The 144,179-nt window shown below is 47.4% G+C and overlaps 1 protein-coding gene across 1 annotated transcript; it reads right to left on the bottom strand.

Annotated features, from left to right (window-relative positions):
- Positions 1-81,323: 81,323 nt before the first annotated feature.
- Positions 81,324-142,802, bottom strand: iyd (iodotyrosine deiodinase). Its single transcript, XM_070889965.1, has 5 exons — positions 142,600-142,802; positions 132,140-132,328; positions 113,488-113,647; positions 96,874-97,027; positions 81,324-89,037 (listed from the first exon to the last, which is right to left on the bottom strand). The coding sequence occupies exons 1-5, from the start codon at positions 142,784-142,786 to the stop codon at positions 88,855-88,857; spliced, it is 873 nt and encodes a 290-aa protein (XP_070746066.1). The 5' UTR covers positions 142,787-142,802; the 3' UTR covers positions 81,324-88,854.
- Between the last annotated feature and the right edge of the window lie 1,377 nt (positions 142,803-144,179).

Here is a 144,179-nt window from a genome sequence, read left to right as displayed (position 1 = left end):
GTGATGATCGACTGCGTGACACACGGCCACTACACTCTGACGGGATTTTACCTCCCCAGAGCGACGCGGAGGGGGTCGTCCTCATCCAGCCGGCCCCCTGCCCGGGACCCGTCGCCAACTTCACCTCCTGAGAACTCGGCCCCCTCGCCGAACTCCGCCACAGTTGTCACTACGCGATGTGGCGGGGGGGGTGAGCACTTCAACTCCACGCCTAGCGAGAGTGTGACGATGTCTGTGGCCTGTGAGTATCGAATTCCTTCATTTTGGGGGGTGGGTTGTGCGCGGTATTTGACTGGAGGAGGTGGCGCAGGAATTTAAATGTTGGTCTTCAGAGCAATTCGGGGGCGGGGGGAGTCCTCGCACCCGAAACACACACAGTTAGCATGCAGGTACCTGTTTGGCAAGTCCAGCCTCTAGCAATAAAGGATAATACAGGATATACAGCACAGAAATCATCCATTTGGCCCCACCAGTACAATGGAGAAACAGGATAATGTTTAAATGGTGAGACACTTTTAAATATTGGTGTTCAGAGGGACCTGGGAGTCATCGTACATGAAACACAAAAGGATAGTATTCAGGTACAGCAAGTGATCAGGAAGGCAAATGGGATGTTGGCCTTTATTGCAAAGGGGATGGAGTATAAAAGCAGGGAAGTCCTGCTTTGGTTCTACAGGGTATTGGTGAGGCCACACTTGCAATATTGTGTACAGTTTTGGTCTCCGTATTTAAGGAAAGATATACAGGCAACTCTCGATTATCCGTACACGGAAAACTGTTGTAACGGGATTTAAAATTCTGTTGCTAACAAGTGAAAAGACAGCCCCAAATAATTTGGAAAAATCACCTTCCAAACACTGTGCTCATTTGTATTTGCTCATTCTCTCTCTCACACAATCTCTCTCTCTCTCTCACACTCGCACATTCTCTCTCCCTGGCCGACCCCGTACCGGCCGCTTCTATCGCAGGCCGAAAGGACTCTACACCGGAGAGACTCTCTCACTCACCATAAAAATCACCCTCCTCTGCCTGTGCTTTGCTGGCGTGTGTGTGTGAGCGCTGATACAGCTGCTGTCTCTCGTGGCCGCTGCTGATGTTGGGAATGGGAGCAGTGCCGGGTTCCAGGCACAGACTTTAATCAGAAGACTGCTAACTTCACCAGCGTACCAGCAAACCAGGCTCAGAACCTGTACATGCATGCTGGTAATGGCCATCTTTTGTTACTGTTTGTAGCTGAATGCATTGATTCATTAAAATTTTAATTTGCCCTAACGGAAAAATAATTTACCCGGAATAGCCCAATCCCCGAGGGACCCGGATAATCGAGAGTTGCCTGTACTGGCTTTGGAGGCAGTTCAGAGAAGGTTCACTAGGCTGATTCCTGAGATGAAGGGGTTAACTTATGAGGAAAGTTGAGGAGGTTGTGGGGCTGGAGGAGGTTAGAGAGATAGGGAGGGGGCGAGGGGCCATGAAAGGATTTGAACAGGAGGATGAGAATTGTAGGGGCTGGAGGAGGTTACAGAGATAGGGAGGGGGCGGGGGCCATGGAGGGATTTGAATGGGAGGATGAGAATTGTCAGTGCTGAAGGAGGTTACAGAGATAGGGAGGAGGCGAGGGGCCATGGAGGGATTTAAACAGGAGGATGAGAATTGTAGGGGCTGGAGGAGGTTACAGAGATAGGGAGGGGGCGGGGGCCATGGAGGGATTTGAATGGGAGGATGATAATTGTCAGTGCTGGAGGAGGCGACAGAGATAGGGAGGGGGTGAGGGCCATGGAGGGATTTGAATGGGAGGATGAGAATTGTCACTGCTGGAGGAGGCTATAGGGAGGGGGCGGGGGCCATGGAGGGATTTGAACAGGAGGATGAGAATTGTCGCAGCTGGAGGGGGCGACAGAGATAGGGAGGGGGTGAGGGCCATGGAGGGATTTGAACAGGAGGATGAGAATTGTCGCGGCTGGAGGGGGTCGACAGAGATAGGGAGGTGCAAATGTGAATGTAATTTTTTTTTAAGTAAATAAAAATTTGCAATCACTTAAAGTGATCAGGAATCTGTCAAATTGTTGGGAAAAACCACAAGTGCTCCAGGAATGTCCCTTTAGGATTATGTAAGATATATGGCAGGGAAACAGACCATCCGGCCCAACCAGTCCATGCCGGCGTTTATGCTCCACTCGAGCCGCCTCCCGTGCCTTTAGGGAAGGAAAATTGCCGTCCTTATCTGGTACGGGCCTATATGTGACTCCAGCTCCACACCAACGTGGCCTGATTCTTAAGTGGCCCAGTGACGCTCTCAGCTCGATCTAATCTGCTCCCAGTGTTATAAGAAGGCCCAACCAGTGCCTTCTCAGGCCAACTAGGGATGAACATAGGAACATAAGAAATAGGAGCAGGAGTCGGCCATACGGCCACTCGAGCCTGCTCCACCATTTAATATGATCATGGATGATCTGATCATGGACTCAGGTCCATTTCCCCGCCCGCTCCCCATAACCCTTTATCGGTTAAGAAACTGTCTATTTCTGTCTTAAATTTATTCAATGTCCCAGCTTCCACAGGTCTCTGAGGCAGCGAATTCCACAGATTTAAGAGAAGAAATTCCTCCTCATTTCAGTTTTAAATGGGCGGCCCGTTATTCTAAGACTATGCCCCCTAGGTCTGGTCTCCCCCATCAGTGGAAATATCCTCTCTGCATCCATCTTGTCGAGCCCCCTCATAATCTTATACGTTTCTACAAGATCACCTCTCATTCTTCTGAATTCCAATGAGTAGAGGCCCCAACCTACTCAACCTTTCCTCATAAGTCAATCCCCTCATCTCTGGAATCAACCTAGTGAACCTTCTCTGAACTGCCTCCAAAGCAAGTATATCCTTTCGTAAATATGGAAACCAAAAACTGCACGCAGTATTCCAGGTGTGGCCTCACCAATACCCTGTATAACTGTAGCAAGACTTCTCGGCTTTTATACTCTATCCCACTTGCAATAAAGGCCAAGATACTATTGGCCTTCCTGATCACTTGCTGTACCTGCATACTATCCTTTTGTGTTTCATGCACAAGTACCCCCAGGTCCCGCTGTACTGCAGCACTTTTCAATTTTTCTCCATTTCAAATAATAACTTGCTCTTTGATTTTCTTCTGCCAACTTTCCAACATTATGCTCCATCTGCCAAATTTTTGCCCACTCACTTAGCTTGTCTATGTCCCTTTGCAGATTTTTTGTGTCCTCCTCACACATTGCTTTTCCTCCCATCTTTGTATCGTCAGCAAACTTGCCTACGTTACACTCGGTCCCTTCTTCCAAGTCATTAATATAGATTGTAAATAGTTGGGTTCCCAGCACTGATCTCATCATCATAGGTGGTCCCTCAAAACAAGGATGACTTGCTTCCACGCCAAAAAAGGATGAGTTCTCAGGTGTTTCAATGAAGGACCTAATATTCCAGGTTCTGAACTACATTCTGAAGGGTGGAAGATGCCCGTGCGTGGATTTTTTTAATGTGTGGTGGCCGTTGCACACCAGCCACCACACGGGCTTGACAGAGCTAGGTCTTGGTCCAGTGGCAAGGGTTAACCAGGACAACTGGAGACCTGCTCTGCTGCACGGACCTAGTGCGCACATATCACAGTGTGGGCTGGCCCATGCTGCCCCTGGGCCCTCGCCTCTTCTGGGCCACAAACTCATGCCTCTCCTGGGCCCCCATCACTTCCCTCCACAGTCTCTCGCCACAAATGTTGTATCTGCCCACGCTCCAATCACCGACTTGGACCTTGATGACATCACTCTTCGCTGCCGTCGCCCTCCTGTATCAGCTCGCACTGCTCCCTGAAGTGGCATGTCTCCACGCTGCTCCCGGGCCACCGCACATCCCCAGAGTGTGAGAGGGGGTGTCAGTAGAGACACAGTACTCAGGGTTCTGGCTGGGGTGACTGAACATCAGCCAAAGACCAGCAAACACCAGCCCCTCCTCACATCCCGCTCACCTCCTCGCCCACTTGCCTCTCGCAGTTGCACTTGCCTGAGGCCCCTATTCATGCCCGAGGAGGTTGAGAGGAGACCTCGTTGAGGTGTACAAAATATTGAGGGGCCTGGATATAGTGGATAGTAAGGGCCTATTTCCATTGGTGGAGGGGTCTATTACGAGGGGCCATTGTTTTAAAGTGGTTTGTGGAAGGTTCAGAAGGGATTTGAGGGGGGGGGGAGGGGGGTTCTTCATGCAGAGGGTTGTGGAGATCTGGAACTCACTGCCTGGAAGAGTGGTGAATGCAGAAACCCTCACCACTTCTAAAAGGTGCTTGGATGGGCACTTGGTGCCGTAACCTGCAGGGATATGGACCTAGAGCTGGTAAGTGGGATTAGACTGGATAACCTCTTGTTGGTCGGTGCAGATACGATGGTAAGTACTGCAGGGAATCGAATACGGTCAGGGTGATCTCCTGGACTAGTTTCGATCGCCTGGATGGGTCGGAGAGGAATTTTCCCAGATTTGTTTTCCACAATTTGGCCTGGGATTTTATCTGGTTTTTGCATCCCCCAGGAGATCACATGGCTCCGGTTGGGGTGGAGTGTAGAATGTTTCAGTATAAGGGGTGTCGCAGTTGTGTGAGGCGCACTGGTTGGGCTGGGTGCTCTTTACCTTTCCGTCATTGTTCATAGGTTTATATGTAACCTTCAGGCTGCTGACCAAGGGCCGTGCGGCTCTTTGTCGGCTGGTGTGGACATGATGGGCCGGAATGGCCTCCTTCTGCGCTGTAAATTTCCATGTTTCTAAATCCCACTCGCCCCGCCCCCCCCACCCCCCCACACACCTCGCCTCCTCCCCTCCCCTGCCCCTCCTCATATTCGCAATTGCCTGAGGCCCTGTTCATATCCCCCTCCCCTCGGCTCCTCCTCCCCCTCCCCCTCCCCTTGGCCCCCCGGCCCCTCCTCCCCTCGGGGGGTCGGGAGGGGGAAAGAGAGTGAGACAGGAGGGTCAATGATATACAGGGGGGAGACTGAGACAGAGCGAGAGACTGAGACAGAGCGAGAGACTGAGACAGAGCGAGAGAGAGGGACCGAGAGGGAGGGACCGTGACAGACAGACAGACAGAGAGCGACAGACAGAGAGAGAGAGAGAGAGAGAGTGAGGCAGGAGGGTCAGTGAGACATGGGAGGGTGGGGAGGTGGAGAGAGAGAGAGACAGAGAGAAAGAGAGAGAGAGAGAGAGAGAATGAAGGACAGAGAGAGAGCAACAGAGAGAGAGGGACAGAGAGAGGGACAGTGTCATGTATGTACTTTTGGGATTACGAGCCACTAGATGGCATCACTGTTAGAGGCCATTGGGCTGCACGCATGTGTGTGCAGCCCAAGTATAAAAGGCCAGCCATTTTGTATATTACGCACTTTGGGCCTTAATAAAGCAGAGCCAACTTTATACCTCTTGGAGTTAAACAGTACTCAGTCTAACAGTTATTGCATATACAACATTTGGCGACGAGGCAACAAGAACCTTTGCATGCAAAAATGATTGGATTGTTGGAGCGATTTGTGGAAGGAGAAGATTGGGCAGACTTTGTGAGCCGTTTGAGCCAGTTCTTCATGGCCAACAAAATGGAGGAGGTCAGTGACGCAGATCGGCGCCGGGCGGTGTTCCTCACAGTTTGCGGTCCAAAAATTTATGGTCTGATAAAGAATCTACTCCTACCTGTGAGTCCAACAGAGAAGATGTATGAAGAATTGTGTACACTGGTACAGGACCACCTTAAGCCAGACAAAGGCATCATCATCTCGAAATACAGATTTTATACGCACGTTCGCTCAGAGGGCCAGAATGCGTCAGAATTCGTTGCCGACCTGAGACGTCTAGCGGGACCGTGTAAGTTCGGGGCTGTGTTGGCAGACATGCTGCGGGACTTTGTAATCGGCATCAACCACGAGGTGATCCTGCGTAAACTACCGGCGGTGGAGACGTTGGACTTGAACAGGGCCATCACAATCGCTCAGTCATGCATGACGATGGATAGAAGTCTAAAGCAGATATCAGTGAAAAATCAAAACTCGGCAAGTACTGTAAATATGATTGATTCGGCGTTCCGCAGAGCGGCACATGATAGGGCCTACCTGACTGCGTACGCGAAACCTGTGGCTGTTCAAAGTCCACCAGCGGGAATGCATCCGATATCTCCGTGTTGACGTTGTGGGGAAATCACTGGCACCAGCAGTGCTGATTTAAGCAATATAGTTGCAAAGGCTGTCTGAGAGTGGGACATCTCCAGCGCAAGCGTCCGCAGATGAGCAAGCGTGCTGCAACACACCACGTGAATGATGATGGTCAGACTAGCACAGATCCGGATACACAATCCGAGATACTAGAGGAGGAAGTGTATGGACTGTCCTCGTTCTTAACTAAGAGCAAACCGATAATGATCAACGTGAAATTTAATGGGGTGCCGGGATCGATGGAACTGGACACGGGGGCAAGTCAATCGATAATGAGCCAGAGGGCATTCGACAAACTGTGGGATACTAAGGCTGTGAGGCCCAGGCTGAGTCCAGTCAATGCCAAGTTGCGCACGTACACCAAAGAACTCATAACGGTGATTGGCAGTGCCACAATTAAAGTGTCGTATGACGGTGCGGTTCACGAGTTACCGCTATGGATTGTCCCAGGCAATGGTCCAATGCTGTTCAGCAGGAACTGGCTTAAAAAAATCAGATGCGATTGGAACGACATCAAGGCATTGTCGTCGGAGAAAGATACACGTGCCCAAGTACTGAGCAAGTTCCCCTCGCTGTTTGAACCAGGCATCGGCAACTTAACGGGAGCCAAGGTGCAGATCCACGTGGACTCGGATGCAAGACCCGTCCATCATAAAGCTCAGGCAGTTCCGTATATGATGAAGGAGAAGGTCAAAATCGTACTGGACAGACTCCAGCGTGAAGGGATCATATCACCTGTTGAATTTAATGAATTGGCCAGCCCCATTGTTCCTGTGATGGCACAGTCAGAATCTGTGGAAACTACATGGCTACTATGATCAACAGTGTTTCAAAACAGGATCAGTACCCGTTACCGAATGTTGTGTATGTATAACTTAAGTATATACCCTGTACGCTCAATATACAGTTACATAGAACTACTGGATGCATCTTCACACTGTATACACTATGCTTGTACCACCAGAGGGTGCAACTGGTGGAGACCTCGGGGTCACCTGTACACGACAGGTAACCAGGTATAAAAGGGAGCTCACCATGCTATACCCTCACTCAGGAGCTGTAATAAATGGACTAAGGTCACCACAGTTCAAGTACAATACCTTGCCTTGTGGAGTCGTTACTAGAGTGCTTACAGACACGGGCAACAAATTGATCCTCCTAGGAGATTTTAATGCCAGGGTTGGCAAAGACACAGCCCTCTGGGGAGGCGTGATTGGCAGAGAGGGGGTAGGGAAATCCAACTCCAGCGGTACCCTACTCCTGACAAACTGTCTAGAACACGAACTCCTCAACACCAACACCCTGTTCTGCCAGAGGGACAAATACAAGGCATCGTGGCAGCACCCTCACTCCAAGCACTGGAACCTGCTGGATTATGTCATTGTCCGAGCAAAGGATCGCAAGGATGTGCGCCTCACCCGTGCCATGACAGGAGCTGACGACTGCTGGATGGACCATCGCCTAATCCGATCTGTCATCGATATTAACATTGCCACAAAGCAGAGGGGCAGCAGAAGTAGTGCCGCAAAAAAGTTAATACCGGGGTATTTAAAGACCCAGCTAAGAGAGCCCTATACAGTCAGCGCCTCACAGCCATTCTGGCATGCCTTGAAGCCCACAGCGCTTGGTCTGTCCTCCAGGTCTCCATAATCAGTGCCTGTAAAGAGACACTTGGTTACTCAACCAGAAAACACCAGGACTGGTTTGATGAAAATGATCAGGAGATCCAAGAACTAATAGATCATAAACACATAACATTTCTGAGCCTCAAGCAACAACCCAACTCGGGAACTGCAAAACAACATTACAGATGGTTCAAGACTGAGGTCCAACATAAAACTTGGGACCTAAAGAACAGGTGCTGGATGGAGAAAGCACAGGAGATACAACAACTGGCCGACAGCCACGATATGCGAGGATTCTTCATCGCAGTCAAGGCCACCTATGGTCCAAACTCCCAAGGCCCCACCCCACTCCTGGCGAAGAACGGAGAAACACTCACCAAGGACACCGAGGCTGTCAGGGCCCGCTGGAAGGAGCAGTTTGAAGACCTCCTCAATCGAGACTTTGCCTTTGACTCGAATGTTCTCAACTCCATCCCGCAGCATGCGACCCGCCACCACCTCAGTGAAACTCCAACGCTGCACGAGGTAGGCAAAGCCAGAAAATAGCTCAAGAATAAAAAGGCAACGGATGCGGATGGAATTCCTGCTGAGGCGCTAAAATATGGCGGGATACATGACCTCATCGCTCTCATTTGGAGGGAGGAGAGCATGCCGGGAGATCTCAGAGATGCAGTGATCGTGTCCATTTTTAAAAAGGGGAACAAATCCGACTACGGCAACTACAGGGGAATCTCCCTGCTATCAACCACTGGGAAGGTTGTCACTAGAGTTCTCCTCAATCATCTTCTCCCTGTGGCCGAGGAGCTCCTGCCAGAATCACAGTGTGGATTTTGTCCCTTATGGGGAACAACGGATGTGATCACTTATACATGGCCTTTTTCGATCTCACAAAGGCCTTTGACATTGTCGACCGTGAGAGTTTATGGAGCGTCCTCCTCTGTTTTGGATGCCCCCAAAAGTTTGTCAACATCCTTCGCCTGCTCCATGATGACATGTAGGCCGTGATCCTTACCAACGGATCCATTACAGACCCATTTCACGTCCGGACCGGGGTCAAACAGGGCTGCGGCATCGCTCCAACCCTCTTTTCAATCTTCCTCACTGCCACGCTCCACCTCACAGTCAACAAGCTCCCCGCTAAACTACTGAATCAGTGGGAAGCTGTTTAACCTACGCCGCCTCCAGGCCAGGTCCAAGATCACCCAAATCTCTGTCGTTGAGCTGCAGTACGCGGACGACGCCTGCATCTGCGCACATTCTGAGGCTGAACTCCAGGATATAGTCGATGTATTCACCGAGGCATATGAAAGCATGGGCCTTACGCTTAACACCCGTAAGACGAACGTCCTCCACCAGCCTGTCCTCGCGGCACAGCACTGCCCCCCAGTCATCAAGATTCGGTAACTTCCCATCTAAATTGAGCACCTTATTAGAACCACTGCACATGCTGCTAAGAAAAGGCGACTACTGGGTGTGGGGTGTGTCTCAAGACAGAGCTTTTGAGAAAGCCACTAATCTGCTTTGCTCTAACAAGCTGCTGGTACATTATGACCCATGTCAACATTTAGTATTGGCCTGTGATGCTTCGTCATATGGAATTGGTTGCGTACTCCAACAAGCTAATGAGTCAGGTAAACTTCAACCAGTCGCGTATCCTTCAAAAAGTCTTTCTAACGTGGAAGGAGCCTACAGCATGGTAGAGAAAGAAGCACTAGCCTGTGTGTATGAGGTTGAAAAGATGCATCAGTACCTGTTTGGTCTTCGGTTTGAACTGGAGACAGATCACAAGTCGCTCATTTCACTGTTCTCTGAAAACAAAGGTATCAATACCAATGCTTCATCCCGCATCCAGAGGTGGGCGCTGACATTATCTACTTATGATTATGTAATTCACCATAAACCTGGCACCGAGAATTGAGCCGATGCTTTAAGCCGTCTGCCATTGCCCACACCGGAGGTGGAAATGCCACAACCGGCGGACCTGTTGTTAGTTATGGATGCTTTTGAGAGTGAAGGAACCCTTGTCACGGCTCAACAAGTTAAGGCCTGGAGCAGCCAGGACCCGATTTTATCGATGGTGAAGAGTTGCATCCTCAAAGCTGATTGGTCTGCCATACCCAAGCCAATGTGCAAGTAGACCAAACCTTACATTCGTCGCAAAGATGAACTGTCTATTCAGTCGGATTGTATACTGTGGGGTAATCGTGTTGTTATGCCCAAGAAAGGGAGAGAGAAATTTGTACGTGAGCTACATAGCAAACATCCCAGCACGTAATGATGAAAGCCATCACCAGGTCTCATGTATGGTGGCCGGGAATTGACTCTGAGCTGGAATCATTTGTGCATCAGTGCAACATTTCCATGCAGCTCAGCAAAGCACCAGCGGAATCGCCATTGAGTCTGTGCTCATGGCCGTCCAAACTATGGTCCAGGATCCACATAGACTTTGCAGGTCCCTTCCTGGGGAAGATGTTTTTAATTGTGGTGGATGCATATTCAAAGTGGATAGAGTGTATAATTATGTCATCCAGCACATCCACAACTACCATTGAGAATTTCCGTGTCATGTTCGCGACACATGGTTGGCCTGACATCGTTGCTAGCGACAACGAATCAGCTTCACCAGTCAGGAGTTTCAAGAGTTCATGAAACTCAATGATATCAAACATGTAAGGTCATCACTGTTCAAACCTGCATCCAATGGGCAAGTAGAACGTGCTGTCCAAATCATAAAGCAGAGTATGAAGCAAGTAACCCAAGGGTCACTGCAGACCCGCCTGACATGCTTACTGCTCAGTTACAGGACAAGACCACATACGCTTACTGGGGTCTCGCCTGCTGAACTAATGATGAAGAGAAGTCTTAAGACCAAGCTGTCTCTTTTACACCCTGACTTGAATAATCATGTTGAATATAGAAGATAAAGTCATCAAGGGTATCACGATCGCGCAGCTGTGTCACGCGATATTTCTGTAAATGATCCTGTGTATGTTCTGAATTATGGTCAGGGTCCCAAGTGGATCGTTGGTACTGTCATGGCCAAGGAGGGCAACAGAGTATTTATTGTCAAGCTCAAAAATGGGCAAACATGCAGGAAACATATGGATCAGACAAAGCTGCGGCACACAGACGAACCGGAACAGTCGGAGGAAGAGACAATCGACGACCAACCAACCGACCCCCAGTCATCAGAGGACTCAGTGGTCATCAGTGAATCGGGACTTTCAATCACTGACATGTTCAATGAAAATGGACTTTCAATCCCTGACATGGCCATTGCCACTCCCACCAGGTCAACCACCCAGCCATCAGTCACAACAGACTCTGAACATTTACCCAAGGCTGGAGTTGAACTGAGACGGTCAATCTGGGAGCATAAAACACCGGACTGTCTCAATTTGTAAAAGACTGTGTTAATATCTCAGAGGGGGGTATTGTCATGTATGTATTTTTGGATCGTTAGCCACTAGATGACGTCACTGTTGGAGGCCATTGGGCTGCACGCACTGGTGTGAAGCCCAAGTATAAAAGGCCAGCCATTTTGTATATTAATCACTTTGGGCCTTAATAAAGCAGAACCAAGATCATACCTCTTGGAGTTAAACCGTACTCAGTCTAACAGTTATTGTATACACAACAGAGAGAGAGAGAGGGAGAGACAGAGAGAGATTGAAAGAGGGAGGCAGGAGAGTCAGTGAGACACAGGTTACCATGCCGCCCTTGTCCCGGTTACCATGGAGACACTACCCCCCCGGTTACCATGCCTCCCCCTGTCCCAGTTACCATGGCGACATTCCCTCCGGTTACCATGCCCCCCCCAATACCATGGAGACACTCCCACCGATTACCATGTCCCCCAGTTACTTTGGAGACACTCCCCCGGTTACCATGCCCCCCAGTTAGCATGGATACACTCCCCCCCGGTTACCATGCCGCCCCCTGTCCCATTTACCATGAAGACATTCCCTCCGGTTATCATGCCCCCCCAATACCATGAAGACACTCCCCCAGTTACCATGGAGACACTACCCCCCACCCCCGCAACCCTCCCCTGGTTACCTTGGAGACACTACTCCCCCCTGGTTACCATGCCTCCCCCTGTCCCAGTTACCATGAAGGCATTCCCCCTGGTTAATATGCCCCCCCCAGTTACCATGGAGACACTCCCCCGCTTACCATGGAGACACTCCCCCAGTTACCATGGACCCTGTCACCATGAACCCCCTGTCACCATAGACCCCTGTCACCATGGATCCCCTGTCACCATGGACCCCTGTTACCATGGATCCCCTGTCATCATGGACCCCCTGTCACCATGGACCCCCTGTTACCATGGACCCTGTTACCATGCTCCCCTATTACCTTGCCCCCCCCTGTTACCATGGACCCCCTGTTACCATGCCCCCCTGTTACCATGGACACGGTTACCATGGAACTACTTCCAGCACAGACTGTGCGGCTCCTGCCGGCCGAACAAGGGCCGCTGCAGCAGGTTGTTGAGCACGTGAGCGGCGCACAGCTCCAGCACCTGGGTCTCGTGGAACAGGGCGGGGAGGGGGAGAGTGCCCAGGGTGAAAGAGTGTGAGGGGACTGGGGAGTGAGGGCCCAGGGGGGGAGACAGTGTGGACCAGGGGGGAAAGGGTGTGGGCCCAGGGGGAAGAGGGTGTGGGCCCAGGGGGAGAGGGTGTTGTCCTGGGGGGAAGAGGGTGTTGTCCCGGGGGGAGAGGGTGTTGTCCCGGGGGAGAGAGGGTGTTGTCCCGGGGGGGAGAGGGTGTTGTCCCGGGGGGAGAGGGTGTTGTCCTGGGGGGGAGAGGGTGTTGTCCTGGGGGGGAGAGGGTGTTGTCCCGCGGGGGAGAGGGTGTTGTCCCGGGGGGAGAGGGTGTTGTCCCGGGGAGGAGAGGGTGTGGGCCCGGGGAGAGAGGGTGTGGGCCCGAGGGGAGAAGGTGTGGGCCCGGGGGGAGAGGGTGTTGTCCTGGGGGGGAGAGGGTGTGGGCCCGGGGGGAGAGGGTGTTGTCCCGGGGGGGAGAGGGTATGGTCCCGGCGGGGAGAGAGTGTTGTCCCGGGGGAGAGGGTGTGGGCCCGGGTGGAGAGGCTGTTGTCCTGGGGGAGAGAGGGTGTTGTCCCGGGGTGGAGAGGGTGTGGGCCCGGGGGGGAGAGGGTGTGGGCCCGGGGGGGGAGGGTGTTGTCCCGGGGGGGAGAGGGTGTTGTCCCGGGGGGGAGAGTGTGTGGTCCCGGCGGGGAGAGAGTGTTGTCCCGGGGGAGAGGGTGTGTACCCGGGGGGGAGAGGGTGTGGTCTCGGCGGGGAGAGAGTGTTGTCCCGGGGGGAGAGGGTGTGGGCCTGGGGGGGAGAGGGTGTTGTCCTGGGGGGGAGAGGGTGTGGGCCCGGGGGGAGAGGGTATTGTCCCAGGGGGGAGAGGGTGTTGTCCCGGGGGGGAGAGGGTGTGGTACCGGCAGGGAGAGAGTGTTGTCCCGGGGGAGAGGGTGTGGGCCCGGGGGGGAGAGAGTGTGGGCCCGGGGGGGAGAGGGTGTTGTCCTGGGGGGGAGAGGGTGTGGGCCCGGGGGGAGAGGGTGTGGGCCCGGGGGGAGAGGGTGTTGTCCTGGGGGGAGAGGGTGTTGTCCCAGGGGGGAGAGGGTGTGGTCCCGGCGGGGAGAGAGTGTTGTCCCGGGGGAGAGGGTGTGGGCCCGGGGGGAGAGGGTTTTGTCCTGGGGGAGAGAGGGTGTTGTCCCGGCCGGGAGAGAGTGTTGTCCCGGCCGGGAGAGAGTGTTGTCCCGGGGGGAGAGGGTGTGGGCCCGGGGGGAGAGGGTGTGTGCCCGGGGGGGAGAGGGTGTGGTCCCGGCGGGGAGAGAGTGTTGTCCAGGGGGGAGAGGGTGTGGGCCCGGGGGGAGAGGGTGTTGTCCCGGGGGGGAGAGGGTGTGGTCCCGGCGGGGAGAGAGTGTTGTCCCGGGGGAGAGGGTGTGGGCCCGGGGGGAGAGGGTGTTGTCCTGGGGGAGAGAGAGTGTTGTCCCGGTGGGGAGAGAGTGTTGTCCCGGGGGGAGAGGGTGTGGGCCCGAGGGGAGAGGGTGTGGGCCCGGGGGGAGAGGGTGTGGGCCCGGGGGGAGAGGGTGTGGGCCCGGGTGGAGAGGGTGTTGTCCTGGGGGGGAGAGGGTGTGGTCCCGGCGGGGAGAGAGTGTTGTCCCGGGGGAGAGGGTGTGGGCCCGGGGGGACAGGTTGTTGTCCTGGGGGGGGAGAGGGTGTTGTCCCGTCGGGGAGAGAGTCTTGTCCCGGGGGAGAGGGTGTGGGCCCGGGGGGAGAGGGTGTTGTCCTGGGGGAGAGAGGGTGTTGTCCCGGCCAGGAGAGGGTGTGGGCCCGGGGGGGAGAGGGTGTGGTCCCGGGGGGGAGAGTGTGTTGTCCCAGGGGGGAGAGGGTGTTGTCCCGGAGGGGAGAGAGTGTGGGCCCGGGGGGGAGAGGGTGTTGTCCTGCGGGGGAGAGGGTGTTGTCCTGGGGGGGAGAGGGTCTGGGCCCGGGGGAGAGGGTCTGGGCCCAGGGGAGAGGGTGTTGTCCCGGGGGGGAGAGGGTGTGGGCCCGGGGGGAGAGGGTGTTGTCCTGGGGGGGAGAGAGTGTTGTCCCGGGGGGAGAGGGTATGGGTCCGGGGGGAGAGGGTGTTGTCCCGGTTGGGTAAGGGTGTAGTCCCGGCAGGGAGAGAGTGTTGTCCCGGGGGAGAGGGTGTGGGCCCAGGGGGAGAGGGTGTTGTCCTGGGGGAGAGAGAGTGTTGTCCCGGTGGGGAGAGAGTGTTGGTTCGGGGGGAGAGGGTGTGGGCCCGAGGGGAGAGGATGTGGGCCCGGGGGGAGAGGGTGTGGGCCCAGGGGGAGAGGGTGTGGGCCCGGGGGGAGAGGGTGTTGTCCTGGGGGGGAGAGGGTGTAGTCCCGGCGGGGAGAGAGTGTTGTCCCAGGGGGAGAGGGTGTGGGCCCGGGGGGACAGGGTGTTGTCCTGGGGGGGAGAGGGTGTTGTCCCGGCTGGGAGAGAGTGTTGTCCCGGGGGGAGAGGGTGTGGGCCCGGGGGGAGAGGATGTGAGCCCGGTGGGGAGAGGGTGTGGGCCCGGGGGGACAGGGTGTGGGCCCGGGAGGAGAGGGTGTGGGCCCGGGGGGGAGAGGGTGTGGGCCCGGGGGGACAGGGTGTGGGCCCGGGAGGAGAGGATGTGAGCCCGGGGGGGAGATGGTGTGGGCCCGGGGGTACAGGGTGTGGACCCGGGAGGAGAGGGTGTGGGCCCGGGGGGGAGAGGGGTGGGCCCGGGGGGAGAGGGTGTAGGCCCGGGAGGAGAGGGTGTGGGCCCGGCGGTGGAGAGGGGTGGGCCCGGGGGGAGAGGGTGTGGGCCCGGGAGGAGAGGGTGTGGGCCCGGGGGGAGAGGGTGTGGGCCCGGGAGGAGAGGGTGTGGGCCCGGGAGGAGAGGGTGTGGGCCCGGGGGGGAGAGGGGTGGGCCCGGGGGGAGAGGGTGTGGGCCCGGGAGGAGAGGGTGTGGGCCCGGGGGGGAGAGGGTGTGGGCCCGGGGGGGCAGGGTGTGGGCCCGGGAGGAGAGGATGTGAGCCCGGGGGGGAGAGGGTGTGGGCCCGGGGGTACAGGGTGTGGACCCGGGAGGAGAGGGTGTGGGCCCGGGGGGGAGAGGGTGTGGGCCCGGGGGGAGAGGGTGTGGGCCCGGGAGGAGAGGGTGTGGGCCCGGCGGGGGGAGACGAGCGACACTTGGTGTCCGGTCACCGACACAACTTCAAACCCCACACCGAAGTTCAAGTGGCCCAAGAGCGCATCCTTCCAATCCCAGAGCCAGCTACGGTACACATCGCGGTGAACGACACAATCCAGAATCTGCAGCAGTACATCACACAGTTCGGCGATCAGATTCCTTGGCCCAAACACCTCACAACATTAATAAAAGCTGCTGAGCTCTCGCAGAAACATTATTTTACATTGAAACTAGAAAACGGGAGGAAATTAAAGGAATAAATTCCCCGCCTTGGTGGGACATTGGTTTGAATGTAGAAGTTCCTCCGTGGATCGGATTTGCTCGCACACTCTTGTAATTATACAGTTTCTCATTAATGTAATGTATTTGTTGCGGCTGTCTTGCAAAAGGTGAAGCAAGGCGTTCCGAAGTCGGTGGGAGTCCTTGGTTAAAGCTTGAACCTGAATGTTTTTCTCTGTAACTATGTTGTACGAATGTGTTCGTGTTGTATTTTGAGGGATGTATTCGGGGTGTTTAAAATTAAAGTATATCGGGTTGTTTGGAAGCCACGATGGTTTTTCACCAGCGGACGTTTGATATTCCAGAAGGATTCTTGAAATATCATAGAGAGGACTGTAAGGATTTGGCGAAAACATCGACAGCAAAAGCATAAACTTTTGGACTTAAACTTTTGGACTTTAGATTTTGTACATTGCTTTTAATTTGGCTGTTACTGCAGAAGAGCAGCATGACATGGGACAGGTCTAAACATGTTCCACAGAAATACACATCAGGTGGGCAGGAATGGATCAATGGCTGAAATGGCAGGAAGATGGTTGATGGGGAGCCCTTTGTCATGTAATGGAAACCCATCAGTGAGAGATCAAGAAGATTGGTCGGTGCTCAAGACACAAAGGAAGCTTTTCGACCACCCAGACTTTTTGGAGCCTTGTCCCAAGGAACAGGACAGTTGACAAAGACACCGTCCAAAGAGGTGTTTCATCTTGTTTTTCAGTTGAACTGCCTCAGGCGAAGGATAAACTTTTGGAGCAAGAAGAAGCATTTGTGCAGGTATAAGAGTAGCAGTTTTGGCTGCCATCTCTTTCTCTCCTCTTCTACGCTTGCTTACTTCGTGCAACACACAAGCACCGAGCACTCTGGGATGGAGAAAAGAAACATCATCTACGAGCAAAGAGAGCCTCGACTGGGAAGCTGATCTTGAGACTGGACTTGAATACCACAGATTGGTACAGAACTAGAAGATATGCCTCATCGGGAGAAGCAGCGAGTAAGCCAGAGGGGTAATTGGTGAGCATTTTCCCCAGCCCACACATCTTTAAGACCACCGCATAGTGTGAAGGGGTGTCGTGTGTCCCAACCAAACCTTAGGGGTTTAGTGGGGAGGTTTTCTGCACAGATCGTAGGCGTACACACATTCTGTTGGACAGATTCGGTGGTGCACTTTTGAATCCGAGCCGGGGTGTTTTAGTCGTGGGTACTTCACGTTAGGGACCTGTTCAGACGGGCCAGGGTTGTGTGTTGTATTGTGTTTGTTTGTTTTACAGCACCAGGCTGTGTTTTACTGGGTGCAGGTGTGTGCTTTAACTTGAATAAAAGCATTGTGACGGTTGAGACCAAACGATCTGGCTATAACTGTATTTCTGTTCACCACTGTAATTCCGGTGTCTAGAACTGTTGTAAGGGGGTGATTTGAAACCAACAAGGGCAGAACCACCTAGAATCCCCAGATCACTCTGTACTGCAGCATTTTGTAGACTCTTTCCATTTAATTGATAATTTGCTTTTTTATCCTTCCCACCAAAGTGGATAACCTCACATTTTCCCACATTATACTCCATCTGTCAAATTTTTGCCCACTCACTTAACCTATCTATATCCCTTTGCAGATTCTTTATCTCCTCTTCACAACTTGTTTTCCTACCTATCTTTGTATCATCGGCAAACTTGGCTACATTACACTCGGTCCCTTCATCCAAGTCATTAATATAGATTGTAAATTGTTGAGGCCCCACTAGTTACCGTTTCCCAATCGGAAAATTACCCATTTATCCTGACTCTCTGTTTCCTGTTAGTTAGCCAATCTTCTATCCATACTAATATATTGCCCCCAACCCCGTGAGCTCTTATCTTGTGCAGTAATCTTTTATGTGGCACCTTATCGAATGCCTTCTGGAAATCAAAATATACTACATCTACTGGTTCCTCCTTCATCCACCCTGTTCGTTACGTCCTCAAAGAACTCTCGCAAGTTTGTCAAACATGATTTCCCATTCATACAATCAAGCAGAGTCAACATGGTTTTATTAGGATTTTCTAAATGCCCTGCTACTACTTCCTTAATAATGGACTCCAGCAGTTTCCCAATGACAGATGTTAGGCTAACCGGTCTATAGTTTCCTGCTTTCTGTCTGCCTCCTTTTTTAAATAGGGGCATTACATTTGAGATTTTCCAATCCACTGGGACCTCTCCAGAATCCAGCGAATTTTGGTAGATTACAACCAATGCATCCATTATCTATGCAGCTACTTCTTTTAGACCCTAGGATGCAGGCTATCAGGTCCAGGTCCACCTTTAGTCCCATTCTTTTTCTACTTCTTTAGTGATACTGATTGTATTAAGTTCCTCCCTCCCTATAGCCCCTTGATTATCCACCATTAGGATGTTTTTAGTGTCTTCTACCATGAAGACCGATACAAAATATTTGTTCAACGCCTCTGCTATTTCCCTGTTCCCCATTATTAATTCCCCACTCTCATCCTCTTGGGGACCAACATTTACTTTAGCCACTCTTTTCCTTTTTATGTACCTGTAGAAACTCTTACTGTCTGTTTTTATATTTTGTGCTTGTTTACTTTCATAATCTATCTTCCCTCTCTTTATCATTTTTTTAGTTGTTCTTTGCTGGCTTTTAAAAGTTCCCCAATCGTCGAGCCTCCCACTAGTCTTGGCCACATTGTATGCCCTTGTTTTCAATTTGATACTATACTTGTTTCCTTAATTAGCCACAGATGGTTATCCCTTCTCTTACAGTCTTTCCTTCTCATTGGGATACATTTTTGTTGCGAGTTATGAAATATCTCCTGAAATGTCTGCCACTGCTCATCAACCGTCCCACACTTTAATCTATTCTCCCAGTCCACTTCAGCTAACTCTGCCTTCATATCTTTGTAGCCTCCTTTATTTAAACTTAGGACACTGGTTTGAGATCCAACTTTCTCACCCTCCAACTGAATTTGAAATTCAACCATGTTATGGTCACTCATTCCGAGAGGATCCTTTACTAGGAGATCATTTATTAATCCTGTCTCATTACACAGTACCAGATCTTAGATAGCCTGCTCCCTGATTGGTTCCGCAACATACTGTTCAAGGAAACTATCTCGGATACACTCTATGAACTCTTCCTCAAGGCTACCGTGGCCAATTTGCTTTGTCCAATCAATATGAAGGTTAAAATCGCCCATGATTATTGCTGTTCCTTTTTTATAAGCCTCCATTATTTCTTGATTTATACTCCGTCTAACCATGTAGCTACTGTTTGGGGGCCTATACTACGCCCGCCAGCGACTTTTCCCCTTATTATTCCTTATCTCCACCCAAACTGATTCAACATCTTGATCTGCTGAGCCAATATAATTTCTCACTGACGGAGTGATCTCATCCTTTATTAACAGAGCTACCCCACCTCCTTTTCCTTTCTGTTTATCCTTCTTTCCCCAGTACTGGTGCCAGTGCCCATGAATCAAAACCCATTCTCCCACACCAATCTTTGAGCCACACATTTATCTCACTGATCATATTTACTCTATGCCAAATTGCTCGTGACTCAGGTAGTAATCCAGAGATTATTATCTTTGTGGTTCTGCTTTTTAATTTAGTCCCTAGTTGCTCATACTCCCCCAGCAGAACCTCTTTCTTTGTCCTACCCATGTCATTGGTACCCACGTGGACCACGACAACTGGATCTTCCCCCTCCCACTCCAAGTTCCTCTCCAACCCAGAGGAGATGTCCTTAACCCTGGCACCGGGCAGGCACCACAGCCTTTGGGACTCACGATCTCGGCTGCAGAGACCAGTATCTATTCCCCTAACTATACTGTCCCCTATCACTACAATGTTTCTTTTTACTCCCCTAACAGGAATGGCCCCCTGTACCACGTTGTTGTGGTCAGTTTGCTCATCCTTCCTGCAGTCTTTGCTCTCGTCCACACAGGGAGCAATAACCACGTACCTGTTGGACAAGTGCAAGGGCTGAAGCTCCCCCATCACTACATCCTAGGTCCCCTTACCTGCCTCACTCGTAGTCACACCCTCCTGTCCCTGATCATGGACCAAATTTGAATTATTTAACCCAAGGGGTGTGACTGCCTCCTGGAACACAATGTCCAGGTAACTTTCCCCCTCCCTAATGTGCCGTAGTGTCTGCAGCTCGGACTCCAGCTCATTAACTCTGAACCGAATTTCCTCGAGCCGCCAACACTGACTGCAGATGTGATCGCCGTGGATCACACTGGTGTCCACCAGCTCCCACATGCTGCAGCGGTAACACATCGCCCGCCCTGCCATCGCAAATGTCTTTTATTTAACGAATTAGGTTTACAAGTTTTGACATTGATGGTGGTAGTACGCCCCACTTTGTGGGGGTTGTCCAGGCTGGGATCATGGCCTTGCTTTCAAAATTCTCATCCTTATTTTTAAATCCTTCCATTGCTTCACCCCTCCCTATCTCCCGTAATCTCCTTCAACCCACAGCCGCCCACCCACCCCCGAGATGTCTGCGCTCCGCTAATTCTGCCCCTTTGAGCATCCCTGATTGTAATCATTCAACCATCGGTGGCCGTGCCTTCTGTTACCTAGGCCCCAAGCTCTGGAACTCCCTGCCTAAACCTCTTTGTCTAAACCTCTCCACTTCTCTAACTCTCTTTCCTCCATCAAGACGCTCCTTAAAACCTACCTCTTTGGCCAAGCTTTTGGTCACCTGCACTAATTTCTATTTATGCGGCTCGGTGTCAAATTTTTATCGCATAATGCTCCTGTGAAGCGCCTTGAGATGTTTCTCTCAGGTGAATTTATAATGGGGAACAAAGAAATAGCTGACCAATTGAACAAATACTTTGTTTCTGTCTTCACTAAGGAAGACACAAATAACCTTCCGGAAATATTAGGGAACCGAGGGTCTAGCAAAAAGGAGGAACTGAAGGAAATCCTTATTAGTCAGGAAATTGTGTTAGGGAAATTGATGGTATTGAAGGCCGATAAATCCCCAGGGCCTGATAGTCTGCATCCCAGAGTACGTAAGGAAGTGGCCCTAGAAATAGTGGATGCATTGGTGGTCATTTTCCAACATTCTACAGACTCAAGATCAGTTCCTATGGATTGGAGGGTAGCTAATGTAATCCCACTTTTTGAAAAAGGAGGGAGAGAGAAAACTGGGAATTATAGACCGGTTAGCCTGACATTGGTAGTGGGGAAAATGTTGGAATCAATTATTAAAGATGTAAGAGCAGCGCAGTGACGGGATCAGTCCGAGTCAGCGTGGATTTATGAAAAGGAAATCATGCTTGACAAATCTTCGAGAATTTTTTCAGAATGTAACTAGTAGAGTGGACAAGGGAGAACCAGTGGATGTGGTGTATTTAGACTTTCAAAAAGCTTTTGACAAGGTCCCACAAAAGAGAATAGTGTGCAAAACTAAAGCACATGGTATTGGGGGTAATGTATTGACGTGGATAGAGAACTGGTTGGCAGACAGGAAGCAAAGAGTTGGAATAAACGGGTCTTTTTCAGAATGGCAGGCAGTGACTAGTGAGGTACCACAAGGTTCAGTGCCGGGACCCCAGCTATTTACAATATACATTAATGATTTGGACGAAGGATTTGAATGTAATATCTCCAAGTTTGCAGATGACACTAAGCTGGGTGACGGTGTGAGCTGTGAGGAGGATGCTAAGAGGCTACAGAGTGACTTGGACAGGTTAGGTGAGTGGGCAAATGCATGGCAGATGCAGTATAATGTAGATAAATGTGAGGTTATCCACTTTGGTGGCAAAAACAGGAAGGCAGAATATTATCTGAATGGTGACAGATTAGGAAAAGGGGAGGTGCAATGAGACCTGGGTGCTATGGTACATCAGTCATTGAAAGTTGGCATGCAGGTACTGCAGGCAGTGAAGAAGGCAAACGGCATGTTGGCCTTCATAGCAAGAGGATTTGAGTATAGGAGCAGGGAGGTCTTACCGCAGTGATACAAGGCCTTGGTGAGGCCTCACCTTGAATATTGTGTACAGTTTTGGTCTCCTAATCTGAGGAAGGACATTCTTGCTATTGAGGGAGTGCAGTGAAGGTTCACCAGATTGATTCCCGGGATGGCAGGACTGACATATGAAGAAAGACTGGATCGACTAGGCTTATTTTTACTGGAATTTACAATTCTGACAGGATTGGACAGGTTAGATGCAGGAAGAATGTTCCCGGTGTTGGGGAAGTCCAAAACCAGGGGTCACAGTCTAAGGACAAAGGTTAAGCCATTTAAGACCGAGGTGAGGAGAAACTTCTTCACTCAGAGAATTGTGAACCTGTGGAATTGTTTACCTCAGAAAGTTGTTGAGGCCAGTTCGTTAGAAATATTCAAAAGGGAGTTAGATGTGGCCCTTACGGCTAAAGGGATCAAGGGGTATGGAGAGAAAACAGGAGTGGGGTACTGAAGTTGTATGATCAGCCATAATCTTATTGAATGGTGGTGGAGGCTCGAAGGGCCGAATGGCCTACTCCTGCACCTATTTATTATGTTTCTATGTTACTAAATTAAAGGCACTATATAAATACAAGTTGTTGTTATTATAAAACTCCAAAAAACAGGGAAGTTATTTTCTTTCATTAAACGCAGGTTCCTCACAAAGGGCATCATTGGGGGAGGGGTGGGGGGTGAAGAAGTTATAATTCTGTTGGGATTGGCCAATGCTGCGTCACAATTTGTGGTCTCTTCAGTGGCTGGGCAGCCGAGATGCATCTCTCATGTGCGGGCAGCTGCTGGTGGTGTGCGAGGTCAGGAGACCTCCTGACCGGACCGCGCCACTTTTGCTGGGGGTAATCAGCGGACCTTCAGGGCCGGCGCATTTCTGGGCACGTACTTTCGGATGCATCTATTTCTCCCGCCCTCCCCTCCCATGTGCAGATTGTGAATCCTGTTGACTCGCAGCAGGGTACAGCTCTGCCAGTGCCTGCTATAATACAGTACTTCACCCCCGCGCCATTCTTCATGTGTGAGCCTAGACTCAGGGCTGGATTTTCGGCTCTGCTCATTTCGGGGCAGTAATGGTGGCGGGGCGGTAAAGTTTCCACTCGGGAACAGTTTGCGTCTCAGTCAGCAAAATTGGGCAGCTGGGTACTGAGTGTGGGGCGGAGTGCAAAGGGAGGCGTTACACAACTCTCATTGGGCGCTAGGCCGGCTGAGCATGGGAAAATCCCGAGCTAAACAGCCGGCCCGGGAGCGCTCTGAAAAATCCCACCAAAAACATTCCCAATACATAGCCCACGCCACCATACCATAAATCACAAAAAAAAAACCAGAAAAACCAATCACACTTAGCTGAGGTGGGTATTACTGACCTCACTACAGCCGCTACAGCTCGGAAGCCCCGCTTTCCCAGGCGGTCCCACCAGGGGGCGCTGCGGGGCGCGCTGCGGTGCATACGAGTCGGAGTCACAAATCGAGCCGGTGTCGCGACCAGGGGCGTTGCACAACAGCTCGCCTCTTCCGGGCGGTAATGCTCCGTGCCCCGCCAAAACCGGCCCGAAAACCCTAGGCGGGTCGCTGGAAGCTCGCCGCCCATCCGGAAGAGCTAACCGTCACCATTGCCGCCCCTCCGGGGCAAAACACAGGCAGACAGGAACAGATAATCCAGCCCAGAGTGCCAGCAACTCTGGCGCTTTTTTAAATTCACGGGCTGTGGGCGTCGCTGGCAAGGCCAGCATTTATTGCCCATCCCCAATTGCCCTTGACAACTGAGTGGCTCGCTGGGTCATTTCAGAGGGCAATTAAGAGTCACCCACATTGCTGTGGGTTTGGAGTCACATATAGGCCAGACCGGGTAAGGGCGGCAGATTTCCTTCCCTGAAGGACATTAGTGAACCAGATGTTTTTACAACAAGGAGCACTTTTTAGAGTGTAGTCACTGTGGTAATGTAGGAAACGGAACAGCCAATTTGTGCACAGCAAGCTCACACAAACATCAACGTGATAATGACCAGATCATTTGATGCAGTGATGTTGGTTGAGGGATAAATATTGACCAGGACACTGGGGAGAACTCCCCTACTCTTCTTCAAAATAAATGTCCATCTGAGAGGGTTTAACGTCTGATCCGAAAGACGGCATCTCCGACAGTGCAGCACTCCCTCAGTACTGCACTGTGAGTGTCAGCCTAGATTTTGTGCTCAAGTGTCTGTAGTGGGACTTTGAATCCACAACCTTCTGACTCAGAAGCAAGGATACTACCACTGTTGTTGATACATCGCAGGGACAGTTTAGAATAACAGCAAACCCCTTGGGCACATGAGCACCACACACTGGTGGATGGGAGACCTGCAAGGCAGCTCTTGCCCCATTCCTTGAACCTTTCAACTTGGCCTGAGCCGTTACTCATTAAGAGCTCGTTGTACAATGGGACCTGGGGGTTCTGGTGCATGAAACACAAAAGGATAGTATGCAGGTACAGCAAGTGATCAGGAAGGCCAATGGAATCTTGGCCTTTATTGCAAAGAGGATGGAGTATAAAAGCGGGAAAGTTTTGCTACAGTTGTACAGGGTATTGGTGAGACCACATCTGGAATACTGCGTGCAGTTTTGGTTTCCATATTTACGAAAGGATATACTTGCTTTGGAGGCAGTTCAGAGAAGGTTCACTCAGTTGATTCCAGAGATGAGGGGGTTGACTTATGAGGAAAGGTTGAGTAGGTTGTGCCTCTACTCATTGGAATTCAGAAGAATGAGAGGTGATCTTATCGAAACGTATAAAATTATGAGGGGGCTTGACAAGGTGGATGCAGAGAGCATGTTTCCACTGATGAGGGAGACTAGAACTCGAGGTCATGATCTTAGAATAAGGGGCCTCCCATTTAAAACTGAGATGAGGAGAAATTTCTTTTCTCGGAGGGTTGTAAATCTATGGAATTCGCTGCCTCAGAGAGTTGTGGAAGCTGGGACATTGAATAAGTTTAAGACAGAAATGGACAGTTTCTTAAACGATAAGGGGATAAGGGGTTATGGGGAGCGGGCGGGGAAGTGGAGCTGAGTCCATGATCAGATCAGCCATGATCGTATTAAATGGCGGAGCAGGCTCGAGGGGCCGTATGGCCTACTCCTGTTCCTATTTCTTAGGTTCTTATGTTCTTATGAACTAATAAAGGGTCAGGATAATATGCTGCTCCAATTTCTAAACACAAATTCTGCTGTTATAAATTGATAATATTGAACCAAATAAATTAGTGGGTATGGTAGTGTAGTTGCTACGTTACTGGACTACATTACATGGAATGCAAGTTCAAATCCCACCAGGGAGTTTGTTTCATAATTTGAATTCAGTTAAAAGATCTGCAAATAAAAAGCTGCTATCGGTAAAAGTGACCATGAAGCTGTCTGTAATGTCTGTAAGCTTGTGATGTTTGTAGCTCCACACTGTGGATGTGGACATATTGTTTACTGCAATTGCAGAGTTAATAATAAACAGAAACAGGCAGGTTCCAGTGACTTCCGACCGAGCTGCCTACCATATTAGGAGCTGTGTGTGCTTGTGCTCTGTGAATATATCACATTTGGCGGCGAGATGTGATTTTTCGGATGATTTAAAGCTTAAATTTTGTTGGGGAAGGATTCAGCCAGCCGATAGAGAGACTTTGGAAGTTTCTGTTTTTGGAAAAAGCTACAAAAATCCGAGATAAAATACAGCACACAGCGTGAACAGCTAGAGATTAAAATGGCAGGTGTATTGGGACATTTGGGGGAATATAGACACGACGGAACGTTTTAAAGCATATGTGGATCAGCTAGAAATGTATTTCACTGCAAATAACATAATTGAAATTCCAGACAATGCAGTCCAGAACCGGGCTGTGTTGGAACGTAAGAAAGTGATCTTCTTATCGGAGGCGGGTCCGGCATTGTATGACTCCCTTGTAAATCTGCTTGTGCCTGACGAGCCAAAGGACACAACGCTTAGAGATTTTAATGAAGCTGGAGTAACACTATAACCCCAAACCATTAGAAATTGCTGAAAGCTATCATTTCGGGATTCGGAATCAAAAGGCTGATGAGGTACAGCAGGCGGTTAAGAAAGCAAATGGCATGTTGGCCTTCATAGCGAGGGGATTTGAGTACAGGGGCAGGGAGGTGTTGCTACAGTTGTACAGGGCCTTGGTGAGGCCACACCTGGAGTATTGTGTACAGTTTTGGTCTCCTAACCTGAGGAAGGACATTCTTGCTATTGAGGGAGTGCAGCGAAGGTTCACCAGACTGATTCCCGGGATGGCGGGACTGACCTATCAAGAAAGACTGGATCAACTGGGCTTGTATTCACTGGAGTTCAGAAGAATGAGAGGGGACCTCATAGAAACATATAAAATTCTGACGGGGTTAGACAGGTTAGATGCAGGAAGAATGTTCCCAATGTTGGGGAAGTCCAGAACCAGGGGTCACAGTCTAAGGATAAGGGGTAAGCCATTTAGGACCGAGATGCGGAGGAACTTCTTCACCCAGAGAGTGGTGAACCTGTGGAATTCTCTACCACCGAAAGTAGTTGAGGCCAATTCACTAAATATATTCAAAAGGGAGTTAGATGAAGTCCTTACTACTCGGGGGATCAAGGGGTATGGCGAGAAAGCAGGAAGGGGGTACTGAAGTTTCATGTTCAGCCATGAACTCATTGAATGGCGGTGCAGGCTAGAAGGGCTGAATGGCCTGCTCCTGCACCTATTTTCTATGTTTCTACGTTTCTATGAAAGTATTAGTGATTACATCGTAGCATTAAAAAAGCTATCGATGCACTGTAACTTTGGAAACTTTCAAACCCGAGCATTACGGGATCGTTTTGTTTGTGGATGAAAAATGATGCGATCAGAAGGAAGTTATTGACGACGGATGACTTGACTTTTGAGATTGCTTGTCAGACAGCGAGGTTGATGGGCATAGCCGAACAATATTGCCGAGAATTAAATAATGATTACGGTCGTCAGTCAACCGAGATAAATCACCTGCAGGTTCAAAGTAAAAGACGGGCATGGCCGAAAGTCTCAGAAACTGGAAATTCTAACAGAGCGTCGAAGTCATGCTATAGGTGCCTGGAACAACACATTGCTCAAAGTTGTCCATAGGTGAAGGCAGAGTGTTTCTTCTGCAGAAAGACTGGGCATCTTGCGAAGGCATGCTGATTGAAGGGTAAACCAGCTTCCAAAGCTATGAGTCCAGCGTTCAAACCAATGAGTAGAAATCCCAAGAGACTACATAGCATGGAAGAACAACAACAGGACGAGGAGATGTTCGAGTTACACGTCATCAGGAGCACGAGGTTAACGGACAGTGATTCGGAAAGCATCAAAATCCACATAGATGTTGCGGGATTCAAGATACCAATGGAAATTGACACGGGTGCATCCGTGAGTGTAGTACCGGAGTCGCTATACCTCGACAAATTGCGTGATTTTCAACTGGAGAAATCCAAGATAGAGCTGCGAGGCTACTCGGGAGAGAAAATTCCTGTGGTAGGTCGTATCACTGTACCGGTGAAATATAAAGATCAATTTCAGAACTTGCCTCTAATAGTAGTGAAAGGAGACACATCTGCCTTACTTGGAAGAAATTGGTTGAGCTCACTGAAGCTGGATTGGAGTAAGATTTTCTGTGTGGAAGCGAGATTTTCATCAATGGATGAGGTTATCAAGAAGTATCCGAAGGTGTTCATCTAGGCCAATATCAATTTAATAGGCTACCATTTGGAGTGTCTTCCACCCCTGCTATATTCCAAGGTGTGATGAACCAGATTTTGCAAGGTATTGAAGGGGTAGTATGTTATTTGGATGACATACTAATTTCAGCACCAAATAGGCAAATTCATAATAACATATTGAATGAAGTCCTCAAACGGCTAGAGAAGCACAGAGTACGAGTGTCTGCTCGTAAGTGTGAGTTATTTAAAAACTCAGTGGAGTACTTAGGGTACAGAGTAGACAAAGATGGTTTACATCCAACCATGGAAAAATTGGATGCAATTAGAAATGCACCCACTCCCTGGAATGTCACTGAACTTCGTTCATTCTTGGGTCTTTTGAACTATTATGGGAAGTTCCTACCAAATTTGGCTACAGTATTACATCCACTGAATGAACTATTGAAAAAACAGGTTCATTGGAAGTGGTCAAACGAATGCAATACAGCATTCAAGGAGTGTAAAAGCAAATTGGTAGAGAGCACCATATTAGTTCACTATGACATATCTAAGGAGATTAAGCTAGCATGAGATGCCTCTCCATATGGAGTTGGGGCAGTAATCTCTCATGTATCACGTAGTGAGGAGGAGAGATCAATTGCTTTTGCTTCACGCACTCTCAGTGCCAGTGAGAGTAATTATGCGCAAATTTTTGGGATCAAGAAATTTCACAAATACTTTTGTTTACCATTGCTACGGACCATAAGCCCAGAATAGCAATCCTCCATCCAAAGTCCCCAGTTCCAACATTAGCTGCAGCCTGAATGCAGAGATGGGCTTTGATTTTGTCAGCATATACATATGATATTGAATACAGACGATCAGCTGATCACAGTAATGCTGATGCAATGTCTAGATTGCCTTCCCCATCACAAGTTACACCCGATAGGGATGAAGTATTTTATTTTTCATACATTGATGAACTGCCAGTCACAGCTGAAGAGATTGGTAGAGCAACCAAACGTGACCCAGTGATGTCAAAGGTGTATGATTATATTGCAAACGGATGGCCAAACCAGGTAACAGACAAAGATATTCATCCATTCTTCATTAGTAGGAATGAATTATCAGTCGATAAAGATTGTATCATGTGGGATGCAAGAGTGGTTATACCAAATAAATTCAGGTCCAAAGTATTAGGAGACCTCCATGACCAGCACTTGGGAATGTGCTTGACCAAGAGTTTTGCACGCAGTTATTTATGGTGGCCAGGTCTTGATAAAGAGTACATCGTGAGTCAGTGTACGACATGTCAATCGGTAAGCAAGCAACCACCACCAGTACCATTACAGCCATGGAAATGGTCTCCCAGGGTGTGGCAAAGGCTGCATATTGATTTTGCAGAGTTAGAAGGACAACAATTGTTCATTGTGATTGATAGCCATTCGAAGTGGGTTGAGGTATTTCCAATGTGGAAAATAACAACAAGTAAAACATTGGACATTTAACGAAAATTATGTTCTTCATTTGGCCTCCCTGAAGAGATTGTTTCGGATAATGGACCACAATTTCATTCAGAAGAATTTGCATAATTCACAAGCAAAAATGGTGTGAAACATACCAAGGTTCCACCATGCCATCCTGCTTCGAATGGTGCAGCAGAGTGCACTGTACAAATTGGAAAACGTGCCCTCATAAAACAAATGTTGGATCCAAATCTAAGGAAACGACAGTTGTCATTGGATCACAGATTGGCTATTTTTTTAATTACATATCGAAATACTCCTCATACAACTACTGGTAGAACACCAAGAGTTGTTTCTCAAATGATAGCCACGAACCAGATTCTCGTTGTTAAAACCAAATTTGGCACAGTCCATAGAAGAGACACAATTATGACAGAAAGAGAATCATGATAGAGGTAGAGTAAAAGAGAGAAGAATGAAATTAAACCAGAAGGCGAGAGTGAAGAACCATCACCATCAATGGGTAAAGTGGTTACTAGGAAGAGTGGTGAAGATATGTGGTCCTCGCACATATTTGGTAAAGATGTTTGATAATGGACAGGTTAGGTTTGTTCATATTGATCATATTTTACCTACAGACATGGAAGGAGTTGAAGGTGGGAATGATTCAATTATTTCTGACTCATCAGATAGTTTTGATATACCAGTAGCAAATCCTAAATCCAATATACTGGAAATAAATCCAGGAGAGAATCAGAATGAAAGTCTGAGTCCGAGTCAGGAAAACAAAGAGCCTGAAGTTAGAGTGAGTTCAAATGAAAATCAAGGAAATTCTGTGGAGGAAAATGTTCCTCAGGATGAGCCTCGAATGAAAGTAGATTCGACACCATGTTTGGAAGGTTCTGTTCGAGAGCGAAGGTATCCTCTTCGAAACAGAAAACAAGTGGTAAAGTTAAATTTGTAAATATGGAAAAAAAAAGTTTATATCCTGTTTTATGTATAAACATGGAAGTTATGTATGATGTTGTTATAATAACTTCTTCATTAAGGAGGGAGAAGTGTAATGTCTGTAAGCTTTAATGTTTGTAGCTCCACACTGTGGATGTGGACGTATTATGTACTGCAATTGCAGAGTTAATAATAAACAGAACGATCGCGTATGTAGGCATCTTTAGTAATGACTCCACGAGGCAGGGTATGATACTTAAACTGTGTAGACCTGTAGTCCTTTATTTGCAGCTCCTGAGTGACGACAACAAGCTGTGAGTTCCCTTTTATACTGGGTTACCTGCCATGTGCAGGCAACCCCTAGGTCTCCAGCAGCAGCACTCTCTGGTGTACCGGTAAGGTGTGTATAGTATAAGGGTACATTCAATGTTGCATAACAATGTTACAGACATCACACAGTAAACAGGCATGCATACACAACAATACTCCCCCCTGAGCATTATTCATATCCTTATTGTCATGACCAGGGGAGATGATCAGTGGTGGGCTATGGGAGGTTGTGGTGAGGGTTGTGTGGTTGCCAGGTGTGACCCCTGTGCTTGAGGCTGGCCTTGTACGTTTCCCCTCCCTCACACACAAACCAAATGGGTGTCACTGTTGTGGGATCCCTCGGGGAGGTAGCCACGGCAGCAGTGGGTGGTGAGTATACACTGTGATGTGGGTAGTTGTGGGGTGGTGTGCAGGGCCACAAGACTGGGTGGGCTCCTTGTCCACCAATTGGGATGAGGGCAGGTCATAGAAACATAGAAACATAGAAAATAGGTGCAGGAGTAGGCCATTCGGCCCTTCTAGCCTGCACCGCCATTCAATGAGTTCATGGCTGAACATTCAACTTCAGTACCCCATTCCTGCTTTCTCGCCATACCCCTTGATCCCCCTAGCAGTAAGGACCTCATCTAACTCCTTTTTGAATATATTTAGTGAATTGGCCTCAACAACTTTCTGTGGTAGAGAATTCCACAGGTTCACCACTCTCTGGGTGAAGAAGTTCCTCCGCATCTCGGTCCTAAATGGCTTACCCCTTATCCTTAGACTGTGACCCCTGGTTCTGGACTTCCCCAACATTGGGAACATTCTTCCTGCATCTAACCTGTCTAACCCCGTCAGAATTTTATATGTTTCTATGAGGTCCCCTCTCATTCTTCTGAACTCCAGTGAATACAAGCCCAGTTGATCCAGTCTTTCTTGATAGGTCAGTCCCGCCATCCCGGGAATCAGTCTGGTGAACCTTCGCTGCACTCCCTCAATAGCAAGAATGTCCTTCCTCAGGTTAGGAGACCAAAACTGTACACAATACTCCAGGTGTGGCCTCACCAATGCCCTGTACAACTGTAGCAACACCTCCCTGCCCCTGTACTCAAATCCCTTTGCTATGAAGGCCAACATGCCATTTGCTTTCTTAACCGCCTGCTGCACCTGCATGCCAACCTTCAATGACTGATGTACCATGACACCCAGGTCTCTTTGCACCTCCCCTTTTCCTAATCTGTCACCATTCAGATAATAGTCTGTCTCTCTGTTTTTACCACCAAAGTGGATAACCTCACATTTATCCACATTATACTTCATCTGCCATGCATTTGCCCACTCACCTAACCTATCCAAGTCGCTCTGCAGCCTCACAGCATCCTCCTCGCAGCTCACACTGCCACCCAACTGAGTGTCATCCGCAAATTTGGAGATACTACATTTAATCCCCTCATCTAAATCATTAATGTACAGTGTAAACAGCTGGGGCCCCATCACAGAACCTTGCGGTACCCCACTAGTCACTGCCTGCCATTCTGAAAAGTACCCATTTACTCCTACTCTTTGCTTCCTGTCTGACAACCAGTTCTCAATCCATGTCAGTACACTACCCCCAATCCCATGTGCTCTAACTTTGCACATCAATCTCTTGTGTGGGACCTTGTCGAACGCCTTCTGAAAGTCCAAATATACCACATCAACTGGTTCTCCCTTATCCACTCTACTGGAAACATCCTCAAAAAATTCCAGAAGATTTGTCAAGCATGATTTCCCTTTCACAAATCCATGCTGACTTGGACCTATCATGTCACCTCTTTCCAAATGCACTGCTATGACATCCTTAATAATTGATTCCATCATTTTACCCACTACCGATGTCAGGCTGACCGGTCTATAATTCCCTGTTTTCTCTCTCCCTCCTTTTTTAAAAAGTGGGGTTACATTGGCTACCCTCCACTCCATAGGAACTGATCCAGAGTCAATGGAATGTTGGAAAATGACTGTCAACGCATCCACTATTTCCAAGGCCACCTCCTTAAGTACTCTGGGATGCAGTCCATCAGGCCCTGGGGATTTATCGGCCTTCAATCCCATCAATTTCCCCAACACAATTTCCCGGCTAATAAGGATTTCCCTCAGTTCCTCCTCCTTACTAGACCCCCCGACCCCTTTTATAACCAGAAGGTTGTTCGTGTCCTCCTTCGTGAATACCGAACCAAAGTACTTGTTCAATTGGTCCGCCATTTCTTTGTTCCCCGTTATGACTTCCCCTGATTCTGACTGCAGGGGACCTACATTTGTCTTTACTAACCTTTTTCTCTTTACATATCTATAGAAACTTTTGCAATCCGTCTTAATGTTCCCTGCAAGCTTCTTCTCGTACTCCATTTTCCCTGCCCTAATCAAACCCTTTGTCCTCCTCTGCTGAGTTCTAAATTTCTCCCAGTCCCCAGGTTCGCTGCTATTTCTGGCCAATTTGTATGCCACTTCCTTGGCTTTAATACTATCCCTGATTTCCCTTGATAGCCACGGTTGAGCCACCTTCCCTTTTTTATTTCTATGCCAGACAGGAATGTACAATTGTTGTAGTTCATCCATGCGGTCTCTAAATGTCTGCCATTGCCCATCCACAGTCAACCCCTTAAGTATCATTCGCCAATCCATCTCAGCCAATTCACGCCTCATACCTTCAAAGTTAGCCTTCTTTAAGTTCTGGACCATAGTCTCTGAATTAACTGTTTCATTCTCCATCCTAATGCAGAATTCCACCATATTATGGTCACTCTTCCCCAAGGGGCCTCGCACAACGAGATTGCTAATTAATCCTTTCTCATTACATAACACCCAGTCTAAGATGGCCTCCCCCCTAGTTGGTTCCTCGACATATTGGTCTAAAAAACCATCCCTTATGCACTCCAGAAAATCCTCCTCCACCGTATTGCTTCCAGTTTGGTTAGCCCAATCTATGTGCATATTAAAGTCACCCATTATAACTGCTGCACCTTTATTGCACGCACCCCTGTTTGATGCCCTCCCCAACATCACTACTACTGTTTGGAGGTCTGTACACAACTCCCACTAACGTTTTTTGCCCTTTGGTGTTCTGCAGCTCTACCCATATAGATTCCACATCATCCAAGCTAATGTCCTTCCTAACTATTGCCTTAATCTCCTCCTTAACCAGCAATGCTACCCCACCTCCTTTTCCTTTTATTCTATCCTTCCTGAATGTTGAATACCCCTGGATGTTGAGTTCCCAGCCCTGCTCATCCTGGAGCCACGTCTCCGTAATCCCAATCACATCATATTTGTTAACATCTATTTGCACAGTTAATTCATCCACCTTATTGCGGATACTCCTTGCATTAAGACACAAAGCCTTTAGGCTTGTTTTTTTAACACCCCCTGTCCTTTTAGAATTTTGCTGTACAATGGCCCTTTTTGTTCTTTGCCTTGGGTTTCTCTGCCCTCCACTTTTCCTCATCTCCTTTCTGTCTTTTGTTTTTGCCTCCTTTTTGTTTCCCTCTATCTCCCTGCATTGGTTCCCATCCCCCTGCCATATTAGTTTAACTCCTCCCCAACAGCACTAGCAAACACTCCCCCGAGGACATTGGTTCCGATTCTGCCCAGGTGCAGACCGTCCAGATTGTACTGGTCCCACCTCCCCCAGAACCGGTTCCAATGCCCCAGGAATTTGAATCCCTCCCTGCTGCACCATTGCTCAAGCCACGTATTCATCTGAGCTATCCTGCGATTCCTACTCTGACTAGCACGTGGCACTGGTAGCAATCCCGAGATTACTACTTTTGAGGTCCTACTTTTTAATTTAGCTCCTAGCTCCTTAAATTCATTTCGTAGGAACTCATCCCTTTTTTTACCTATGTCATTGGTACCAACGTGCACCACGACAACTGGCTGTTCTCCCTCCCTTTTTAGAATGTCCTCCACCCGCTCCGAGACATCCTTGACCCTTGCACCAGGGAGGCAACATACCATCCTGGAGTCTCGGTTGCGGCCGCAGAAACGCCTATCTATTCCCCTTACAATTGAATCCCCTATCACTATCGCTCGCCCACTCTTTTTCCTGCCCTCCTGTGCAACAGAGCCAGCCACGGTGCCATGAACTTGGCTGCTGCTGCCCACTCCTGATGAGTCATCCCCCTCAACAGCACTCAAAGCAGTGTATCTGTTTTGCAGTGGGATGACCACAGGGGACCCCTGCACTACCTTCCTTGCACTACTCTTCCTGCTGGTCTTCCATTCCCTCGCTGGCTGTGGACCCTTCTCCTGCAGTAAGACCAACTCGCTACACGTGATACTCACGTCATCCCAGGATTTGCCAGGGAAGTTGGAGGGTATTGGCCTCATGCTCCTAGTGTTGGCCCTGGTGGTCAGGAGCTGTAGGGTTGGTCTGGCGCAGGTTGCCATTGGTGGTGGCTGGGCTGCCCATTGACCACTGTCCCCGTAGTGGGTCTGCTCCCACTGCCTGTGTGTGTGTCCTGCAAGGGGCATCACATTCGTTCCAAAGGTCCAGGCTACATGGTCAGGTAGCCTGCTGGACCTGGGGGTCTCCCACAGGGGAATTCCATTGGCATCAGCATAGTCCTTTGGCAGTGTCCTACCGGTATACATGACACCTTGGCTCTGATCACATATAGTCGAGCCTGCATTATACATTCTAGCATTTGCATCACTTTTGGGTGTCCTGGTTTCAACAGACATGGTTACATTAGGCATTTCACAATCTCTATCATTACTGTTAAGCATAATAAACTTGTTCTTAACCTTACTGACACCTGCATTCATATCATTAGTCACATTAGTTAAACCAAAATCACAAGTCATTGTTACATTGCATACATTTTCATATTTGCACCCTTTAATTGCATCTTTAGCTTTAAAGTCCGTGTACTCAAATAGTTTGAAACTTCTCCTTTAAATTTCTTTGGTTACCGGTCTCCTTTAAGGGAGCCTTCAAATCCGATTGGCTGCTCGGTGTCATGTGATGCTCCTCCATGCTCACTGGTGGCATGGTGGTGGCCATTTTGATTATGTGTTTTTGCTTGTGCTGCTGGTGCTGCAGCCATTTCCTGGCTTTCCTGCAGGGGGGCTGTGGTGGGCTTTTCTTCCACAGGGCCACTTCGCCTGATGTGGACCCAGTTCATCCAATTCCTGCCCAGCAACGTGGGACCGTTGCCGGCTACAATCCACAGGGGGAGTTTGTTCAACACGCCAACCTGGGAGACCTGGACGTCTACACTGCCAACGATTTGGATTTTACCTTTGGTATAGGTGAGCAGCTTTGCCTGGACAGGAGACAGTTTTGGTCGAGTGGCAGGATTCATTCAAATTTTTTCAAAGGTCATTTGGCTCATCACAGACTGGCTCGCCCCTGTGTCGATCTCCATGGAGACTGGGACCCCATCGATGTCCATTTCCATCATCCACGGAGAACTTCCGGTGGAGCAGGTAAAGATTCCATGCTCTTCTTCCAGGGTTTGAGCAGCTTCATCTTCATCTGTGTCAGAGCCCTGATGATCAGCCAACTCACCAGAGACACAGTGAGTACAGCCTTTTCTGCACATTCTCTGAAGGTGCCCTTTCTCTTTGCAGCCTTTGCATACATAGTCTTTGTAGAGGCACTGGTGGGCTTTGTGGTTTCCTCCACAGCATCAGCACGGGGCCATCTGGTTTGCCCCATGTGGCGGACTCAGGGTTGCGGGACTCGGGGCAGTATTTCTGCCTTTAGAAGTATCCATGCGGTGCACTGCGCTCGCCGGTTTAGAGTCCTGGGTCAGTATTCGCCTGGAGTCACTGGCCGAAACCATGTAGGCCTGGCTCACTTGAATTGCTTTCTGCAGGGTGACCGTGATGTCAGCCGAGAGCAATTTGTGTAGGATGCCTTCGTGGCCGATTCCGATGACAAATATGTCCCTTGGTGCTTCATTAAGGTGGTCGCCAAAATCACATCCTAAATGCAGCTTCCAATCAATGAACAAGTGTTGAGTTAACTCATCTCAGCTGTGAGTGTGATGGAATACTCTCCACTTGCCTCGATGAGTGCAGCTCCAACAACACTCAAGAAGCTCGACACCTTCCAGGACAAAGCAGCCCACTTGATTGACACCCCATCCATCACTATAAACATTCACTCCCTCCTCCACCGCACTCTGGCTACAGTGTGTACCATCTACAAGATGCACTGCAGCAACTCGTCACGGCTTCTTCAACAGCTTCTTCAGAAAACATTTTTAGCCAGTATATAGCAAGCCCAACATGGGCTTAGCTTTAGGGAATGAAGCTGGGCAGGTGGAAGGGCTATCAGTTAGAGGGGGGAAAAACAGTTTTCTAAGTGAGAGGTGATTTAGCCAAAGTGGACTAGAAACGGCTACTTGAAGGTAAATCAATGTCAGAGCAGTGGGAGGCATTCCAGGATGAGACAGTGAGGGTTCAGAGCAAGTATATTCCCTTAAAAAAAAAGGGTGGGACTAAGAAATCTGGAGCTCCCTGGATGTCAAGGCGCATACAGGGTAGGATAAAGAAAAAAAGGGAAGCTTATGACAGATACCGAGGGCTCAATACTGCAGAAACCCAAGAGGAGTATAGAAAGTGCAGGGGAAATTAAAAAGGAAATTAGGAAAGCAAAGAGAGGGCGTGAAAAAGTATTAGCAAGTGCAATCAAGGAAAACCCAAAATGTTTGAAAATATATTAAGAGCAAAAGGATAACGAAAGAAAGAGTAGGGCCTATCAGAGACCACAAAGGTAATCTGTGTGTGGAGGCAGAGGACATGGATATGGTTCTCAATGAATACTTTGCATCTGTTTTCACAAAAGAGAGAGGTGATGTAGTCATTGCAATCAGGGAGGAGTGTGAAATATTAGATGAAATAAACATAGTGAGAGGATTATTAAGGGGTTTAGCAGCTTTGAAAGTGGATAAATCCCCAGGCCCGGATGAAAGGTATCCTAGGTTGTTAAGAGAAGCAAGAGAGGAAAAAGCAGAGGCTCTGACCATTATTTTCCAATCCTCTCTGGCTACAGGTGTGGTGCCGGAGATTTGGAGGACTGCTAATGTACCGTTGTTCAAAAAGGGAAAACAGGATAGACTGAGTAATTACAGGCCTGTCAGCCTAACCTCGGTGGTAGGAAAATTATTGGAAAAAATTCTGAGGGACAGGATAAATCTTCATTTATAAAGGCACGGATTAATCAAGGACAGTCAGCATGTTAAGAGAAGGTTGTGTCTGATCAACTTGATTGAATTTTTTGAGGAGTTAACAAGGAGGGTCAATGACTGTAGTGCATTTGACGTGGTGTATATGGATTTTAGCTAGGCTTTTGATAAGATCCCACATGACAGACTGGTCACGAAAGTAAAAGCCAATGGGATCAAGGGCAAAATGACAAGTAGGATCCAAAATTGGCTCAGAGGCAGGAAGCAAAGGGTAATGATTGATGGGTGTTTCTGTGACTGGAAGGCTGTTTCAAGTGGGGTTCCGCAGGGCTCAGTACTAGGTCCCTTGCTTTTTGGGGTATATATTAATGATTTAGACTTGAATGTAGGGGTTATAATTAAAAAGTTTGCAGATGATACATAAATTGGCCGTGTGGTTGATACTGAAGAAGAAAACTGCGGACTGCAGGAAGATATCAATGGAATGGTCTGGTGGGCAGAACAGTGGCAAATGGAATTCAATCCTGAGAAGTGTGAGGTAATGCAGTTCGGGAGCGCTAACAAGGCAAGGGAATACACAATAAATGGTAGGTTACTGAGAAGTGTAAAGGGACAGAGGGACCTTGGAGTGCATGTCCACAAATCCCTGAAGGTTAGAGGATAGGTAGATCTTCTTCTGAGACAGTCCCTCGGAATCGAGGATGATTTGCTTCCACACTAATAATGAGTTCACAGGTGACTGAAAAGTCCAATGCGGGACCTACAGTCTCTGTCACAGGTGGGGCAGACGGTGGTTGAAGGGATGGGTAGGTGGGATGCTTGGGTTGCCGTGCGCTCCTTCCGCTGTTTGTTCTTGGCTTCCGCTTGCTCTCGGCGAAGAGACTCGAAGTGTTCGGTACCTTCCCGGATGATTTCCCCCACTTTGAGCAGTCTTGGGCCAGGGATTCCCAGGTGTTGGTGGGGATGTTACATTTTTTCAAGCAGGCTTTGAGGGTGTCCTTGAAGCATTTCCTCTGCTCACCTGGGGCTCGCTTGCCATGTCTGAGCTCTGAGTAGAGCGCTTGTTTTGGGAGTCTAGTATCAGGCATACGGATGATGTGACCCATCCATCGGAGCTGATCGAGTGTGGTCAATGCTTCGATGCTGGGGATGTTGGCCTGAGCAAGAACACTGATGTTGGTGCGCCTATCCTGCCAATGGATTTGCAGGATCTTGCGGAATCAGCATTCGTGGTACTTCTCCAGTGCTTTGAGGTGCCTGCTGTACATTGTCCATCTCTCTGAAGCATATAGGAGGGCAGGTATCACTACTGCTTTATAGACCATGAGCTTGGTGCCAGGTTTGAGGTCCTGGTCTTCAAACACCCTCTTCCTCAGGCAATCAAAGGCTGCACTGGCACACTGAAGGCGGTGTCAGGCCTCGTCATTGACGTCTGCCCTTGTTGACAGTAGACTCCAGAGGTATGGAAAATGGTCCACATTGTCCAAGGACTCGTCATGGATCTTGATAATTCGGGGTCAGTATCATGTTGCGGGGACAGGTTGGTAGAGGACCTTTGTCTTACAGATGTTTAGTATAAGGCCCATGCTCTCGTATGCTTCTGGGAAGGTGTTTACGATGGGTTGGAGTTTGGCCTTTGCGTATGCGCAAATGCAAGCATTGTTTGCATACTGTAATTCAATGACAAAGGATGGGACGACCTTGGCTCTGGACTTGAAGCAATGGAGGTTGATCCATTTCCCGTTTGTTCTATAGATTAGCTCCACTTCAGCGGGGAGCTTATTGAGGATGAGATGGAGCATTGCAGCAAGGAAGATTGAGAAGAGCGTTGGTGCGATGACACAGTCTTGCTTGACCCCGATCCACACATGTATTGGGTATGTGGTGGATCCGGTGGTCAGGATCACGGCTTGCATTTCATCGTGAAGCAGGCGGAGGATAGTGACAAACATTTGAGGGCAACCAAATTTGAGGAAGAAACTCCATAATCCCTCATGGTTGACATTGTCGAAGGACTTTGTGAGGTCAAAGAAGGCCATGTACAGAGGTTGGTGCTGTTCCCTGCATTTCTCTTGAATTTGACGAGCGGTGAATGTCATGTCCATTGTGCCCCTTAGTGGGTGGAATCCGCATTGCGACCCTGGGAGGAACTCTTCAGCCACTGGGAGAAGGCAGTTGAGGAGGATTCTTGCGATGACTTTCCCTTTGGCAGACAGCAGGGAAACTCCTCTGTAATTACCACAATCGAACTTGTCACCTTTCTTGAAGATTGTCACAATTAAGGCATCTCTGAGATCCCCTGACATGCTCTCCTCCTTCCAAATAAGAGAAATGAGTTCATGGATTCACGGCAATAGTGCTTCTCCGCCATGTTTTAGTGCTTCGGCGGGGATTCCATCTGCTCCTGAGGCCTTGTTGTTCTTCAGGTGTCGGATGGCCTTTTCTACCTCATACCAGGCTGGGGTTGTGCTGAGGTGGTGGTGGGTAGCATGCTGCGGGATGGAGTCGAGGACACTCGCGTCGAAGACAGAGTCTCGGTTAAGGAGATCTTCGAAGTGCTCCTTCCAACGGGCATTTACTGCCTCTCTGTCCTTGATGAGTACCTCTCCATTCTTGGCCCTCAGTGGGGTAGGACCTTGGGTGCTTGGGCCGTAGGTGGTCTTGACTGTGCTAAAGAATCCACGCATGTTGAGGTTGTTGGCTAGTTGCTGGATCTCCTGTGCTTTCTCCACTCACCATCTGTACTTTAGGTCGCAAGTTTTATGTTGGACCTTGGCCTTCAGACGTCTATAGAGCTGCTTTCTTGCTCTTGAGTTGTGTTGCTGTTTCCAGTCCAAGAATGCCTTGCGTTTGCGGCTTATCAGCTCCTGGATCACCTGGTTGTTCTCGTTGAACCAGTCTTGGTGTTTCCTGGTCGAGTGACCGAGCGTCTCTTCACAGGTGCTAGTGATGGAGGCCTTGAGGGCAGACCAGGCACTGTGGACACTCTGCGTCTCCAGTTCACTGGAAGTCATCAGGTTGGTAGTGAGGCGTTGGCTGAATAGGGCTTTCTCAGCAGGGTCTTTGAGTGCTTCAGCATTGATTTTCCTGTGGCATCGTTTCTGTTGCTGCTGCTGTTTTGGGGCTGCCTTGATGGAAATGACAGAGCGGATTAGGTGGTGGGCCGCCCAGCAGTCATCAGCTCCTGTCATGGCGTGGGTGATGCGGACGTTCTTGTGGTCCCTCGCTTGGACGGTGATGTAGTCGAGCAGATGCCAGTGCTTGGAGCGAGGGTGTTGCCACGATGCCTTGTACTTGTCTCTCTAACGGAACAAGGTGCTGGTTATGATAAGACCATTTTCTAAGCATTTCGTCAGGAGGAGGGTACCGCTGGAGTTGGTTTTCCCTACCCCCACTCTGCCGATCACACCTCTCCAGAGGGCTGTGTCCTTTCTGATTCTGGTGTTAAAGTCGCCAAGGAGGATCAGCTTGTCATCCATTGGGACTCGGGACAGAGTTTGTTCAAGGCTGGTATAGAATTCCTCTTTGGTCTTGTCTGTAGCTTCCAGTGTTGGGGCGTACGCGCTGATGACCTTACCGCGCTGGTTCCGGGCTAGGGTGAGACGAAGAGTCATGAGGCGTTTGTTTATCACACAGAGGGAGTCTCTGAGATGCCCAACCAGCTCATTTTTTATGGTGAAGCCTACTCCATGGAAGCGCCATTCTTCTTCTGGTTTACCTTTCCAGAAGAAGGTGCAACCACAACTTTGTTCCTTGAGCTGGCCTTCCCCTACCCGCGGCGATGTCGACGTCGAAATGTTTAAGTTCCTGGGCAACGATAGCGGTGCTGCATTCTGGTCTGTCGCTGTTGGAGTTGTCTATGAGGGTCCTGACATTCCAGGTCCCAAACTTCATTTTAAAGGGTGGAAGATGCCTGTGCATGAATTCTTTTAATGTTAGGGTAGCCATTGCACACCAGCTATCAGCTTGGCAGAGCAAGTACTTGGTTCAATGGCAAGTGGATCCAAGATGATTGGACACCAGGCTTCACTGCATAGGCTGCAGAGATAAGATGGTTAAGAAGGCATTCAGGATGCTTGCCTTTATTAGCCGAGGCCTTAGCATATGAGAGCAGTTCTGGTCACCGCATTACAGGAAAGATGTATTTGCTCTAGAGAGGGTACAGAAGAGATTTACGAAGATGTTGCCTGGACTGGAAAATTTTAGCTATGAAGAATGTTTGGATAGACTGGGGCTGTTTTCCTTGGAACAGAAGAGGCTGAAGGGTGACCTAATTCAGGTGTACAAATTATGAGGGGCCTAGATAGAGTGGATAGGAAGGGCCTATTTCCCTTAGGGGGTCAATAACCAGGGGGCATGGATTTAAAGTAATTGGCAGAAGATTTAGAGGGGATTTGAGGATAATATTTTTTAGCCAGAGTGTGGTGGGGGTCTGGAACTCACTGCCTGAAAGGGTGGTAGAGGCAGAAACCCTCACCAAGAAGTACTTGGATGTGCACTTGAAATGCTATAACCTACAGGGCTACGGACCAAGAGCTGGAAAGTGGAATTAGGTTGGATAGCTCTTTTGTCGGCCGCACGGTCACGATGGGCCAAATGGCCTCCTGCCGTGCTGTAAATTTCTATGATTCTATGAGCACCTCCCAAACCCACAACCTCTATCACTTAGAAGGACAATATGGACTGCAGCAGTTCAAGAAGGCAGCTCACCACCACCTTCTCAGGGCAACAAATGATGGGCAATAAATGTCGGCCTTGCTAGCGATGCAGGAATTTTTAAAAATTGAGGGTAACAATGGGAGCTCCGGTATTAAAACATAAGAAATAGGAGCATGAGTAGGCCATTTGGCTCCTTGAGACTGCTCCATCATTAAATCAGATTATGACTGAACTTCTACCTCAATTCCACTTTCCTGCACTATCCCCATATCCCTTGAATCCCTTAATATTCAAAAATCTATTGATCTCAGCCTTGAATATACTCAAAGACTGAGCTTCCACAGCCCTCAGGGGTAGAGAATTCCAAAGATTCACCACCTCAGCGTGAAGAAATTTCCCCTCATCTCAGTCCTAAATGGCTTATTCTGTGACCTCTGGTTCTGGTCTCCCCGGCCAGAGGAAACATCCTCCCTGCAAGCCTGTACGAATTTTGTTTCAATAAGATCACCTCTCATTCTTCTAAACTCTGGAGAATATAGGGCTAGTCTACTCAATCCCTCCTCATAGGACAATCCCTTGTCCTAGGAATCAGTCTGGTGAACCTTTGTTGCACTCCCTCTATGCCAAGTATATCCTTCCTTAGGGAAGGAGACCAAAACGGTACACAATACTCCAGGTGTGGTCTCACCAGGGCCCTATATAATTGCAGTAAGACATCTTTACTCTTAAACTCAAATCCTCTTGTAATAAAAGCCAACATACCATTTGCTTTCTTAATTGCTTGCTGTACCTACATGTTAACATTCAGTGATTCATGTACAAGGACACCCAGGTCCCTCTGAACACCAGCTTTTCTGAATCTCTCACCATTTAAAAAATACTCTGCTTTTCTATTTTTCCTCTCAAAGTGGATAACTTCACATTTCTCCACATTATATTTCATTTGCCATGTTCTTGCCCACTCACTTAGCCTGTCTATATCCCCTTGAAGTCTCTTTGCATTCTCCTCACAACTTACACTCCCACCTAGCTTTGTATCATCAGCAAACTTGGATATATTACATTTGGTCCCTTCATCCAAATCATTGATATAGATTGTGAATAGCTGGGGCCCAAGCACCGATCCTTGCGGCACCCCACTAGTTACAACCTGCCAACCCGAAAATGAGTCGTTTATTCCTACTCTCTGTTGTCTGTCCATTAACTAATCCTCAATCCATCCTAGTATATTACCCCCAATTCCATGAGCCCTAATTTTGTTTAATAATCTCTTGTGTGGCACCTTATCGAATGCCTTCTAAAAATCCAAATACACCACATCCACTAGTTCCCCCTTATCTATTCTGCTAGTTACAACCTCAAAATACTAACAGATTTGTCAAACATGATTTCCCTTTCATAAATCCATGTTGACCCTGCCTAATCCTATTATTATTTTCTAAGTGCCCTGTTACCACGTCTTTAATAATAAATTCTACCATTTTCCCTACTACTGATGTCAGAGTAACTGGTCTGTAGTTCCCCATTTTCTCTCCCCTTCCTTTCTCAAATAGCGGGGTTACATTTGCTACCTTATAATCTGCGGGAACCGTTTAGAATCTATGGAATTTTGGAAGGTGACAACCAATGCATCCACTATCTCTTTCACCACACTAGGATGCAGGCCATCAGGTCCAAGGGATTTATCAGCTTTCAGTCCCATTAATTTCTCTAGTACAATTCTTTTTACTAATACTTATTTCTTTCAGTTTCTCATTCTCGCTAGACCCTTGGTTCTCTACTATTTCCGGGAGGATTTTTGCGCCTTCTTCCATGAAGAAAGACACAAAGTATTTGTTTAATTTCTCTGCTATTTCCTCATTCCCCATTATAATTTCTCCAGAATTAGTCTGTAAGGGACCCATGTTTACTTTTGCTAATCTTTTCTTTTTTACATACCGATAGAAGCTTTTACAATCGGTATTTATGTCTCTCACTACTTTACTCTCATATTCTATTTTCCCCTTCTTAATCAATTTCTTGGTCCTCCTTTGCTGAATTCTAAAATCCTCCCAATCCTCAGCTTTACTGCTCTTTTTGGCAACATTATAAGTCTCTTCCTTTGATCTAATACTATCTTTAACTTCTCTTGTTAGCCACGGTTGAGCCACTTTTTCTGTGAAGTTTTTGTGCCTTAAAGGAATGTATATTTGTTGTAAATTATATGTTAATTCTTTAACTGATAGCCACTGCTCGTCTACCATCATATCTTTTAGTGTAGTTTCCCAGGCTACCTTAGCCAACCCGCCCCTCATACCTACGCAGTTTGCTTTGTTTAGATTTAAGGGCCTAGTTTTGGATTTAACTAAATCACTTTTAAACTCAATATAAAATTCTATCATATTATGGTCACTCTTCCCTAAGGGCCCCTTTACTACAAGGTTATTAATTAACCCTTTCTCATTGCACAATCCTCGATCTAAAATAGCCTGTTTTCTAGTTGGTTGCTCAACATCCTGATCTAGAAAATTACCTTGTATACATTTCATGAATTTGTCCTCCACATTATTACTAAAAGTTTGGTTTGCCCAGTCTATACATAGATTAAAATCCCCCATGATTACTGTATTTCCCTTGTTACATGTGCCTCTAATTTTCTGATTTATATCCTGCCCTACATTACAACTACAAACAACTCCCACCAATGTTTCCTTCCCCTTGCTGTTTCTTCGCTCCACCCAAATTGATTCTACTTTTTGATTTTCCGAGCTAAGATCCTTTCTCTCTACTATCTTTATCCCATTCTTTATTATCAGTGCTACCCCTCTTCCTTTTCCATTTTGCCTACCTCTTCTAAACGTTAAGTATCCTGGAATATTTAGTTGCCAACCTTGATCACTTTGCAGCCACATCTCCGTAATGGCTATTAGATTTCTATCTGTGCTATTAATTCATCTATTTTGTTGTGAATGCTGTGCGCATTCAGATATACGGCTAGAACCTCCACTTTTGAGATTATCACCCAAAAATGGGCGTTATTTCCGGCGTGGGCAGTAAAAAAGGATTTTCAGATTCTCGCCCATTCTCAAAATACCTAGTTTACATTTTTGAAAATGGGCGTTACCGTGAGCGATATCAAATGGGCGGTAGCGTTAAATTTTTTTGACCTTCTGCCATAAAGTGCGGCCATCCTTAGTAATGGCATGGCAACGATCGATTCCCGCGATTCTGGAGGTCAAGGGTCACCATGACATGCGCAAAAGAGACAGAGAGAGGGGGAGCTCAGAGAGACTGAAGGCGTGGCTGGGTGTGGTGTGGCTGCTTTGGGGGGAAGGAGGGAGACTTTAGAGCTTCACAGCAAGTAGGCAAACAAAAAGTAGCTGTGACCAGCCACATATTTGACCGAATTTGCCCTATAATGGAGGGAGAGGAGGAGGCATCACAACACGCTGTGGAGACTGACGTTGGAGAAAGCAGTGAGGTGGGAGAGGAGCACATTGGAGGCCGCAAAGAGCCAGGATGTTCTCGGACAAGGCAAATGCCTCCCTCCTGCAGGAGGCCGAGTCACGCTGGGGTGATTTGATACAGGGAGGGTGTGGGAAGCCCACCCCAAAGGCCGGCCAGAGGATATGGACTGAGATAGCAGAGGTGGTCTCGTCGGCGACTAATGAGGTGCGTGAGGGCAACCAATGCTGCAAACGATGGAACGACCTTGTGGGATCCGCAAGAGTAAGTATTACATTGATTTACATGTACTTGATGTGTAACAGTCATGAGTGAATATCAGCAGATGTGAGGTCTTGCACTTTTACCGGGAATGTTTTACTCAGCCTGCAGTCGCAGTGTACGTCTTTAGGTAAAGAATGATAATAATCATAATAATTATTGTGTTCCTAACACAGATGAGACTGCACACAGGGAGGTTAAAGTAACAGTGACCTCAGTCTTTATTAAGACACTCCAGAGTGAGGAACAGGCCTTAGGGGTCGGCTTATATACAGTGCTCCCAAGGGATGCTGGGATCCCTTGGGACTTCAGGGGATGCGCTCCCTGGTGGCGGAACATGGGAGTGCATGCTTTACAGATACACAACATCACTCCCCGCCAAAGTCAAAGAGAAAACTATTTACAAGGTGAGGCGGTCGGGAGCCTTTCTTTCCCTGGTGGACCGCCTCGGTACAAATGTCTGTTCTGGTGTGTTGGCTGTGCCCTCGCTGGACTGGCGTGTTGTTGGTCCTGCAGGGCTGCTGGGTGAGCCTGGCCTTGCTGGGCTGTTGGGCGTGATGGGTTCGATTTCCTGGTCCGGCGTGGTGTTGTTGATCCTTTGGGTGTATGTTGTGGGCTCGAAAAAGGTGGTGTCTGCTGTGGGTTGTTCAGGGCAGTCTGTGAACCACAGCCTCGTTTGGTCCAGGTGCTTTCTGCAAATTTGTCCATTGTCTAGTTTGATTACAAACACCCTACTCCCTTCTTTAGCTATCACCGTGTCCACGATCCACTTGGGACCATGTCCATAGTTTAGCACATACACAGGGTCATTCAGATCAATTTCCCGTGACACAGTGGCGCAACCATCGTTTACATTTTGTTGCTGCCGCCTGCTCTCTACCTGATCATGCAGGTTGGGGTGAACCAGCGAGAGTCTGGTTTTAAGTGTCCTTTTCATGAGTAGCTCAGCCGGGGGCACTCCTGTGAGCGAGTGGGGTTTTGTGCAGTAGCTGAGCAGTACTCGGGACAGGCGGGTTTGGAGTGAGCCTTCTGTGACTCGTTTAAGGCTCTTTTTGATGGTTTGTACTGCCCGCTCTGCCTGCCCATTGGAGGCCGATTTAAACGGGGCCGAGGTGACATGTTTGATGCCATTGCGGGTCATGAATTCTTTAAATTCGGCACTGGTGAAACATGGCCCGTTGTCACTGACCAGTATGTCACGCAGGCCATGGGTTGCAAACATGGCCCTCAGGCTTTCAATGGTGACGGTGGTGGTGCTTCCCGACATTATTTCACATTCAATCCATTTTGAAAAAGCATCCACCACCACCAGGAACATTAATGATTTAGATGAGGGGATTAAATGTAGTATCTCCAAATTTGCGGATGACACTAAGTTGGGTGGCAGTGTGAGCTGCGAGGAGGATGCTGTGAGGCTGCAGAGCGACTTGGACAGGTTAGGTGAGTGGGCAAATGCATGGCAGATGAAGTATAATGTGGATAAATGTGAGGTTATCCACTTTGGTGGTAAAAACAGAGAGACAGACTATTATCTGAATGGTGACAGATTAGGAAAAGGGGAGGTGCAAAGAGACCTGGGTGTCGTGGTACATCAGTCATTGAAGGTTGGCATGCAGGTGCAGCAGGCGGTTAAGAAAGCAAATGGCATGTTGGCCTTCATAGCAAGGGGATTTGAGTACAGGGGCAGGGAGGTGTTGCTACAGTTGTACAGGGCATTGGTGAGGCCACACCTGGAGTATTGTGTACAGTTTTGGTCTCCTAACCTGAGGAAGGACATTCTTGCTATTGAGGGAGTGCAGCGAAGGTTCACCAGACTGATTCCCGGGATGGCGGGACTGACCTATCAAGAAAGACTGGATCAACTGGGCTTGTATTCACTGGAGTTCAGAAGAATGAGAGGGGACCTCATAGAAACATTTAAAATTCTGACGGGGTTAGACAGGTTAGATGCAGGAAGAATGTTCCCAATGTTGGGGAAGTCCAGAACCAGAGGTCACAGTCTAAGGATAAGGGGTAAGCCATTTAGGACCGAGATGCGGAGGAACTTCTTCACCCAGAGAGTGGTGAACCTGTGGAATTCTCTACCACAGAAAGTTGTTGAGGCCAATTCACTAAATATATTCAAAAAGGAGTTAGATGAGGTCCTTACTACTAAGGGGATCAAGGGGTATGGCGAGAAAGCAGGAATGGGGTACTGAAGTTGAGTGTTCAGCAATGAACTCATTGAATGGCGGTGCAGGCTAGAAGGGCCGAATGGCCTACTCCTGCACCTATTTTCTATGTTTCTATGTTTCTATGTTTACCGAGAAACGGGTCCGCATAGTCGACATGGATCCTCGACCATGGTCTGGAGGGCCAGGACCACAAAATTAATGGCGCCTCTCTGGGCGCGTTGCTCAACTGAGCACATACGCTGCATTGCCGTACACAGGACTCTAAGTCAGAGTCGATACCGGGCCACCGCACGTGGGATCTGGCTATCGCTTTCATCATTACTATACCTGGGTGTGTGCTGTGGAGATCTGAGATGAATGTTTCCCTGCCCTTTTTGGGTAGCACTACGCGGTTACCCTACAACAGGCAGTCTGCCTGAATGGACAGCTTGTCCTTTCGCCGCTGGAACGGCTTGATTAGCTCTTGCATTTCAACGGGGATGCTGGCCCAGTTTCCATGCAGTACGCAGTCTTTTACTGGGGACAGCAGAGGATCTTGGCTGGTCCGAGTCCTAATCTGGTGGGCCGTGACAGGTGATTTATCATTTTGAAACACTTCCATGACCATCAACAAGTCTGCGGGCTGCGCCACCATCAACAAGTTTGCAGGCTGCGCCATTTCCACCCCCGTGGTGGGCAATGGTTGCCGACTGAGACCATCCACACAGTTCTTGGTGCCTGGCCTGTGGCGGATGGTATAGTTATACGCTGATAGCGTGAGTGCCCACCTTTGTATGCGGGCTGAGGCATTAGTATTTATCCCCTTGTTTTCAGCGAACAGGGATATGAGGGGCTTGTGATCGGTTTCCAGCTCAAATTTGAGGCCAAACAGGTACTGATGCATTTTCTTTACCCCGAACACACACGCTAATGCCTCTTTCTCAATCATGCTGTAGGCCCTCTCGGCCTTAGACAAGCTCCTGGAAGCATAGGCGACAGGTTGCAACTTCCCCGCAACGTTAGCTTGTTGTAATACACACCCGACTCCATACGACGATGCGTCACATACTAGCACAACTCTTTTACACGGGTTGTACAATACAAGCAGCTTGTTGGAGCAGAAAATGTTTCTGGCTTTCTCAAAAGCAATTTCTTGGGTTTTTTCCCATACCCAGTTCTCACCTTTGCGCAATAACACATGTAGGGGCTCTAAAAGGGTGCTTAACACCGGTAGGAAGTTACCAAAATAGTTGAGGAATCCCAAGAATGACCGCAACTCCGTGACGTTCTGTGGCCTGGGCGCGTTCCTGATAGCCTCTATCTTGGCGTCTGTGAGCCGAATGCTGTCCGCCGCGATCTTTCACCCCAAAAACTCCACTTCTGTTGCCATGAAGACGCATTTCAACCTCTTCAGCTGCAGCCCTATGTGATCTAGTCACTAGAGGACCTCCTCCAGGTTTTGTAGGTGATCGGCGGTGTCCCAACCCGTGATCAATATGTCGTCCTGAAAGACCACCGTGTGTGGGACCGACTTGAGTAGGCTCTCCATGTATCTCTGGAAGATTGCTGCAGCCGACCGAATTCCAAACGGGCATTTGTTGTAGACGAACAGTCCCTTGTGCGTGTTGATGCAGGTTAGGCCCTTCGAAGACTCCTCCAGCTCCTGCGTCATGTAGGCCGAAGTCAGGTCGAGCTTGGTGAACGTCTTGCCTCCTGCCAGCGTCGCAAATAGGTCGTCAGCCTTAGGTAGCGGGTATTGGTCCTGTAGCGGGAAACAATTAATAGTTACTTTATAATCGCCGCAAATCCTGACAATGCCATCACTTTTGAGTACTGGAACAATCGGGCTGGCCCACTCACTGAACTCCACTGAGGAGATGATGCCCTCGCGTTGCAGCCTGTCCAGCTCGATTTCCACTCTCTCCCTCATCATGTGAGGTACTGCTCGCGCTTTGTGGTGAATGGGTCGTGCCTCTGGGACCAAGTGGATCCGCACCTTTGCCCCGGAAAAGTTTCCAATGCCTGGCTCAAAAGGGGAAGGAAATTTGTTCAGAACCTGGGTACATGAGGCCTCATCGACATGTGATAGCGCTCAGATGTCATCCTAGTTCCAGCGGATTTTGCCCAGCCAGCTCCTTCCAAGCAGTGTGGTGCCATCGCCCGGGACAATCCAGAGTGGCAGTTCGTGCACCATGCCCTCGAAGGTGACCTTGACCATGGCGCGCTGCCCAGGACAGTGATAAGCTCTTTGGTGTACATTCTCAGTTTCGTGTGGATGGGGCTCAGGGCTGGTCTGAATGCCTTGTTGCACCACAGTCTCTCAAACATCTTTTTACTCATGATGGATTGGCTAGCGCCAGTTCCAGTTCCATGGCTATGGGTAAGCCATTCAATTTTACATTTAGCATTATAGGTGGACATTTCATCGAAAATGTGTGCACCCCGTGTATTTCAGCATCTGCCTCCTCTCTCTGAGGCTTGAAATTGCTTTGATCCACCATGGACCGATCTTCCTCTGCCACGTGGTGGTTAGCAGGTTTTGCAGTGCAAGATATGAATTGCCTTGCATTCATCCATTGTTGCGGACTCTGAGTCATCTGGCTCACCTGAGGCCTGCTGGCAGTTGCAGACTCGTGGTTTCTGCCCTGTACATTTCTGCTCGCAAACACAGTTCCAGTTAATTTATGAACATTGCTAGCACTTATGTGCTGAGAGATTTGTTTGGTGTTATCACTGGTGGACATAAACGCCTGTGCTATCGCTATGGCCTTGCTGAGGGTCGGTGTCTCTACAGTCAAAAGTTTTCGTAGGATGGTCTCGTGGCCAATGCCCAGTACAAAAAGTCTCTGAGCATTTGCGCCAGGTAGCCATCAAACTCACATTGTCCTGCAAGTCGACTTAGCTCGGTGACGTAGCTCGCCACTTCCTGACCTTCAGATCACTGGCACATGTAAAACCGATACCTTGCCATCAGCACACTCTCCCTCAGCTTAAGATGCTCCCGAACCAGGGTACACAGCTCCTCATACGACTTATCAGTGGGTTTCACCGGAGCCAGAAGATTTTTCATGAGGCTGTATGTCGGTGCCCCGTAGACCGTGAGGAGGACCGCTCTCCTTTTTGCAGCGCTTCCTTCTCCGTCCAGCTCATTGGCTACAAAGTACTGGTCTAGCCATTCGACATAGGCTTCCCAGTTCTCACCCTCTGAGAACTTCTCCAGGATGCCTAGTTTGCTGCATCTTTGCGTTGGATTCGTGTACTCGTCGCCAGTTATTGTGTTCCTAACACAGATGAGCCCCCCAATGCGAGTGAGGTGGCAGAAGAGGAGGAAGAACAAAGCACCTTGTCATTGCATCTCTCACCCACAGGCTCCACCTCAGAGAGTGCCAGCACGCGATCTTTAAAGGCAAGTTTAGTAGAGGGGTCTGCACTGGGTGATGCACCGAGGGTGAGTGGGCAGTAGCAAGGCCAGAAGGGAAAGTGTAGCTCGGGAGCCAGCTCTCCGGAGGGCGAGTTCTGCTGCACAGGACTCAGATGAGGATCTCGATAGGGGGGCATCAACAAGAAGGCTGATGGACATGCACTCCAACATGATAGGTGCAATAGCAAGGGTGCCTGAGAGCCTCTCGGCAATGGTAAGGTGCATGAAGATGTCTACCTCTAGCAGTGCAGAGAGCTCTGCGCACACCATGGAGCCCATCATTGCCAGTCTGCAGAGGATAGTGGACTCCCAGAGAGACCGTGCGAATCCAGACCTCATAACACGTCATGGGCGATATGGCAGCTTTCATTGCAGCACAGGCAGAAGCAACGCAATGCCTTTGTGCTGTAATGCAGACAATGATTGCCTGCATGGAAGCTCAGACTGCTCTCATGCAGTCTCAGCTGGATGCCATGCGTGCTCTGACTGCTGTCATTGCCGCTGGGTCCACCACAGTCCACCGGGGGTTTCACGGTGTCGTAGCAGGCCACCAATCTATGCTCCAGCAGATTGGTCGGGATGCTGATGTGCTGCCCTGGGGGAGTGGCACTGGGTCACAAACCTGCTGTCCTCTCTCAGGATGATAGCGTTCCTGAGCCCACCACTGCCACTCTGCCATTGCACTTGTCGCTGCCTGTCATCCATCCAGCCCAGATTGCCGCCACCCAGCCTGAGGTGGTGCAGTGTACAATCAGGCCTTCCAGGCCCAGAGCTGGTCGAGGATATCCTACAAGGCCATCTATAGTCTCTGGCCTTGACACACAGCAGCCTTCCACCAGCTCTGCTGCAGCCACTGGGGAGACACTAAGAAGAAGCAGTAGAATAAAGTAGAAGAGCAGTAGAATAGAAGGAATAAACGGGTCACTTTTAGGTTGGCAGGTTGTAACTAGTGGGGTGCCGCAAGGATCAGTGAATGGGTCTCAGCTATTTACAATCTATATTAATGACCTAGATGAAAGGACCGAGTGTAATGTATCCACGTGTCCTGACTATACAAAGCTAGGTAGGACAGTAAGCTGTGAGGAGAATACAAAGGCATCTGAAAAAGGATATAAATAGATATAAATAGACTAAGTGAGTGGGCAGTATTGTCGACTAGTGGACTACTCCCTATAGTGGACTACTGATGTAATAACTACTGATGTAATAATAACACTGACTATTTGCACTGTGCTTTTTCTGCGCCTGCGTTTTCTGGACTCCGCCCCGATGCCTCTCACACACGCGCAGACTCCTCGGATCCCACCGGAACTGGAAGTGGGCCCCCGATCTTCCGACAAGTCCTCATGGAGCGCCCTGCTGAAACAATTTCTACTGCTGATTCCTGGAGCTGGATTTGCTTCCAGCGTTTGCATTATTTGAAAGGAGAGAGACATGGGAGAGAGAGAGAGAGAGACTCGTGGGGGAAAATTGGAGACATGGTGGGGTGGGGGTGAGAGAGACTGGGGGGGTGGAGAGGGAGACACGGGGGGAGAGAAAGAGAGAGACACAGGGGGAGAGAGACACGGGGGGGGGGTGGGAGGAGAGAGAGAGAGAGAGACACCGGGGGGATGGAGGGGAGAACAGAGAGAGAATGGGGGGAGAGAGAGAGCATGGGGGGGCGGGGAGCAAGGGAGAGACAATGGGGGAGAGAGATAGAGAGACATGGGGAGAGAGAGAGAGAATGGGCAGGGAGAGAGGGGGAACAGAGAGACATGGGGGGGAGGTGTAGCAGGAGGGGTGATCAGAGGGGAGAGAGGGTACTCAGGGATATCACAGATTGGCGACAGGATGCGCTTTTTGGATTCCCGAGCTGATATTTCTGTTGGTAGATAATCCTGCCAACCGACGGAGTGACCTTGAGTGATTCTTTGTTTTGCAGAACAGCTGAAAATCCACGGTAAATTTCAAGCACAATTGGCTGAACTGTCGACGTTGCCAGAATTCACATGGCCCTGCCTATGGGAATAATAGAGCACTTGGGTGAGTTCCATCGTGACTGAGAGACTTTCGGAGCATATGTAGAGTAGCTAGAAATGTTTCTCACTGCGAGTAGTATCGCCAAAGTCCCCGATGATGTAAACCATAACTGGGTGGCTTTACAAAGGAAGTGGGCTATTTTCTTGACTGAAGCAGGCCCTGAGGTGTATGAAACCCTGAAAATTTGCTTGTTCCCATCAAGCCAAAGGACACGCCACTGACAGAGTTTCTGTACAAGTTAGAACAGCACTACAGTCCTGAGCCCCTGGAAATTGCTGAAAGTTATCGTTTTGGAACATTAAATCAATTAAATGACAAGGGTATCGGTGAGTACATTTTTGATTTTAAAAAGCTATCCATTCACTGTAATTTCAGAAACTTTCAGGACCGAGCATTGCGTGACCGCTTTGTTTGTGTGTTGAAAAATGAAGGAATGAGAAGGAAATTGTTGACAACCCCTAACTTGAATTTTGCTTTAGTTTGGCAGAGAGCTATGTCGATGGATATGGCCGACCACTAGTCCTGAGAATTTTGGAATATTTCCAGTCATCAGATAACTGATATGAATCAGTTGCAAGCTAAAAATAAAAGGCAATTGGGCCCCAAAGCCTCAGCAACTGGCCACAGTAACAGAGCATTGAAGTCATGCTATCGGTGCCTGGGACAACACAATGCTTCAAGCTGTCCATTTGTGAAAGCACAGTGTTTCTTCTGCAAGAAAACTGGGCATCTTGCGAAGGCATGCCGATTGAAGAGTAAACTGACTTTCAATGCTAGATGTAGAAATCACCAGAGACTGCACAGCATTGAAGAGAAGCAACAGGATGAGGAGGTCCTGGAGATACACGTCATCAGGAGCACAAAGATATCTAACAGCGATTCACAAAATATCATCATCCAAGTAGACGTTGCAGGAACCAGAATACCCATGAAAATCGACACTAGTGCATCCATGAGCGCAATACTGGAATCGCTGTATCTCAACTCGAAAAATTGAAAATCAGCGAGGCTACTCAGAAGAGCAAATCCCTGTGGTAGGAACTGTCACCATACCGGTGAAATACTAGGATCAGTTTCAGAGCTTGCCTCTCATAGTAGTGGCAGGAGACAAGACTGCCTTGATAGGTAGAAATTGGTTGGGATCACTGAGGCTGGATTGGAATGAGATTTTTTGTGTGGAAATAAAATTTGCATCGAAAGATGACGTCATCAAGCAGTATCCGACAGTGTTCCGCAAAACAGGCAGTTCGATCCAAGACTTCAAGGCGTGTGTCAGAGTGTAGAAGGATGCTAGACCAGTTTACTGCAAGCCATGTCCCGTGCCATACACACTCGAGGAGAAAATTGAGCAAGAACTCAAAAGACGAGAAACTGGGAACATTATCTCTAAGGTAAATCAGAGTAATTGGACTGCATCCATTGTTGTACCCAGGTCTGATGGTAAGGTAAGTTTGTGTGGTGATTATAAGGTAACCGTAAACCAGGTTCTAGAGTGTAATCTACCGAATATGTTGCCAAATGTAGAAGATTTGTTCACAACACTGACAGGTGGTCAGATCTTTTCAAAGTTAGATCTAACAAACTCCTGCCTACAACTTGAGTTAGCTGAAGAGTCCAAGTCATGCTTGACTATAAATACTCACCTAGATCTGTATCAGTTTAATAGTCTATCATTTGGAGTGTCTTCCGCCCCCGTCATATTCCAAGGGGTGATGAAACAGATTTTGCAAGTCATTCAAAGTGGGTAGAGGTGTTTCCAATGCAGAAAATAACAACAAGTAAACCACTAGACAATTTGCGAATTGTTCTCTTCATATGGCCTCCCAGAAGATATTGGGGCCGAAATTCAGCTCCCAAAAATGCTTCCTACTGCCAGAAAGCGATGGCCAGGTGGCGGAGTCGAGCAGCCGCTGACTTCCGGTCCAATGGCCGCCGCCAGTGAAATTCAGCTCAGGGATTTTTCTGATGGTCCCCACTCCTACCCCACTGCTGCCGACCGTACTAAGTGCGTCATCAAAGGGTGCACCACCGATCTTCCGGACCTCCAACTCACCTCCCATGAAATTTAACGGCATAAATCTTTAATCCATCGCGTAGTGCCCCCGACAGACTTTTTTTTCACTCTGTGAGCCATGACAGCGCGGTAGCCCTTCAAGGGGAGGGCACACTGCGGCGGCCGCCATGATTTTTGTTTGTCTGCCAACTGTCAGGGCCGGCCGACAATTATGCACCCGGGTTTAGCCAGGCCCCAAACAGGCAGCTTGGCACCCTCTCTTTGAGTCCAGACTGCTGGCCCAGCTGAAACCCTCCCTGGTAGCTCAGTGGATCAAAGTTTCAAAGTGCCAAAGTCTCTCCCCTTTAAGTGAAGGGGAGAGCGTGGTGACGCACATGCGGCATGTCATCATCTCTGCTCCGCTGCTGACTGATAGCAATGAAGGCTCCGTCCTGTCTCCACTTCTGCCCCTCTAGGGTACTTACTGCCCTACTTCTGCCCCCATTATGACCGACTTCCAGACCGCTTCAAAAAAAGGACAAAGAGCTGAATTTACCTAAAGAGACAATCTCATCCGGAGCAGCGGAAAAAACACTTCAGGAGCGGAATGTGCGACCCGTTTCGGGTAAAGGTAAATTTTGGCCCCATTGTGTCTGATAATGGACTGCAATTTTGTTCAAAAGAATTTGCACAGTTCATGAGCAGAAATGGTGTGAAACATACCAAGGTTCCACCATACCACCCTGCTTCAAATGGTGCAGCAGAACATACAGTACAAATGATAAAATGTGCCCTCATCAAGCAAATGTTGGATCCAAATCCAAAGAAACGTCATTGGACCACAAACGCAAATTTTCTAATTACTTATCATAATATTCCTCATACAACTACTGGTAGAACACCAGCAGAGTTATTTCTCAAACAACAACCATGAAACAGGTTATCGTTATTAGCGCCAAACCTGGCACTATCAAGGCAGAAAGAGAGCCATGATAGAGATAGAGTAAGAGAGAGAAGTGTGAAACTGAATCAGAAGGTTAGAGTGAAGAACCATCACCATAAATGGTTAAAGTGGTTACCAGGAAGGGGGGTGAAGATATGTAGCCCTTGCACATTTTTGGTCAAGATGTTTGATCATGGAAAGATTAGGTTTGTTCACATTGATCATATCTTACCTACTGATGTGGAAGGAGTTGAAAGTTGGAATGATGCAATGTATTCTGATGAGTCAGATATTCTGGTTACACATAGAGTATCAGTAGCAAATTCCACATCAGATGTACCAGAAACAAGTCCAAGAGAAAGTCAGGCAAATAAATAGTCTGAAGGTGTAGAGAGGCCAAATGTAGATCAAGATCAACTCTCAGAGAAAAACTCCCCTCAGGCTCAGCCAAGAATGAGTCTAAGTCCGACAACAAGATTGGAAAGTGCTGTTCAAGAATCAAGGTATCCTCTTTGAAACAGAAAAACAGTGGTTAAGTTTGATTTGTAAATGTGGACAAATAAGTTCTGACGAAGGGACATTGACCCAAAACATTAACTCTGCTTTTCTCTCCATAGATGCTGCCTGACCCGCTGAGATTTCCAGCATTCTCTATGTTTATTTCAGATTCCAGCATCTGCAGTATTTTGCTTTTGAAATATGTTCATATCTTTTGTTGTGTTTGCCATTCAAGTTATTTATAATGATTATTTTGTTATGATTAACGTCTTCAATAAGAAGGGAGAAGGAAGGAAATCAGCCATGATCTTATTGAATGGTGGAGCAGGCTCGAGGGGCCGAATGGTCTACTCCTGCTCCTATTTCTTATGTTCTTATGTTCTTAAGTGTTTTTGACCAGTGGACTACTCCCTCCAGTGGACTACTGATATAATAACTACAGAGTAATAACAATAAAGCATGTGGTCTGCACATAGTTCTGTTAGGAGCCTTCTTGTAATTGTCTGCGTATGTGTCTCAAGATATCACAGGCAGTAAGATGGCAGATGGAGTATAATGTAGGGAAATGTGAAGTTATTCACTTTGGTAGGAAGTATAGAAAAACTGAACATTTTTAAATGGTGAGAAACTTTTAAATGTTGGTGTTCAAAGAGATGTGGGTGTCCTTGTGCAAGAAACACAAAAAACTAGCATGCAGGTATAGCAAGCAACAAGGAAGGCAAATGGCATTTTGGCCTTTATTGCAAGGGTTTGGAGTATAAGAGTAAGGAAGTCATGCTACAAAATGTACAGGGCCTTGATGAGACCACACCTGGAGTACTGTGCACAGTTTTGGTCTCCTTTTCTAAGGAAGGATATCCTTTCTTTGGAGGCAGTGCAACAAAGGTTCACTCGATTGATTCCTGAGATGAGAGGACTGTTTTAGGGTGAGAGAGCATGTAGAATGAGCCTACACTCTCTGGAGTTTAGAAGAATGAGAGGTGATTTCATTGAAACAGACAAGATTGTGAAGGGGATTGACAGGGTAGATGCTGAGAGGTTGTTTCCCCTGGCTGGAATGTCTAGAACTAGGGGGCACAGTCTCAGGGTAAGGGGTCGGCCATTTAAGACAGAGATGAGGAAGAATTTCTTCATTCAGAGAGTTGTGAATTTTTGGAATTCTCTGCCCCAGAGGACTGTGGATGCTGAGTCTCTGAGTATATTCAAGGCTGGGATAGATAGATTTTTGAATGTAGGGGAATCAAGAGATATGGAGATCGGTCGGGAAAGTGAAGTTGAGGTCGATGATCAGCCATGATCTTATTTAATGGCGGAGCAGGCTCAAAGGGCCATATGGCCTACTCCTGCTCCGATTTAAAAGCAGTGTCAAGAGGGGATATAAGGTTTTGTACAAGGGTGATTCAGAAATTGAATTATTGGTTATAATTGTGGTGAATGTTATGAGATAAAATTGTAATTAAAATGTTGCATATTTTGTACTGTCTCTCATTTCAGTTTTGGGGCTGTGGTATGGACGGGACATTGATGTGCTGATGGGGACGTGCAGAGCAATCGGGAAGTGGGATGGAATTCACTGGAACCGAAGTCTGTCGAGGCGGTCACGGACCGCCTGTGCAGAAGACCGATTGATTGGCTGCCTCCTCCGTCGCTGCTATTGCTGCTCCACCTCCTCGTCCTCCTCCCGCTCCTCCTCCTGCTCCTTCACATGCTCCTCCTGAGATGGTGTGGCTATGCCTGGTGGAAAAGGCTATATCCTCATGATGGCCAAGTTGTGCAGCATGCAGCAGACGATAACAAATAGGGACACCCGTTCAGCCGAGTACTGGAGGGCTCCTCCCGAGTGGTCAAGGCAGTGGAACCGTTGCTTGAGCATTCTGATGGTCTGTTTGATGATGTTCCTGGTGGCAGCATGGCTCTCATTATATGAGTGCTGAGCAGGAGTGTTGGGGTTGCGGAGGGGAGTCATGAGCCAGGTAGAGAGCGGATAGCCCTTGCCTCCGACCAGCCAGCCGTCAGCTTGAGGTGGTGGCTGGAAGAGAGCTGGCACAGGATGAATGCATTGTGGCTGCCTCAGGTTTGTTATGCGGTGTCCGCAAAGCGACGTGGGTGCAGTCAATGGCACCCTGCACCATGGGGCAGACCGCTATAAGAATATAAGGAATAGGAGCAGGACTAGGCAATTCAGCCCCTCGAGTCTGCTCTGCCATTCAATGAGATCATGGCTAATCTTCTACCTCAACTCCACTTTCCTGCACTATCCCCATATCCCTTGATTCCCTTAATATCCAAAAATCTATCGATCTCTGTCTTGAACATACTAAAGACTGAGCCTCCAGAGCCCTCTGGGGTAGAGAATTCCAAAGATTCATCACCCTCTGAGTGAACAAATGTCTCCTCATTTCAATCCTAAATGGACGACCCCTAATTCTGAGACTGTGACCCCTGGTTCCAGCCAGGGGAAACACCCTTGCTGCATCGACCCTGTCAAACCCTGTAAGAATTGTGTTTGTTTCAGTGAAATCAACTCTCATTCTTCTAAACTCAAGATAACATAGGCCTAGTCTACTCAACCAATCCTGGCAAAGTCACATGCATGCTCCAGCTGCTTTTCTCTGGTCATGGGAAAGTAAGTGTAATCCCTTCCCCTTCTGTAGAGAACATCTGTAACCTCACAGATGAAGCAATGGACGGCAAACTGGGAGATGTTGGAGATATCACCTGTTGCACACGAAGGATCCGCTGGCATAGAAATTGAGCGCGATGGTGACCTTGACTGCCACTGAGAGAGCCGTCCTCACCCTGGTCTGGTTGCAGGAGCTGGCACAGTTCTGTGACCACGTCCTTGCTAAACACAGCCTTTGAACACAGTGTTCCTCAGTGAAACTGATGTAGGAGAATTACAGCGGAATAACATGGGAGGGTAAGACCTCCTGTTGAGAGCTCTGTTGGCCCTCCTCCTCTGGCCACATTTTGCTGTCTTTCTCGCTGCCTACGTTGTCTCCGACAGAGGTCCAGTGCCAACACTACCCCCATGAAAGGATATATATATATTGACTGTCAAATCTGCCCACAATGAAAGTCACGAACCTTTAACAGCCAGAACATTCCTTCAACTCGGCAAATCGGTGAAATCTTTCAAAATGCCTGTCTGCCTACGTGGAACTAAGCAGCAACCATTATTGGCCGACTAAAACATTATCCGATGCTGACACCTTTAATTAGCGCTCCTCCAGCTGACTTCCGACTGAAACATGAGTTGTCGGGGTCGAGGGCAAACTTCTCTTCTGGGGTGGTAATGGGGCGCTGTGCACACCGATGATATCAGCATGGCTGGCCGCAGCCGAGCGGGGCGCTATGTGTTAGCATCGCTTCAAACCCCTGCCAAAATTAACGGGGGGTGCTGATCACACCGCACCGGGGCAAAAAATCATTTGCTGTCTTAGTACCCCCAAGGATGCTAATGGGAGGTGCAAAGTAACCCCATTTCTCCCCCTGTGTTTCCAATTTCTACTATAGAATTCTGTAACACAGACAAAAGATATGAACTTATTTTCCATATTTACCAATTAAACTTAACTTCTTCCTACCAAAGTGAATAACCTTACATTTGTTACACTCATAATAAATGGTTAGACTGAGTACTGTGTGTAATGAGCAAGTGTGACCTTAGCTCCTTTATTAAGGTTCCAGAATGCAGGTACCTCGTGGGTTGCCTGCTTATATACTGTGCTCCCAAGGGATGCTGGGATCCCTTGGGACTCCAACAGATAGGCCCTCTGCTGGTCAGGTGTGATGCAGGTTACAAGGGGTTAAATACATAACATCACTCCCCCATGAAGTCAACAGTACACTTATTTACAAGGTGAGACGATCTGGGGCTTTGCACTCCCTTGTCGATCGTCTCAGTACAAATGCTGGTATGGGTGGATGGGCCGGTTCTTCACTGGGCTGTGGGGCAGCCGGTCTTGCCAGGCTGCTGGGGATGATGAGTTCGGTTTCGTGGTCAACTGTGATGTCAGTTGCCACCTGTATGTGTGTTGGAAGGTCAAAGTTGGTGGTGTCCTCTTCAGGTTGTTCGTAGCTGCTGGTGAACCGCAATTTGATTTGGTCCAAATGTTTTCTGTGCGTTTGTCCATTGGTCAGTTTGGCCTGAAACACCCTACTCCCCTCTTTGGCTGTGACTGTGCCAGCGAGCCATTTGGGAACATGTCCATAATTGAGCACAAACACAAAATCATTGATCTCAATATTGCATGACAAATTTGTGCAGTCATGATACACACTTTGTTGATGCCGCTTGTCCTCCACATGATCATGTAGATCAGGGTGGTCATAAGAACATAAGAATTAGGAACAGGAGTAGGCCATCTAGCCCCTCGAGCCTGCTCCGCCATTTAACAAGATCATGGCTGATCTGGCCGTGGACTCAGCTCCACTTACCCGCCCGCTCCCCATAACCCTTAATTGTTTCTATAAGATCACCCCTCATCCTTCTGAACTCCAACGAGTAAAGACCCAGTCTACTCAATCTATCATCATAAGGTAACCCCCTCATCTCCGGAATCAGCCTAGTGAATCGTCTCTGTACCCCCTCCAAAGCTAGTATATCCTTCCTTAAGTAAGGTGGCCAAAACTGCGCGCAGTACTCCAGGTACGGCCTCACCAATACCCTGTACAGTTGCAGCAGGACCTCCCTGCTTTTGTACTCCATCCCTCTCGCAATGAAGGCCAACATTCCATTCGCCTTCCTGATTACCTGCTGCACCTGCAAACTAACTTTTTGGGATTCATGCACAAGAGTTTCATTATTTTATCTAAAAGAGTTTCATGCACAAGGACCCCCAGGTCCCTCTGCACCGCAGCATGTTGTAATTTCTCCCCATTCAAATAATATTCCCTTTTACTGTTTTTTTTTCCAAGGTGGATGACCTCACATTTTCTGACATTGTATTCCATCTGCCAAACCTTAGTCCATTCGCTTAACCTATCTAAATCTCTTTGCAGCCTCTCTGTGTTCTCTATACAACCCGCTTTCCCACTAATCTTTGTGTCATCTGAAAATTTTGTTGCACTACACTCTGTCCCCTCTTCCAGGTCATCGATGTATATTGTAAACAGTTGTGGTCCCAGCACCGATCCCTGTGGCACACCACTAACCACCGAATTCCAACCCGAAAAGGAACCATTTATCCAGACTCTCTGCTTTCTGTTAGCCAGCCAATTCTCGATCCATGCTAATACATTTCCTCTGACTCCGCGTACCTTTATCTTCTGCAGTAACCTTTTGTGTGGTACCTTATCGAATGCCTTTTGGAAATCTAAATACACCACATCCATCAGTACACCTCTATCCACCATGCTCGTTATATCCTCAAAGAATTCCAGTAAATTAGTTAAACATGATTTCCCCTTCATGAATCCATGTTGCGTCTGCTTGATTGCAGTATTCCTATCTAGATGTCCCGCTATTTCTTCCTTAATGATAGCTTCAAGCATTTTCCCCACTACAGATGTTAAACTAACCGGCCTATAGTTACCTGCCTTTTGTCTGCCCCCTTTTTTAAACAGAGGCGCCCCCTTTTTTAAACAGAGGCGTTACATTAGCTGCTTTCCAATCCGCTGGTACCTCCCCAGAGTCCAGAGAATTTTGGTAGATTATAATGAATGCATCTGCTATAACTTCCGCCATCTCTTTTAATACCCTGGGATGCATTTCATCAGGACCAGGGGACTTGTCTACCTTGAGTCCCATTAGCCTGTCCAGCACTACCCCCTAGTGATAGTGATTGTCTCAAGGTCCTCCCTTCCCACATTCCCGTGACCAACAATTTTTGGCATGGTTTTTGTGTCTTCCACTGGGAAGACTGAAGCAAAATAATTGTTTACGGTCTCAGCCATTTCCACATTTCCCATTATTAAATCCCCCTTCTCATCTTCTAAGGGACCAACATTTACTTAAGTCACTCTCTTCCGTTTTATATATCGGTAAAAGCTTTTACGATCTGTTTTTATGTTTTGCGCAATTTTACTTTCGTAATCTATCTTTCCTTTCTTTATCACTTTCTTAGTCATTCTTTGCTGTTGTTTAAAATTTTCCCAATCTTCTAGTTTCCCACTAACCTTGGCCACCTTATATGCATTGGTTTTTACTTTGATACTCTCCTTTATTTCCTTGGTTATCCACGGCTGGTTATCCCTTCTCTTACCGCCCTACTTTTTCACTGGAATATATTTTTGTTGAGCACTATGAAAGAGCTCCTTAAAAGTCCTCCACTGTTCCTCAATTGTGCCACCGTTTAGTCTGTGTTCCCAGTCTACTTTAGCCAACTCTGCCCTCATCCCACTGTAGTCCCCTTTGTTTAAGCATAGTACGCTCGTTTGAGACACTACTTCCTCACCCTCAATCTGTATTACAAATTCAACCATACTGTGAACACTTATTCCGAGAGGATCTTTTACTAGGAGATCGTTTATTATTCCTGTCTCATTACACAGGACCAGATCTAAGATAGCTTGCTCCCTTGTAGGTTCTGTAACATACTGTTCTAAGAAACAATCCCGCATGCATTCTATGAATTCCTCCTCAAGGCGACCCCGTGCGATTTGATTTGACCAATCGATATGTAGGTTAAAATCCCCCATGATTACTGCCATTCCTTTTTCACATGCTTCCATTATTCCCTTGATTATTGCCCACCCCACCGTGAAGTTATTATTTGGGGGCCTATAAACTACGCCCACCAGTGACTTTTTCCCCTTACTATCTCTAATCTCCACCCACAATAATTCAACATTTTATTCATTAGAGCCAATATCGTCTCTCACAACTGCCCTGATATCATCCTTTATTAACAGAGCTACCCCACCTCCTTTCACTTCTTGTCTATCTTACCATGATTTTTAGTTTTGACCCCTCCTGCAGCCCCTTTATATTCATACATATTGTCCCTTCCTATCTCCTTGTGGTTTACACTTACCTCAGTGCTACTCTGCTCTGTTGCCTCCTGCCTTTTGCATTCTTTCTTGGGGTCCTGTTCATCTGAGCTCTCACCCATTCTAACTAGCTCAGAGCCCTCTCCTGGGTTCCGGATACTCCTCGCATTAAGGCTTTCAAACTTGCCTTTTTATTACATTTTGACCCCTTAGAATTTTGCTGTACAGTGGCCCTTTTTGTTTTTTGCCTTGGGTTTCTCTGCCCTCCACTTTTACTCATCTCCTTTCTGTCTTTTGCTTCTGTCTCCATTTTGTTTCCCTCTGTCTCCCTGCATTGGTTCCCATCCCCCTGCCATATTAGTTTAACTCCTCCCCAATAGCACTAGCAAACACTCCCCCTAGGACATTGGTTCCGGTCCTGCCCAGGTGCAGACCGTCCGGTTTGTACTGGTCCCACCTCCCCCAGAACCGGTTCCAATGCCCCAGGAATTTGAATCCCTCCCTGCTGCACCACTGCTCAAGCCACGTATTCATCTGAGCTATCCTGCGATTCCTACTCTGACTAGCATGTGGCACTGGTAGCAATCCAGAGATTACTACTTTTGAGGTCCTATGTTTTAACTTAGCTCCTAGCTCCTTAAATTCGTCTCGTAGGACCTCATCCTTTTTTACCTATATCGTTGGTACCAATGTGCACCACGACAACTGACTGTTCATCCTCCCTTTTCAGAATGTCCTGCACCCGCTCCAAGACATCCTTGACCCTTGCACCAGGGAGGCAACATACCATCCTGGAGTCTCAGTTGCGGCCGCAGAAACGCCTATCTATTCCCCTTACAATTGAATCCCCTATCACTATCGCTCTCCCACTCTTTTTCCTGCCCTCCTGTGCAGTAGAGCCAGCCATGGTGCCATGAACTTGGCTGCTGCTGCCCTCCCCTGATGAGTCATCCACCTCAACAGTACTCAAATCGGTGTATCTGTTTTGCAGGGGGATGGCCGCAGGGGACCTCTGCACTACCTTCCTTGCACTGCTCTTCCTGCTGGCCTTCCATTCCCTATCTGGCTGTGGACTCTTTACCTGCGGTAAGACCAACTCGCTACACGTGCTATGCACGTCATTCTCAGCATCGTGGATGCTCCAGAGTGAATCCACCCTCAGCTCCAATTCCGCAACGCAGATGGTCAGGAGCTGGAGGCGGATACACTTCCCGCACACGTAGTCGTCAGGGACATCGGAAGTGTCCCTGAGTTCCCACATGGTACAGGAGGAGTATATCACGTGTCCGAGCTCTCCTGCCATGACTTAACCCTTAGATACACTTAAATTGGCAACAATGCTACAAGTTACTCACTGACATAGAAGAGAAAAAAGAAAAACTACTCACCAATCACCAGCCAATCACTTACCCCCTTGGCTGTGACGTCACCTTTCTATTTCTTTCTACTTCTTTTTTGCCTTCTCCCTGTAGCTGCACAAGCCTCTCGCTGAACTCGCGCTGCTCCTGGTCTCACTGACCTTTATAGGCCTCTCCGATCCCCGGAACTCCCACCTCTCGCCGAACTCGCGCTGCTCCTGGTCTCACTGGCCTTTTGTAGGCCTCTCCGATCCCCGGAACTCCCGCCTCTCGCCGAACTCGCGCTGCTCCTGGTCTCACTGACCTTTTGTAGACCTCTCCGAACCCCGGAACTCCCGCCTCTCGCCAAACTCGCACTGCTCCTGGACTCACTGGCCTTTTGTAGGCCTGTCCGATCCCCGGAACTCCCGCCTCTCGCCGAACTTACGCTGCTCCTGGTCTCGCTGGCCTTTTGTAAGCCTCTCCGATCCCAGGAACTCCCGCCTCTCGCCGAACTCGCGCTGCTCCCGGTCTCGCTGGCCTTTTTGTAAGCCTCTCCGATTCCAGGAACTCCCGCCTCTCGCTGAACTCACGCTGCTCCTGGTCTCACTGGCCTTTTGTAGCCCTCTCCGATCCCCGCAACTCCCGCCTCGCACCGAACTCGCACTGCTCCCGGTCTCACTGGCCAGTGGACAAGAGATAGCCTTGTTTTAAGCACCCTTTTCATGAGCAGCTCAGCTGGGGGAATGCCAGTGAGTGAGTGGGGTCTGGTGCTGTAGCTGAGCAATTCTCGGGACAACCGGGTCTGCAGGGAGCCTTCCGACACACGTTTCAAACTTTGCTTGATGGTCTGAACTGCCCATTCTGCCTGGCCGTTGGATGCGGGCTTGAACGGGGCAGATGTGACATTTTTGATCCGTTGCAGGTCATGAATACTTTGAATTCAGCACTGGTGAAGTACGGCCCATTGTCACTGACTAGGACATCAGGCAAGCCATGCGTGGCAAACATAGCTCGTAGGCTTTCAATGGTGGCTGTGGATGTGCTTACAGACATTATTGCACAGTCAATCCATTTTGACTAAGCGTCCACGACAACCAAAAACATTTTGCCTAGGAATTGGCCTGCATAGTCTACATGGATCCTCGACCACGGTTTGGATGGCCATGACCATAAACTTAGTGGTGCCTCTATGAGGGAATAGGTCAGTGCACCTAAATCGGCGAATAGGTCGGCGCACACATGACTCTAAATCTGAGTCGATGCCAGGTGGGATCTAGCTGTGGCTTTCATTATTACGATGCCTGGGTGGGTGTTGTGCAGTTCGCAAATAAATGCGTCTCTGCCTTTCTTGGGCAAGACCACACGATTGCCCCACAAAAGACAGTCCGCCTGTAGGGTCAGCTCATCTTTGCGTCTGTGGAACGGCTTAATCGCTTCCTGCATCTCCACTGGGACACTGGACCAGCTCCCATAGAGGACACAGTTTTTTACCAGTGACAGTAAAGGATCCTGGCTGGTCCAGGTCCTGATCTGGCGAGCCGTAACGGGGGATTTCTCGTTCTCAAATGCCTCCATGACCATGAGCAAGTCCGCTGGTTGTGCCATTTCCACCCCGGTGGTGGGCAATGGTAGCCGACTGAGAACATCTGCGCAGTTCTCTGTGCCCGGTCTGTGGTAGATTACACAGTTGTATGCCAACAGCATGAGCGCCCATCTTTGGATGTGGGCAGAGGCATTGGCATTAATCCCTTTGCTCTCCGAGAATAGCGAAATGAGTAGCTTGTGGTCAGTTTCAAGCTCGAACTAGAGGCTAAATAAGTACTGGTGCATTTTTTTTACCCCGTAAACGCACGCCAGAGCCTCTTTTTCAACCATGCTGTAGGCCCTTTCGGCCTTGGACAAACTCCTGGACACATAAACAACTGGTTGCAAAATTCCCGATTCATTAGCCTGTTGTAACACACACCCGACCCCGTATGACGACGCATCGCAAGCTAACACCAATCATTTACATGGGTTATACAGGGTAAGCAATTTGTTAGAACATAATAAGGTTCTGGCTTTCTCAAAGGCAGCCTCTTATGAATACTCCCATACCCAGTCATCTCCTTTGTGCAGTAGCGCATGTAGGGGTTCTAGCAGGGTGCTTAACCCAGGTAGGAAATTACCGAAGTAGTTAAGGAGTCCCAGGAATGACCGCAGCTCCGTCACGCCCTGTGGTCACAGTGCGTTCTTGATGGCCTCCGCCTTGGCGTCGGTGGGTCTGATGACATCTGCTGCGATTCTCCTTCCTAAGAATTCGATGTCCTGTGCCAGGAAAACACACTTTGAGCGTTTCGACCTGAGCCCCATGCGATCCAACCGACTCAGAATCTCCTCCAGATTCTTCAAGTGCTCCAAGGTGTCCCGACTTGTAGCCAATATGTCGTCCTGGAAAACCACTGTGCAAGGAGCCGACTTTAGCAGGCTCTCCATGTTCCGCTGGAAGATCGCTGCGGCCGACCGAATCCCAAACGGGCACCGGTTGTAGATAAACAGATGTGTTGATGCAGGCGAGGCCTTTCGAAGACTCCTCCAACTCCTGCGTCATGTAGGCCGAGGTCAGGTCCAGCTTGGTGAACGTCTTCCCTCCAGCCAGGGTAACAAATAGGTCGTCTGCCTTGGGTAGCGGGTACTGGTCCTGCAGCGAAAAACGGTTAATCATTACTTTATAGTCCCCACAAATTCTAACCGTGCCGTCCTCTTTAAGTACCGGGGCAATCAGACTGGCCCGGTCATTGAATTCCACCGGCACGATGATGTCTTCTCATTGCAGCCTGTCCAGCTCAATTTCACGCATCATGTACGGTACCGCCCATGGTGGATGGGTCGCGTACCGAGAACCAAATGGATCTGCATTTTCGCCCCCGAGAAGCTTCCAATGCCTGGCTCGAAGAACAATGGGAACTTGCTCAGAACCTGGGTCATGCGGTGTCATCGACGGACGAAAGCGCTCAGATGTCGTCCCAGTTCCAGTGGATTTTCCCCAGCTAGCTTCTGCCAAACAACGAGGGCCATCCCCTAGCACAATCCACAGCGGGAGTTTGTGCATTGCTCCATCATAGGAGACTTTGACTTCAGCACTACCAATTACAGGGATTAGTTCCTTGGTGTAAGTCCTTAGTTTGGTGTGAATGGGGCTGAGCTTGGGCCTGTGTACCTTCTTCCCCCACAGCCTGTCGAAGACCGTTTTACTCATTATGGACTGACTTGCACCCGTGTCCAGCTTCATAGACACTGGAATACCATTCAGTTCAACTTTCAACATTATTGGTGGGCATTTCGTTGTGAACGTGTGTACCCCGTACACCTCTGCCTCCTCAGTAAGAGTTTCCAATTCCGTCTGATCCACTGTGGATCGATCTTCCTCTGCAACGTGGTGGTTTGCAGGGTTTGCAGCTCACCTGCACATTCGTTGGAGGTGTCCCATTGTTCTACACCATTACATGCATAGTGCTTAAAGTGGCATTGATGGAGCCGATGATCACCACCGCAGCGCCAACAGGGTGTTAACTGCCTCGCATTAACAGATGATGGCGGACTCTGAGTCAATTGAGATCGGGCCACAGCAGCCGGCGTGTATGTTCTGCCCTGTACATTTCTGCTCAAAGCCGACGTTACTTTATGCACAGTACTGGCCGAAACTTCTTTGTTCTGTGAAATCTGCTTGGTGTTGTCGCTGGTGGACATAAATGCCTAGGCTATCGTTATGGCTTTACTCAGATTCGGAGTTTCTACAGTCAACAGTTTGCGAAGGATTGTCTCATGTTTGATGTCCAGTGGAAAAAAGTCCCTGAGCATTTGTTCTAGGAATCCCTCAAACTCACAATGTCCTGCAAGGCGCCTTAGTTCGGCGATGTAGCTCGCCACTTCCTGGCCTTCTGATCATTGACACCTGTAGAACCGATATCTTGCCATCAAAACGCTTTCCTTATGATTTAGGTACGCTCGGACTAGGATTTCTCTGTTGGTTTTGCCGGGGCCAGGAGATTCTTAATGAAGCCGTAGGTTGTTGCCCCACAGACAGTTAGGAGGATCGCCCTTCGTTTGGTCGCGTTCTCCTCCCCTTCCAGCTCGTTGACCATGAAATATTGGTCGAGTCTCTCCACGAAGGCCTCCCAATCGTCCCCCTCTGAGAACTTCTCCAGAATGCCGACTGTTCTTTGCATTTTCATGCAGTTGTTCGTTACCTTGTCGCCAATTGTTACACTCATAATAAATGGTCAGACTGAGTACTGTGTGTAATGAGCAAGTGTGACCTTAGCTCCTTTATTAAGGTTCCAGAGTGCAGATACCTTGTGGGTGGCCTGCTTATATACTGTGTTCCCAAGGGATGCTGGGATCCCTTGGGACTCCAACAGGTAGGCCAGGTGGACAGGTGTGATGCAGGTTACAAGGGGTTAAATACATAACAACATTTCCCTACATTGTACTCCATCTGCCACTTTACTGCCTGTGATATCTTGAGACACAGCTACACAAGCACACACACTTACAAGATGGCTCCTAACAGAACACATGCTTTATTGTTAAGCATCAGTAGTTATTACTGCAGTAGTCCACTAGAGGGAGTAGTCTACTAGTCTATAACACTTCTCCCTCCTTATTGAAGAAGTTAATCACAACAAAATAATACATAACTTTCATGGTATACACAACAAAAGATATGAAATTATGTTTCTATATTTACAAATCAAACTTAAACACTGTTTTTCTGTTTCGAAGAGGATACCTTCATTCTTAAACAGAACTTTCCAATCTTACTGTAGGACTAAGACTCATTGTAGGCTGAGCCTGAGGAGAATGTTTCTCCAAGGGCTGACCTTGATCTACATTTGGACTCTCTACACTTTCAGGTTGTTTTTTTGCCTGATTTGGATTCAGACTTAAATTCTGAATTTTTTCTTGGACTTGTTTCTAATACATCTGATGTAGGATTTGCTACTGGTACTCTACTTGTAATAAGACTATCTGACTCATCAGAATAAATTGAATTATCGCAGCTTTCAACTCCTTCCACATCTGTAGGTAAGATATGATCAATGTGAACAAACCTAACCTTTCCATGATCAAACATCTTGATCAAATATGTATGAGGGCCACATATCTTCACAACCCTTCCTGGTAACCGCTTTAAACATTTATGGTGATGATTCTTCACTCTAACCTTTATCCTAACTCTCTTTCTGCCATGGAAGTGGACACGGGGGTGAGCCAGTCAGTAATGAATCAAGAAGCCTTTGAGAAGCTATGGGACAATCAAGCTGAACGACCCAAGTTGGTCCCGGTTCAGGCAAAGCTGCGCACCTACACCGATGAACTTATCCCAGTCATTGGTAGTGCGAATGTAAAGGTACTCCATGATGGCGTGGTGCACAAGTTACCTCTGTGGATTGTTGCAGGTGATGGTCCAACGCTGCTCGGCAGAAGGTGGATGGAGAAGATCCATTGGAAGTGGGAAGACTTCATCCCTCCAGCGATCGATGTCCCCCGTATTCAGAGGCACAGCAAGCCCTCACTTGAGGGTGGATCCGGCACCAGAGAGCAGACCAGCACAGCACCCGAAGCACAGACCGCTCAGCATGACTGTGCGGAGATGATCCACTGAGACGACCCGAACGCATCTTCCAGGCTCTAGTGGCAGGACTCCGAAGGAAGAAAATCGGAACCAAAGGCGACTTCCCAGCTTCAGTGGCAGAACCCGGGGAGAAGAGGATCACTGCAGTCGACATCGTGGATGGAGGAAAGATGGCGCCCAAACCATGAGGTGAGGCGCTGAAGAAATAGATGGCCGTGGCCAGATCACGAGGTGCAGCGCTGATGGAGCAACACGTGGCACCAAACGGAGAAGAGGATTGGGGTAAAGAAAGCAAGGGTCTCTTAAAGGAGGCCTGCAACCCACTACAAGTAAAGGGACAGTTCCACATACTTGAACAATGTAATAGCAACTGTAAGTTAGAGATAAAATGTGTAACTGACGATCAGAGTTGTGTTCATGCAATAAGCAAGGAAAAGTCACACAATCATGTAAAATGTGTAATTGATGATCAGAATTGTGTACATGCAACCAGCAAGGAAAAGTCGCGTGATTGCGATCGGAGCTACAGAGTATCCACAACAAGTAATGAAAAGTTGTGCAATGTAGGATTTCAACTGCACGCAGCCAATGCAGCGGGCAGACACCCATCAGGAGCACACAGGTCCAGCGACCTACCCAATGCTGTAGCCTGCATCCCTGGGACCAGAGTTATGCACCATGGAGTGTGGCCACAAGCAGCCAATACACACGAACTGCAGAGCAAGCGATCTCAGGAGGGCAACGGCACCGGTATCGATACCCTGCCCCTGATCGGCTCCACCTCTCAGGCACCCGATGGCACCAACCGCCACGAGCCTGAAAGAGCAAACTGCGCTAAGGCGCAGCCCCCAGACCCCATCGCCACCAAGGCCATACCCGGAAATGAAGGGTCACCCGTTACAGTCCCCCCAAAGGGGACCGGGACCAGCCAGGATCCCAAACCAAACAATGCCCAAGCCAGCGAGTCAGCAGTTCCCTGTGCACTGCTAGACGACAGCTCCTCAGGGAGCAGCAGCGACCCAGGGCACAAAGAAAGGACAGGGAGGTCACAGGCATCTGTGAACCTACCCGACGCTAGGAACCATGGCAACAGCCCCAAGAGCAGGCAAATTGAGCCACTGCCAACGCCAACAGACTGCAGGGACACCATCCAGCAGTTGTGGAACTAGTTTGTTCTTTATGCACCGGTCACCACACCGATAATGTATTTCACCAGTCTAACGTATTTGTCTCACAACGGAACCACAAATGTAATACAAACTTGTTTTTCTCAATTTGAATGTATATGAATGTATTGAGCCTCCGGCATAATCTATATGTGGGGATGGGGTGGGGGGGGGGGGGGGCAGCGCGGAGAATGGAGTGGTCAGGGACACACAAACAGCAACCACCAGCACTCTACTGCACCAACCACTCACCCAAGATTGAAACGATCTGCCAAGGGTCAACCAGACAGAGCCCAGATAGAGCTAAGCCCAGAGCACAGTCAATGCAGAGGCGATTTGCACTAAAGGCTTAGGGGAGAGTAATGTCATGTATCCTATATGGCTACTGTTGGTACTATCACAAGGTGTGCCACCAGAGGGCACAGCAGTGGGAGACTTGTAGGTTACCTGTACAGGTGTGCCTGGCCTAGTATAAAAGGCAGGCCACCAGATGTGATCCTCACTCTGGAGTTAACAAATAAAGGACTAAGGTCACTACAGTTCAAGTACAACACATTGCCTCGTGGAGTCATTATTAGAGCATCCAAGGACATAACAGGATAACCACTCTTGCACCCCACATGGTACAATCTTTATCCACTGACAATTCATTCCTACGAATGAAGTATGGATGAATATCTTCCTCTGATACCTGGTTTGGCCAACCATTTCCTTTGTAATCATACACCTTTGACATAACTGGGTCACAGTTGGTTGCCTTCCCAATCTCTTCAGCTGTGACTGGCAACTCTTCAATGTACGAGAAACACTTCTTCCCTATTGGGTGTAATTTCTGATGCGGATGGCAACCTGAACATAGCATCAGCATTATTGTGGGTCGGGCAGTATCTGTGGAGAGAAACAGAGTTAACGTTTCAGATCGATGACCTTTCGTCAGAACTGGCAAAAGTTCAAAATGTAAGAGATTCTTAAGGAAATGCTGGGACCCTGAAAGGGGGATCGCTGCACCCTGCACTTCCTTAGGAATCTGTTACATTTCGAACTTTTGCCAGTTCTGACGAAGAGTCATCGACCTGAAACGTTAACTCTGTTTCTCGTCACAGATGCTGCCTGTCCTACTGAGATTTCCAGCATTTTCTGCTTTTATTTCAGATTCCAGTATCTGCTGTAATTTGCTTTTGTATCAGCATTACTTGATCAGCTGATCTTCTGTACTCAATGTCATACGTATACGCTGAAAAAATAAAAGCCCATCTCTGCATTCAAGTTGCAGCTAAGGTTACAACTGGGGACTTTGGAAGTCAGGGGCTTATGGTCAGTAACTATGGTAAGCTTACGACCAAATAAATATTTGTGAAACTTCTTGACCCCAAAAATCAATGCCAAAGCTTCTCTTTCGATCTGTGCATAATTCCCTCACTGCCCCAACTCCATACGGAGAGGCGTCACACACTAGCATGATCTCTTGAGATACATCATAGTGAACTAACATGATACTCTCTACTAATTGGCTTTTACACTCTTTGAATGCTGTGTCGCATTCCCTTGATCAGTTCCAAGGGACCTGTTTTCTCAACAGCTCATTCAGTGGATGTAACACTGGAGCCAAGCTTGGGAGGAACTTTCCATAATAATTCAAAAGACCCAAAAATGATTGAAGTTCAGAGACATTCTTGGGAGTGAGTGCATTTCTGATTGCATCCAGGTTTCTCTTGTACACAGGCACGAATGGTCTCCTGATGAGCAAATGATGGAGGGAATCAGACACTGGAAAGAGGTCAATGTGAAAGTTAAGTCCGCAATTAATTCGGGTTACAATTCATTCATATCCATCACGATTGCATTGGAAAAGACCTAAACAAAAATAAAACAGTCTGAAATAAACGGTCATGGGCAAATGACTAATAATAAAGTGTTAAACACTAACAATATGCTCAGAAACTCAGTCTCTCTTGTGATAGATGGAGAATTTCTTACAGTTGCTATTTCAGATTTGAGATGAACAACTGATTAGGTGGAACAGAAACATGGTTGTATTTGCTATTCACTTCACTGAATATTTATATTGATACAGAACACAATTACCCCCAATACCTACCGAGAACAGCAATTCTTCCCTACTTAAAATCTTCAGTTTAATAACTTTTAATGTATTACCAAGAGCGAGAGTTTTTAACACTTGCCATGCTAAAGTCTGAACTTTCCCATTTCAATACATAAAACCACCATTTATTAATATATGGATAAGCCCACGAAGAGTCAACGCTTCCTGCATTAATGTTCTCAGAGCAATATTCTTCAATTGGACTTGTTTGGTTTCAACCTTCTCATGTACGTAAAATTGTATTGCCTAACACCTGTTAAAATGAATGAGAACTGTTTGTTCAAAGAGCTTGAACTAATTGCACTCCCTCTGCAACCTAATTGAATGACAGGGGAGATTTATTTGCTGTATATAAGGGGGCGGTCACAAAAGAAAGGCTGGTGCTTGAGATCTGTCATCATCGATTGGTGTCGTCTCCTTTATGACAATGGAACTATCAACAGTAGAACAGACAGCTTTTGTTCAATATCATTTTCTTGCACTCTTTGGAGTTCCCGGTAAGAAGCTGAAGCTGGTTGTTGGTTTTTTAATCACTCTTTAACTCTGTTGTTGCTCTTGAGGTATCTCTCAATTTATAAAACCTGAGACTTTCTCTATGCATGATGAATCCAATCTCAGGTGTCAATTCCTTTGTACTTGGTATTTTGGACTTTATTACAAAAGGATTGGAGTATAAGATTAAATAAGTCTAACGGCAATTATATAGGGCCTTGGGGAGACCACACCTGGAGTATTGTGTACAATGTGGGTCTTCTTACCTAATTAAAGATATACTTGCCTTAGCGGGAGTGCAACAAAGGTTCACCAGACAGATTCTTAGGATGGGGAGCTTGTCCTTTGAGGAGAGATTAAGGAGACTGGGCCTATATTCCCTAGAGTTTAGAAGAATGAGAGGTGATCTCATTGAGACATACAAAATTCTTTCAGGGCTTGACAGGGTAGATGCTGAGAGGTTGTTTCCATTGGCTGGAGGGTCAAGAATTAAGGGTCACAGTCTCAGAATAAGGGTTTGGCAATTTAGGACTGAGATGAAGAGAGTTTTCTTCACTCAAAAGGTTGTGATTCCTTGGAATTCTCTAACCCAGAAGGCTGTGGAGGATCAGTCATTGATTATATTCATTGCAGAGATCGATAGATTTTTGGATATTAAGGAAATCAAGGGATATGGGAATAGGGCAGAAAAGTGGACCTGAGGTAGATCAGCCATGATCTTATTGAATGGCGGAGCATAGTCGAACAACCAAATGGTCTATTCCTGCTCCTATTCTCATGGTCTTATATTCTTATATTATGTTCCCAACGTTTTCTAGTTTGAGAGAGGAACTTCCTTCCTTTCAATCTGAGCAGTATTATCACACCCACACACATATTGCGAGTTTATCAATTAGGGGAAACTAGATAAGTACATGAGGGAGAAATGAATAGAAGGATATCTTGATATGGTGAGATGAAGTAGGGTGAGAGGAGGCTCGTGTGAAGTATAAACACCAGCATCGACCTGTTGGGCCGAAAGGACTGATTCTGTGCTGTAATTTCTGTGTAATTCTATGTAATTAATTTGGGGATTTTGTTCTTTTCTTTGTAGCTAATTTCCTGACTATTGTCCTCCTGTCTCAAGGAGGCTGAGGTCTATCCAAAGGGATCACTCTTTACCTGGTGGGTATGACGACAGCAGACCTACTGGTCATTATTTCCAACGTGATAATCTACTACATGCTTGGTTACTATTTACCATTTTCACTTCTAGATCACACGTCCATAACTAGCGTCAATTAGGTCATCAACTACATGGCTGTTGACTGCTCTGTCTGGTTGACGGTCGCTTTCACGTTCGATCGCTTTGTCCTCATTTGCTGTCAAAAGTTCAGAGAGAAGTATTGCAGGGAGAAAACTGCTGCTGTGATTATAGCGACCGTGTTTGCTGTGTTCTGCTTCAAAACCGCCACTCTGTATTTTGCTTTTGAGCCTGCCTATATAATTAACGGTGTGGAGTGGGGCACTAATCTTAAACCAACAGTATACCTTGCCAGGATGAATCACTATTGACTGACTTAACACAATTTTAAACCCATTGTTGCCGTACCTTGTGATTATATTGCTCAACGCTCTGACCGTTAGACACATCGTGTTGGCCAATCAAACCCGCTAGGCACTGCAAGGCAAACGTAATGAGCAGAACAGCAATGATCCTGAGGTGCAGAGCCGAAGGAAATCCATCATTTTATTCTTCTCCATTCCCGGCACTTTTATAGGGCTGTGGATGACATTTCTTGTATTTTTCCACATTTCGAGAATTACAGACAGATATTACGAGCCGGAAGAATATACAGATCCATCACTTATTGCAGAGTACACCAGAGATATGTTCCAACTGCTGAGCTCTTGAAGAAACACGCGCTGGCCCAGACTAAATTCAGAGAACAGTTGAGAAATGCGATCACGTATCCATTTTTTGCAATTATTAAATATGCCAAATAATTGAAACAACTGGAAACAAAGCAAAACATTTATAGCGTTCTACTGAACTCTACCTGTGTTATCTATGTAACTATGTAATACTTGCCACCAGAGGGCGCGACAGTCGGAGTCCTAATGGTCACCTGCACACATGTGCGGGGCCAGTATAAAAGGTTGGCTGCCATGTTGTTTAGGCACTCTGGAGTTGTAATAAAGAAGACTAAAATCACACTAAGTTTAGCTCACAGTACTCAGCCTCGTAGAGTTCTTCTATACACAACAATTGGCGACGAGTAACAGAATACGAACCTTCACGCAACCATGGCTGCTATTGGAATATTAGAGAGATTCGTAGAGGGTGATGATTGGGAAGCCTTCATCGAGCGTCTCGACCAGTATTTCATGGCCAACGAGCTGGAAGGAGATATTAACGCAGTCAAGCACAGGGCGGTTCTCCTCACCGTCTGTGGGCCTAAAACATACGGCCTCATCAAGAATTTGCTCGCACCAATAAAATCAACGGAGAAGGAATATATAGAGTTGTGCATGCTGATTCGGGACCACCTCAAGCCGAAGGAGAGTATCCTCATGGCTAGAAATCGTTTTTACATGCACCATCGCTCCGGGGCCAGGACATGGCGGATTATGTCACCGACCTGAGACGCCTCGCGGGGCCTTGCGATTTTGGAACTGCGTTGGGGCAAATGCTGCTGGACTTTTTCGTGCTGGGCATCAGCCACGAGGTCATTCTTCGAAAACTGCTGGCTGCCGAAACCCTAGACCTGAGCAGGGCCATCGCAATGGCATGCATGGCCACGGACGATAACACCAAACAGATATCTTCTCAACATCGAAGCTCACCGGCAAGTACTGTGCATAAAATGACGTCGCTAGCAGGCCGAACTGCATATGGCAGGGCCTGTACGTCTGCGGCTGCAAGACCTGTGATGACTCAGAGTCCGCCATCGGGGGTGAATGTGAATCCATTAGCACCGTGTTGGCGCTCTGGGGGCAATCATCGGGCCCATCAATGTCGATTCAAACACTATGTGTGCAAAGGCTGCGCAACGATGGGGCACCTCCAGCGAATGTGTAAACGCACTGAGACATACCACGTGGCAGAGGATGATCGATCCAGCGCGGATCACGCAGCACAGGCAACTCGACCCAAGGAAGAAGTGTATGGGGTACATAACTTCACCACCAAGAGCCCTCCTATAATGCTGAATTAAATGGAGTTCCAGTATCCATAGAGTTGGACATGGGTGCGAGTCAGTCAATAATAAGCCAGAAGGCTTTCAACAAACTGTGGGGTAATAACGCACAATGGCCCAAACTGAGCCCGATTAATGCAAAGCTGCGTACCTATTCCAAAGAGCTCATACCAGTCATTGGGAGTGCGGCAGTGAAGGTATCGTATGATGGAGCTGTGCATGACCTATCATTGTGGATTGTTCCAGGCAATGGCCCAACGCTGTTCGGCAGAAGCTAGTTAGAAAAGATTAGAAGGAATTGGAAAGACATCAAAGCATTATCTTCAGTGGATGACGCCTCGTGTGCTCAAATGCTGAGCAAGTTTCCCTCGCTATTCGAACCAGGTATCGACAACTTCACAGGCACCAAGGTACAGATCCATCTAGGCCACGATGCACGGTCCGTCCATCACAAGGCTCGGGCAGTTCCGTACATGATGAGGAAGAAAGTCGAGATCGAACTGGACAGACTCCAACGCGAAGGAATCATATCGCCAGTTGAGTTCAACGAGTGGACCAGTCCATTGTTCCGGTGTTAAAAAGCGATGGCACGGTCAGAATCTGCGGAGACTACAAGGTAACGATTAACCGAATCACACTACAGGACCAGTACCCGCTGCCCAAGGCGGATAACCTGTTCGCAACGTTAGCGGTGGGGGGGGGGGGAAAGTCGTTCACCATGTTGGACCTAACCTCTACCTACATGACACAGGAGCTGGCTGAATCTTCGAAAAGACTGACATGCATCAACACACACAAAGGGCTGTTCATATACCACAGGTACCCTTTTGGGATTCGCTCGGCTGCAGCCATTTTCCAGAGAAACATGGAGAGTTTGCTGAAATCTGTTCTGCGCACCGTTGTGTTTCAAGACGACATCCTGATCACTGTTACATCTACACAACCTGGAAGAGGTTCTCAGTCGCCTAGACGGAGTGGGACTCAGGCTGAAATGCTCTAAGTGTGTTTTCCTGGCGCCAGAAGTCAAATTTTTGGGGAGAAAGATTGCAGCAGACGGCATCAGGCCCACGGACTCAAAGACAGAGGCCATCAAGAATGCACCCAGACCACAGAGTGTGATGGAGCTGCGTTCATTCCTGGGACTCAACTATTTTGGTAACTTTCTACCCGGGTTGAGCACGTTGTTAGAGCCTTTGCACATGTTGCTACGTAAAGGTGACGACTGGGTTTGGGGCAAATCTCAAGACACAGCCTTTGAGAAGGCCAGGAACCTGCTATGTTTAAATAAATTACTTGTACACCATGACCCATGTGAACATTTAGTGCTAGCTTGTGATGTCTCATCGTACAGGGTCGGCTGTGTGTTACAGCAAGCCAATGTATCGGGCAACCTCCAACTAAAAGTCTAGAAGTCTGTCTAAGGCTGAGAGAGCTGATAGTATGGTCGAGAAAGAGGTGTTAGCATGTGTATATGTGGTTAAGAAAATGTACCAATACCTATTTGGACTTCGGTTTGAGCTTGAAACTGACCACAAGCCGCTCATTTTGCAATTTTCAGAGAGCAAAGGTATAAACACCAATGCTTCGTCCCACATCCAATGATGGGCACTAACATTATCTGCATGTGACTATGTTATCCGCCACAGACCAGGCACTGAAAACTGTGCCGGCTACCATTGCCCACCACCACGGTTGAAATGGCGCAGCCCGCAGACTTGCTACTGGTCATGGATGCTTGCTTTTGAGAGCGTCACGGCTCGCCAGATCAGGACCTGAACCAGCCTGGATCCTGTGCTATCATTAGTAAAGAGTTGGGCCTAAATGGGAACTGGTCGGCCGTTGCCAGGGAAATGCAAGATGAAATTAAGCCATTTCGCTGACGCAAAGATGAACTGTCCTTCCAATCGGATTGTCTCTTATGGGGTAATCGCGTGGTTTTACCAAAAAAAGGCAGGAAAATGTTTATACGCGACCTACACAGTACCCACCCAGGCATTTGTCATGATGAAGGCAATTGCCAGGTCGCATGTTTGGTGGCCCGGCATTGACTCAGACTTGGAGTCATGCGTGCATCAGTGCAACACTTGCTCACAACTGAGCAATGCACCAAGGGAGGCTCCACTGAGTCTGTGGTCATGGCCCTCCAAACCGCGGTCCAGGATCCACGTAGATTTTGCCGGTTCCTTTCTAGGAAAGATGTTTTTAGTAGTTGTGGACACTTACTCCAAATGGATTGAACGTGTAATCATATCATCCAGCATGTCCACAGCCACCATTGAAAGCCTCCAGGCCATGTTCGCCACTCATGGCTTGCCCGACGTTCTTGTCAGCGACAATGGACCGTGTTTCATCAGCTCAGAATTCAACGAGTTTATGACCCGCAATGGCATCAAGCATGTCAGACCACGCGTGACGGACGGCTCCCTGCAGGCCCGCTTGCCTCGCATTCTGCTCAGTTACCGGACGCGACCCCACTCGCTCACCAGGGTTCACCCGGCAGAATTGTTAATGAAGAGAGCCTTCAAAACTAGGCTCTCCTTAGTCCACCAGGATCTTCATGATCACATGGAAACCCGCCGACACCGGCAGAACATGTACCACGATCGTGAGGCTGTTTCACGTAACGATGTTAATGACCCTGTGTTTGCCCTAAATTACGGTCATAGTCCCAAGTGGGTTGCTGCCACTGTTTTGGCCAAGGAAGGGAATAGAGTGTTTATAATCAAACTGTTAAATGGCCAAACGTGCAGAAAGCATTTACACCAGAGCAAATTGCGATTTACTGACAACGAGGAACGACTTGAAAAGGACATCACCATCGACGATCCACCAACACACACCCAACCAGCAATCGACCTCGTTGTCAATCACGAGGATAAACCCACCGTTCCTGACAGTCCGGTCAGACCAGACGTGGTGCAGTGTAGCAATTGTCCGGCCAACTTACACACGCCAGGGTTTGAACTTAGACGATCAACCAATAAACCAGGGAGTGAAGGGCTCCAGATCGCCTCAACTTGTAAATAACTTGTACTGAAGACTTTGGGGTGGAGTGATGTTATGTATGTAACTATGTAATACTTGCCACCTGAGGGCGCGACTGTTGGAGTCCTACTGGTTACCTGCACATACGTGCAGGGCCAGTATAAAAGGTTGGCTGCCATGTTGTTTAGGCACTCTGGAGTTGTAATAAAGAAGACTAAAATCACACTAAGTTTAGCTCACAGTACTCAGCCTCGTGGAGTTCTTCAAAACACAATCTGAAATTCTGTCTTTGACACTTGATACTGTGTCAGTCTTGTCCCAGTGGCATCAATCATCCCTCCTCGTCAGAAGCTCATGGGTTCAAGCACATAACCGAGGCTGCCGCTGCACTGTCAGAGCTGCCACTTTGAGATGGGATGTTAAACCGAGACCCTTCTGCCCTCTCAGGTTGACGTAAAATATCCCACTGTGTTAGTTTGAAGAAGAGCAGTGGAGTTCTCCCTGGTATCCTGGCCAATATTTATCCCTCAACCAACACCACCAATACAAATTAATCATTTATTTTACTGTTGTTTATGGGGCCTTGCTATGTGCAAATTGGTTGCCGCATTTCCTACATTACAACAGTGACTGCACTTCAAAAGTACTTCATTGACTGTAAAGCACTTTGGGATGTACGGAGGTCATGAAATGTACTCTATTAATGCAAGCTTATATTGACTTTACAATATAACTCACTATATTAATGAAAACTGTTTTATTTGTGTGATATATTTAGAATAAACATAATAACAACTAGTAACGACTAATGTAAAGATGTAGCAAGCCTGTAAAAAAATCTATTTAAGAAATGCAGTAACATTGTTAGATACAACTGTTAATGAGCGAACACACAAAGTTGAACACAAGTGAGTCTCTACCCTGTTATTTTCCTGGGATAAATCACAGAAAGATTTCCTTCTTAGGAGCTTTGTGATCTTATGACACTGTCACATCTGAGGTGTGACATTATGTGTCCGCTCCCACTCTCCATCTCTACTTAATGTAATTCCCATTTTTCTCTTGTTTCAAGACGACCAGAACTGGACACAATATTCAAGGGGGGAGAAATTCGGTCATGCCTCATTTGGGGCGGTAATCCAGGCGGAGTGGTAATTTTAGTGTCTTGAAAAAGTTTGAGTCCTCCGCCCAGAAATTCGTCAGAATCGGTCAAAGAGCTGACAGGGGCACTAGATCAGCGATTGTCCACCAGAGCTGGGGGGGGGGGCGCTAACAAAAATGCCGGCGCTAAATTTAACCGAGTCTTGCGCATGCACCAAACTCCGGTTCAGAGCCCGAGAAAAGCTGAGTCTTAAAGACGCGGCACCCATTAATGTTTTCAACATCTATTTTTCTCAAGCTGAACTCTTATTTCTGTCTGGCGCTGCAAACTCGGAGACTCACCACCGTGCTGTGTGTAAATGTTACACGGACTGTGACCTCCGAAGGAAGCACTTCCTGATCCCTTTAAGTAACCGCCAGTTAATGACTCTGCAAGCCTGTGCCAACTGTTTTTCCAGACGTTGTTCCTGGTGGCCGTTAAATGAGGCGGCCGCACCTAATTTACCGACTGGGGCGCAAGCGTAGGCGTTGTACCAGGACTGACGTCAGGATCGCACTGATCATCAGCAGCCGGGTGTTACTGGTTTGCGCCCCTGATAAACCTCGAATGAATTTTCGGGTGGGGCGCTAAAAGCTCCCGGTCGGTAACCTCCTATGCTCCCATTAACGACCTCTCTGGCCGCTAACTGAGGCATCAGACAACCGAAAATCCAGCCCTTGTGTGTTCCCCAACCCATATTCATATCCACATGTGTGACTACGCAGTTCAATCATTCATTCCTTTAACTGATATTCTGCTTGTTTGCTTTTTGCAGGTCAATATCCTGTTAGTTTCATTGATTGCTGCTCTGCATTGGTTAGAGATATTCAGTGTTAAGTCTACTAAGACTTCTATGTCTCTTTCAGCTTCATCCTTAGCTATTCGCACTCCATTAATTGAGTACGCATTGCCTTGATTTCATTCCAATCTGTAGTAGTTTACACTTGTCTCCAGGGCCGGCCTTATGGGTGGGCGACGTGTGCGAGCACCCAGGGTGCAATGGTCAGGGACGGGTGTATTGGTCAAGAGGGGGTTCAATAAAAAAATTCAAAGCTGGGGCCAAACCAGTGATTTATAAAAGTTTAGCACAACTTCCTTGTTTTTGTACTCTATGACTCTGTACAGCCAAGGATCCCATATGCTTTTAAAACAGCCTTCTCAACTTGGCCTGTCACCTTCAAAAATGTGTGTACATACACCCCCATGCCTCTCCACTTCCTTCCTGGAGCACTAAAGGACACAGGCGGGCGGTAGTGGTGCAGCGCTGCCACGATCCTTTCCTCCCTTAAAGAGAAGGGACATCGCTGCAGGCTCTGCCTTGGGATCAGTGAGCTGCTCCCTGACAGCAGCCACGATCTGGCTCAATCAGTCCCAAGCACTCTAGCAGAGTGCCGGGCTGACTGATCGTGGCCCAGGAAGAATTGAAAAAATCCACATAGCGCATTATGAACATTTTTCTCTTACCCGCACCAACCTCCCCTTTAACTTCCGCCTCCCAAGCCCCCAGCCTCTTGATCAATGCCTCCTGCAGCTGTTGGTCTTGTCGCCCGGCGATGCTGCAGGAGGCGGAACTAAAGTTCGGGTCTGCGGCACTACCAGGGCGATGCGTACGGCAATTGTGTCACAATCTCAAGGCGCAGGTGATCATGGTGTAAGGCGTTACCACAGCCGCAAACCTCTCAGTCAAGTTAGCGGGAGTCGTTCATCTCATCGCGCCCGGTTGGTAAGTCGTTAGCACCCCGTTATCGTCCCCCAGACGCGATAAGGAGGCCTATATCTTTAGTCATCTAGCGAGCTCTAGCATTGGATGTCCTTCCTCACCCCCATCCTCCCTCCCCCCCCTCCATGGGAATATGTCTACTCTGTACCCGAACCATCTCTGCTTTGAAATCCTTCTATTGTTCAATTACTGCTTTGCCTACCAACTATTGATTCCAATCCATCCAGGGCAGATCCTTTTTCAACTCACTGAAGTTAGCACTCCTCCAGTTAAGTAATTGTTTGCTTGAATGTTCCTTGTCCTTTTCCATAAATATTCTACACTTGATATTATGATCACTCTTCCCCAAAAGCTCGTCCACTGAAACATGCCCCACTTCAGACCCCAGAACTAGATGCAGACCTGCTTCCTTCCTCATTGGGCTGGAAGTATACTGATCAAGAAAGTTCTCCTATACACATTTCAGGAATTCCTCCCCCTCGTTGCTGTTTACAGTGTTACTATCTTCGTCTATATTAGGATAATTTAAGTTCCCCATTATCATTACTTTGTAGTTCTTGCACCTTTATGTAATTGTCCTGAAAATCTGCTCCTCTATCTCCTTCCCACTATTTGGTGGCCTACAGTATACTCCAAGTAGCGTAAAAGCTCCTCTATTATTCCTTAATTCTAACCCAATAGATTCTGTCATTTACCCCTCACATACAACATCCCTGCCCAGTGCTATCAGTTTATTTTATCAATACTGTAAAGCCCCTCCTTTTTTTGTTCCTTATATCTTTCTTGAATACCTTGTAGCCAGGAATATCAGGTTCCCAATATTTGCCACACGACGTGCAGTTAGACATGTGCATTCCAAACACATCTTAAACTGCCTCACATTTGCTCCCTGTCTGATCCCTGCTATATCTGAACTATTATTTAATCTGGTGCTACTTGTCTCTCCCAGTCCTCTGTGCCCACCCCCTGCTAAATTAGATTAAACCCACAGCAATCGTTAACCTTCCTCCGTCCACCTTGAACAGGTCCCTCCTGCCCCAGAACTGGTCCCAATGCCTCAAGAATCTGAAGTCCTCCCTCCTGCACCATTTCTCCAGTCACATATTAACCTGTCTTAACCTACTATTCCTATACTCACTAGCGTGTGGCACTGGCAGTAATGCTGAGAATACTACCTCTGAAAGCCTGCTCTTTAATTTCCTCCAGAGCTCAAACTTTTGACTGCAGGAACTCTGTCCGTTTTCTTCTGAACTCATTGTTCCAACATGGAGCACGACTGCTGCCTGTTCACCAAAATGTTCTGCACCCTCTCAGTGATGTCCTTTATACTGGCACCAGGGAAGTAAGGCACCATGCAGAACTCACATCGGCGATTACAGAAGTGCCTAGTCTCCTCAATCTGTCCTTGTAGGACAATCCCCCATCCCAGGAATCAGTCTAGTGAATCTTTGTTGCAATCCCTCTGAGGTAAGTATATCCTTCCTTAGGTAAGAAGACCAAAACTATACAGTCTCACCAGGGCCCTATATAATTGCAGTAAGACATCTTTACTCTTATACTCAAATCTCTTCGCAATAAAGGCTAACTTACCATTTGCTTTCCTAATTGCTTGCTGTACCTGCATGTTAACTTTCAGTGATTTGTGCACAAGGACATCTAGGTCCCTCTGAACACCAACATTTCCCAATCTCTCACTATTTAAAAAATAATCTGCTTTTCTATTTTTCCTACCAAAGTGGATAACTTTACATTTCTCTACATTATATTCCATCTGCCATGTTCTTGCCTACACACTTAACCTGTTTATATACCTTTTCAACCACTTTGCATCTTACTCAAAACTCGCAGTACCCCACTAGTTACAGCCTGTTAACTCGAAAATGACTAATTTATCATTACTCTCTATTTTCTGTCCATTAACCAATCCTCAATCCATGCTAATATAAATTCCCCAATCCCACAAGCCCTAATGTTGTGTCGTAACCTCTTGTGTGCCAACTTATCGAATCCTTTCTGAAAATCCAAATACACCACATCCACTGGTTCCCCCTTATCTACCTTGTTAGTTACAATCTCAAAACATTGCTACCAGGCGCTAACTTTCCCGCCCCACCTCCACTATCGCCCCAAAAACATTAAAGCCAAAAAACCAGCCCTTTGTGTTCTCCTCACAGTTTTGTACCATCAGCAAACTTGGATACATTGAGTATTTATTATTAAGGAGGCAGTACCAGGTCATTTGGAAAATCATAATGAAGTCAGGCAGAGTCAGCATGGTTTTATGAAAGGGAAATCATGTTTGACAAATTTTCTGGAGTTCTTTGAGGATGTAATGATCAGGGTGGATAAAGGGGGAACTGATGTGATGTGATGTGATGTATTTGGATTTCCAGAAGGCATTCGATAAGGTGCCACATAAGAGGTTACTGCACAAGATAAAAGTTCAAGGGTTGGGGGTAATATATTAACATAGATAGAGGATTGGCGAACTAACAGAAAATGGGGAGTTGGGATAAATGGGTAATTTTCTGGTTGGCAAACGGTAACAAGTGGGGTACCACAGGGATTGGGTCCTCAACTATTTACAATCTATATTAATGACTTGGATGAAGAGAACGAATGTAATGTAACCAAGTTTGCTGATGATACGAAGATGGGTGGGAAAGCAAGTTGTGAGGAGGACACAAAGAATCTGCAAAGGGATATAGACAGGCTAAGTGAGAGGGCAAACAATGGGCAGATGGAGTATAATGTGGGAAAGTGTGAGGTTATCCACTTTGGCAGGAAAAATAAAAAAAGCAAATTATTATTTAAATGGAGAGAGATTGCAAAGTGCTGCAGTACAGAGGAACCTGGGGGGTCCTTGTACATGAAACACAAAAAGTTAGTATGCAGGTACAGTGAGTAATCAGGAAGGCAAAAGGAATGTTCATCTTTATTGCAAGGAAGGTGGAGTATAAAAGCAGGGAAGTCCAATTACAACTGTACAGGTATTGGTGAGACCACACCTAGAGTACAGCGTACAGTTTTGGTCTCCTTATTTAAAGAAAGATATACTTGCATTGGTTGCAGTTCAGAGAAGGTTCACTAGGTGGATTCCTGAGATGAAGGGGTTGACTTATGAAGAAAAGTTGAGCAGGTTGGGCCTGTACTCATCGGAGTTGAGAAGAATGAGAGGTGATCTTATTGAAACATGATACTGAGGGGGCTCGACAAGGTAGTTGCAGAGAGGATGTTTCCACTTGTGGGGGAATCTAGAACTGGGGCGCATAGTTTAAGAATAAGGGGTCGCCCATTTAGAATTGAGATGAAGAGGAATTTCTTCTCTGAGAGGGTTGTAAATCTGTGGAATTCTCTGCCCCAGAGAGCTGTGGAGGCTGGGTCATTGAATAAATTATAAGGTGGAGATAGACAGATTTTTGAATGACAAGGGAGTGAAGGGTTATGGGGAGTGGGCAGGGAAGTGGAGCTGAACCCAAAATCAGATCAGCCATGATTTTATTAAATGGCGGAGCAGGCTCGAGGGCCAAATGGGTTACTCCTGCTCCTATTTCTTATGTTCATCTAGGTCATTAATATAGATTGTAAATAACTGAGGCTCCAGCACTGATCATTGTGACACCCCACTAGTTACAGCCTGCTAATCTGAAAAAGACTTGTATGTATGCTCTCTGTTTTCTGTCTGTTAACCAATCCTCTTTCCATGTTAATACATTACCCCAAACCTCATGAGCCCTTATCTTGTATAATAACCTTTTATATGGCACCTTATTGAATGCCTTTTTGAAATCCAAATATACTACATCCACTGTTTCCCCTTTATCTACCCTGCTAGTTACATCCTCAAAAAACTGTATTAATTTTCAGTACCCTGATACCACTTCTTTAACAGTGGATTACAGCATTTTGTCGACAACTGAGATCAGGCTATGTAGTTCCCTGTTTTCTCTCTCCCCCCTTTCTTGAATAGCCGTGTTACATTTGCACTTAGGATGTAGGCCATCAAGTCCAGGGGATTTGTCAGCTTTTAGTCCCATTAATTTCCCCAGTACTATTTCTTTACTAATACTAATTTCTATAGGTTCTTCATTCTCGCTAGACCCTTGTTTCCCCACTAGTTCCGGAATGTTTTTGCGTCTTCTTCTGTGAAGACAGTTACAAATTATTTGCTAAATGTCTCTGCCATTTCATTATTCCCATTATAATTTCTACTGTTTCTGCCTGTTAGGGACCGACATTTACTTTCACTAATCTCTTCCTTTTTATATACATCTCAAAGCTTTTACAATCTGTTTTTATGTCTCTTGCAAGTTTACTCTCATATTCTACTTTCCCTTTCTTTATCAATTTCTTGGTCCTCCTTTGCTGAATTCTAAAATCCTCCCAATCCTCAGCCTTAGTACTCTTTATGGCAACATTATAAGCGTCTTCCTTTAATCTAATGCTATCTTGTTGGCCACGGTCTAACATTTTTCCCATAGGTTTTTATTCCTTAAAGAATTGTATATTTGTTAGAATTATGAATTATTTCTTTAAATGTTTGCCATTAATTATCTACCATCACATATTTTAATCCAATTTCCTAACCTACTTAGCCAACTCGCCTCTCATACCTGTGTAATTTGCTTTGTTCAGATTTAAGACCCTAGTTTCGGACTTAACTAAATCACATGGCACAGGAATTGCAGACAACGGATCTGAGCTGTCCCATCATTTTGCTTGAAAGTTGATATACTTATGCTAGTATCCTCTACTCAGTTAATTTTATTTCTTATTCCTTTAGAATTAATTAATTACTGATTATTTATAGATTTACTGTCGCTCCTTAGTTTAAAGCACTTAACACCTCCTTCTCCCTCTGCACTGAATTCCCACACTCACCAAATTCCCATTGCCACTCCATTTAGCAGATATTCCCAGCTCTATGCACACACAGCTCTTAGTGGGAGTTTGAGCAAGGTGTGCTATATTCCCAATATTGGGAGTTTGGGTGAGGTGTGCTATATTCCCAATTTGGATAAGTTATTCTATATTCCCAGCATTGGGAGTTTGGATAATGTGTACCAGACTCCCAATACTGGTATTTTGGATGAGGTGTATTAGATACCCAATATTGGGAGCTTTGACAAGATGTGCTATATTCCAAATATTGGGAATTTGCACAAGGTGTACAAGATTCCAGAAATGGGAGTTTGGACAAGTTGTTTTCTATTCCCAGTATTGGGAGTTTGGAGTACTAGATTCCAAATAATGGGAGTTTGGATGAGGTGTCCTAGATTCCCACTTATATTCCCAATATTGGGAGTTTGGTCAAGGTGCAGTCCTGTCATTGGAAGCTTTGTGTGGAACACTCCAGTTACTAAAGTACTACAAGCTGTGGTGATTTGGAGAAGTATCGGTCTGCAAACATTTCGAGTTCTTCCAACACGTTACACAAACACCATGATCTCATCCAGTGGCTTGCGTGTGAAGCCTGGCACAGTGGCACCTTTCGCTGGGTAACCAACCGGCAGCAGCAGCAGCAGCTTCTCATTCACCGGGCGGCGAAGGATAATTCGCACTCGAGGACCACAGTTCAGAGGGGTCGTGGTGACAGTCACAAGGCCAGCGTTCTGTGGGGAGGAGCGAAAACACAAATGCTTCATTAAAATTTAACTACACAAATTCACTGTCAGCTTGGGTTGTGAGATAAGAAAATAAAAATGTTTTTGTTTCAGCAGGATCCACTCGAGTGGAGGGCTGGTATTAAGCATGTGATATTGCTCGGCGATACATTGCTGTCATGGAAACCAGCTGCAGCCAATCCCTTCTACTGGCCTCTTGCTCACTGCTTCCAAAAGTCGACATAAAAGGACAGCACTGCGCAGCAATGATCTTCTTGAAGCTTGGTGTGATGATCCCTTCAAGCTAGTTCCCAGCTGTGGCTCAGAGCTAATACTCTTGCTTCTCCTTGTTTACTACATTTCTGAATTTTATTGCAAACCTTGAAATTATGCCCTGTGTACCCAAATCCAGGTTATTAATATATATCTAAAATAGCAGGGATCCTAATAACGACCCCTGGGGAACACCACCATACACTTCCCTCCAGTCTGACAGACAAACCATTCATCTTTCTGCTTCTGTCCCTTAGCTAATATTGTATCCATGCTGACACTGTCCCTTTAATCCTATGGGGTTTAAGTTTGCTAACAAGTCTATTATGTGGTCGCTTCATCAAAGTACTTGACTAATTCGTCAAACAAGATTTGCTTTTAATAAATCCATGCTGACTTTCATTTATTAGCCCATACTTTTCCAAATACCAATTCACTTCCCAAGTTTCGGATGTCCTCTGAGAGGCCTGCCTATTTCTTAGAATAAAAAAAGTGCCTAAAACTTACCTCGCGATTCTCCGAGTCCAGCAAGCCTGTTTCACAGTCAACGCAGCGCAGGACAAGCAGCTGGGGGCAGAGCTACAGCCCTGGGTCAAAAAGAGGATCGACAGCTGTGTGCGTGCCCCCCTATCTCTGGATACCTGCGCCTGCGCCAGATTCTGTGTGCGTGTGCTGCTGGCTGTGTGGGAGGGGCCCAAAGCACGCAGCCCCTAGCCTTAGCCGAATGGGCTCCTGGAGTGGCCAGAGTGACAATTTGCAGTCCGAAGCACGCAGCCCCTAGCCCTGGCTGGGCTCCCAGTGCTCCTGAAAGGGTAGGTGAGGTAGGAACTTTTTATTTTTTATTTATTGATTTATTGATTTATTTATCATTTATTATTGATGATGGTTCTTTATTTTTAAAAGTGAAGTCTTTAATGCTTTGGAAAATCCTCTAAGTTTCCTTCCCACCCACCACCCCCTCTCTGGATATCTGCGCCTGATTTCTCCACAAGGTTTTTCAGAGCGTACAAAAGTGGACAATAACTCTGTTCTAACTTAGTTTGGAGTAACTTTTCGCTGCCTAAACTTGCAAAATAGGTGTAAGTGGCTGGTAACGCCCGCTTTTGGAAAAAAAAACTGTACTAAAATGAAACTATACTAACTCACTTAAACTGGAACAACTAAATGCCGAGATTTGCGATTTCTAAGATACTCCATACTAAACTAGTTGCTCAAAAAAAATAGGAGCAACTCGAACCGAAACTTGGGCCCACTGTCTCTAAATTATCCCCACCACCAATGTTAGGCTGACTGGCCTATAGTTGTCGGGTGTATCCCTCTCCCCTTTTTAAACTGGGGTGCAACATTTGCAGCCTGAAAATTTGAACCCATTATAAATGGAAAGACGGGCAATCAAAACCCATTGTAAATGAAGAGACAGGCCATTATAAACCATTCTAAATGGACCCTGGAAATTGGAACCCATTCAAAATGGAGATCAGTGGTTCGAACCCATGATAAATGTAGCCAGCAACAGTTAGAACTTATTGAAAATGGAGAGACCAACAATTAGAACTGATTATAAACAGAGAGACCAGCAGTTAGAACTCATCACAAATGGAGAAAACGGCACTTAGAACCAATTATAAATAGAAGCCGGTAGTTGGAACCCCATTATAAATAGAGAGAGTGGGAGTTAGAAGCCAGTATTAATGGAGGATTGGGGTTCACACTGCAGGGTCCTCTGTTTATAATGGATCCTAATGGCCTGTCTTTTCATTTATAATGTGTTATAATTGCTGGTATCTCCATTGATAATCGGTTCTAACTACTAGTCTCTCCAATAATAATGGGTTCAAATTGTCGATAATGGGTTCTAACTGCTGGTTTATCCATTTATAATGGGTCCATACTGCCTGTCTCTACAGTTAAATGGGTTCTAACAATTGGGGCTAGAAATTGGCACCCGCCCGAAATGGGGCGCTCCCACCCTGTTTCTTTGGTTCTTACTGCAGCTGCAGTTCAGGTCAATTCTTGAGCGATATTCGGCTCTTTGTTGTTTACTTTTCTGGGTATCCGGAACTTGATCATAATGGGGATGGTGACAGCAACTGAGGGCCGGATACGGGGCGGTGATAATACCTGAGGGGTGGAAGTTCAAGGCGGAGCGGAGTGACCGCCGCGATGATGTCATCACGGCACCGCGCCACCACGGCTCTCCCCTTCACTTAAAGGGGAGAGCCTCCACGATGTTTAAACTTCAGGCCACTGGGCCACCAGGGAGGGTTTCGGCCGGGCTAGCAGCCTGGCACCCAAGAGGGAGTGCAAATTGCCTTTTGGCGGCCCGACCGAACCCAGGGACATAATTGTCGGGCAGACATGTCAGTCGGCTGACAAAAGAAACATGGCGGCAGTGGCAGTGAGTGCGTCCTCCCCTTTAAGGGAAGCCGCACTGCCGCTGTAGAAGGCCGCAGCCTCACTGGACCACCGTGAAAAAGCTTGTTTTGACACCGCCAGGCGGGCCAAAGATTTTCAGAGGGGATTGTCGCCGTCGGGGGGGGCGGGGGGGGGAGAGGGAGAGGGCGGGGTAGATCAGCGGTGGGCATGGTGATGACGGGTTTAGTATAGATGGTCTGCACCAGAGCAGTAGGGGGGGAATCAGGGCACCACCTGGAAAACTCAGGAGGGCAATTGAGCTATCAACGAAAAGTCGGCGGCCATTCCACTCCGCAGCGTGGCTGCCGATTTGTGGTGGTAATAGGCCTTAAGGAGAGGGGCAATTTCGGCCCCATGGTGTCTACATTAATCATGAGTAATAACTGCTGGTCTCCATTTATTAACTGCCATACTCTCCAGTTATAATGAATTCTAACTGCCAGTGTCTCTGTTTATTATCTGTTCTAACTGCCAGTCTCCTCATTTATAATGGGTCCAAATTGTCTGTCTGCAAATATTACACCCCTGAATAATAAAGGGGAGAGAGATAAACCAGACAACTACAGGCCTGTTAGCCGAACATTGCTGGCAGGGAAACTTTTAGAGACAATGATCGGGGTCAAAATTAATTGCTATTTGGAAAAGTTTGAGTGAATAAATGGAAGGCAGCTTGGATTTTGAGTTCTTTGACGAAGTAACCGAGAGTGTTGATGAGGGTAGTGTGGTTGATGAGGGTATATAAACGTTCAAAAGGCATTTGACAAAGTTCCACATGAGAGACTTGTTAGCAAAATTAAAGCCCAGGCGATTAAAGAGACAGTGGCATCGTGGATACAAAATTGGCCAAGGGACACGTAGCAGAGAGTAGTGGTGAACGGTTGTTTTTTTAGACTGAAGGGAAGTATACAGTGGTGTTCCCAGGGGTCAGTATTAGGATCATTGCTCTTTTTGATAAATATCAATGACCTGGACTTGGGTATACAGGGCATCATTTCAAAGTTTGCGGATGATACGAAACTAAGAAATGCAATAAACAATGAGGATAGTAACAGAGTTCAGGAGTACATAGACAGACTGGTGAAATGAGCAGATGAAATTTAATGCAGAGAAGTGTGACATTTTTTGTAGGCAGCATGAGGAGAGGCACTATGAACTAAATGGTATATTCAATAACTCAGCCTCCACAACTCTCTGGGGCAGAGAATTCCATAGATTTACAACCCTCTGAGAGAAGAAATTCCTCCTCATCTCAGTTTTAAATGGGCACCCCTTATTCTGAGACTAGTTTTAGTGTCCCCTATGAGTGGAAACATTCTCTCTGCATCCACCTTGTCGAGCCCTCTCATTATCTTATATGTTTCGATAAGGTCATCTCTCATTCTTCTGAATCGTGTCTGACCAACTTGATTGAATGCTTTGATGAGGTAACAAACAGGGTTCATCAATGGAGTGCAATAGATGTTGCATACAGGGATTTTCCAAATTGCATTTGAAAAGAGTCACACAGGAGGCTAGTTAAGAAGGTGGAAGCTCAAGTAATTAAGGGGAAAGTGGCAGTATGCATACGGAACTGGCTCAGTGACAGGAAGCAGAGGGTGGTGGTGGATGGATGTTTTCCAGACTGGGAGATGGTTTGCAGTGCTGTTCCCCAAGGGTCAATTTTGGGTCCATTATTCTTTTCAATTTTTTAAACAACCCAGCCTCGGGTATAGGGAGCAGCATTATAAAGTTTGCCGATGATATGAAACTTGATTGCCTAGTATTGATGAGAATAGTTGTAGATATCAGGATAACATATATAGGATGGTGAAATGCGCAGAATCATGTGGTGAAGTTTGAAGTGATGCGCTCTGGGAGGACTAATTATGAAAGACAGTATACTGTAAACGACATGATTCTGAAAAGTGTAGATGAGTAGAGACCTTGGTCATGTACACAAATCTTTAAAGGTGGCAGGGCAAATTGAGAAGGTGGTTAAAAAAGCATATGGGTTGCTTGGGTTTATAAATAGACGCATGGAATAGAAAAGCAAAGAGATCATGTTAGAACTTTATAAATCACTGGTTAGGCCTTTGTTGGAGTATTGTGGACAATTCTGGGCACCACACTGCAGCAAAGATGTAAAGGACTTAGAAAGGGTACAGAGGAGGTTTACCAGCATGTTATCAGGGATGAGGGACATAGTTATGAGGAGAGGTTTTAGTCACTAATTTATAGACTTTTGTATCTGTAACTGGGTACAAATAAAAGGTGTGTATATACAGGTAATATTTAAAATTACACAGATTTTGAATGTAATTGTAAAGGGGTGGATTTGCAATCTTATGCAAATTCAGCAGAAGAGCTGCGGAATCCCTGACAAACAGTGTAAGTGGTGCTTACAATGTGTTTCTGGGATTTCTGCAGCTCTTCCATTGAAGCTAACAATGGACAAGTGAGAGAACTTCCGCTGAAATTCACCCAAAAGTCTCAAACTGAAAAATTAAATGAGTTAAATTCAGGGACTGAAAGCAAATTGAACCAGTGGAATGAGTGATGACATGAAATTGTTATGGTCGATGACTTGATTTCATGTGTAACAGGATAATTACAGTATACTGTGCGAAAAACCTGACCAGGAACAACACAAACATTTATTTAAATTGCATGTCATTTTTTAGAGTGCAGATCAATTCACTGCAATTACTGTTGAGTTGAAAGGTAACAGCTGTGAATGGCCAGTGAAAAATGTGTTTCCCTCACCATCCAGGGTAGGAGGGGAGTCTTCAGTGTCATGTCCCTTCAGGAATTTCTGACTTAACATTTACCAGTAAGTAGAACAGAATCTCCATCAATCTGTTAGCTGATATAATCAACCTGTTTTTATTTTGGCTTGTATTTCATGATGTCAACTAATCAGTTGGAGCAATGGCCGTGGAACTCCCGCCTCAGGTTGGCAGACGTGGTTACCGAGCTGTATGAATCCCGTGGCCATGCAGGGAAATTTATGAATCAGGAGGAAAAAGGCTTTTAAGTGCCTGTAAACTACCTGATACTAATCTCAATTGGATCCCCCGCCGCTGCCGATCAGGTCGGCTGCGCGATGACAGACACGCCCGGAGAGAGGCATGTGGGAGCACGATGACAGGGGGTTCCTGACCCGCTGTCAAAAATAACAACTTTCCCAACCAACCCACCACCAATCATGCCCGCTACCAGCCCAGAAAATTCAGCCCAATGTGTTTATAACTTGGACCAAGTGGGAACGTTTAATCTATGTTTTTATCTTTAATATTGTATTGGACAGTAAAGTTCATCCAGAGCTCATAAGAACATACAAATTAGGAGCAGCTGCAGGCCATTTGGTCCCTCAAGCCTGCTCTGCCATTCAATAATATCATGGCTGATCTTCTACCTCACCTCCACTTTCCTGCACTTATTCCCTCAATATCCAAAAATCTATTGATCTCTGTCTTGAATATACTCAAAGATTGAGCCTCCACAGCCCTCTGGAGTAGAGAATTCCAAAGATTTACCACCATCTGAGTGAAGAAGTTTCTCCTCATCTCAGTCCTAAATGGTCGACCCCTTATTCTGAGACTGTGACCCCTGGTTCTAGACTCCCCTGCCAGAGGAAAAATCCTCCCTGCATCTACCTTGTCAAGCCCTGTAAAAATGTTGTATGTTTCAATGAGATTACCTCTCATTTTTCTAAACTCTGGAGAATATACGCCTAGTCTACTCAATCTCTTCTCATAGGACAATCCCCCCATCCCAGGAATCAGTCTGGTGAACCTTTGTTGCACTCCCTCTGTGGAAAGTATATCCTTCCTTGGGTAAGGAGACCGAAACGGTAGACAATACTGCAGGTGTGGTCTCACCAGGGCCCTATATAATTGCAGAAAGACGTCTTTACTCTTATACTCAAATCCTCTTGTAATAAAGGCCAACATACCATTTGCTTTCTTAATTGCTTTCTGTACCTGCATCTTAACTTTCAGTGATTCATGTACAAGGACACCCAGGTCCCTCTGAACACCAACATTTCCCAATCTCTCACCATTTAAAAAATACCTGTATTCTGCTTTTCTATTTTCCTATCAAAGTGGGTAACTTCACATTTCTCGATATTATATTCCAAGTTCTTGTCCACTCACTTAGCCTGTCTCAATCCCCTTGAAGCCTCTTTGCATCCTCCTCGCAACTTACATTCCAACCTAGCTTTGCATCATCAGCAAACTTGGATATATTACATTTGGTCCTTTCATCCAAATCATTGATCTAGATTGTGAATAGCTGGGGTCCAAGCACCGATCCTTGCGGCACCCCACTAGTTACAACCTGCCAACCCGAAAATGACCCGTTTATTCCTACTCTCTGTTGTCTGTCCATTAACCAATCCATGCTAGTATATTAATCCCAATTCCATGATCCCTAATTTTGTTTAATAACCTCTTGTGTGGCACCTTATCGAATGCCTTCTGAAAATCTAAATATGCCACATCCACTGGTTCCCCCTTATCTATTTTACTAGTTACAACTGCAAAAAAATCTAATAGATTTGTCAAAATGATTTCCCTTTCATAAATCCATGTTGACTCTGCCCTATCCTGTTATTATTTTCTAAGTGTCCTGTTATGACATCCTGAATAATGGATTCTAGCATTTTCCCTACTACTGATGTCAGGCTAACTGGTCTGTAGTTCCCTGTTTTCTCTCTCCCTCCTTTCTTAAATAGCGGGGTTACATTAATACCTTCCAATCTGCGGGAAGCGTTCTAGAATCTATAGAATTTTGGAAGGTGACAACCAATGCATCCACTCTCTCTATAGTCACCTCTTTCAAAACCTTCTACACAGGCTGCAAACTTGAACATTAATCCCAAAGATAGATTTTAACAAATGGCATGGACAATGGCCTGAGGTGTAGCCCCTTGGGCAGGGCTTGTACTTGGAATTGGCATCTGTTAACTCTACCCTGTCCTTTTCTAATTTCTCTCCTACCTGCCCCCATGCCCTCGCCGGGCTCATCCTTCCATGAGATGCACCACCTGCTGGGAGATGGCAGTCGAGGTCAGATGGCAAGGACAAAGTGTTGAAATAAAGCCTTGGGGAGTGCGGCAGTGCATCCTGTAGAACGCACTCACTGAAACCAGGTGTGATACATTTTCAGAATTACCTGCAGAGCTGCCAGGAGAATTCCACAGGAAATTGAAACACTGATCTCATTGTAGTAATGGGTCTTCTTGCCAGTGGGTAGGATTCCATAGGTTTGCTTAAATATCAGGATGAGATAAGGCGCAGTATCCAGGTAGTCTTTAATCCAGTTTGTCCTACAATGAGAGAACAGTAATCGTGTAGTTTGGATTGTCTCCTTTGTAAGTTTCATTTGGAGTATTGACAGCACCATGAAGCACAGGCCTGAGGCTTTGAGCTCAAATGTGTATTAACTGAGGGGAGATTCCTCCAATCAGTAACAGCAAACAAAAGCAAATAGTAAACAGGGTCCTTGCACAAAGGTGGCACTGACAACTACAGGTAGATGCAGCTGCACCAACACTCAAGAAGCTCGACACCATCCAGGACAGGGCAATTTGTTTGATTGGTGCCCCATCCACTGGACTCAATATGCAACCCCATGCACCACTGGTGCACTGTGGCTGCAGTGTGTACAAGTTACAGGATGAATTGCAGCACCTCACCAAGATTATTACAGCAGTATCTCCTTTCGCGTGACCTCAACCGCCATCTCCAAGCCGGGTTTGGGAGGTGCTGGCGGAGAAGCCTTGGTGAGTTGCTGCAGTGCATCTTGCAGATAGTACACACTGCAGCTACGGTGGTGCAGGGAGTGAATGTTTAAGGTGGTGGATAGGGTGCCAATCAAGCAGGCTTTTTTTTCCTCGATGGCGTCGAGTTTCTTGAGTGTTGTTGGAGCTGCACTCATCCAGGCATCACACTCCTGACTTTTGCCTTGTAGATGGTGGAAAGTCTTTGGGGAGTCAGGAGGTGAGTCACTTGCTGCAGAATACCCAACCTCTGACCTGCTCTTGTTGCCACAGTATTTATAGAAACATAGACATTTATAGCGCAGAAGGAGGCCATTTCGGCCCATCGTGTCTAGCCGGACACGATGCTGACAGCCCTTGGTCAGCAGCCCTGAAGGTTACATATAAACCTATGAACATGCCATGTATGTACTTTTGGGATCACTAGCCACTAGATGGCATCACTGTTGGAGGCCAATGGGCTGCACGCACGTCTGCGCAGCCCAAGTATAAAAGGCCAGCCATTTTGTATATTAGTCACTTTGGGCCTTAATAAAGCAGAGCCAAAGTCATGCCTCTTGGCGTTAAACAGTGCTCAGTCGAACAGTTATTGCATACACAAAATTTGGCGACGAGCCACCAAGAACCTTTGCATGCAAAAATGAGCACAATTGGATTGTTGGAGCGATTTGTGGAAGATATGGTCTGATAAAGAATCTACTCCTGCCTGTGAATCCAACAGAGAAGACGTATGAAGAATTGTGTACACTGGTAAAGGACCACCTTAAGCCAGACGAAGGCATCATCATCTCGAGATACAGATTTTACACTCACGGTCACTCAAAAGGCCAGAATGTGGCGGAATTCGTTGCCGACATGAGATGTCTAGTGGGACCGTGTAAGTTCGGGGCTGTGTTGGCAGACATGTTGTGGGACTTCTTTGTAATCGGCATCAACCACGAGGTGATCCTGCATAAACTACTGGTGGTGGTGATGTTGAACTTGAACAGGGCCAGCCATCACGATCGCTCAGTCATGCATGGCGACGGATAGACGTCTAAAGCAGATATCAGTGAAAAATCAAAACTCGGCAAGTACTGTAAATATGATCGATTCGGCATTCGGCAGAGCGGCACATGATAGGGCCTACCTGACTGCGTATGCAAAATCTGTGGCTGGCCAAAGTCCGTCAGTGGGAATGCATCCAATTTCTCTGTGTTGGCGTTGTGGGGGAAATCACCGGCACCAGCAGTGCCGATTTAAGCAATATAGTTATAAAGACTATCTGAGAGTGGGGCATCTCCAGTGCAAGTGTCCGCAGATGAGCAAGCGTGCTGCGACACACCACGTGGAGGATGATGGTCAGACTAGCGCAGATCTGGATATGCAATCCGAGATACCAGAGAAGGAAGTGTATGGACTGTACTCGTTCCTAACTAAGAGCAAACCGATAATGATTAACGTGAAATTGAATGGGGTGCTGGTATCGATGGAACTGGACACAGGGGCGAGTCAATCGATAATAAGCCAGAGGGTATTCGACAAGCTGTGGGATACTAAGGCTGTGAGGCCCAGGCTGAGTCCAGACAATGCCAAATTGCGCACGTACACCAAAGAACTCATAACTGTGATTGGCAGTGCCACAATTGAAGTATTGTATGACGGTGAGGTTCACGAGTTACCGCTATGGATTGTTCCAGGCAATGGCCCAATGCTGTTCGGCAGGAACTGGCTTGAAAAAAATCAGATGCGATTGGAACGACATCAAGGCATTGTCGTCAGAAAAAGATACACGTGCCCAAGTACTGAGCAAGCTCCCCTCGCTGTTCGAACCAGGCATCGGCAACTTCACGGGAGCCAAGGTGCAGATCCACGTAGACTCGGATGCAAGACCCGTCCATCATAAAGCTCGGGCAGTTCCGTATATGATGAGGGAGAAGGTCGAAATCGAACTGGACAGACTCCAGCGCGAAGGGATCATATCACTGATTAAATTTAATGGATGGGCCAGCCCCATTGTTCCTGTGCTGAAAAGTGATGGCACAATCAGAATCTGTGGAGACTACAAGGCTACGATCAACAGGGTTTCGAAACAAGATCAGTACCCGTTACCGAAGGCTGATGACTTGTTTGCAATGCTAGCGGGGGGGGGGAAGTCATTCACCAAACTGGACTTGACGCCGGCCTACATGAGACAGCAGCTGGTCGAGACGTCGAAGAGACTTACGTGCATTAACACGCATAAAGGACTGTTTATTCCCTTTTGAATTCGCTCGGCTGCAGCATTATTTCAGAGGAACATGGAGTGTCTGCTGAAGTCCGTTCCCAGAACTGTCATGTTCCAAGATGACATCCTGATCACAGGTCGTGATTCCGAGGAACATCTGAACAACCTGGAAGAGGTTCTACATCGTCTGGACAAAGTGGGACTCAGACTGAAACGCTTGAAGTGCGTCTTCATGGCACCAGAGGTCGAATTCCTGGGGAGGAAAATTGCTGCTGACGGCATCAGGCCCACGGACGCGAAAACCAAGGCCATCAAGAATGCACCCAAGCCGCAGAATGTGACGGAGCTATGTTCGTTCCTGGGTCTACTCAATTACTTCGGTAACTTCCTACCTAAATTGAACACCTTATTAGAACCACTGTACATGCTGCTAAGAAAAGGTGACAACTAGATTTGGGGTGCGTCTCAAGACAGAGCTTTTGAGAAAGCCACGAATCTTGCTCTAACAAGCTGCTGGTACATTATAACCCATGTAAACGTTTAGTATTGGCCTGTGATGCTTCGTTATATGGAATTGGTTGCGTACTCCAACAAGCTAATGAGTCGGATAAATTGCAACCAGTCGCGTATGTTTCAAAAAGTTTGTCTAAAGCGGAAAGAGCATACAGCATGGTAGAGAAAGAAGCACCAGCCTGTTTGTACGGGGTTAAAAAGATGCATCAGTTCCTGTTTAGTCTTCGGTTTGAACTGGAGACAGATCATAAGCCGCTCATTTCACTGTTCTCTGAAAATAAAGGTGTCAATACCAATGCTTCATCCTGCATCCAGAGGTGGGAGCTGACATTATCCGCTTATAATTATGTCATTCGCCACAGACCTGGCACCAAGAATTGTGCCGATGCTTTGAGCCGTCTGCCGTTGCCCATACCAGAGGAGGAACAATCGGTGGACCTATTGTTAGTAATGGATGCTTTTGAGAGTGAAGGAACCCTTGTCACGGCTCAACAAGTTAAGATCTGGACCAGCCAGGACCCGATTTTATCGGTGGTGAAGAGTTGCATCCTCAAAGCTGATTTGCTTGGGTATGGCAGACCAATGTATGAGGAGACCAAACCTTACATTCATTACAAAGACGAACTGTCTATTCAGTCGAATTATATGCTGTGGGGCAATCATGTTGTTATGCCCAAGAAAGGGAGAGAGAAATTTGTATGTGAGCTACATAGCACACATCCCGGCATTGTAATGATGAAAGCCATCGCCAGGTCTCATGTATGGTGGCCGGGAATTTACTCTGAGCTGGAATCATGTGCGCATCAGTGCAACACTTGCATGCAGCTCAGCAAAGCACCAGAGGAATCGCCACTGAGTCTGTGGTCGTGGCCGTCCAAACCATGGTGCAGCATCCACATAGACTTTGCAGGTCCCTTCCTGGGGAAGATGTTTTTAGTTGTGGTGGATGCATATTCGAAGTGGATAGAGTGTATAATCATGTCATCCAGCACATCCACAGCTACCATTGAGAACCTCAGTGTCATGTTCAGCCTGACATCGTTGTTAGTGACAACGGATCATGCTTCACTTTTCAAGAGTTCATGAAAGTCAATGGTATCAAACATGCAAGGTCAGCACCGCTCTACCGTAAAGGTCTCCTACGATGGAGCGGTACACAAGTTACCACTCTGGGTGGTACCGGGCGATGGTCCCATGTTGCTCGGCAGGAGCTGGCTGGGAAAGATACGCTGGAACTGGGACGACATCCGAGCATTATCGCCCGCTGACGACACTTCGTGTGTCCAGGTCTTAAACAAATTTCCTTCTCTGTTCGTACCAGGCATCGGAAAATTCCAAGGAGCAAAAGTGCAGATCCACCTAATTCTGGTGGCGTGACTCATCCATCACAAGGCGAGAGCAGTACCGTACATGATGAGAGAAAAGGTAGAGATCGAGCTAGACCGGCTGCAACGAGAGGGCATCATTTCTCCGATCGAGTTCAGCGAGTGGGCCAGTCCTATTGTCCCAGTACTCAAGGGAGACGGCAGCGTCAGAATCTGTGGCGATTACAAAATAACTATCAATCGTTTCTCCCTGCAGGACCAATACCCACTACCAAAAGCCGACAACCTCTTTGCAACGCCGGCGGGAGGAAAGACGTTCACAAAGCTGGATCTGACTTCAGCCTACATGACGGAGGAACTAGAGGAATCATCGAAGGCCCTCACTTGCATCAACTCGCACAAAGGTCTTTTTGTTTATAATAGATGCCCGTTTGGAATCCGATCAGCGGCGGCGATATTCCAGAGAAACATGGAAAGCTTACTGAAGTCGGTCCCGCACACTGTGGTCTTCCAGGACGACATCTTCGTCACAAGTCGGAACACAGTCAACACCTGCAGAACCTGGAGGAGGTTCTTAGTCGACTCAACCACGTGAGGCTCAGGTTAAAACGCTTGAAGTGCGTTTTCCTGGTGCATGAAGTGGAGTTCCTGGGAAGGAGGATTGCGACGGACGGCATCAGGCCCACCAACGCGAAGACGGAGGCAATCGAGAACGCACCGAGGCGGTCGTTTCTTGAACTACTTTGGTAACTTCTTACTGGGTCTCAGCACCCTGCTAGAACCACTACATGTCTTACGACGAAAAGGGGCGAATGGGTTTGGGGCAAAAGCCAAGAAAATGCCTTTGTAAAAGCGAGAAAATTGTTATGCTCAAACAAATTGCATGTGTTGTATGATCCATGTAAGCGTTTGGTACTAGCATGTGATGTGTTGTCATATGGCGTCAGGTGTGTATTGCAACAAGCTAATGATTTCGGGAAACTGCAACCGGTTGCTTATGTATCCAGGAGTCTATCTAAGGCTGAGAGAGCCGACAGCATGATTGAAAAAGAAGCGTTAGCGTGTGTCTATGGGGTAAAGAAAATGCATCAATACCTGTTTGGGCTAAAATTCGAATTGGAAACTGACCATAAGCCACTTATATCTCTGTTTTCGGAGAGTAAAGGGATAAATACCAACGCATCGGCCCACATCCGGAGATGTGCGCTCATGTTATCCGCATACAACTACGCCATCCGCCACAGGCCAGGCACAGAAAACTGCGCCGATGCTCTCAGTAGGCGGGTGGTGGAAATGGCGCAGCCCACAGATCTAGCCATGGTTATGGAAGCATTTTAGAGTAAGCAATCACCCGTCACTGCTCGGCAGATCAAAACCTGGACAAGCCAGGACCCCATATTATCGCTAGTCAAAAGCTGCGTGCTTCACGGGAGCTGGACCAGTATCCCAGTGGAATTGCAGGAAGAGATAAAGCCGTTCCAGCGGCGCAAAGATGAAATGTCTATACAGGCAGACTGCCTTCTGTGAGGCAATCGAGTAGTGGTCCCCAAGAAGGGCAGAGACACCTTCATCAATGACTTCCACAGTACCCACCCAGGCATCGTAATGATGAAAGCGATAGCCAGATCCCACGTTTGATGGACCGGTATCAATGCGGACTTAGAGTGCTGCGTTCACAGATGCAATACATGCTCGCAGTTAAGCAATGCACCCAGGGAGGCACCGCTAAGTTTATGATCTTGGCGCTTCAAACCGTGGTCTAGTGTACACGTCGACTATGCAGGCCCATTCTTGGGTAAAATGTTCCTTGTGGTTGTAGATGCGAACTCCAAGTGGATTGAATGTGAGATAATGTCGGCTAGCACGTCCGCTGCCACCACTGAAAGCCTGCGGGCCATGTTTGCCACACACGGCATACCCGATGTCCTGGTGAGCGATAACGGGCCATGTTTTACCAGTGCTGAGTTCAAAGAATTCATGACCTGTAATGGGATCAAACAAGGTCCCAAGTGGCTTCCCGGCACTATGGTGGCCAAAGGGGAGCAGAGTGTGTCGGGTCAAACTTTCAAATGGACACATTTACCGGAAACACTTGGACCAAATCAAACTCAGATTCACAGACTATCCTGAGCAACGCACCTTGGAGCCTTACTTTTTTGATCCCTCAAAACACACACCAATGGCAACCGACACCACGGTTGACCAAGAAGCAGAACCCATCATCCACAGCAGCCCTGCAGGGCCCAACACACCAGGCAGCCTAGCAAGACCAGCTGCACAGCAGCCCAGCGAGGGCCCAACAAATGATTCAACAACACCAGCTTTCACACCGGGACGATCAACCAGGGCAAGAAGGGCCCCAGATCGACTCACATTGTAAATAGTTACATTATTGACTTTGGGGGGGGGGGGGAATGTTGTTATATATGTGGACTTGTATTTACTCTGTACAGCCACCAGAGGGCTCATTCCCCGGAGTCCCAAGGGATCCCATAATCCCTTGGGAGCACAGGTATTTAAGAAGGTTTCACAGGTTGTGGAAGCACTCTGGAGAACTGCAATAAAAGACCAAGGTCACACTTTACTTTGAGCTCACAGTGTTCAGTCTGACTCTTTCTCCATACACAACAATATGGATCAGACAAAGCTGCTGCACACAGACGAACCGGAACAGTCGGAGGAAGAGACAATCGACGACCAACCAACCTACCCCCAGTCATCAGAGGACTCAGTGGTCATCAGTGAATCGGGACTTTCAATCACTGACATGTTCAATGAAAATGGACTTTCAATCCCTGACATGGCCACTGCCACTCCCACCAGGTCAGCCACACAGCCACCAGTCACAACAGACTCTGAACACTCACCCAAGACTGCAGTTGAACTGAGATTTCGATTGCTTGCAATGTCCCCTGCAGTGCTTACCATTAATACTACGCCGGACAAGTAAAGGTTATCCAGTCTAATCCCAATTACCAGCTCTAGGTCTGTAACCCTGCAGGTTGTGGCACTTTAAGTGTCCATCCAACTATCTCTTAAAAGTGGTGAAGGTTTCTGCATCCACCACTCTTCCAGGCAGCAAGTTCCAGATCCCCACAACCCTCTGTGTAAAGAAGCCTCCCCTCAAATCCCCTCTAAACCTTCCACCATCCACCTTAAAACTATGCCCCCTCATAATAGACCCCTCCACCAATGGAAATAGGCCCTCACTATCCACTATGTCCAGGCCCCTCAATATTTTGTACACCTCAATGAGGTCTCCTCTCAACCTCCTCTGTTCCAATGAGAACAAACCCAGCCTATCTAATCTGTCCTATAACTAAGATTCTCCATTCCAGGCAGCATCCTAGTAAATCTCCTCTGCACCCTCTCTGGTGCAATCATGTCCTTCCTTTAATATGGCAACCAGAACTGCATGCAGTACTCCAGCTGTGGCCTAACCAAAGTATTATACAATTTAGTCATAACCTCCCTGCTCTTATGTGGCTGGTTCAGTTAATGGTGACCCCCAGGATGTTGATGGTGGGGGATTTGGCAATGGTAATGCCGGTGAATGTCAAGGGGTTGTGGTTAGACTCTCGCTGTTGGAGATGGTCATTGCCTGGTCATTGTGTGGTGCAAATGTTACTTCATACTTATCAGCTCAAGCCTGAATGTTGTCCAGGTCTTGCTGTATGTGAGCATGGACTGCTCCATTATCTGAGGAGTTGCAAATGGACCTGAACACTGTGCAATCATTAGTGAACATCCCCACTTCTGACTTTATGATGGAGGGAAGGTCATTGATGAAGCAGCTGACGATGGTTGGGCCGAGGACACTGCCCTGAGGAACTCCTGCAGCGATGTCCTGGGGCTGGAATGATTGACCTCCAACCACCACAACTACCTCCCTTTGTGCTAGGTATGACTCCAGCCAGTGGAGAGTTTTTCCCCCGATTTCCATTGACTTCAGTTTTACTAGGGCTCCGTTTTGGGTGCCGGGCTGCAGGCCCGATCCCACGTTGCCCTGGTAGCTGAGTGGAGACCATCAGAGGCCGAGCAGAGTGCACAGCAGCCCTCCCCTTTCAGCCCTGGGAACCACCCGCCAAAAGAAGTTGAACGCATGAGATTACGCTCCACTTCCTTTGAGAGGCGGTAAGCCAAATTCAGCGGCGGGGGCAGGATTTCCATGCCGGGCGCAGAAAGTCACGGCCCCAGATGGTTTCCGCCCCCAATCAGGGCACAGGGCAATTTCACTCCCGCTGTGTAAAGAAATGTATTATCTATTCCTGTTCTTTCACCAATTTTCTTGGGATTTTCAAATGACCAATTCACAACTAATTTCCAAGAGCTAGAATTTCCATCAGGATTGCTGCCGCCCGATTCTTAGCGGTATTCCGGTGGTTGCATCTTTTGAACCGCCGGAATACCGCCGCTGTGCGCTCCCGCGATTTTCGATGGTTGAGTCTCGGCGGTGGCGGTGCGTAGTGGTAGCGGGCTGGAGCGGGTAGTGGCGAAGGGCCTAAAAGTTGGCGATCTGCTTGCCTTACTAAAGACAAGTAGCCCCCCTAGAAGACGCACGTTTCTTCTTCTCCGTGCATGCTCGGGCATTCTCCTACGATTTCAGGGTCAAAGGCGATCCTGCGCATGTGCAGAGAACACTGAGAGAGTGTTGGTCATTTTGAGAGTGCAGAGTGAGAGTGCAGAGGTGGGTCGATTTGAGAGAGAGAAGAGTTGTTCAATAAGATGTTTATAAAAGGATTTAGAAGATTATATTGAGTATTACTTGATAATATAATTTTTAATAAAAGTATATCATAAAAAATAATAATGATAAATAATTTAAATTTAAATATATAAATCAGTATAAATAAGATGGTAAAACAAGGTATGGAAGTGCAGAGGGAGGTAGGTGGGAGGAGGAGGGCCATTCGTTTCCCCGAAGAAGCCCAGTAATCATTGGTCCATGAAATGTAAGCCCACTGGGATCAACTTACACGGGTGGGTGAGGAAAACCTGCACCAAATGTGTATCAGCGGTTATGGCGCGAGAACGCTGAGGCAGTGTCGTTCATCGCGCCTGTGATGCGGGGGCCAAACTAGTGCCGCAAACGGAGGAATGACAGTGATGGGTCTGCGAAAGTAAGTAATAACTTTTATCATGCATTGATGAATTACTCTTAAGTAGTGCCATGTTTTTTTATGTTGTAAAGCTTGGTGACATTTTTTATTACCCATCATCGATCTCATTGTGTTAGTCCTCTGCATTTCCATGTGATCATCGTGCAACACTTGCGTGCTAACAGAATGGTGCACTCGTTGATGAAAAGACTGGGGATGGTTAATTAGGGATTTCACAGCTACTAGTACAGAATACACATGTATATGTACATATTTTGTGTCAGAAAGAATTAGAAACATAGAAAATATGTGTAGGAGAAGGCCATTCGGCCCTTCGAGCCTGCACCACCATTCAATATGATCATGGCTGATCATGCAACTTCAGTACCCCATTCCTGCTTTCTCTCCATACCCTTTGATCCCTTTAGCCGTAAGGATCACATCTAACTCCGTTATCAATGTATCTAACGAACTGGCCTCAACAACTTTCTGTGGTAGAGAATTCCACAGGTTCACAATTCTCTGAGTGAAGAAATTTCTCCTCATCTCGGTCCTAAATGGCTTACCCCTTATCCTTAGACTGTGACCCCTGGTTCTGGACTTCCCCAACATCGGGAACATTCTTCCTGAATCTAACCTGTCCAATCTCGTCAGAATTTTATATGTTTCTATGAGATCCCCTCTCATTCTTCTAAATTCCAGTGAATACAAGCCCAGTTGATCCAGTCTTTCTTCATTTGTCAATCCTGCCATCCCGGGAATCAGTCTGGTGAACCTTCGCTGCACTCCCTCAATAGCAAGAATGTCCTTCCTCAGATTAGGAGACCAAAACTGCACACAATACTCCAGGTGTGGTCTTACCAAGGTCCTGTACAACTGCAGTAAGACCTCCCTGCTCCTATACTCAAATCCTCTCGCTAAGACCAACATGCCATTTGCCTTCTTCACTGCCTGCTGTACCTGCACGCCAACTTTCAATGACTGATGTACAGCAAGGTCTCGTTGTACCTCCCCTTTTCCTAATCTGTCATCATTCAGATAATATTCTGCCTTCCTGTTTTTGCCACCAAAGTGGATAACCTCAAATTTATTTACATTATATTGCATCTGCCATGCATTTGCCCACTCACCTAACCTGTCCAAGTCACCCTGCAGCCTCTTAGCTTCCTCTTCACAGCTCACACTGCCACCCAGCTTAGTGTCATCTGCAAACTTGGAGACATTACATTCAATTCCTTTGTCTAAATCATTAATGTATATTGTAAATAGCTGGGGTCCCGGCACTGAACCTTGCGGTACCCCACTAGTCATTGCCTGCCATTCTGAAAAGGACCCGTTTATTCCTACTCTTTGCTTCCTGTCTGCCAACCAGTTCTCTATCCACGTCAATACATTACCCTCAATACCATGTACTTTAATTTTGCACACTAATCTCTTGTGTGGGACCTTGTCAAAAGCCTTTTGAAAGTCCAAATACACCACATCCACTGGTTCTCCCTTGTCCACTCTACTAGTTACATCCTCAAAAAATTCTAGAAGATTTCTCAAGCATGATTTCCCTTTCATAAATCCATGCTGACATGGACAGATCCTACCACTGCTTTCCAAATGTGCTGCTATTACATCTTTAATAATTGATTCCAACATTTATCCCACTACTGATGTCAGGCTAACCGGTCTATAATTCCCTGTTTTCTCTCTCCCTCCTTTTTTAAAAAGTGGGGTTACATTAGCTACCCTCCAGTCCTGATCCAGAGTCTATAGAATGTTGGAAAATGCATCTGCTATTTCTAGGGCCACTTGCTTAAGTCCTCTAGGATGCAGACTATCAGGCCCTGGGGATTTATTGGCCTTCAATCCCATCAATTTCCCAAACACAATTTCCTGACTAATAAGGATTTCCTTCAGTTCCTCTTTCTCACTAGACCCTTGGTCCCCTAGTATTTTCGGGAGGTTATTCGTGTCTTCCTTAGTGAAGACAGAACCAAAGTATTTGTTCAATTCCTTGTTCCCCATTATGAATTCATCTGATTCTGACTGCAAGGGACCTAAATTAGTCTTCACATATCTATTGAAGTTTTTGCAGTCAGTTTTTACGTTCCCTGCAAGCTTACTCTCGTACTCTATTTTCCCCCTCTTAATTAAACCTTAGTCCTCCTCTGCTGGATTCTAAATTTCTCCCAGTCCTCAGGTTTGCTGCTTTTTCTGGCCAATTTATATGTCTCTTCCTTGGATTTAACACTATCTCTAATTTCCCTTTTTAGCCACGGTTGAGCCACCTTACCCTTTTTATTTTTACACCAGACAGGGATGTACAATTGTTGTAGTTTATCCATGTGATCTTTAAATGTCTGCCATTGCCTATCCACCGTCAGCCCTTTAAGTATCATTCGCCAGTCTATCCTAGCCAATTCACGTCTCATACCATCGAAGTTACCTTTCTTTAAGTTCAGGACCCTAGTCTCTGAATTAACTGTGTCACTCTCCATCTTAATGAAGAATTCTACCATATTATGGTCACTCTTCCCCAAGGGGCTTCGCACGACCAGATTGCTAATTAATCCTCTCTCATTACACAAGACCCAGTCTAGGATGGCCTGCTTTCTAGTTGGTTCCTCGAAATATTGGTCTAGAAAACTATCCTTATACACTCCAGGAAATCCTCCTCCACAGTACTGCTACCAGTTTGGTTCGCCCAATCTATATGTAGATTAAAATCACCCATGATAACTGTTGTACCCTTATTGCACACATCCCTAATTTCCTGTTTGATGCCATCCCCAACCTCCCTACTACTGTTTGGTGGTCTGTACACAACTCCCACTAACGTTTTCTGCTGGCAATAAGGCGGAGCTCCGCAAAACGGGCGGAGGTCCGCTGAAGACTTTCCCTTGACAGACCTAGAGGAACGCGCTGCAGCCCTGACGGGAGCATATGATCGCACCGCCACGTGTGTTGGTGCCAAACCAGTTCTCCCGGAAGGTAAGTCTGCTTAATCCCTAAGCTGTACTGCAGTCATGTACTTTCTGTCTACTTTGCTTATGATAGTTTCATGTAATGATTCTCGGTAATATATGTTTGTTCTCCACATAAGCCTGCGCAAAGTGAATTGCTCTCATGTTACCTCTGACCCCTCCCCTGTCGCCAACCATTTATGTTACATTTTTACAGTTGCACAGGTGGAGCTGCCTGCCCCTCCCAGAGAGGTGTCATTGGAAGGAATGACGAGCTGGTGGTGGAAGAGACAGAAGAGATGGTGCTGCAGGAACAGGAGGAGAACACTCCTCAAAACTTTGTCATGGTGATGGTGCAGGAGGAGGGAAGGGTGGTGGGACTTGAAGGGTCCTTTCTACCTGCGGCCACTGGTTCCTTGTTGGAATCCAACTTTCCTGGATTCCGGTCCGAGGAAGCGGGACCAAGCGGCATGCAGTGGCACACACCGACCCCCATAGTGAATCCGTGGCGGCTGATCCGGCAAAGTGGGAACACAGCGAGACAGGCAGATGCGAGCCTGGACATGGTGGGACTGTCCAGGATGAGCATCGACTTGAGTCGAGAGCTCCTCCAGGCCATTTGCTGGGTTGTCCGCAAACATCGCGGCTTTAGCAGCCTGTCAACCAGAGGACATGGTGGAGCTGATTGCCATGGTGACGGAGAATACCCAGATCGTCAATGCCAATGCTATGTGGCAATCGATGGTCGTGGGACAAGGCACTGCAGCCCAAGGTGCCGTGCCACAAATGGTGACAGCACCTGATCGTCGGGAGGAACTAGTTTCTTCCGACTTTGAAGATGGGTCCCTCAGTACCCCCAGCTTCTCCAGGGCCCCCACACATAGCGCTGCCATTGTCGCCCCCCCCCCACCCCCCAAGCAATCACGCTCGAGGTGCTTTGCTGCTGCACAACGTACTGGTCCCGACGTGGGCAGGACCAGGGGTATTGATAGTGGGAGGAGGAGAAGGGGTTTAGGGCCAAGGGTCAGGAGGGGATTGGGGAGGAAAGGCATTGGGAAAGGTGACCACAGGTAGAATCGTGGGAGGGTGCAGGGGCGGTTTGAGTGTTGTTTATACTGTTGTTGTTGGTTGTTGTTGTTGTTGCTGGTTGTTGTTGATATTGTTTTGTTTTGTAAAATTTTCATTCAGGAGAATTATGTTATTTTATTACATTGTTAAAGTGCAATAGAAATTACAACTTTTATAAAATGAAATTATTCAACTAAAGCATTGTACTGTGTCTCACTCACTTCTGGGAAATTGTGGGTAACAATCAGTGTAAGGATCAGCAATATCAGCATTGAAACTACAGGCCCCATTTGTTTTAAAGCAAATATCCACAATATATTCAAAATCCCTTAATAACTACTCCAGAAATCACTCAAAATCAATGAAAATCACTCAAAAATACATTGCCTGCAAACTAATTGAATCTCTTAACAGTAGTGACTATAATTTAAATTTTCCTGATGTATAGATATAATCTAAACATAGGCATTCCTAGGGGAAAATATGTCCCATATGACAACTTTTAGGAAACAGAACTTTAAATGTGTGATTGCTGGTGTCCCTGCTACCTATACTGTTTAGGTTTTACTGTTTAATGCATCTATTAGAAACTAACCAAGCAGTGGGGGGAAAATCCAAAATACAACAGAAAATGTGGTAAAAACGCAAGAGTCAGTGAAAATTTGCAACGAGAAAAGATAGTTTATTCTGCTTTGGATGTGTCCCCTTCACTGGAACTAAAAACTGAAAAATAAGTTAAAAAATCTTTCTTTCATAGGGTATAGTATTTTCTGGTAATCATCTGCAGATTGTCATTTGTTAAATCTGCAGTGATTTAACAATTTGTCAAGGCTTCAACTCATGTCCAGTAACTCCCCCCACCCACCAATGCTCAAATAGCCTGTCAACACTGACAATCGAAGCTGACACATGAGAATGTCCTCTTGGCTGAGGCAGTAAATGGTTCACTGTACCCGCAGGGTCATACTCCAGCAAGATTTAACATTTTCATAACAGAAAAGGGAGGTGGGAGGGGAGTGCATGGTAGTAACTCATCTTTATTAGGGGCAGATGTTGCAATCGAATAAGATTTAGTCAGCCGAATATTTTGAAGCATTAGAATTTTACTGAACGAGACACTAATGTTCTCCAAATTGTGAGTGAATGGCAACAGTTGGGAACCCTGCAAAAGCAAGGGAGGGTTTCTGTAAGGTTTCAGGGTAATAATACTTCTTTGAAAGCATTGCAAAATAAAACAAGAGACAGGAAACAATTTGAAGAATCCAGAAATGTTAACTTCAGTTGCAATATTTTCTATGAGGCCTCGAGATTGCTGGGCTGACTGATTATTGTTTGTTTCTGATCAAGTGCTGCTGTTTCTTGTTCTCGTTGTTCAATATACATTGGGAGTGAAAGGTAAACTAAAAATGCAGCCGTTTCCCCACAGAGAAAAAAAACAAAATGGAGGCACAACGCTGGGCCCAAGAAAGTTAAGTATCTAAAAAGTGGGCGGTTTCGATCCTGAGCGATAACGGCAGTTAAAAACATAATTTTAATGGAAATTAGCACTGCAGGGGAATTTTGTTAAATTTTTGGGCGGGAAACGATGTGCAGCAACACCGGCAGTAATCGTAGGCCGAAATTACTACTGCCGATAATCGGGAGTAAAACTGGTGTCAAACGAGCGGTACAGGGCAGTAATTTGTCTTTTTGGCAAAAACGGGCGGTAACTGGGCGATCCCAGTAGAAATTTTAGTCCCATGTCTTTAACTGAAGATTTAGAGGATTTGTTTCAATGCCTTGGTATCAGCAGATTTTTCAACAAATCCCTCTGCTGCCCCAGCCCCAAGGTGGAAGTGACCCGTTTTCTACATGTACACAAAGTGCGAGGGGATGGGGTCACAACCCCTATTCAGTTATCTGAGGGGGTCGCTCCTGAACTTCTGGCTGCACTCCAACCTTGCACTCCTTTGGCCACCTGGTTATGGAGGGGGGAGGGGGGAGGATCTTCTTGTGAGTCTGCTCCTGGACTTGGTCAGGATACCAATGTATAGGTCCAGGATGGACGCAGCCTGGGGTGGGTGGGGTGCTCTGGCTGCCTGCCTCTCTTCCACTGTATTGTGCGTGGCCTTGGAATGGAAGCATACGGTGAACATCAATATGCTAGAGGCTTTCATTGACCTGTGGGCCATATTGAGGGAGCAATAACATCTTAATTTAATCGGTAAGGTCACAGTTGTGTTTTTTTGTTACTTCACTTTAAGCCTTTTTCTAGTTAATCTGACAACCTGATTGTATATTACTAGTGGTTCTCTTAAATAGGCACTTGTCGTCCTGGCCTTTGTCAGGTGACACTGGAGCAACTCAGTCCCTCAGAGTTGGAAGATTGTGGGGTCAAGCCCCATTCCAGAGATCTGAGTGTAAAATCTAGGCTGGCACTGAGGGAATGCTGCACTGTTGTGTCTTTCTGATGAGAGGTTAAACTGAGTTCCTGTCTACCCTCTTAGGAGGACAGAAAGATCCCATGGCCATCTTCGAAGAAGAGCAGAGGATTTCTCCTCGGGTCCTGGCCAATATTTATCCCTCACCAACATCTAATACAGATGATCTGGCCATTTATTTCATTGCTGTTTGTGGGAGCTTGCTGTGCATAAATTCAGTGCCACATTTCCTACATTACACTACACTTCCAAAGTGATTAGTTGACTGTAAAGCAATTTAGGATGCCCTGAGGTCGGGAAAAGCACTACAGAAATGCAAGTCCTTTCCTCCCCTTTAATTGGGCCTTTGAAATAGGCCCAGAGTGAAAGGTTGAATTTCCACGTCAATCGTTAAGCAGAACTCATCATGTGATTGGACGTACCTCACTTGCTTTATGTCAGCGACCCAAGTCTTTCCCATTCTCTTTTTATAGTTAATTTCTTCTTCCTCCTCAATTATTTCACGAATTTGATGCTTTATCTCTGGGTCTTGTATGACTACGAAGGTCCAGGGTTCTGTGTGTGCCCCACTTGGAGCGGTACCTTTAAGAAAGCAGGACATCAGCTAATTTAAAACGAGCCATTGTTGACTGTGCCAGTATAGCATTATAGAATATTACAGCACAGGAGGCGGCCAGTTAGCCCATTGTACTTCTGCCAGCTCTTTGAATTATCCAATTAGTCCCACTCCCTTGTCTTTTTCCTCATAAGTCTGCAAATGTTTCCTTCTCAAGTATATATTCATTTCTCTTTTGAACATTACTATCGAATCTGCTTCCACCACCTGTTCAGGAAGTGCAATCCACATCATAACTCACTGCGTAAAGAGAGTTCTCCTTTTGCCAGTTACCTTAAATGTGAGAACTCTGGTTACTGACCCTTCTGCCTGTAGAAACATCTCCAACGTAACGCTTGCAATACGTATTATCTCCATTGGTAGCGCTGCAGCCCTCCCCTCAACTCTCAGGCTGATTCCCTGACTCTGCTCTCTCCCCAAGTCTCAGGCATCCCCTGGAAACAGTTCCAGTTTACAGGCACTTTACTGTTTAAAATGTGTTTTTCAGTTTGCTTTCTAGTCCGTACTTCTGTGCAGTATAAACCTCTGTCTGGATGTGCTTGCGAGCCCCACAGCCTTAGAGAAATAAATTAATTAGCAGCAGGTCGGTGCCCCTCCCCAAACTCTGCCTCAAAAATCTCTTTATAGGTTCTTTGCCCAGTGTTCTGCGGAAAGTCCATTTTACGTTTGTCCCTGATGGGCAGTCTTCAGAGTCCTTGGGTCCCCTTGATATTTAGACGGAATAGATAATCAATCACCTGTGACTCAGTGGTAACACAACTGCTGCTGTGTCAGAAGGTTGTGGGTTCATACACCCACTCCAGAGACTTGAGCACATAATCCAGGCTGACACTCCAGTGCAGTACTGAGGGAGTGCTGCACTGCCAGAGGTGCAGCCTTTCAGATGAGACATCAAACCGAGGCCCCGTCTGCCCTCGCTCACGTGGACATAAAAGATCCACTGGCACTAGTTCAAAGAGCAGGGGAGTGTCCTGGTCAATATTTATTCCTCAATCAACATCACTAAATCAAATAAACTCATTGATGTTTATGTGATCTTGTTGTGTGCAAATTGGTTGCCATGTTTCCTACATTACAATAGTGGCTACACTTTAAAAACAGGTAATTGGCTGTAAAGCTCTTTTGGGATGACCTGAGGTTATGTAAATGCAGGATCTTCTTTCTTTTAAACAAAAATGTCTCAAAGCTGATGTTATTGCGCAGTGCTCTACACCTTTCTGGAAAGTTTGCTTTGTCCTTATTGGATTTCCTGTTGCTGATTGCTTGGTTTCATCTTAAACAGACCAATAAATTAATAATTGCATAAACACTCATGGGTCATAGAAACATAGAAAATAGGTGCAGGAGTAGGCCATTCGGCCCTTCTAGCCTGCACTGCCATTCAATGAGTTCATGGCTGAACATGTAACTTCAGTACCCCATTCCTGCTTTCTCGCCATACCCTTTGATCCCCCTCGTAGTAAGGACCACATCTAACTCCCTCTTGAATATATTCAGTGAATTGGCCTCAACAATTCTCTGTGGTAGAGAATTCCACAGGTTCACCACTCTCTGGGTGAAGAAGTTTCTCCTCATCTCAGTCCTAAATGGCTTACCCCTTATCCTTAGACTGTGACTCCTGGTTCTGGACTTCCCCAACATTGGGAACATTCTTCCTGCATCTAACCTGTCTAAACCCATCAGAATTTTAAACGTTTCTATGAGGTCCCCTCTCATTTTTCTGAACTTCAGTGAATACAAGCCCAGTTGATCCAGTCTTTCTTGATAGGTCAGTCCCGCCATCCCGGGAATCAGTCTGGTGAACCTTCGCTGCACTCCCTCAATAGCAAGAATGTCCTTCCTCAGGTTAGGAGACCAAAACTGTACACAATACTCCAGGTGTGGCCTCACCAAGGCCCTGTACAACTGTAGCAACATCTCCCTGCCCCTGTACTCAAATCCCCTCGCTATGAAGGCCAACATGCCATTTGCTTTCTTAACCGCCTGCTGTACCTGCATGCCAACCTTCAATGACTGATGTACCATGACACCCAGGTCTCGTTGCACCTCCCCTTTTCCTAATCTGTCACCATTCAGATAATAGTCTGTCTCTCTGTTTTTACCACCAAAGTGGATAACCTCACATTTATCCACATTATACTTCATCTGCCATGCATTTTCCCACTCACCTAACCTATCCAAGTCGCTCTGCAGCCTCATAGCATCCTCCTCGCAGCTCACACTGCCACCCAACTTAGTGTCATCCGCAAATTTGGCCCTGTTTTCTCTCTCCCTCCTTTTTTAAAAAGTGGGGTTACAATGGCTACCCTCCACTCCATAGGAACTGATCCAGAGTCAATGGAATGTTGGAAAATGACTGTCAATGCATCCGCTATTTCCAAGGCCACCTCCTTAAGTACTCTGGGATGCAGTCCATCAGGCCCTGGGGATTTATCGGCCTTCAATCCCATCAATTTCCCCAACACAATTTACCGACTAATAAGGATTTCCCTCAGTTCCTCCTCCTTACTAGACCCTCTGACCCCTTTTATATCCGGAAGGTTGTTAGTATTCTCCTTAGTGAATACCGAACCAAAGTACTTGTTCAATTGGTCCGCCATTTCTTTGTTCCCCGTTATGACTTCCCCTGATTCTGACTGCAGGGGACCTATGTTTGTCTTTACTAACCTTTTTCTCTTTACATATTTATAGAAACTTTTGCAATCTGTCTTAATGTTCCCTGCAAGCTTCTTCTTGTACTCCATTTTCCCTGCCCTAATCAAACCCTTTGTCCTCCTCTGCTGAGTTCTAAATTTCTCCCAGTCTCCGGGTTCGCTGCTATTTCTGGCCAATTTGTATGCCTGCATGTTTGTACAAGAAAAATTAAACTGATTTTTTTTACCTCATTGCTCCCTGTTCCACCCCAAAATGACCCGAGCACGGATCCGTTCTAGTTCTGTCTGTAGAGGTTTGTCCATCTTGCTCCTGACTCACATCCCCAACCCAGAGAGTGGGGAGGCCCACAGTCTGCCTTTCAAGTAAGTCATTGTGTTTGGGAGATTCCTTGGATCTGCTCACCCTTCGCTGGGGTTATTTCGATGGAAGTTCGGTGGAAACCCCATTTACACCGCACTTTCGGCAAAGTAATACCAGCCAAATGGGTAAAGATCCGAGGAATTTTGCAGTCAGTGAGTTCTAACGATATGATTGGACTTCATCTTAAATTGCAAAAGTGTAAGGGAGCAGCCCCTTAGGCCCAACCAGTCGAGGCACAGGGAGGGAGGGAGGGAGGAAGGGGAGGAAGGAGAGAGAGGTAGGATGAAAGGAAAATAAGTAGCAAGGAGAAAGGTAGGAAAAAGGGAGGGAGGAGAGAGGTCTGAAGGAGGGTGCGAGGAGAACAAAGAAGGAGGGAGAGGTAGGAAGGACAGAGAAAGGAGGGAGAGAGGAAGGAGAGATGAAGGAAGGAGAACAGAAGGACGGAGGAAAGAATAAGAGAAAAAGAGGTATGAAAGAAAGCGAGAAAGAGAAATGTAGTAAGGAAGGAGAAAGAGGTAGGAAGGAAGGCGAGAGAGATAGGAAGGAGAAAGGAGGGGGAGGAGGGAGGAAACAGGCATGAAGGAAGAAAGGAGAGAGGACAGAAGGAAGAGGTAGGAAGAAAAAAGTAGAGAGGGGAAGGAAGGAGGGAGAGGAAGGAAGGATGGAGGAAGGAATCAGAGAGAGGTATGAAAGAAAATAAGAACATAAGAAAAACATAATAGCACGAATAGTCCATATGGCCCTTCAAGGCTGCTCCACCATTCAATAAGATCATGGCTGATCTTTGACATCAATTCCACTTTCCCGCCCAATCCCCATATCCCTTGATTCCCTTCAAGTACAAAAATCTACCTATCTCAGTCTGGAATATCATCATCATAGGCAGTCCCTCGAAATCGAGGAAGACTTGCTTCCACTTTAAAAGTGAGTTCTCAGGTGACTGTACAGTCCAATATGGGAATTACATTCTGTCACAGGTGGGACAGACAGTTGTCGAAGGAAAGGGTGGGTGGGGAGTCTGGTTTGCCGCACGCTCCTTCCATTGCCCGATCTTGGTTTCTGCATGCTCTCAGCGACGAGGCTCGAGGTGCTCAATGCCTTCCCGGATGCTCTTCCTCTTAGGGCGGTCTTGGACCAGGGATTCCCAGATGCCGGTGGGGATGTTGCACTTTATCAAGGAGGCTTTGAGGATGTCCTTGAAACATTTCCTCTGCCCACCTGGGGCTCGCTTGCCATGTAGAAGTTCCGAATAGAGCGCTTGCTTTGGGAGTCTCATGTCGGGCATGCGAACGATGTGGCCTGCTCAACGGAGCTGGTCGAGTGTGGTCAGTGCTTTGATGCTGGGGATGTTGGCCTGCACACCGACGTTGGTGCACCTGTCCTCCCAGTGGATTTGCAGGATCTTGCAGAGGCAGCCTTGGTGGCATTTCTCCCGCAGTGTTGGACCTTGTCATCGATGTCTGCCCTTGCTGATAGTAGGCTCCCGAGGTATAGAAATTGGTCCACATTGTCCAAGGCCGCGCGTGGATTTTGATGACCCCAGGGGGGAGTGCTGTGTGGTGGGGTCTGGAATATTTGATTTTATTTCAAAATATACTTTATTCATTTAAAAATTTGCACAATACATTGGAAAGCAGTTCAGTACATTTGGATGCAGTCAGCAATTCCATACAATACATTTGGATGCTGATGGCAGTTCCGTTCAATACAGTTGCTTTCTTTACATTTCGAGGTACAATTCAGTACAATCCAGGATACATTGTAATACAGTCATCAAATTACGTTACATGTGGCACTATACGGTACACGGAATGGGTGAGGGTACAGTTACATTTCTTTGCAACATACATTACTGAACAGAACTTGCATTATACATGGCATTACATAGGTTTTTTCAGATCATGGTGCTCTATGTATACAAAAAGTTTACAAGTACAGCCCGAGGGGAGTTTTATACTGATTCTATCCCCTGGGTTTACCGTGGCGGATGGGGCTTTAAACTGTGGCTCTTCCCCACCGTGCCTTTGCGGCGACTGCACCAATTTTTAGTGTGTCCTTCAGCACGTACTCCTGGATCTTGGATTGCGCCAGTCTGCAACACGCAGACGTGGACATCCCCTTGCTCTGGAAGACCAGCAAGTTTCGGCAAGACCATAGTGCGTCTTTGACTGAGTTGATGGCCCTCCAGCAGCAGATGATGTCTGTCTCGGTGTGTGTCCCTGGGAACAGCCCGTAGAGCACAGAGTCCTGTGTTATGGAGCTGCTTGGGATAAACCTCGACAGCAACCACTGCATCTCCTTCCAGACCTGCCTTGCAAAGGAGCAATCCCGAAGGAGATGGATGACAGTCTCGTCCGCACCACAGCCAACTCGGGGGCAGAGTGCCGTGTCTCTGAAACCCCGGCTGTGCATGAAGGATAGGGCCCTCCTCACCGCCAACCAAGCTATGTCTTGGTGCTTGTGTGAAAGCTCTGGCTGGGAGACGTTCTGCCAAACGAGTTCGACAGTCTGCTCGGGGAACCACCCGACAGGGTCCACCCTCTCTTTCTTTCGTAAAGCGTCCAGGACCTTACGTGTTGACCACTGCTTTATGGCCTTGTGGTCAAAGGGGCTTTTTCTGAAAAACTTTTCCACGAAGGACAGGTGGACAGGTATGGTCCAACAGGTGGGGGCGTTTCGCGGCAGCGTGGCCAGACCCATCCTTCGCAACACCGGGGACAGGTAGAACCTCAGCACGTAGTGACACTTGGTGTTTGCGTACCGGGGGTCTGTGCACAGCTTGATGCAGCCACACACAAAGGTGGCCATCAGGATGAGGGCCATGTTCAGAACATCCTTTCCTCCACTGTCCAGAGATTTGTACATTGTGTCTCTGCGGACATGGTCTATTTTGGACCTCCAGACAAAGTGGAAGACGGCCCGGGTGACTGCCACGGCACAGGAGCGAGAGATGGGCCAGACCTGTGCCACGTACAGCAACACTGAGAGCACCTCACTCCTGATGACCAGGTTCTTTCCTGCAATGGAGAGAGAGCGCAGCTTCCACTATCCCAGTTTTTGTTTCACTTTGGTGATACGCTCTTCCCAGTTTTTGGCACACGCCCCGTCCGCTCCGAATCATATTCCCAACACCTTCAGGTAATCTGGCGTAACGGTGAAGGGAATAAAGGATCGGTCGGCCCAGTTGTCAAAGAACATGGCCTTGCTTTTGCTGTGATTGACTTTCGCTCCCGAGGCCAGTTCAAACTTGTTGCAGATTGTGAGCAATCTGCGGACCGACTGCGGATCTGAGCAAAAGATGGCGATGTCGTCCATGTACAAGGAAGTCTTGACCTGAGCGCCTCCGCTGCCTGGGATCGTCACCCCTCTAATACTTGCATCCTTCCTGATGGACTCGGCAAAGGGCTCGATACAGCACACAAACAAGACAGAGGAGAGAGGAGAGCCTTGCCTGACTCCAGATCTGATCGAAAAGCTTTCAGTTTCCCACCCGTTGATTAGAACTGCGCTACTGATGTCTCTATAGAGCTGTTGGATCCGATTGCAATACCCTCCCCAAACCCCATTTTGGAGAGCACGTCCATCAGATATGTGTGCGATATCCTGTCAAAGGCCTTCTCCTGGTCTAAGCTGATTAAGCAGATGTCCACCCTCATGTCCTGCATGTAGGCGATCGTCTGTCTTTTACAAGGAACTCACCAGGGTCTGGAACAAAGTCTCCACCAAGCGCAGCTCTCCACCGGCTGGAGTGGCGGCTGTCCTGCAGGTGCCGCTGCTCGGGAATCCGTACCTCCACGACCGAGGTTTTAGGTGGCAGTAGGACGAGAGGGCTGTGGCTGGTGAGGTGATCAGGGTCAGGGACCTGCTCGATGGCGGAGGAGCTGGCTGGATGGCGCCAGACACGCTGGCGCGGCGCCTAAATTCGGCCGACGTCCGCCGCGCGGCCGATGCCATCGATTCGCTAAAAACAGCTCTGGGCCCTGACTCAGTTAGGTGTGTCGAGGAGGCTCAAGCACGTGGGGAGATCCCGTCCGAACTGACCCCCGTCCGGACGGAATTCCTCATTGTGCCAAACCCCGGAACCTCCCTCGGGAGCCGGCGCCTCACAACTTGAGCCGCCTCGGGGAAATCCCCTCCGTGCCTTTCAGTTCTGCGCGGAGGGGTTTCCTGTACGGGCTCCTCCTGCACACTCTCAACTTTGCCATCCTCGCCTGCTGTCCGGACACGCCATGGCGTACCATCTTGCCATCCAGAGGAGGCGGGGGTCCCCGATGGAGGGCACTCTACGCGGGAGTCCTCCCACTATTCATCGGGGACTTGGCCTGGAGGGTGGTGCATGGAGCAGTCCCGTGCAATAAATTTTTAAGTCAGTTCACGGGCTCCCAGGCCGCCTGCAATTTCTGCGGTCTGGAAGAGTCCGTGTTCCATGTTTTTATGGAGTGTGCGAGGTTGCAGCCCCTGTTCCAATATTTAAAGGGGCTGCTCCTGAAATTCTGGCTGCACTTCAGTCCCACACTCCTGATCTTTGGGCACCCTGTGTGGAGGGGAGCGGGTAGGTCCGAGGGCCTCCTCGTAGGACTGCTCCTGGGCACGGCCAAGGGTGCCATCAGCCGATCCAGGCAGCGGGCGGTCGAGGGGATCGTTCAGCCTGACTGCCTGCCTCTCTTCTGCGCGTACATCCGGGCCAGGGTGTCCTTGGAGATGGAGCACGCGGTGTCCATCGGTACGCTCGCGGCCTTCCACGAGAGGTGGGCACCGGAGGGACTGGAGTGCATCATCACGCCCGGCAACCAAATTTTAATTTGATTTTATGATTTAAAGTTTAATTTGTTTTAATTGCCGGGGTTTTTAGTGTCCCCCTCCCCTTTTATAGGGGGCACTTGTAAACTTTATGATTTTATTGCCCAAAAAAAATCACAAAAAAAAGAGGGCAGGTATAAGTGTCTGGAGTGTCCCCCAGATCGGGGGGCACTCGATCTAATGTTTGTTTTGTATTCCCTAAAAAAGAGTTGTAGGCGATCGTTCCTTAGAGATGGAGTACGCGGTGTCCACCGGTACGCTCGCGGCCTTCCGCGAGAGGTGGGCGCCGGAGGGACTGGAGTGCATCATCACCCCCGGCAACCAAATTTTAATTTGATTTTATGTTTTAAAGTTTAATTTGTTTTAATTGCCGGGGTTTTTAGTGTCCCCCTCCCCTTTTATAGGGGGCACTTGTAAAATATGGAATTTTAATGCCCTAAAATAAAAACCAAAAAACCCACAAAAATACAAAACCCCCCCCCCCCCCAAAAAAACAAAAAAAAGGGCCTTGGGAAATGTTTGGAGTGTCCCCCAGATCGGGGGGCACGATTTAATATTTATGATTTAATGTCTATTGTTAACTCCAAAAGAGTTGTAGGCGATCGTATCCCTGAGTAGCGCGAGGCTATCAGAGATCTTCCTGCTGGGGACAGCGCAGGTCTGGTCCGGGTGAATCACCAGCTCAAGAGCAGACTTGGCTCTGTTGGCGATGACCTTTGACAGGATCTTGTAGTCCACATTGAGCAGCGAGATGGGCTGCCAGTTTTTGATTTCCTCCCTCTCCCCCTTCTGCTTGTAGATGAGGGGGATGATGCCTTTCCTCATTGATTCTGACATGCTGCCGGCCAGAAGCATACCTCCATACACTTCCAGCAGGTCTAGGCCCATCCAGTCCCACAGAGCCGAATACAACTCGACCGGTAAGCCGTCGCTTCCAGGAGTTTTATTCGTCTCGAAGGACCGGATGGCCTTTGTCAGCTCGTCCAGAGTTAGCGGGTGGTCCAGACTCTCCCGCTCGCTCTCGTCTAAGACCTCCGAGATAGATGACAGGAAAGACTGGGAGGCCGCGCGGTCTGTGGGCTTGACGTCATGCAGCCTGGCATAGAAGGATTTGCTGATCCTCTGCATGTCAGGCTGTGAAGACATCACAGTACCGTCTTCTTCCTTTTGGCTGGTGATCACAGAGCTCCCCGTGTACCTTTTGGAAGAAGAAATGCGAACATGTCTCATCCTGCTCGACGGAGCGGACTCTGGAGCGGAAGATGATTTTGGAGGCAAAGAGCGAGGCTTGCTGGCCCTTCACCTCTTCGAGTTCCTCCGCGACATCGACGGCCATCGACTGCAGCAGGAGCAGGTTTTGTATATTCGTCTGGAGTTGGGACAATTCCCTCTGTCTCCCTCTCACCTCCTGAACACCTTTGAAGATGAAGAACCTCGTGATGTTCGTCTTGATTGTTTCCCACCAGTGCATCGGGGAATCGCAGAGGGGTTTTACGGTTCTCCAACCTTTGTAATACCTCTTGAGTTCCTCAACGTTTTCCGGAGTCAACAGTTTCATGTTCAGCTTCCATATCCCTCTGCCAACTTTCTGGTTTTCCTGTGGGTGACAGTCGGCCAATAGGAGGCAGTGGTCAGAGAAGAACACCGGCGTAACGTCGATGGATCTGACCTTGAGCGTGTGGGACACAAACAGGAAGTCTATTCTGGAACGGAAGGACCGGTCTCATCTCGACCAGGTGTATCTGACCAGTGCTCCGTCTGCAGGGTTGCTGAAGACGTCGCACAGCTTGGCATCTTTTACCGCATCCATCAGGAGTTTGGACGTGGCGTCCAGCTTGCTGTCGGCTCTGCTGGATCGTCCAGCCACATCGATGATGCAGTTGAAGTCACTGCCCAGAATGACCGGCCTGCATGTTGCCAGTAGCAGTGGGAGCTGCTGGAAGAGGGCCAGCCGCTCGTTCTTAAGAGCTGGGGATAAATATTTATTAACCTGGGAGGGGAATTTTTGTTTTTTACATCTGCTACGAGGAGGCGGCCGCCCACCACCTCCTTAACTTCGGTGATGGTGAGGTGGCCTCCCCGCAGCAGAATGCCCAGGCCGGAGGCCCGGCAGTCATTGCCTCCTGACCAGATGGATGGTCCATGGATCCACCATCGTGACCACTGCCAGTAACTGCTGAAGTGCGGCAGACCGCACTCCTGCAAGAACAGCAGGTCCGCTTTGACCTTGGCGAGGTACCTCAAGGTGGAAACACATCGCGTAGTGGATTTTATGCTACGCACGTTAATAGTAGCAATTTTAAAATCCATTTTAAAGTTACTGGTTACAGTTCAAAACATTACATTACAAATAAACCATCCTTTAAGTCGGAGACCTGTCCAGTGGACAGTTCCTGCATACATAGATTAACACTATAAAAGTCTACTTCTGTCGTGGGGATGCTTCGACCAGGGGACTGCTGCAGTGTTGTCAGATAGTCCGATGTGTCCTCTGCACTGTCCTCGCCTGGTGTTGGTGGTTCCCTCTTTTCATCACTCACAATGTTCTCGAGCTGGGTTGCGCTGGTCGCTTCTTCGCTCCTGGTGTTCCGGAGCTTGTGTGCGCTGGGCACTTCGCTGCTCCCGGGTTCCCGGAGCGGGGCTGCACTGGTCGCTTCACTGCTCCCGGTCGCCGGGGGCTGTGGGTTGGTGTTTTGCCTCTTGTTCTGGGGCTTTGTCTCGTCTTTCGTCATCAGACGAGCTGCTATCGCTGCTGTCTGTCGAGGACATTAGCCGCCTCTTCCCTTTCGTTTCAGCAGGGGCCCTTGCTTGCCTCTTTTCCTTACGCTTGCAGGCCTTTTTCTTGACGGTCTCCCATCCTGCTCCATCATCTGCTGCCTTCTCGTTCATGGTGCGCTGGGGGAGAGCTTCACTGCTGGGTGCTGGTGTCTCGCAGCTCGCTGTAGCAGGCTTCTCTTCCTCCCTGACTTGTTCAGTGTCCACGAGAGCAGTTGCTTCTTTGCACAGCGTGTTGGCTGGGGGGAGGGTGTAGGTCTCCTCTGGAGTGTTGTGTTCCTCAGCTTCCTCCTCCTCTCGTGCAATGTTCTTTGCTGCCTGCGCATAGCTGAAGTTGCGTTTGGGCCAGTTCTTGTAAAGATGCCCAGCCTGACCACAAAGGTTGCAGCACTTGGTCTCTTTACAGTCCTTTGTCTGGTGGCCTTCGTTCTTGCAGTTGCGGCAGATGACTGTTTTGCAGCTTGCCGCCATGTGACCTGTCTTCCCGCAGGTCCGGGGCACGTTGGGTTGGCCAGCGTACACCATGTTGCCCCGACTTCCTCCGATGGCCAAGCTGAAGGGGGGGGGTGCAAGATGGTTCCGCTGGCGTCCATTTTCATGGTGACCTGGATCTGGCGCTTGCTGGTCCAAATCCCGTGGAAGTCTTTCAGGTCGATGCTGTTTCCTGCCCCATCGACATACCTGGCGAGGAATGTCAGCACATCAATGACCGGGATGTGGGGGTTGTACATGTGCACTGATAGTGCGTTTCCTCTGTGACGGGTAGGTGAACAGTGGTTCCCAAGTCAGCATTGACCGCAGTGGTTCACTCGCCTCCTTCAATCCCTTCAGGAACTTCAGGCATAGGGTGACATTTCTGAAGGTTACTTCAAAGTAACCTCTCTTCGGGACGTCCTGCAAGGCAAAGACATCGGTGACTTTCAGGCCACAGGTTTCAAGTAGGATTTTCTTCACGAAGAGGTCCTGGTTGATCGTCGTCTGTCCTTCCACTTTCTTTACAGTCACTCGGATGGTGTTTTGGACGCCCTGGTTTGCCGCTCGGTTGGCCGCCATCCGGGTTACAGATTCCTCCTTTCGGCTTGTGTTTTGGCCGAAGCCTTCAATCTTTCGTGGTGCCAGTCCGGCACCTTGGCGGACCTCCTGGTCCACCCAATGGTTGGTCAACATGCAGATTTCTTCTTCTCTCCAATTGGTGCTTAGCCCGAGCCAAAAGGCCAGACCCAGTCAAACTAGAAGGACGAGTTTCTGCAATTAGTCAATTAGCATATGAATGCCCAATCAACACTTGATCGTTCCTGGGAGAACGACTTTCTTGATCAGGGGTTACTCCCCTGCCTGGTGGGATCTGGAATTTTTTTTATTTATTTCAAAATCTGGAATATATTCGATAACTGAGCATCCACAGACCTCTGGGGTAGAGAATTCCAAAGATTCACAACCCTCTGAGTGAAGGAATGTCTCATTTCAGTATAAATGGCCAACCCCTTATCCTGAGACTATGGGGAGAAAGTCAGTACCGTCCCATTTGGGACGGTAACATTTTGAAAATTTAGCGGCAGGCACTAAGGATTCTGAACGTCTTCTAAATTGGGCTTTAGTGCCCCCGGAAGGAAGGGGGTCGCTAAATCAAGTGCTAATAACTTCAGTGCGGCACTACGAGACTACCACTAGATCAATACCGAATTTCAGGTAACTTTCATTCAGCAATCATTCTTCAATCCTTCACACTGGCTCATTCCAGCTCTTAAAGGGGAAGTTGTATCAATGTGCAGCTGCTCATTGTTATCATTCCTGGAACTGAAGTCAACCTGAGAGCAAGTGAAACACCTCATGGCTATGGCTGTTCCCAATCCAAATCGAAGGGAGAGCGCTAGTCGTTTATCTGACGTTGCATTGGTGGCGGTAGTGGAGCAAAGGAGGGAAGCGCTGTTCCTGGCAAGTGGAAGGAGGCCATTCCCCCAGGTCTTCAGGGCACATGGAGGGAGATGGCAGAGGAGGTCTCGGCCAGTAATGTCGTGCAACGCAGCCTGACAGTATTGTAAAAAAATCAACGACCTCACTCGTGTAGTTAGGGTGACTACCTACCTCAAAAAGGTCCTACATACCAGCATCTGAACCTCTGTGCATACTGCGCAAAGCACCACTCACCCACCAAACATCTGCACCTACTCAAACTCACATCCTCATCTCATGCCTTGCCTACATTCGCAGCTATTCAATGATGGCAGGCATATCTCCCACACACATAGCTGGACTCTGACTCACAAACATTCCTTTCTTTTACAGGTCAAGGTGGCCCACAATAGGAGGAAGCAGCGGAGGACAGGCAGGGGTGAACCTCAGCTCCAGCAGCTCTCAGACCTGGAGGAGCGAGTGCTGCGACTCATTGGGCAGCAGGTGGTGGGCGCTGTGGTTGTCGGCAACGTCGACCCCATTGGGGGCAATAATGGTATCTTCATCCCCTCCTTTTCTCATCCCACTTCCCTCTGACAGCCGAAGGCTTTATCACTTTCCAGCTCCTGATAGCATCTGCATTCCTTGCTCCATTCCTGCCCCCCTGCCCTCACCTTAATTTGAATCTTGTGCGTTTATGCTTTCATATAATCAGCAACCAGATAACCAGCCTGTCTCTGAAACCCCCAATGAGAATGAAGAAGGAGGAGAGGAGGAGGGCCTAAGTGTCACTGTATCTCTCATCCGCAGGCACCACCTTGGAGACTGGCACTACACGATCGTTAGAGGCAAACTTAAGAGGGGTCTGCCTTGACTGCCACTGAGCGAACCGTCCTCACCCTGGTCTGAGGCGTGAGGTCTGGTTGCAGGAGACGGCAGAGCTCTGTGACCATGTCCTTGCTGAAGCGCAGCCTTCGAATCCACTTTTCCTCAGTGAAATTGATGTAGGAGAACTGCAGCTAGAATACCCTGGGACGGTAAGGTCTCCTGTGGAGAGCCCTGTTGGCTCTTCTCCCTCTGGCCACATTTTGCTGTCTTTCTCTCTGCCTGAGTTGCCTCCGACGGTGATGTCGGAGCACGAGGTCCCAGTGCCGGCACAACCCTCATGAAACAATATAAATGTTGGACTTTCAAATCTGCCCTCAATGAAAGTAATGAATCTTTAACAGCCAGAACAGTCCTTCAACTGCAAATTGGTGAAATTTGTCAGAATGCCTGTCCGCCTATGTGGAACTAAGCAGCAACCATCATTGGCCAACTAAAACGTTACCCGATGCTGGCGCCTTTAAATAGCGCTCGTCGAACCGACATCTGACTGAAACCCAGCTGCTGAGGCTGTCGTGGTCAGTGCCAGGTGCACAACCAGGGGGCGAGGGCCAATTTTTGTTCTGGGGCACTACCGGGGTGCTGTGCACGGTGATGAAGGGCGCGCAATGTCTTACTGCTGCCGCAAAACTCCCGGCGATTTTAGCGGGAGGCGCCGGTCTTGCCTCACCCGGTAGCAAACTCATTTGCACCCTATTAACGCCCCCCAGAGGCGATAACAAGAGGTGCAAAGTAGCCCAATTTCTCCCCCTATGTCCCCGAGTTCTAGACTCTCCAGCCAGAGGAAACAGGCTCTCAGCATCTATCCCGTCAAGTCCTCTCAGAATCTTATATCTTTCAATGAGATCACCTCTCGTTCTTCAAAACTGCAGAGAGTATAGGCCCATTCTACTCAAACTCTCCTGATAGACTCCTGGGATGAGAGCGTTGTCCTATCTAGTCAACCTTCATTACACCACCTCTAACGTAAGTATGGTACAGAGACCGATACTTTGCACAATACGCCAAGTGTGGTCTCACCAAAGCCCTGTACAATTGCAGCAAGACTTTCTTACTCTTGTACTCCAACCCCCTTGCAAAAAAGGCTAACGTAACATGTTCCTGCCAAATTGCTTGCTGTATCTGCATGTTAACTTTTTGTGTTTCGTGTACAAGGACACTCAAATCTCTCTGAACACCAACATTTTGTAGTTTCTCACCATTTAAAAAATATTGTTTTTCTAGACTTCCTACTCAAGGGAATAACTTCATATTTCTCCACATTATACTCTATCTGCCAACTTATTGCCCACTCACCTAACCTGTCTACATCCCTTTGCAGGCTGTGTCCTCCTCACAGCTTACTTTCCCACCTAGCTTTGTATCATCAGCAAACTTGGATACATTACACATGGTCCCTTCATCCAAGTCATTAATATAGATTGTAAATAGTTGAGGCCCAAGCACAGATCATTGCAGCACCCCACTAGTAACTGCCTGCCAACCTGAAAATTACCCATTTATTACTACTCTCTGTTTTCAGTCCTTTAACCAGTCCTCTATGCATGCAACTATCTTACCCCCAATCCCATAAGCCCTTATCTTGCGCAACAACCTTACATGTGGCACCTTATCGAATGCCTTTGGAAAATCCAAATATACTACATCCACTGGTTCCCCTTTATCCATCCTGCTAGTTCGATCCTCAAAAAAGTATAATAGATTTGTTAAACACCATTTCCCTTTCATAAAACCATGTGGACTCTGCCTAACCATATGGTTTTCTAAGTGCCCTGTTGCCACATCCTTAACAATGGATTCCTGCATTATCCCGATGACTGATGTCAGGCTAACTGGCCTGTAATTCACTGTTTTTACTCTCTCTCCTTTCTTGAATAGTGGTGTTACATTTGCTACCTTCCAATCTACCGGGATTGTTCCAGAATCTAGGAAATTTTTGAAGATCTCAACCAGTGCATCCACTATCTCTGCAGCCACCTCTTTTAGAACCCTAGGGTGTCGGCATCTGGCGCAGGGGATTTGTTGCTTTTAGTACCAGTACTTTTTTGCTACTAATATTAATTACTAAAGTTCCTCACTCTCATTAGACCCTTAACTCCCCAGTATTTCTGGTATGTTTTTTGTGTCTTCCACTGTGAAGACAATACAAAATATTTGTTTAACGTTTCTGCCATCCATATTTCCTATTATAATTTCTTCTGTCTCACTCTCTAAGTAACCCATGTTTATTTGTGCTACTATCTTCCTTTTTACATACTTGTAGACGCTCTTACATTCTGTTTTTATATATTTTGCTTGGTTACTCTAATATTCTACTATCTCCCTTTTTATAAATGTTTTGGTCATTCTTTGCTGGTTTCTAAAACTTTCCCAATCCTCACATTTACGATTCTTCTTGACAACATTGTAAGCCTCTTCTTTTAATCTGATACTATCCTTAACTTTTTTAGTTAATCATGATGGATCACTTTTCCTCTTGAGTTTTTATTTTTTAATGGCATGTATATTCATTGAGAATTAAGAAATATTTTAAAATGTTTGCCATTGCTTATTTACCATCATACCTTTTGATCTAACTTCCCAATCCTCCTTAGCCAACTCACCTCTCATACCTATGTAATTTGCTTTTTTAAAGTTTAATACTCTCGTTTCAGACTTATGTACATCACCCTTGAACTCAACGTGAAATTCTATCATATTATGATCACTCTTCCCCAGAAAATCCCTTACTATAAGATTACTAATTAACCCTGTCTCATTACACAAACAAGCACAAAATAGCCTCTTCCCCTGGTTGGTTCTATGAAGTATTGTTAGAGGAAACTGTCTTGAATGCATTCCATGAACCCGTCCTCCAAATTGCTTTTGCCAATTTGATTTGTCTCGTGTATATGAAGATTAAAGTTCTCCATGATTATTGCATTACTCTTGTTACAAGCTCCTCTTATTTCTTGATGAATGCACTGTCCAACAGTATAGCTACGGTTAGGGAAGGAGTGAGAGGGAGAGAAAGGTAGTAAGGAAAGAGGAAGTGGCAGGAAGGAAGGAATCACGAGAGGAAAGCAAGAGAGCGGGGAAAGAAAGAGAGAGGTATGAAGGAAGAAGGAAGGAGTAAGGAATGAGAGAGAAGGAAGGAGGAGAAAGGAAGATGAGAGGTCGGAAGGGAGCGAGGAAGAAAAGAAGGAAGGAGAGAGAGAGGTAGTAAGGAAGGAGAAAGGGATGGGGAGGAAGGAAAGAGAGGTAGGATAAAGGATCAGACGATCTGAGAAGGGAAAAGGAAGGCGCGAGAAGGGAAAAGGAAGGCGCGAGGAGGGAAAAGGAAGGCGAGAGAAGGTGGGAAGGAAAGAGGAAGGAGGCAGAGAGAGGAAGGAGGCAGAGAGGAAGGAAGGGGAGAGAAGAAAGGACAGAGAAAGGATTCAGAGAGAGAGGTAGAAACGAAGGAAGGTAGGACGGAGAGCTTTAGGAGAGGGTAGATGTAGAAAGGAAGGAAGTAGAGAGTGAGGAAGCAGGTGAGCGAGGAAGGAAGGAAAAAAGGAGGCGAGGGAATTTGGAAGGAGGGAAGGAGGAAGGAAGATTGGAGGGAAGAGGTAGGAAGGAAGTAGAGAGATGAAGAAGAGAGGATGGATGGAGAGAGAAAGAAACATAATAACATAGAAAATAGGAGCAGTAGTAAGCCATTCGGCCCTTCGAGCCTGCACCGCCATTCAATATGATCATGGCTGATCTCAACACCATATTCCCGCTTTCTCCCATACCCCTTGATGCCTCTTGTGTCTAGAAAGCTATCTATCTCCTTCTTAAATATATTCAGTGACTTGGCCTCCACAGTCTTCTGTGGTAGAGAATTCCACAAGTTCACCACACTCAGTGAAAAAAATTCTCCTCATCTCAGTCCTAAATTTCCTACCCGTATCCTGAGACTATGGCACCTTGTTCTAGACTTCCCAGCCAGGGGAAACATCCTCCCCACATCCAGTATGTCCAACCCCGTCAGAATTTTATACGTTTCAATGAGATCCCCTCTCATTCTTCTAAACTCTAGTGAATACAGGCCTAGTCGACCCAATCTCTCCTCATAACACAGTCCTGCCATCCCAGGAATCAGTCTGGTGAACCTTCGCTGCACTCCCTCTATGGCAAGTATATCCTTTCTCAGATAAGGAGACCAAAACTGCACACAATATTCCAGGTGTGGTCTCACCAAGGCCCTGCCTAACTGTCGTAAGACAGCTTTGCTCCTGTACTCAAATCTTCTTGCAATGAAGGCCAACATACCATTTGCCTTCCTAACTGTTTGCTTTCAATGACGGGTGGCCTTGTACACCAGTCTCTTTGCACATCGACATTTCCCAAGCTATCACCATTTAAATAATACTTTGTCTTTATGTTTTTCCTACCAAAGTGGATAACTTCACAATTATCCACATTATACTGCATCTGTCATGTGTTTGCCCACTCACTCAACCTATCTAAATCGCCTTGCGGCATCTTTGCATCCTCCTCACAACTCACGATCCCACCTAGTTTTGTGTCATCAGCAATATTACATTTGGTTCCCTCATTGAAATCATTTATATATATTGTGAATAGCTGAGGCCGAAGCACTGACCTCTGTGGTAGAAGACAGAGAAAAGGAGAGAAGTAGGAAGGACGGATGAAGGAATTACAAAGAGAGAGACATATGAAGGAAGAAGAACGTGGTAGTAAGAAAGGAGAAAGAGGTAGAAAATGAGGAGAGGTGTAGATAGCAGGGAGGAAGAAGGGATGTAGAAAGTAGGGCAGGAGGAATTAGGGAGGAAGGAGGAGGGAGGAGAGATAGAAAGGAATGAAGGAAGGACAAAGAGGAAGGATGGGGCAAGAGGGAGGAAGGATGGGGGGGGAGAGGGAGAGAGGGGAAGGGGGAAAAAAAGAGGAAAGGAGAGAGAGAAAGGAAGGAGGAAGGAAGCAAAGAACCTGATTACATCTTCGGGATGTCCAACAGTACCAGGTCACCAATGAATTCCTATTAAATGGAAACTTTCTGTTCCAGAATTCAGCTGAATTTCCCATTTGTTTTGTTGGAGCTGAGACTGAAGTAGTCTGGTTGCTACCTGCTGTCCTGATGATGCTGTCAATCACCTCCCTCGGTACCATTTCTTCACTGAAGAAGCGGACACTCCTCCTCTCATTCATGAGCTGGTAAAACCCATTAGCTCTGCAGATCATTTCATCCTCTGAATAACGCTTCGGTGAATACAGGATATGCTGCACTTCAACATCTTTTTCAAGACACTCCGAAGCTAGAAATGGAAGGATCATAGTGAAAGTTGGGAGATTAAACAGAACCGTGTAGAATTAATCATTTAGTATGGGACCAACACGCTAACAAAAAATCATCTGAATTAAAAACTGCCCGTGCACGAAACAGCCACAAGATTTTGGCCCAGAGGGTACTTGATTCAGGGTCATTGGCCACTCCAGTAAGCAGACCTCACATACCCCATGATCTGGAGCGTGGCAGATTGACGTCAATGGAAATAAAAATCAGGAGATATAAAATGGGCTATCACCCATTTTACACTATCACACAAAGTCAAGATCTACCCCAAACCCATTACGCTAACTGGCCTCTAATTACCTGGATTAGCTCTGTCTCCCTTTTTCTAAATTAGTTTTACATTGCCACACTCAATAGAGCCCTGAAATATAATTGCTGGGGCCTCGGCAATTTACTTCCTTGATCATACAGCGAGGGAGAAACTTGAGTCACGCCTTAAACGGATAGTTTCAGTGGAGCGATTCACCGGCCCATGCCAGCCCGAGGCCCGAGCCAAATTTAGCATCAGGTCGCATTTGAATTGGAATGTCTGCGCTCCTCTAATTCAGCCCTCTTGAACATCCCTGATTATAATCGCACTGGTGACCGTGCCTTCTGTTGCCTAGGCCCAAAGTTCTGGAACTCCCTGCCTAAACCACAGCGCCTCTCTATTCTTCTTTAAGACGCTCCTTAAAACATACCTCTTTGACCAAGCTTTTGGTCACTTGCGCTAATTTCTACTTATGCAGCTCGGTGTCAAATTGTTTTTTAAGCTCATAATACTCCTGTGAAGCGCCTTGGGACATTTCACTATGTTAAAGGCGCTAAAGTTGTTGTTGATGATGCTGATGGAAGCAGCCAGTTATGGGCACAAAATGCAGTTTGCCAGTCAAGGCCTTCTGAATCTTGGTCCTGTAGTTCCTGAGGGCAGGCGGAGCCAAGGGGGAGGGTGGGGGGTGGTGAGCCTGGCCAGCAGCCATCTTCAGTATTTTTGTGGAGCCAGGAAGTGCAAGCTTCACCTGTTTATATCCAGATTTTACAACAGAGTCTTACAATCAGCGTAGTATGCATTGTCAAGCAGCCTTATGTCTGTTTCAGGCTGGCAGGCTGCTGGGCCATTTAGAAGCCCATCTGAATTTGGTATCAGGCAGGCCTTGTGTGTCAGTGGAGCAGTCCAGGAATCCCCCTCCCAATTGTAAACTTCTAACCACCTGTTTTTCAGGTGCAAAACAGGCAGCCGTAAGTGGAACTTCTCCCCTAGTGACTACCGATGAAACCAGCTCAATCCCAGTGACTACTGTAATCAGCTCAGTACGTGAGTGACTACCAATGTGACCAGCTCAACTACTGGTTACTTCTCATCTCCACATGCTCTCCAGAAGTCAGTGGAGTAAGTGCTATCCATGCCTGGGAACAACAGTCCAGTGGATCGAGTGCTCTGTACACTGAAGAATCCATGGATGGATGAAGAGAAGTGTAAAGTTCCCCTGCGGAGACCACAAAAGTGGCGTGGCCTAAAGTTCAGCAACAAGGCGTCTGGGATAAACCTCCACATACAGGCTGCTGTATTTAAATTACCACAGAAGTCTGTTGCGCTACCTTGCAGAAAGAGCTAGTAAAGTCTGACATAAACTACTTGGCAACAGTTGAGTACTTTTATTTGGAACAAAACAGAATCAGATGCAGCACACCAAACAGCAATCTAATATTAAGAAACAAAGACAAAATGCGCCTGGGTTGTGTTCAGGGTAGAGTAGTAGTCTGGCATCTGCGTAGTTAGTACAGACTGTGGTGCCTTTGTTCCACTATGTCCCTAACCCAAGTGCAAGTAGTGGACTCATTTTTATAATAGAAAATGATGCCTGGTGATCGACAAGCATTAACCCATACAAGTTGCTTCCCCACAACTTCTATCTAGAGGGGGCCAATTTAAGGCTACCAACAGTAGGAACTAGGACAGGTGATGTTCATATGCCCAAAGGTTACTTCAGTCCAAGTTGAGAGTCTTTGTTAGCCTTTTTTTTGACAAACCCCCACCCCCATTCTTTCCAACAACTGCTAGTCATGTATCCATGTCTGTTCACAGACTATGGCCCCAAGTTTCGTCCCGCGGCGAAGACGGCGCACCTCCAAGCTGGGCGCCTGTTTTTCGCGCCGAAAACTGCGCCTAAAAAAGTCTGATATTCTCGAGCTCCTTGTCTGCTTGGTGCGGCGCGCTCTTCGCAGCAGGGGGCGGAGCCTAACACTCGCGCTGATTTTCTAAGTAGCAGGGGGCGGGTACAATTTAAATTAGCCTTCGTGGTGCCGGCAACCCTGCGCGTGCGCATTGGAGCGTGCGCGCAAGCGCAGTCTCACACAAACATTGGCACTCGGACATTTTTAAAAATACTGCAGAAAAAGTGAAGATTTGTTTCTTGGACCCCTGCAAAGGCTTGTAATTTAATTTTTTTTGATATTTGTGTGTGTGAGGGAGTGCTTTTAGCAGCACTGTTGAATAAATCACCTGCTGAAATCAGTGGGTTCAGCTTTTCACTGCTAAACTTGCAGAACAGGTGCTGCATTGGTGCATGCAAATTAAGGACTGTGTGTTTTGAGAAATAAGAGTGCCAATTCAACTTTACAATGGGTCAACGTCCACCAAGAACAAAGAATTTCTTGCATGAGGAAGTGGAGATATTAGTCAACGTAATTGAGCAGAGATGGCAGGAGCTGGATACCAGCAACAGAGGTCGCATAAAAGTGCCATCAAAAGAAATGAAGAAACGCTGGAACCAAGTTGCAGAAGATTACTGCGCAGTGGTGCATACCATGAGATCTGGAAGCCAGTGTAAAAAGAAATGGCACGACCTTGGTCAAGTAGTTAGTGTAAGTAATATTTCCCATTTTTAATTTAATCGTAATTGTAACCTGGCTATCTGTATGTCCCACCTTGCAGACTGACACACTCTGTAAAAAGTTATATTTTACTCTTTGCAGAAGAAATTGGCCCACAACAAAAGGGAGGCAACTCGGACAGAAGGAGGCGTGCCCAATCTGCATCCACTGACACCCTTGGAACAAAGGGTAGCTGCTATGATGAATCGTACATGGAGAAAAGCAATCGATACAGCACAAGCTGGGCCCGCACACGAGGAAGAGGGCAAGTCCTGAAAATGCATCATGGCCCTTTAAATCAACCTGCTGCCTGGCCTGCTATGTGTGAGAGTACTCATGCCACCCACCCGGCCCCCTCCCTTGCTGTTAAGCATTTGACTGTTCTGATGTATTTTGCAGAACATGATGATGATGATGCTGCTGCCAACCCTGAGGATACAGAACAAGAACCAGTACAACCAGCTGCGGACGATCCAGACTGGATGATGGCAGCGATGACTGAAATGTCTGCAGGGGAGAGTTTCCAATTTAATGTTTATGAGCCCCCATCAAGGGGCATCAGAGTTTCAACCCCTAGCATAGGTCTTGGTTCCACCTTCCATGGTTATGCTTCCGATGTTGCGGGTCCCAGTGGTGCTGCCGGTATAATGCAGCATTCTACAGTCAGTGCACTACCGTCCGAGCCTGCGCCTCCCTCTCGCATAGGTTCTGGTTCCACCTACTATGGTTTTGATTCCGACGCTTCGGGTCCCAGTGTTGCTGCTGATATCATGGAGCAGTTTACACCCATTCGTCCAACATCCCAGCCCACGGCTCGCACTCGAGTGCTGTCGTCTGCAACACAGAGCATCCCACCATTCCAGCCCGAGCCTCTCCCTCCAGTTCAGCCATCTGGAACACAGAGTGTCCCACAGTCCCAGCCTGCACCTCCCTGTGTATTGGTGCTGCTTGCAACACCGAGCATCCCACCGTCCGTGCCCGCGCCTCCCAGTGTAGTGGTGCCACAAGGCAGACCCAGGCAGAGGAGAAGGAGATTGGAGACACGCTCTCCTGAGATGCAGCGTGCAACAGATGCGGATCAGGTTGTGGCATTGGGTATGGAGACCAATGAGCTTACCCGATCACTCATCGGTGGCGTCAGTGCAGTAGGTGAAGAGTTGACGGTCCTGACGGGAGAAATAGCAGTAATGACACGGGAACTTAGGGAGGGAACGTCCAAGGGAGTGCAATCGACGGCACAGGCCGTCAGGGAGGGCATGCAAGTGTCAGCACAGGCCGTCAGGATGGGCCTGGTTGAGGTAGCTGCTGAAATAAGGGCACACAGCCCAGCCAATCAAATGACACCCCCATGAGGAAGTGAACATTCACTGAGATATGGATGAGACATGGTTGCAGCCTTTCTTTGCTGCTTTTGTTTTTGTTCTTGATGTAGCTGTAGTAGCGTTTTTCAAATTGAAATTGTTTTGTAAGTTTTGTAACTTTACAACTTATAAGGGATCTTATGGTTTTTAAGTGATCTTATAGTGTAAATGCTCTCACATTTTTTTGTATCTTATTTAATTTTGCACCTAAAAAGTGATCCTGAAGTTTAAGTGTTCTTCAGAGTGTAAGATTTTTCACAATGAAACTGTTTTGTAAGTTTTGTAACTTTACAACATATAAGTGATCTCAGGTTTTTCAAGTGATCTTAGTGTAAATGCTCTCACATTCTGTAAATTATTAAATTTTGCATCTAAAAAGTGATCTTGAAGTGTAAGTGATCTTAGAATGTAAAATTTTTCACATAGAAAGTGTTTTGTAACTTTTGTAACTTTACAAGTTTATAAGTGATCTTAAAGTTTTTAAGTGATCTTCAAGAGTCATATTAAAAAGTATAGTTTGATACAACAAATATTTTATTAGAGTGACGTTAACTTTTCAATAAAATATTTTTTCATTAAAACTGTTTCATGTTCCATTAACACAACACAACGTAGGAACAACTGCAAAGAATAAACATGTCCATATGCAAAAGTGGTCGCAGAGCCCTCAGGCATCAGTAGTTGAAGCGTTTACGGATGAGCTGCTGGCGCAAGTCTCGAGCAATCGTTAAAGGGGCACGATGGACGGCCCTCCTCCGACCTCGTGCTTCGGCATCAGGCACTTGCATGCTTTCCTGATTGTCGTTATCATCCACATCCTGGTCTTCCATAATACTATCATCATGCACTGGACCCTCACGTCGGTCTTCGGGTTCCACTACCAGCTCCTGCTGCCTCATGATGGCTAAGTTATGAAGCATGCAGCACACAACAGTGAAGTGACCGACAATCTGAGGAGAGTATAGCAACTGTCCTCCGGAATGGTCCAGGCATCGGAATCGCTGTTTCAAAATGCCAATGGTCCTCTCAATGATGCTGCGCGTCGCAATGTGCGCCATGTTGTATTGACGGTCAGCTTCTGTCCGTGTCACGCGTATGGGCATCATGAGCCAGGTGGTCAGGCCGTACCCTTTGTCTCCCAGTAGCCAGCTCTGCCCTTCTAGCTGCTGCTCAAACATGTCAGATATAACGCTGTCGCGTAGGATGAACGCATCGTGGGTGCTGCCAGGGTATCTCGCATCGACTGACATGATGCGCTGCTTGTCGTCACACACGAGCTGCACATTGATAGAGTGGAAACCTTTCCTATTTCGGTACTGCTCAGATTCCTCCACAGGTGCTCGCAAGGCTATGTGGGTACAATCAATGCAGCCCTGTACCTTTGGGAAGCCGGCAATCCTGAAGAAGCCCACAACCCTCTCATGGATCGCTTGTGCGGTCATTGGGAAATTGATGAAGTCATTCCTTCGCGCATAAAGTGCAGCCGTGACCTGGTAAACGCAGGCATGTATTGCACGTTGAGAGATGGCACACACATCTCCAGTTGTAGCCTGAAATGATCCCGAGGCATAGAAAGAAAGTGCAGCTGTTACCTTCACTTCAACAGACAAGGCAGTTGTCCTTCTGCTTCTGGGCTGCAAATCTGCTCTCACCATATCACAGATCTCAGTGACAACTTCTCTGCGAAAACGCAGCCTTTTAACACAATCAGCCTCGCTCATGTCAAGGTACGAGCGCCTGGTTCGATATTGTCGACGTGGGTAAGGTCTCCTGCCCATCAACCTACGGGCTATGACGTTCCTGGTGCGGTGAGCTCTAATCAATTCTCTCCTATGCAGTGAATTGATGGCAAACCATTGCATAATACGTGGTGTTGACAATGCAGCACCCATTCTGCAAATTTAAATATAAAACTGTCGATGTGGCTGCCTCTCCCTGTCCAAATGGCCTCAGTCCCCCTCACAGCTCGAAGGCTGCTATTGTATCTTCGGCTGCCGTCGAGCCACTGACGCCGCCCCTAAAGCGTGGCCGAATGGCCTCAAGCACCATAAAGAGCTGCATGTGTCAGGTGTGGATTCTTCGGCTGCCGGCCAGCCACTGACGCCGCTGATATCTCATGGCCGAATGGCCTCACGTCGGTCCGCTTGCTGATTCTTCGGCTGCCGGCCAGCCACTGACGCCGCTGATATCCTATGGCCAAATGGCCTCACGTCGGTCCGCTGCTGATTCTTCGGCTGCCGGCTAGCCACTGACGCCGCTGATATCTCATGGCCGAATGGCCTCGGGTCCATCCGGTGCTGCTTCTTCGTGGCCAGCCACGAAGAGAATGAAGGCCTGCCTCAAGCACTGCAGCTCAGCTCGAAGCTTGCTGCCGCTGCCGTCGAGACACTGACGCCACACCCCTGCCTGTCTCCAGCATGAAAGGCCTGCCTGAAGCACAGTAGCTCGAAGGCTGATGCTATTTCACACAGGTAGGAACATGGTTTATTTAATCTTTTCTTTGCTTATAAATTTTTATTCAGGTTGGATTTATTTGTATAATATTTGTATAAGTATAACTAAGGATTGATTGTAGAATTTAATGACTTCCCTTCCCTCCCCCCCCCCCCCTCGTTCCCTATGCCTAATTTGTAACCTACGCCTGATTTTCTAAAGTGTAGACAAGGTTTTTTCGAGCGTACAAAAATCTTCACTTACTCCATTCTAAGTTAGTTTGGAGTAAGTTTTCACTCACGAAACTTTGAAATCAGGTGTAAGTGGCCGGACACGCCCCCTTTTGAAAAAAAAAATTCTGTTCCAAAGTGAAACTGTTCTAACTGACTAGAACTGGAGCAAACTAAATGACGAGAATTCCGATTTCTAAGATACTCCGTTCTACACCAGTTGCTCCTAAAAATCAGGAGCAAATCATGTGGAAACTTGGGGCCTATGTTTCTGTTAAAGCAATGGCCTAGAAATTGAGGCCAGAAGTGTACTTCCGGAGTACGCCTCTGACCCACAAAAAAATTCCGAACTTACCTCCAGGCACCCAGGCTGCGAAGAGTTGCTGTCTTGAGCTTCCAGCCGGACGGCAGTGTAAAGGCCTACGGATCCCAGGGATACATTGGTTCGGAAGTGTCCCCGGGATCACGTGAGCCAGGCCCTCCAATAAGAAAGGAGAATTCCATTGCAATCATTTACGAAGGGAATCCCCTAATGCTATACAATGAAATCCTCAAATAATAATACAATGTACAAAATTCGAATGATTATAAATGTATTGAGTTGCAATTTTATTCATAACTCCATTGCACCAACCTCAATAAAAATGTCATGTTTTGATAATTTGAAACATCTTAATCCAGGCCAATATTTGCATAAACTCATTTAAAGTGTATGTGCATAATTTTTGATTTTTAAATGTTTAATTTAAGGCTTACATATACCCTTATACTGATGAAAACAGGCCCAACTCTGTGCCAACAATACTGATTTTCCATGCAGTTCAGATGATCTATCAAGGCTTACCTTGACAGATCGCAAGTTCCGGATTTCATGCATATCAGGGAGACTGCAATTTTAGGACCATTGTCTTCACCAAGGACATGCTTTGCATCTGGGTACTTATCTCTTTCGAAGCAGTTAGTCTTTTTCGTCTGTTATTTTCTCAAGCATCAGAAACGTCTTTTTTTAAAACATATTATGCTAACAAGCCAAAAGCATAATTCAAACTACCTTATTGATCATTGATTATATGATTCTAGGTTTAATCGTATGTTGCTAACTACACAATTTTTTGGTTAACATATTGAATAATTAAATTGATTAATATAAAGTAGACATTTCAAAATGTTTTTTCCTGGGTTGAGGGCTTCATTTGAAATGGCTGCCAATGAACCTCAGACCCCTTTCAGTAGTAATGAGAGAGAGCTGCCCTTATCAAACCTGAACTGTGTGTTAAAGTCAACTTCAAGAAGTCATGCAGTGAGCTCCATGAACCTTGGCAGAAAGGATCACTTGAAAGCAGCGAAGAGCAGCAAACAAATACCTTTAAAACTTGAACTTCTTCACGCAGAGTGGTGGAATGTGGAACTCGCTACCACATGTAGTGGTTGAGACGATTAGCATAGATGCATTTAAGGGGAAGCTAAATAAGTACATGAGGGAGAAAGGAATAGAGGGTATGGGGATAGGGTTAGATGAAGAGTGGGAGGAGGCTTGTGTGCAGCATAAACACCGGCATAGACTAGTTGGGCCAAATGGCCTGTTTCTGTGCTGTAAAATTCTATGTAATTCTATGTAAAAGGAGTACTCCAACCACTACACACACTGTCCTTTAGAAGGCTAGAATAAAAACCCTATTATTTAACATTAGTTTTATTAAATTGCACATTTAGCTTTACTAACTATAAAAAGGATATAGAGGCATGAGATTTATAAGGGTGATACCAGAATTGAGAGGTTGTACCTATCAGGAAAGTCTGGGGCTCTTTTCTCTGGATAAGAGAAGGCTGAAAGGGTTTGATAGGGTGGATGTCGAGAAGGTGTTTCTACAAGTGGGGAGACCAAGATTAGGGGTCATAAGTATAAGACATTCACCAATAAATCCAATATGGAATTCAGGAGAAGCTTCTTTATCCAGAGAGTGGTTAGAATGTGAAACTCAAGGAGTAGTTCTGGAGCATAACACTGGCATAGGCAAGTTGGGCCAAATGGCCCGTTTGTGCTATACATTTTGGGCTAGAAATTGAGTGCATTTGCGCCTCCCATTAGCTCCCCCTCACGGGGCACAAATGCCTTTGCGACAGGGCATGGCGCCATCATCGACTCCCACTATATTGGGAGTTTAACGGCGGTGCTACTATGTTGCGCCCGGAGCTCATGATGCCATCACCGTGTGCATTGCCCTATTAGCGCCCCAACCTGAAATTCACTTTCGCCCCCTGCAGCAGTAAAATAAAACGCACCTTTGTTGATGACGTTTTCTTCATGGGATCCTGCCAGTGATCATTCAGCCTGGCACTCTGCTTGAGTGCCGGGCTGATCATGAGGGATCACTGCAGCCTTGGTGGTCCAGGTAGATCCATTTTAAATTGCAGAGCCTGCGGCGATGGCCCTTCCCATTAAGAGAGGGAAGGGCCCTTTGTACGCGGTAGCGCTGCATGGCTCAGTATGCAGCATTGCTGAGGTTTCCGGCCCGCCCGCGTCCTTTAGCACTCCAAGGAGCGCCAAAGCCAATTATTTGAGAGCGCGGAAACATTAGCGCCTGGTGCTAAGTTTCCCGGCTTTCAAAAGTCACCGCCCCCAGATGGGGTGATAATGAATTTCTCTCCCTTTATGTATTTCGATGTGCATTTCACAAGCCCATTTCTGACTTTGGTATCAGTTGTTATGGGCACACATTGACAGCAGAATCACTGAATCTATCTCATTTTTTATGAGGTGGATCTAGATTGATCATTTACAGAGTTAACAACTAACAAGTACATTGTCAACATGCTGACTCTGTAAACACGGGAAACATGTGTATGCCCAACACAGACTTTTCTTGTGTAGGACAGAGTCTATTTTAATTTCATGACATTGCTGTTTATCACTTGAAAATGGCAGCGATTTTAGATACCAAACTCACCTGAATCAGTAAGTTGTGGGTTCAAATCCCACTTCAGAGACTTGAGCACATAATCTAGGCTGACATTCACAGTGCAGTGCTGAGGGTATGCTGCAATTAGGACGTTAAGGGGTGATGTCAGGAAGCACTTCTTCACAAAGGGCAAGTGAAATCCAAAAAGCTGGGTCAATTGAAAATTTCAAAATGGAAGCTGACAAGATTTTTGTTAGGCAAGGATATTAAGGGTTACGGAACCAAGGCAGTTAGATCGAGTTAAGACACAGATCAGCCATGATCTAACTGCAGGACCAGGTTTGAGAGGCTGATTGTGTTCGTATGTTCCTGTGTTTTCCGCCCCATCCAAGACCAATTTCACCCAACACCCTCATGATAAAATTAATGTCCAATGCTATTTTTTTTAAACCTTACTGTTCTCTTCCACGCTGAGCTCTGTCTCATCACGCAGGTCATCATCCACCCAAGGTCTTGAACTGACTCTCTCTTCAGTTTTAACCTTTCTCTCTCCCGTCGCTTTTCTCTTATCCCTCCACAGGGCGGCCAAGCAAATGCAAATCACTGCAACGATGACAGGGGTCAGGGAAGAGAAGAGAGCCATGGTGAACAGCTCGCTGTCTGCAGCTGCACTCACTGGACTCAGCCAACTGACTGAAAGGCTGGCCAGCTTTGTTGCAACATGCCGCTTAGAGTGGGCTGAGTCATTGGCACTGAAGCACATTTGTTTCCAACCAATCAAAATAAAATTGTCAGGTTATGCACCTTACTGCCTGCATGACTCATCCTAAAGGGGCGGTGTTTATCAAAAGTTCTTGGCAAACCTTTATATTGCGATAATGTTTATGCATTTTTTAAGTCACAAGATCACAAAACAGGCTGCGTTCAAGAGGCCCTCAAGCTCATTGCTCTGGTTTTTCTAGAATTCCTCCTCTACTTATAGGGGCCGAAATTCAGCTCCCAAAAAGGCCTCTTACCGCCAGAAAGTGGCGGCCGCCGACATAGAAACATAGAAAATAGGTGTAGGAGTAGGCCATTCGGCCCTTCGAGCCTGCACCACCATTCAATAAGGTCATGGCTGATCATTCCCTCAGTACCCCTTTCCTGCTTTATCTCCATACCCCTTGATCCCTTTAGCCGTAAGGGCCATATCTAACTCCCTCTTGAATATATCCAATGAACTGGCATCAGTAACTCTCTGCGTTAGAGAATTCCGCAGGTTAACAACCATCTGAGTGAAGAAGTTTCTCCACAACTCAGTCCTAAATGGCTTACTCCTTATCCTTAGACTATGTCCCCTGGTTCTGGACTTCCCCAACATCGGGAACATTCTTCCTGCATCTAACCTGTCCAGTCCCATCAGAATTTTATATGTTTCTATGAGATCCCCTCTCATCCTTCTAAACTCCAGTGAATACAGGCCCAGTCGATCCAGTCTCTCCTCATATGTCAGTCCTGCCATCCCGGGGATCAGTCTAGTGACCTTCGCTGCACTCCCTCAATAGCAAGCATGTCCTTCCTCAGATTAGGAGACCAAAACTGAATACAATATTCCAGGTGAGGCCTCACCAAGGCCCTGTACAACTGCAGTAAGACCTCCCTGCTCCTATACTCAAATCCCCTAGCTATGAAGGCCAACACACCATTTGCCTTCTTCACCGCCTGCTGTACCTGCATGCCAACTTTCAATGACTGATGAACCATGACACCCAGGTCTCGTTGCACCTCCCCTTTTCCTAATCTGCCGCCATTCAGATAATATTCTGCCTTCGTGTTTTTGCCACCAAAGTGGATAACCTCAGATTTATTCGCATTATACTGCATTTGCCATGCATTTTCCCACTCACCTAACCTGTCCAAGTCACCCTGCAGCCCTTTATCGTTCTCCTCACAGCTCACACCGCCACCCAGTTTAGTGTCATCTGAAAACTTGGAGATATTACCCTCAATTCCTTCATCTAAAATCATTAATGTATATTGTAAAGAGCTGGTGTCCC

This window comes from Pristiophorus japonicus, chromosome 9 (assembly GCF_044704955.1).
Source record: "Pristiophorus japonicus isolate sPriJap1 chromosome 9, sPriJap1.hap1, whole genome shotgun sequence".
Classification (NCBI taxonomy): domain Eukaryota; kingdom Metazoa; phylum Chordata; class Chondrichthyes; family Pristiophoridae; genus Pristiophorus; species Pristiophorus japonicus.
This window is presented reverse-complemented; position numbering and strand designations above follow the sequence as displayed.

What these genes read in the sequence shown, in the direction of transcription:
- iyd (XM_070889965.1), bottom strand. Translation starts at nt 142,786, where the DNA reads ATGGCTCTCTTCTCTTCCCTGACCCCTGTCATCGTTGCAGTGATTTGC. An exon ending in CAGCATCATCAGGACAGCAG is followed by an intron (nt 113,648 to 132,139) that starts GTAGCAACCAGA and finishes GCTTTCTTAAAG; the next exon opens with GTACCGCTCCAAGTGGGGCA. An exon ending in TTCTCCTGGCAGCTCTGCAG is followed by an intron (nt 89,038 to 96,873) that starts GTAATTCTGAAA and finishes TCCTCCCCACAG; the next exon opens with AACGCTGGCCTTGTGACTGT.